This window comes from Coregonus clupeaformis, unplaced genomic scaffold (genome assembly GCF_020615455.1).
Source record: "Coregonus clupeaformis isolate EN_2021a unplaced genomic scaffold, ASM2061545v1 scaf0018, whole genome shotgun sequence".
Lineage (NCBI taxonomy): Eukaryota > Metazoa > Chordata > Actinopteri > Salmoniformes > Salmonidae > Coregonus > Coregonus clupeaformis.
The window spans coordinates 914668-1058846 of NW_025533473.1; the positions used below are offsets into that span (position 1 = coordinate 914668).

The 144179-nt window shown below is 42.2% G+C and overlaps 3 protein-coding genes and 1 pseudogene across 4 annotated transcripts; 1 reads left to right on the forward strand and 3 right to left on the reverse strand.

Moving 5' to 3' along the window:
- Nucleotides 1-24619: 24619 nt before the first annotated feature.
- On the reverse strand, nt 24620-25762 carry LOC123483067 (microtubule-associated proteins 1A/1B light chain 3C-like). The gene is made up of 4 exons (XM_045212508.1): nt 25599-25762; nt 25456-25511; nt 25264-25370; nt 24620-24993 (listed from the first exon to the last, which is right to left on the reverse strand). Exons 1-4 carry the CDS (start codon nt 25657-25659, stop codon nt 24786-24788), a joined length of 432 nt encoding a protein of 143 aa, XP_045068443.1. The 5' UTR covers nt 25660-25762; the 3' UTR covers nt 24620-24785.
- A 267-nt stretch (nt 25763-26029) lies between these two features.
- LOC123483068 (striatin-like) lies at nt 26030-98671 on the forward strand. 2 transcript variants are annotated; one of them, XM_045212509.1, is made up of 18 exons: nt 26030-26889; nt 61633-61736; nt 73649-73725; nt 76185-76266; nt 81134-81304; nt 81714-81849; nt 82790-82949; nt 85357-85467; nt 87032-87175; nt 87446-87582; nt 91014-91189; nt 91645-91692; nt 91957-92078; nt 92446-92613; nt 93818-93958; nt 94396-94497; nt 94664-94750; nt 95048-98671. In XM_045212509.1, the coding sequence occupies exons 1-18, from the start codon at nt 26671-26673 to the stop codon at nt 95215-95217; spliced, it is 2355 nt and encodes a 784-aa protein (XP_045068444.1). In that variant the 5' UTR covers nt 26030-26670; the 3' UTR covers nt 95218-98671. The 2 variants fall into 2 exon arrangements, with proteins under 2 accessions (XP_045068444.1, XP_045068445.1); XM_045212510.1 differs by lacking the exon at nt 85357-85467.
- Nucleotides 98672-99373: 702 nt separating this feature from the next.
- Nucleotides 99374-103731, reverse strand: LOC123483061 (annotated as a pseudogene).
- A 12732-nt stretch (nt 103732-116463) lies between these two features.
- LOC123480989 (opsin-5-like) lies at nt 116464-130462 on the reverse strand. Its single transcript, XM_045212532.1, has 6 exons — nt 130236-130462; nt 128567-128772; nt 118295-118394; nt 118024-118128; nt 117417-117640; nt 116464-117127 (listed from the first exon to the last, which is right to left on the reverse strand). The coding sequence occupies exons 1-6, from the start codon at nt 130363-130365 to the stop codon at nt 116624-116626; spliced, it is 1269 nt and encodes a 422-aa protein (XP_045068467.1). The 5' UTR covers nt 130366-130462; the 3' UTR covers nt 116464-116623.
- Nucleotides 130463-144179: the final 13717 nt, after the last annotated feature.

The following is a 144179-nucleotide window of genomic DNA, read 5'->3' on the forward strand; positions in this document are numbered from 1 at the left end:
TCATGTGACCCTTAGATTGCACACAGGGGGACTTTATTTAACTAATTATGTGACTTCTGAAGGTAATTGGTTACACCATATCTTATTTAGGGGCTTCATAGCAAAGGGGGGGGTGAATACATATGCACGCACCACTTTCACGTTATTTTTTATTTTTTTTATTTTTTGAAAGAAGTTATTTTTTTCATTTCACTTCACCAATTTGGACTATTTTGTGTATGTCCATTACATTAATGAAATGGATAATGGCGCCGGCGAAGATGGCTGCCGTTTTACAGCCCTCTAACCAATTGTACTATTATGTGTGTTTTCTCGCATTATTTGTAATTTATTCTGTACATAATGTTTCTGCCACCGTCTCTTATGACCAAAAAGAGCTTCTGGATATCAGGACAGCGATTACTCACCAATTATTGGACAAAGATTTTTTCTTCAACGAGTCGGACGCGAAGGATATCCTACAGACACCCGACAAGGAGTACACCACATCAGTCACTGGCTACATCAATAAGTGCATCGATGATGTCGTCCCCGTAGTCACCGTACGTACATACCCCAACCAGAAGCCATGGATTACAGGCAACATCCGCACTGAGCTAAAGGGTAGAGCTGCCGCTTTCAAGGAGTGGGACTCTAACCCGGATGCTTATAAGAAATCCCGCTATGCCATCCGACGAACCATCAAACAGGAAAAGAGTCAATACAGGACTAAGATTGAATCGTACTACACCGGCTCTGACGCTCGTCGGATGTGGCAGGGCTTGAAAACTATTACAGACTACAAAGGGAAGCACAGCCGCGAGCTGCCCAGTGACACAAGCCTACCAGGCGAGCTAAATCACTTCTACACTTGCTTCGAGGCAAGCAACACTGAAGCATGCATGAGAGCATCAGCTCTTCCGGATTACTATGTGATCACACTCTCCGTAGCCGATGTGAGTAAGACTTTTAAGGCCGAAGGGCCAGATGGATTACCAGGACGTGTACTCCGAGCATGCGCTGACCAACTGGCAAGTGTCTTCACTGACATTTTCAACATGTCCCTGACTGAGTCTGTAATACCAACATGTTTCAAGCAGACCACCATAATCCCTGTGCCCAAGAACACTAAGATAACCTGCCTAAATTACTACCGACCCATAGCACTCACGTCTGTAGCCATGAAGTGCTTTGAAAGGCTGGTCATGGCTCACATCAACACCATTATCCCAGAAACCCTAGACCCACTCCAATTTGCATACCACCCCTACAGATCCACAGATGATGCAATCTCTATTGCATTCCACACTGCCCTTTCCCACCTGGACAAGAGGAACACCTACGTGAGAATGCTATTCATTGACTACAGCTCAGCGTTCAAAACCATAGGGCCCTCAAAGCTCATCACTAAGCTAAGGACCCTGGGACTAAACACCTCCCTCTGCAACTGGATCCTGGACTTCCTGACGGGCCACCCCCAGGTGGTAAGGGTAGGTAACAACACATCTGCCACGCTGATCCTCAACACGGGGGCCCCTCAGGGGTGCGTGCTTAGTCCCCTCCTGTACTCCCTGTTCACCCATGACTGCATCGCCAGGCACGACTCCAACACTATCATTAAGTTTGCCGATGACACAACAGTGGTAGGCTTGATCACCAACAACGATGAGACAGCTTATAGGGAGGAGGTCAGAGACCTCGCCGTGTGGTACCAGGATAACCACCTCTCCCTCAACATCATCAAGACAAAGGAGATGATTGTGGACTACAGGAAAGAAAAGAGGACTGAGCATGCCCCCATTCTCATCGACGGGGTTGTAGTGGAACAGGTTGAGAGCTTCAAGTTCCTTGGTGTCCACATCACCAATAAACTATCATGGTCCAAACACACCAAGACAGTCGTGAAGAGGGCACGACAAAGTCTATTCCCCCTCAGGAGACTGAAAAGATTTGGTATGGGTCCTCAGATCCTCAAAATGTTATACTGCTGCACCATCAAGAGCTTCCTGACTGGTTGCATCACCACCTGGTATGGCAACTGCTCCGCCTCCGACCGCTTAGGCACTACAGAGGGTAGTGCGTACGGCCCAGTACATCACTGGGGCCAGGCCAAGCTTCCTGCCATCCAGGACCTCTATACCAGGTGGTGTCAGAGGAAGACACTAAAAATGATCAAGACTCCAGCCACCCTAGTCATAGACTGTTCTCTTTGCTACCGCACAGCAAGCGGTACCAGAGCGCCAAGTCTAGGTCCAAAAGGCTTCTTAACAGCTTCTACCCCCAAGCCATAAGACTCCTGAACAGCTAATCATGGCTACCATGACTATTTGCATTGCCCCCCCCCCACCCCCACCCCACCCCACCCCCCTCTTTTACGCTGCTGCTACTCTGTTAATGATTTATGCATAGTCACTTTAACTCTACCCACTTGTTCATATTACCTCAATTACCTCGACTAACCTGTGCCCCCCCACTTTGACTCTGTACCGGTACTCCCTGTATATAGCCTCCTTACTGTTATTTTATTTTACTGCTGCTCTTTAATTATTTTCTTTTTCTTTTTTTTTTACTTAACACTTCTTTTTCTCTTAAAAACTGCATTGTTGATTAAGGGCTTGTAAGTAAACATTTCACTGTAATGTCTACAGCTGTTGTATTCGGCGCATGTGGCAAATATAATTTGATTTGATTTGAAATCCAAATAAACATCCATTTAAATTACAGGTTGAAAAGCAACAAAATAGGAAAAACGCCAATGGGGATGAATACTTTTGCAAGGCATTGTACACACAATTGTCTACTTGGCACAGAGACTGTGGTCCTATATCAATACAAACACATGGTAGAATTGTAAAAGTCGTAGGCTACTCCGTCAAAAGTCAATGTCATAATTTTTCTAGACAGACATGTAACATTCCGTGTACAGTTACAGAAAACCATGTATTCACGAGTGGAAGCTCCTCAGAGAAGGAAGCGGAGGACCATCCTCCTCAATGAATTTCAGTGAAACATTAAAAAAGTTATCCTTTTTAGGTAAAACTTTACTAAATATATTCACGTCACCAAATAATTGATTAAAACACACTGTTTTGCGATGAAGATCTACAGTAGCCTCAACAGCACCATGGTGTATCCGGAGGACAACTAGTTTCCATCCTCCTCTGGGTACATTGACTTCAATACAAAACCTACGAGGCTTATGGTTCTCACCCCCTTCCATAGACTTACACAGTAATTATGACAATTTCTGGATGACGTCCTCCAACCTATCAGAGCTCTTGCAGCATTAACTGACATGTTGTCCACCCAATCAAAGTATCAGAGAATGAATCTAGTACTGAATGCATAAACTACAGCTAGCTAGCACTGCAGTGCATAGAAATGTGGTGAGTAGTTGACTCAAAGATAGAGAAATACAATAGTTCAACATGAATGAGAATGAAGGAGAAGCAAGAGAGAGAGAGAGAAAGAGAGAGAGAGAGAGCAAGAGAGAGAGAGAGAGGTATTATGATACGAAGGTTATGATATGAAGGTTTAGCTTGGAAAGTTTTTTTGCCTGGTCACAGACAACTGATGTGTTGTGCACTGAAGTCCACAAGCGAAGGGAAAAGGTGTGAGGAGGAGAGCGAGTAAAGGAAGGAATTATACAATGAGCATAATGTTCATGCTGTTTGTGTGTGGCTGCTATGAAAGTGAACTGTGTTTGCACGTGATCAGGGGTGTATTCATTCAACTGATTCTGTTGAAAAACTTTTCTTAATTGGAAGCAAACAGAACGAAGCGGGGATAAACATACCTGAATTTGTCCAATAGAAACCCTTGTTTGCAACTGTTGGACTAATGATTACATCCTAGATAAGCTAGATGCAGGCAAGAGTGTGCAAGACGGTATTGAATGTGTCACTGTCTGTTACCTTGATTACTTTAATTTCTCTCTCGACCTGTGCACCTACGTTGTAAACTTTCATTCATAGGCTAGTTTTAGCAACCTCATGATGAGTATAGGGAAAATTAGAGTTTCATGTATTAGCATAAACCTATCGATGTTACATTGAGCTGGGTGAATGGAATATGAATGACAGTCATCCAATATGCTGTAATAGAAATAAGGCCATGCTCATAAAAACAATTATTGTCCTTCCTCATCTTAAACGTCACCGACCGCCGCTGGTATTCAAATATGGCCTATTACAAAATGTTGTCTCAGAAAGAAAAACTCAATGTTCAAATAGATTTGCCTACCTGAAATTATTTGACCTACAGGAGTGTCTGTGTTGGTTAATACGGTAACATAGCCAAATGTAATATTTGACAGCGCTAACATTTTGCTCATTGGCTTCAGGGCATGTTAGAGCATGTTAGCCGTTTTAAGCTTTTGGGTATAGTTTCACAAGCAGTTCATTCCTCATTTTATCAAAGCAAGGCATCTACTCAAAATAGTAGCCTTTTCGAAAAACACAAAAAGGTTGTTAGCCACTTTTGCTACGGTTGGTCACCAAGCAAGCTCCTGCGTTAGCTTAGCTTTCTCAAACTCAGCTAGCTCAAGCTAGGTCACCTAGATGTAGCTCATTAGTACATGGGAAGCACATTTCCTTAGCGTGTTCTCGTCCACTCACTAAGCATGGAGACACAAGTGTCTGTTCACACCAGTAAATGTAGGCTAGGCTACACAGGAAAGAAGACATTGACATAAAAGGGGTTTGTTTTCAATCCAGGCCTGATCAGTGCCTATTGTCTGGTAACTCTGGGGGCGATTTCACTCACTCCAACCCACCCTCCTTTGCCTGTCCTTTTGGTGTACTAGCCTGTGAATCCTCCTACGCCCTACTCCCCACCCAACGACCTTCATGCACCCACGCACATAACCCAGCCGTTACCTGGCAACCCAGCTCCAGCATGGAACACCTCGTTGCCATGTCAACAGAACGCAATACACGTGGAAGTGGGGTGTTTTGTGCTCGCAGTCAATGTCAAGGGGCGGGAAACAAACCTCCAACCTCCAACTGCGTTTTTGATCTCTAGACGTTCTTTAGAGGCTGATGAGGGTCGCATGGGGATGTTGGTGACGCCGCCACATCAGAAAATCCCCCAGGTGGCTCATATTTCCTAGGTCTCAGCGGAAAACAATCAGTGTTGACAACTAACAATTTGTCTAGGTACATTTCTGACATTCATTGTCTTTTTTGTGTATGTTAGGACATTTTGGATTCTTGTTGTCTTACTTAAATTACACATTTTGAGGAATAAAAATCACCCCGGCTTCCCTGTAGACATTAACTTTTGTATTGTCTCATCTAGTTCCCCTTTCACTTCTATCTATATGAAAGGCACTTGTTTCTCAATCCCTGCTGGGAAGAATTTCACTACACTAAAATATGCGCACAGAGCCTCTCGCTCAAAGGTCGTCAAAGGGTTGGCGGCTCTCTAACGGTTGTCCTGGCAACCTCCCTCCATTTACTCTGTATTGGCATTACTTCCAGGGCACGTCTTAGAACTCTTTCCTACATAAATTACCCTGTCTTCTTCAGAATGCAGGTCCACTTGAAGGATTGACCACAAAAACACCACGAACAGAAAACTAAACAGGACTAACTCTAGAAGGGTGAGGGTGAGGAAAACCCACAAACTCAGCTGTTGTGGACCCGAATCTTTGTGGTTTCAAAATAGTGAGTTGGGCTGCATGAGAATGAACAGTGCTGCCGTATCAGAGGGTAACCTAGCACTCTCACGGTCAAATTATCAATGTTTATCCCTTCGCTAACTTCCAACGACAGTGTGATGGATGAACAGGTAAACAAAGTATGCTATGAAACAGCCACGATGAAGACCGAACGGTCGAAAAGGGTTGATTATAAACACACCCGGTAACTACGGTGCCCTCATTTTTTCTTATTTTGGCTCTATACTCCAAAAGTTTGGATTTGAAATCAAACAATGACTATGGGGGTAGAGTGCAGACTATCAGCCTTCATATGAGGGTATTTTCATCCATATCGGGTGAACCGTTTAGAAGTTACAGCCCTTTTTGTATGTAGTATTGGGACAAATTCACTTATACGTGTATTAAAGTAGTTAAAAGTTAAGTATTTGGTCCCATATTCATAGCACACAATGACTACATCAAGCTTGTGACTCTACACATTTGTTGGATGCATTTGCTCTATGTTTATGTTGTGTTTCAGATTATTTTATGCCCAATAGTAATGAATGGTAAGTAATGTACTATGTCATTTTTGGAGTCACTTTTATTGTAAATAAGAATAGAGTATGTTTCTAACACTTCTACATGAATGTGGATGCTACCATGATTACGGATAATCCTGAATGAATCGTGAATAATGATGAGTGAGAAAGTTACAGACGCACAAATATCATACCCCTAAAAATGCTAACCACTGTTATTGTAATAGTGAGAGCATGTCTTGGGGGTATCATATTTGTGCGTCTGTAACTTCCTCACTCATCATTAGTCACGATTAATTCAGGAATTGGTTGTGATGTTCTACGAAATTGACATTAACCAAAGGTGAGTCGGTCTTTAATGCCCAAGTGGCAACCAGTGTGTGAGAGCCTACCAATTCTCCACAGCCAAATGGAGTCACAGAGTTTAACTGGGGATTGACCTTATAACTCTGAGGGATAACGCCATGGGGAAAAAACCCTAACCCTGGGTTTTTTTCAGTGTTTACAAAATTCCGTACCGAACAGGGAGATAATCACTGACAACTGATATATGACAGCTAGGTTATATAAACTTGGCACGAAACCAAAGAAAACTGGCCAAAAGGGGGAGGTACTATCTGAAGTTGTCCAATAATGTTTTTGTTTTCTGTTACACAACATTTTGAAACGTTTTGCTGCCCTAATGAAAATGAGCCTGATACAATAATCACTCCATATTTGTACTGCATGTATTGGACAGCAGTTGTATAACAGCCCACACAAACACAACTATCTGTCTGGTTATGCAGCTCATAAATCAATGGGGTAAGCTATATAACAAGGCTGTGGCCACCCATGGCAACATCAGCTTGGGACGACCTCACCATGCGACAGACAAACAAGAGAGAGAGAGAGAGAGAGAGAGAGAGAGAGAGAGAGAGAGAGAGAGAGAGAGAGAGAGAGAGAGAGAGAGAGAGAGAGAGAGAGAGAGAAGGAGGACAGAGAGGGTAGCTCAAATAAGTCATTACCGACACCAAAGTGCTGTTAAATTATTGATGTCGTTCCGACGACTTCTTGCCACTAGTCATCTCTCTGGGGTGTTACATCAGCCGCTACGGGGGGATCAAACATCGACGCCACGCCCGGGATCGAAAAAACAACAACGCATTAATTGATTTGTTAATCAGCTTTGTGTCAATTTCATTCAGGAGGGCTGCGAATTAGCGCAGACGGATTGGGATGATATGCACGAAGGAAAAGAGGGAAAGAGCATGTCTTGCTTTTAATATTCGGCCCACTCGCGATTCGCTTCTGATCCTCACTTTCCTCGTCCCTCACCCTCCTTCCAATCTCCCCCGCCTCTCCCCCAACCATCACATTGGCAAAACAAACACGGTTACAGTCGGAAGCTTCAAAGCCCTCGCGCTTCAGATAAAGACATCAAAAGAGAGTTATTTTCTTTTCAGATGTAAATTGGTTTTCGGCGGCAGGCGGAGGCGGCGCTTGTGTGCAAAAATAAACATGTTTCCACAGTGTCACAATTATTCATTGGCACACACACTCTCTCTACACCAGCTGAAGAAGAGAGGATGTGAGGGGCTTTTTGTTTCCTTATTTGGGGATGGGGTAAGGGGGGGTAGGTTGACGGACGGGGGTGGATTAGTCAAGCTTTCACAATGGGCTGATAGGATTATGGGGGGGAAACAACACTTGTTTGCTGAAGTGGCCTTCTCTAGTTCGGCTCATTTGTAATGGGAGTTAGGGGTGTGTATGTGTGTGTGTGTGTGTGTGTGTGTGTGTGTGCAAATGTAAATGAAGATTCTGTAGCCTGTAAACTAAAAGACATCCATAACCATCTATAAGGCCCTATTTTAGGAACCATCTGTGCTAGCATAGCATAACTGCTTTAAGTCCAGGGTAACCTAGCTTACGCTATTCATTTGTGTGCAAAAAACCTCCATAGAATGCTAATGCTCAATGATACAACACAATGTAGCACAGACTACTCACATAGAATAGTCGGAATAGTCACACTGAATTGTAATATAGGGTAGTTGCATAGAATAGTAAGCCAGAATAGTGATGTATAGTCACATAGTCATGCAGGCTCACAACATATGATAGTCAGTATAGTCACACAGAATAGTAATATAGGATAATCATATAGAATAGTCATATAGGCTTATCGTATAGAATAGTCAAAGTAGTCACAAATGTTAGTCACACATAATAGTCTATAATATTTAGACTGACTCAGGCCATACCATCTGTCACTGCTCTCCTGTAACATGCCCTCTCCGATGACAACGTGGCGAGCGTTTGGCAGGGCATGCTCCGGTACGTGTAACCCTGCCCATGTGGAAAGGGATATCAACTAATTTGCCCTTTCCTCTTCAGGGGTGAGGGAGTTGTCCCCCCGGTCCCCCCTGTCCCTCTTCCAGTACATTCGCCCTCCTTGGCAACAGAAACCCTGAAGAGGGCGGACTATTTGACTATTTTTACATGGGGCTTTTTTTGGTGGTCTACCTCTAGGTTGATTACACCATCTGTGTTTGTGACACAACGGACCAGGCCTCAAATTAGCCTAATCTCACCATGGAGATCAGGATATGGGTTAGTCTCAAGCTAACACTAATTGTGGTTCGCTACGCAGCTGCGTATACCCCATTCCGGGAGAATAGCCAAGACTGACTGGGACTCTAAGCACAGAAAACAATGAAAGAATGTCACATTTAGCTGAATATGAACGTTTGACTTTTGACTAAAGCAAATAAGGCTGAATACCATGGCTCAAATTGTGGAGTCAGCGTTCTCAAAGAAGTGTGTGGAAATGCAGCAACAGGGATATAGCTAAGTTGTTTTGAAAATGGAAAATAATGTTGCCACAAATGTTCACTCAGGAGAAGAAAGTTAAAATGCAACAGTTGTACTGACTCACCCTTGGTCTTTTAGAGCAAGAAACTGCCTAGCAACAATCAATTTGAGTTGTATTTTTCAAAATCATTGCTCTGAATCTAGATAAATTGGTCAAAGTCAAATAGCCTAACTGGTTGAAAGAAGGCAAGAAGAATGAATGTTGTAAGAATGTTGACCAAATGTTCAAAGAATGTTGACCTTTGACCTCTTCTCACTACCTTACTTCTTTGTCCTGTTACATTGTATTCAATTCAATGTATTTGAACAGAAATGCAACCTATAACATTGACACCAAATCCACCACTACACCACGCAATTAAAATCCCCATCAGGTATTGTTGTAACACACAAGTGGACCTTCTTGCGCAATCTTACATCCATTTTGGGAGAGAGGTTTTTGTGTGTGCGCGTGCATGTGTGTGTTTGAAGGGGGTGCAGTAGAGACGAACTCCATAGAGATAAACTCCCGCAGATGTTTGAGCTCATTCAAGTCAGAGAGAGAGTGGGTGGTGCCGAGACCTCAGAGTCAGCCGAGTCACACAACAAAGACAGAAGGACAAAAAAAGAGGAAGAAGAAAAACATTATTTTTTCCCCCCTTCTCTTGCTCTCTCTCTATTGGTGCTGTCGAGATCAGACTAGGGAAGGAGGGGGGGGGAGGGAGAAGAGGGCAGGGAGTGCAGATTGGATCATAAGAGGGCTCGTCTCTTTCATTCGGAGGTGCCGGCCCCCAGCCATGTAAACAGGAAACAAGAAAAGGGCTGATGATAAATGTGAGAGGGATGGAGGGAGAGAAGAGAGAGAGAAAAAAAGGCGAGTGCCTTTCATAATCTCAGAACATGGGAGGGAGGGATAGAGGGAAGGGAGGAAGAGACGAAGTAGGTGCGGTTCAGAATGTTTCCAATACCTCCCGTTCCCGAACATGCCCAGAAAACACCGCCTTGGGGCCCCCTTACGAAATATCCCTGTCCTCCGTAACATGCAACAAATACTTCAAAGCCTCTGAACACGACTTTACGCGCTCTCTTTTTTTTTTTTACACGATACTTCTGCATTTTATTGCCAAATACTGCATACATAATGTATCGGAAAGGAGTTTCACCCACCGCACACCACCCAAGTCCTGTGTTTTTTCTGCAACACCTCAAGGCTATGAAATATGAGATATGAGATACTAATGAATGCGTTTTGATTTAAATTTGGTTACATGAGGAAGTAAAGTGCAGTTAACATAGCAATAAGCCCTTAGCTTTGCCCCCCCCCCAAGGCTGTCTGTAGCGCTAGTTAGCAGATACACATGCAAACTCTAATGGAGGATGAAAAGCCAGATGGGTTACATGGCAAGACAGCACAAACAGATTTCCGACCAGGCTAGGTTATATATGGACGTCGACACCAGCAAGGCTGACCAATGCACTTGGTGGCGCTGTAGAAACTACAAGGGTTGCTTAAATAACATCAACATTTGTAGAAACAATTTTAAAAAACTGATCCCCGACCATCATTTAGGGGCAACTTGTTTTTCCACCTCAGCTTCAGTTGTTAGAGTCTAGTGAAATCGGAAATTGGGGGGTTAACTGTTGTTAAGGAGGAAGTGAAATGCTGGAGGAAAGGTCTGATTTCCAGAGTGCACTTTTCAGCCTGGAGCAACAGTGCCCCCTGGGGCTGATGTACGGTACTACCGTCTGACCTACAAGGGCCTCAAATGAGGTTTATAAGCAGAATAATCAATGAAACGATGTTGCACCTAAAGATGTGTATACTTTCTGAACAATGACATGTTTATATAAATGTTTGCATGTGTATCTGTGTGTGAGCATGTATGCGCAATAGGTGGATTTGTGTGTGTGTGTGTGTCCATATGTGTGTGCCAGCCTGTGTCTCAGCAGAGAGCAGATTGAGGACTGGGATGGAGGGGTGCTTCCTCTCTTCTTCTTCCCTCTTCCCTTTGTTCTTTCAATCTGTCACACCTCTCAGAAGACTATCCCTTACAAGATCATATTCATTAGGACACACGGAAAATGAAAATTAGCATTTCTTACTGGACAAATCCAGAAACTCCCTCCCTGTTTCAGTCAGTTTTCTTCCGTCTGGCCCAGGTTTGCTATCAAATATTCTCCTCAAATGACAAGATTGAAATCCTATGAAGGGCACAGCTGTGCAGTTTAGCACCCATAGGCATTCTCCGCCCATATTATGAATGTATGGTGTTCATATTAAGACAGCCTCAGACTGACACAAGTCCTGCTGAGACTGATATGGACACTGTATTCATGCAAAGAAAATATGAGTGAACGATGTTGGTTAATGGGATTTTATGTAATTATTAACCCATAATTCCTTGTACTCCTGCATTTAACTCTTGTATTGTCCATGTTTTGTTTTAATTGTGTTACTGTGTTTTTGCCTTTTAGCTGTAAATTAGCACAGGTTCTCGGTTGACTGGCCTGTTTAAGGAATGAAAATGCATAGATTAACCCTCTAAAGTCCAATGTGACATATACGTAACATTTCATAACTTTTGATTAGGAGGTAAGAAATATCTGCTTAATTTTCTTGGTTTCTAGAGGTTAAAGTATAAATATTTTACCATGTAAGACGCTAATGATGTAATATATTGACCAGCCTTGGACTAACCCTTCACTGCCACCGACACACACACTGTCGAAGTACAGGTCGTCACGTATTTATTTATTTTTTTTCACCTTTATTTAACCAGGTAAGCCAGTTGAGAACAAGTTCTCATTTACAACTGCGACCTGGCCAAGATAATGCAAAGCAGTGCGATAAAAACAACAACAACACAGAGTTACATATGGAATAAACAAAACGTACAGTCAATAACACAATAGAAAATCTATATACAGTGTGTGCAAATGTAGTAAGTAATGGAGTTAAGGCAATAAAATAGGCCATAGTGCAAAATAATTACAATTTATTATTAACACTGGAGTGATAGATGTGCAGAAGATGATGTGCAAATAGAGATAATGGGGTGCAAATGAGCATAATAAATAACAATATAAATACAATATGGGGATGAGGTAGTTGGGTGGGCTAATTACAGATGGGCTACGGTTACCATGATTCCAGGAATACCTTGCATAAGATCCGGCTAATTGCACTATTTGCATTTGAGGCATGACATTATCAGTCGAAGACCTCCTTAAAGGAACATGGGGACCACATGAGGACCAGGGCCAGGGCCCAGATTCACAAAACACTTATTACGCAAAAACTTAAGAAGCTTTATAAGAAAAAAAATAAGAAGTTCATAAGATAGTTCGTAAGTGCAATTCCTCAACAATATCTTAAGATTTAATGACTTTCTTACGAACTTCTCAAATATCTTCTTACAAATCTTCTTAAGATGTTTGTTGCTAGCAAACGTTTTAGCTAGCAATGGCAATCATGTTAGCATATTTCTTACTGAGATTATTGTTCTACAGCCTGAATTCAAAATTGATTAAATAGTTTACCCTATAATGACAAAGTGAAAACATGTTTTTAGACGTTTTTGCAAATTGATTGAGAATGAAATACAGAAATATCTCATTTACATAAGTATTCACACCCCTAAGAGCTTTGCACACCTGGATTGTGCAACATTTGCCCATTATTCTTTTCAAAATTCTTCAAGCTCTGTCAAATTAGCTGTTGATCATTGCTAGACAACCATTTTCAAGTCTTGCCATAGGTTTTCAAGCAGATTTAAGTCAAAACTTTTCCTCTAGGATCTTGCCTGTGCTTAGCACCATTACGTTTCTTTTTATCCTGAAAAACTCCCCTGTCTTTAACGATTACAAGCTTACCCATAACATGACGCAGCCACCATAATGCTTGAAAATATGGAGAGTGGTACTCAGTAATGTGTTGTATTGGATTTGCCCCAAACATAACACTTTGTACTCAGGACAAAAAGTTAATTGCTTTGCCACATTTTTTGCAGTATTACTTTAGTGTTTTGTTGCAAACAGGATGCATGTTTTGGAATATTTTCTATTCTGTACAGGCTTCCTTCTTTCACTCTGTCAATTAGGTTAGTATTATGGAGTAAATAAAATGTTGATCCATCCTCAGTTTTCTCCTATCACAGCTTTTAAACTCTGTAAGTGTTTTAAAGTCAGCATTGGCCTGATGGCGAAATCCCTGAGCAGTTTCCTTCCTCTCCGGCTACTGAGTTAGGAAGGATGCCTGTGTCTTTGTAGTGACTGGGTGTATTGATACACCATCCAAAGTGTAATTAATAACTTCACCATGCTCAAAGGATATTCAATGTCTGCTTTTTTTATTTACCTACCAATAGGTGCCCTTCTTTGCGAGGCATTGGAAAGCCTGGACTTTCTGGTTGAATCTGTGTTTGAAATTCACTGCTCGAATGAGGGACCTTACAGATAGTTATATGTGTGTGCTACAGAGATGATTCAAAAATCATGTTAAACACTATTATTGCACATAGAGTGAGTTAATGCAACTTATTATGTATTTAGGCTTGCCATAAAAAAAGGGGTTGAATACTTATCGACTCAAGACATTTCAGCTTTTAATTTTTTATTAATCAGTAAGAATTTATAAAAACATAAATCCATTTTGACATTATGGGGTATTTTATGTAGGCCAGTGACATTTTTTTCTTCTCAATTTAATCACTTTAAATTCAGGCTGTAGCACATCAAAATGTGGAAAAATTCAAGGGGTGTGAATACTTACTGAAGGCACTGTATTTCTCTCTCCTCTCCTTCGACACAAACATTGATATACTGTGTGTAAATGTGCAGGCACACACACACACACACACACACACACACACACACACACACACACACACACACACACACACACACACACACACACACACACACACACACACACACACACACACACATGCCACTTTAACATAGTGTTTACAACCCAGGGGAACACACACCTGTCACTTGTTTGGTACAAATCTCTTCTTTACTTATCTTTCCTATATAGATCTTTTGGGGACCCACAAATACAGGAAACAACTGCACAAAACCTCAAGGGATAATCTGCTTACAGTGAATGGCAGTGTAATGTGTGTGCGTGTGTGTAGAGATGGGCAGTATTTCTGTTACGTGTATTTGAAATATGTATTTTAATTATTTATTTCACCCTGCATTGGAATCAGAAGTCTGATGGCAATATGGTGTGATAAGAGTGTCTGCTAAATGAACTAAATATGAATGTACACTGACTCTACAAAACAGCTTTGCCCTCAGAACAGCATCAATTTGTCGGAGCATGGACTCTGTAAGGTGTCGAAAGCGTTCCACAGGGATGCTGGCCCATGTTGACTACAATGCTTCCCACAGTTGTGTCAAGTTGGCTGGATGTCCTTTGGGTGGTGGACCATTATTGATACACATGGGAAACTGTTGAGCGTAAAAAACCCAGCAGCGTTGCAGTTCTTGACCCACACTGGTGCGCCTGGCATCAACTACCATACCCCGTTCAAAGGCACTTACATCTTTTGTCTTGCCAATTCACCATCTGAATGGCACACATACACAATCCATGTCTCAATTGTCTCACGGCTTAAAAACCCTTCTTTAACCCGTCTCCTCCCCTTCATCTACACTGATTTAAGTGGATTTAACAAGTGACATCAGTAAGGGATCATAACTTTCACCTGGATTCCCCTGGTCAGTCTATATCATGGAAAGAGCAGGTGTTCATAATGTTTTGTACACTCTGCTCTGCCCCGAAACAAGGCCAATAATAATACCCAGTGTGCATTGCAGTTCATTTTGGTATGTTTATTTTGATACATTGATCTGGTATTTTGTCATTTTTGCCCATCCCTGTGTGTGTGTATGTATGTGTGTGTGTGTGTGTGTGTGTGTGTGTGTTTGTGCATATGATGCCTTGCTCTACCTTATTGTTATTCACCAAACATTTAGCCATCCGTCTATGAACCTGAGCTCTCATTACATTTTCACGTGTTCCTTTTACGGACCTCTGGGATTATATGGGCTGTGTCCCAAAATGGCACCCACACAAAAGTAGTAGTGCACTACATAGGGAATAGTGCTATTTGTGGCGCAGACACAGTTCTGAAATATTTATCATGCTCTGAGAAAGATTCACATAAAAAAAAGAAAAAAAGAATGTAGAGCTCCCTCTCTCACTGCCCTTGTCTCTTTCCCTTGCTTCATTGCTCTCGCTCCTTTTTCTCTCACTCATTCACTCTATCTACTTTCCTTTCTCCCTTGCTCTCTCCTCCCATCTCCCTTTCTCTATCTCTTTCCTCTCTCTCATTCTCTCCCTTCTTCCTGAAGCCACAGCCACCACTTCCTCTGATGGGGGCCAATAGCATTCTAGGAGAAGTGATGTCACAGCTATCTGTCTTTAGAAGAGAGAGAGCGAGGGAGAGAGAGAGGTTGAAAAATGTATCACCCCGGAGCTCACCTCCACGGAAGCTTCAGGGCCTTCAGGGTCCTCATCCGTTTTTTAAAAGATGGCCGCCCACACACTGGGGCTCATTAGTGGTCAAGGGTCAGGGGGTCAGGGTGAGATCACAAGACAGTGTCTGTGGTTGATATGAAAGTCACATATGGATAGGTGGAGTTTTCTGAAGAGAGTTTAGTAAAGAATAGCCAAACTGATGCATTTGTATGCAGTGTCTGATGTTTTGGATACAAGAGAGAGGTATTGTTTTGAGTAGCTGAATATCTCCAATGAGTTTGGAGAAGAATACACAAGACAAACTGACACATTACTGTGGTACAGTATGTTGTGTTTGTTTATCTCAGATAATAAGACATGTTACAAGTATGGAAGCAAAAATTCAATATTTTGGATTTTCAACTCTACAGTATGTAGCTATATAGGACAGACAATGCATATAGCATTATAGTGCACTATTATTGACCAGAGATGGTCAACAGTAATGCACTATATAGGAGATAGGGTGCCATTTGGGACACAGCCATAGCCAAACTGACCTGACATGTATGATGTCATGGTGCAGTAGTAATTCATCGTTTCCTGGCCAGAGGGCAGATTTGCTTGATTATGTTGTCATCCTTCTGATCGATCATGCTTAGGACTGAAAATCAGAGCCAGCAAGAAGTCTAGATTCTAGACAGACATCACATGAAGTAATAATGTATGGCTTAAAGCTATGCAGCAGAGTCTAGGACTGCATCTCAAATGGCACCCTTTCCCCAATATAGTGCACTACTTTTGGCTACGGCTCTGGCCAAAAGTAGTGCACTATATAGGGAATAGGGTACCATTTGGGATGCTGACTTGCAGTCTACTCAGTAGACAGTCTGTGGGAATGTCTGGACTAAAATGGATCTATCTAGATAGCTTGCCTTTGGCAGAAGCTACATCATAACATTAAAGAGAGACACTTAGGATGAATGCACTCACTTTAGGACACACGCACGCACATTTATGCATAGACCCTCACACTCGCATGTACACACAATGTATAAATGTCAATAACTACAGGTTTGGAATTCCACTGTGTACCGCTGAGAATGCCAACCTGCACTTGTTGACATTCAAGTAGAGCAAATCTTCTGACACATATCATTAAAAAAAATATGCGTTTTCCAGAAAACATTCTCAAACAAAAAGAAACGATTCCAATGTGTTCGGTTCAAACGTTCACCGTTTGAAAAGGCAGAACATTAATAGTCCTAATAAGTTAATTTTGTGTCATTGAGTAAAGTAATATAATTGTAATTAATCTCAACAAACAAATGTATTAACTAATACATCTTATTCTGGGGTTTGGACAGGTAATTTACACTTTTAGAAGTAAACAATTGGTTAGAAATACTAACCTCACATTGATTTTGGAACATCTTTGTGGTGTTTTAGTAGTATTGCTCATACTTCATCATTGCCATATGGCCCTTTAGTCATGGAGTCAGTCTACATTGGGCCCCTTTCCCCTCTTTGTAGCCCTAAGACTAAAACAACCACGAGAAACGCAATTACGATGATGAATGGTCTACTTGCTCTTGATTACATTCAGGAAGTGAAGTCAAGGCATTTCATGTTCCTGACAAAAAGTGGTCCCTTAAGATCGTAGCTTGATGACATGTCAGGTTTTCCTGAGGCCAGATTATGATTGTGACAGTGTAGTAATTATTGAAGCACTTTGAGACCTTGTGAAAGACTTTTTCATACAGGTCAATACGGCTAATTAAACTAGTATATTAATTAGCTTCGATTATATTGTGTTTGTGGTTCATTAAAAAGTGCTGGGTGCACTGTACATGAGTGATGCAATTTTTCTTTAAATTATAGAATGACATTGGGCAAATACAAAGAAATGTTCCTGGAGTCCTCTCCCCAATGACCACAAATAACTGAAAGAACTGGATAGTATACAGTATTTGGATCTGGGTATAACCATATTTCTTACACCTACTGTATCAAGGCTATTTAGGTCAGCGGTCAGACAGAAAAGGAGACAAGGAAAATATTGACTGTTGTGCTACGCCCTATAATCTACATATGTAGGATCTTAATTTGAGCTAAAAAAAATTTTAGGGGTTGATACATTTTTTGGTTACGCAAATCAAGTCTGACATTTGTAAGTGGAAATTACAAACTTAAGAAGCCTTTTTAAACCTTGAATACACTACAAGTTTGCATTTCCTGCTGTGTTGAAAATTCTAAGCAACAAAATAGTGATCCAATTAAGATCCTACATCTGTAAGTAATATGACACATCACAGATAGAGTTTGCACAACAAGAGCCTAAAGAGATAAAGGCAAAGCCCTGATCACAAAGTTTGCACAATGTTTGCATGACTTTTCCGACCTTGAGAAGCAACCCTTTTCTCTCCTCCAGATGCTGCTTTGCCTACTTTCTCCCCACACAGCAGGCTTCCTTCACTATTACTGCTATGGCAGCTTGTTAATTACAGCTTAGTGTGTATGTGTGTGTGTGTGTGTGTGTGTGTGTGTGTGTGTGTGTGTGTGTGTGTGTGTGTGTGTGTGTGTGTGTGTGTGTGTGTGTGTGTGTGTGTGTGTGTGCCAGGAGCACCTGGGCTACTTAAGACAATTAAACACACACACACCAGCAGGATGCCTGTCACCTGTCACAGTTCTCTCTATGACCTGTCTGCTGTGCTAGGTCATAACCAAACAGCTGTATAAAGGGGCTGAAGGACATGGGATAACTGATCCCAATATCCTGAAATCCTACCATGTTTCTAGATGGTAAGACTAGTATTTTGTGCTGACATATAGCCCTCTAACAGCTCAATGATGAGGACAGACAGACTGCCACATACACAGGCAGGTGTGCCCATATGCACGTACATACACCCAGTCTGTCTGCCTGTCTATGTATGTAATGATCCTTTGAATTTGCTCTTAGTGAGGCACACTGCTTTTTATATGATGACTAATATAACCGGAACACTTACGTTAAAACATTTGCCAAAACAAAGGGCCTGGCAACTCCGACGAATTAGACTTTGTAAAGTTAGTTTGGAACATTAAAGCTCTTCAGTTGAACAATAAGCTCCATTAACTTTCAGTATTGGCGCTCCAAAAGGTCTGTGGCTACTTGCTTGCTGATTGCGATGGCACATTAAGCCGGGATCTTTATGCCATTAAACAAATAGGTCTGAATGTCTCCCTTGCCCCCTCCTTCAAAGTGGAAAAGGATATACCCACTTCCCCAGTCACCGATAAAAAGGCAGGCATTGGAAAAGGGGGTTTGTGACGAACAGTGTGTGTGTATGCGTGCGTGTGTGTGTGTGTGTATGTATGTATGTGTGTGTGTGTTCATTGTCCCCCAATGAACCAATGTAATTTGGTAATGTAAACAAAAGCACCACTGGAATCCACAATGAGAATGATAATATAGTGCACTTTTGATTGGATGGTCCTGATTGCAGAGAATCAAGTGGTCCTCTTTCGCTTTCTCTCTCTGGTCCCCCTCCCTCTCTCCCTCTCTACATCCATCCACCAGGGTTTTCTCTCAAATGTCTTACCCTGATTCCTCCTTTCCTCTCTCCTGGCCTCTCTCTCAACACACGTTGGAGGAAAAGGTCAGAGGGAAGGAACCTTGGATCCTCTCCTCCAATGCGTTTTGAGAGGGAGGCCAGGAGAGAAGACACGAGGAAAGACAATTGAGAAAGACAATTGTACTGTCTGTCTCTCCAACTACTGTATTTGTTGAATGCTCCTCTTTGAGTTCTTTCAGATTATATTCCACAGAGCATTGTCTCTATTTTTTAATCACCGTCCTCTCAACACTTGGTAGCATCCGTGGGGAAACGTCACAACGAGATGTTTTTAATGTTGCAAAGAAAATACATTCAATACAGTCATGGGCATGACTAAGCAAAATGAAAACAACCTGCTGTTTCCCAGCCAGAACGAGATGGTCGATATTGTTGGGACGTAATACATTTGGTTAATCCCATTACGGTTAATGGCCCATAAAACTTTATGCTGCCGATCCAATGTACTGGACTTCGACAATGCAGCACTGGGAGGAGAGTGTTCTCTACAAAGTCTTCAAAGGTGAAAGCAATAATGTAATGTAGTCTGATTCAAGTGTGAAAGCCAACAGGGCTGTACATTTGGAAAAATAAGGAAAATTGTTCTTTACACATTTTGGGACTGAATATCAGGTGCCTGCAGTGCTGACTGATATTGAACTTATTTAACCATCACAACAGCTCAACATATTCTATGGATCTTGGGCTCCCCCTTGCGGTCAGTGATATAGTCACTTAATAAAAGTTTCCGTGCAGAAGCATATCCGTTTCTATCTTGTAGGGCATCTCCCGAAGTGACTCTTCATATAAACTTTATGCAATAATTTCCTCTGTGTTGTCTTAGGAATTCAGCATTCCTATGTCTCCAACCCCCATTTTCCAGAGGTTACATCATGTACTGTAGGTCTGATATCTGATTGGAGGTTAACTCTACAGTAATACTATTGGTCAACAACTCAGATTTTGAATCCAAACAACTCAGATGCTTATAAAAGGGTATTAGATTCATTGTTCTTTCTCTTTTTTTGTTCCTGAACTGCTGTGGTGAGATACTCTCTCTCTTTCTTTCTTTCTCTCTACACCCCATGGACTTTTGGGACATGGCCTTTCAGGCTATGATTTCTCTCTCTCTCTCTCTCTCTCTCTCTCTCTCTCTCTCTCTCTCTCTCTCTCTCTCTCTCTCTGTTCTCTCTCTCTCTCTCTCTGACCATGCTTAGGATAATGCCTTGTAATGCTTGTTAATGCTTTGTAACTTAAGCCATATGCCTTGTATGTGAATCCAGTCATTGTACAATGTTAATTAAATATCTGCCTTTGATATAGACAATTCTCAGACATTTCTTAATCACCTATTACAGTAACTCAACTATGGTGTTCTTGCATATTGCTAAATAACCTTTATGGAGTCAGATAAACATTTCACTACAGTATCTACAGAACACATTTTAATTACAACTCACAAGCTTGAAATCAATTTTCACTAATATCCAGAAAGTAATACAAATGTACCTAAAATAAGCATCTTTAAAACATAGCTTTCTTCTACAAAGAAAATGTACTTGTTCATGTCACTATGATCCTTTGAGGACCATTTTGGAAATAAGTGTTACAAGTGATAGGCCTATACTCTGGGATCAAATGGATGTATTATTTTACCCAAAATAAAATATAATTAAATCCTCTTAGAGCTACAGGAGGGATTTAGGAATAGGGGCTAGGGGTTGATTTGGAATTCAGAAAGTGATTCACATTGTTCTGGGTTCACCAATCTCCCTGCCCTGTCAAGGAAAGTGTCCAGTCCCTTGCAGACCTGTGACCACCCCATACAGTGAGGGAAAAAAGTATTTGATCTGATTTTGTACGTTTGCCCACTGACAAAGAAAAGATCAGTCTATAATTTTAATGGTAGGTTTATTTGAACAGTGAGAGACAGAATAACAACAACAAAATCTAGAAAAACACATGTCAAAAATGTTATACATTGATTTGCATTTTAATGAGGGAAATAAGTATTTGACCCCCTCTCAATCAGAAAGATTTCTGGCTCCTAGGTGTCTTTTATACAGGTAACAAGCTGAGATTAGGAGCACACTGTTAAAGGGAGTGCTCCTAATCTCAGTTTGTTACCTGTATAAAAGACACCTGTCCACAGAAGCAATCAATCAATCAGATTCCAAACTCTCCACCATGGCCAAGACCAAAGAGCTCTCCAAGGATGTCAGGGACAAGATTGTAGACAAGGCTGGAATGGGCTACAAGACCATCGCCAAGCAGCTTGGTGAGAAGATGACAACAGTTGGTGTGATTATTCGCAAATGGAAGAAACACAAAAGCACTGTCAATCTCCCTCGGCCTGGGGCTCCATGCAAGATCTCACCTCATGTAGTTGCAATGATCATGAGAACGGTGAGGAATCAGCCCAGAACTACACGGGAGGATCTTGTCAATGATCTCAAGGCAGCTGGGACCATAGTCACCAAGAAAACAATTGGTAACACACTACGCCGTGAAGAACTGAAATCCTGCAGCGACCGCAAGGTCCCCCTGCTCAAGAAAGCACATATACAGGCCCGTCTGAAGTTTGCCAATGAACATCTGAATGATTCAGAGGAGAACTGGGTGAAAGTGTTGTGGTCAGATGAGACTAAAATCAAGCTCTTTGGCATCAACTCAACTCGCTGTGTTTGGAGGAGGAGGAATGCTGCCTATGACCCCAAGAACACCATCCCCACCGTCAAATATGGAGGTGGAAACATTATGCTTTGGGGGGGGGTTTCTGCTAAGGGGACAGGACAACTTCACCGGATCAAAGGGACGATGGACAGGGCCATGTACCGTCAAATCTTGGGTGAGAACCTCCTTCCCTCAGCCAGGGCATTGAAAATGGGTCGTGGATGGGTATTCCATCATGACACTGACCCAAAACACATGGCCAAGGCAACAAAGGAGTGGCTCAAGAAGAAGCACATTAAGGTCATGGAGTGGCCTAGCCAGTCTCCAGACCTTAATCCCATAGAAAATCTGTGGAGGGAGCTGAAGTTTCGAGTTGCCAAACGTAAGCCTCGAAACCTTAATGACTTGGAGAAGATCTGCAAAGAGGAGTGGAACAAAATCCCTCCTGAGATGTGTGCAAACCTGGTGGCCAACTACAAGAAACGTCTGACCTCTGTTATTGCCAACAAGGGTTTTGCCACCAAGTACTAAGTAATGTTTTGCAGAGGGGTCAAATACTTATTTCCCTCATTAAAATGCTAATCAATTTATAACATTTTTGACATGCGTTTTTCTTTATTTTGTTGTTGTTATTCTGTCTCTCACTGTTCAAATAAACCTACCATTAAAATTATAGACTGATCATGTCTTTGTCAGTGGGCAAACGTACATAATCAGCAGGGGATCAAATAGTTTTTTCCCTCACTGTATCTATGGGCCACAAGTTGCAACATTTAGGCTGTTCACACAGGCAGCCCAATTCTGATATTTTTCCACAAATTGGTCTTTTGACCAATCATTTCAGCTCTTTTGCCAATAGGACAAAATATCAGAATTGGGATGCCTGTGTAAATGCAGCCTTAAGCACTCCATACAGACATGTTGTGCATAATCTGGAGTTCCTCATTTTATTCCACATGATAGAAAGTGGATTGACAATTCTAAATATTCTATGCATTCTTCACATCTCAATAGGACCTGTGACTCATAAAAATGTACCTCACATTGATTTTGGAACTTCTTTGTGGTGTTTTAGTAGTATTGCTCATACTTCTTCATTGCCATATGGCCCTGTAGTCATGGAGTCAGTCTACATTGGGCCCCTTTCCCCTCTTTGTAGCCCTAATACTAAAACAACCACGAGAAACGCAATTACGATGATGCATGGTCTACTTGCTCTTTGGCTCGACTACATTCAGGAAGTGAAGTCAAGGCATTTCATGTTCCTGACAAAAAGTGGTCCCTTAAGATCAATAGGACCTCAGTGAGTCAGTGACAGTGCTACAGGGTCCATGCCACAACGAAATTTCAACACCAAGTCTTCCTGTTTGAAATACATCAGTCCAGTCAAATATGCTAGGTTAGGCTACACTACCAAAATTGTTTTCTAGAAGTTGGAATGGTTCTCTTACTAGTATACATTTTGCAGCCTCTACACTCAAAATCCTTCAAGAACTTCAGCCTTACAAGATCCAAAATCTAAAAATACAAACCATACTGTGCAGTCATGTAGAACAGACTTAAGATGTGGAACAACACTGCCCCCTTCAGGAGTATTGTTCCTATTCGGGAAGTCCCCCTTTGAATGCAGTTCTCTGAAGCTTCAATCTCCATCATCTTGATTCAAATACTTTGTGTTATCTAGCCTGCCTGGAGTGCCAGATAGGAGAGGGTTGTGGTTTTGGGGCTATTCTATTGGTTTAGTTTAATCAAGTACAGATTTGAAAGGTATTTAAACAGAGGTCTGATCCCCATTATGGCAAAAAAGGGACCCATAGTGGATTGAATAGGAATAGTTCTGATCTTTCATAATCTGGTCTTTTGACCAATCAGATACATACAAGTACCTAGATGTAGTATACTGCCCTACCAAGCAAAAGAGCAGTAACTGTGCATTTGGTCAAAAATGAGTTGAAAATGTTTATACATTAAATACATGCTTTATCATGTTTGCAGTAAATGCAAGTTTGTGAAACCAAGAAGGCAGTAACTGCCATCACACACACATTACAGTGTCTACAGTTGACCTTGGAATTATTTGTTATTTGCTGATACAAGTATCAAACTATGACACTGACAGCCACATACAAATATATTAACACAAGTTTGTGTAAAACTATTTTTTTCAATCATGGAAACGTATTCCAGTGAGTGTACCAAGCAAGAATGCAGTAACTGTCAGCTAGGGCCAAAGGTCATGTCAGTCAATATGAATAAAAATAACCTCATAGTAAGACAGAACCACACCTCCAATGACCTGCCTACAATTGAGTTGGCTGGACAATAAAACAAGTCATTCTGTTTTACTCTGAGCAGTTACTGCTCTTTTGCTAGGTAGGGAATTGGGCAAGGTGTCAACAGGTCCTTCCTTTATAATTGATGCCTCAGATTTCCTATTAAAAGGCAATGTACAAGTCTACACATTTCTGGGAAATTAAATGTATGGAAAAAGCACGTTTGAGTGACAATATTTATATTTTGTTTAAGGTGCAATATGCAGACGTCGCTCCGCCATGTCGTGGTTGCTAAAGTGCTAAATTCGCGGAATTTCAGATTGTGACCAAAAAGAGAATCATTGTACCATCTACACCACTGTGAAATCACTTTTCTATAAAGAAACATTTTATTTTCAGCTGTTTGAAGCTGGCATACAAACCAAAAAAATAATACAAAAACTACTAATAGAAATAGAGTACAGAACAGATCTACCGCTTCTTAGACTTACTTTGAACGAGAATGACAAACCTACAACTTCGATTTCCATGCGAATTTGATTGGTCGCCCAAAAAGTTATATCGCCGCTTTAAGCAATATGGCCAAAGTCAAGTAATTCAGAGCATGATCCTCAAAAGTTTGAAACATTTATTACCTTAAAAACAATACAAAAATATTTCCAAAGTAATAATAAATATCCTTATATATAAATCGCACTTTATAGCTATACACGAAGTTCAGTTATTGGGCCTGCCAAAAGCTGAGGCCTCACATTAACCAATCCTGCAATTTAGGTCTTCTCAGACATTTCCAGCAATTGGCAATGACTTCTCGCGGATCTCAACACAATTACCAAACATTTCTTGAGAAGCATATGTCATGTAGAGAAAGCCATCGTCATCTTTGTGGTCCTTGTAGACTTGTGCCATGGTAAGAGACATGCTGGCCAGGCCACTATTATTGATGAGCAGGTAGAACGCTTGACTCTGCATCAGAGACATACGATTTCTGAAACGAGAAAGTGCAGCAAGTATTGACAAGACGTAATCAAATGTTGAAATTGTCCTGCAAACTTAAGTCATTATGAGTAATTTATGACAAGTGACAGTCGCGCCCGGCACTCGTGGCTGATTCATATCACGTGATTACCAAGTTTGAAATTACTCACCAGTTCTCGCAACCAAAAACATGATTTAGGTCAATTTCAGTCATGTTAATCTAAGTTTACCAAGTTAAATAAACACATTCACAGCCAAACGTTTCTCTAAAGAGACTCACCTTATAATGGTGACAAACTGAGTCATGGAAAGTTCTTGGGGGACCAGGAACTTCGTTTTATCAAGAGGCGGCAAGTACTTCTCCCGTTGATACCTTTCAATTATAACCTGGGGGGGAGGGGGTTACTTTTAGAAGGTGCAAATTAAATGGAACTTCAGGGTTGAATAAGGTTTTAGAAATAAGCGAACTTACCGGAATTTTAGTTGGAAACTTTGTTCGGATCCCCGCGACCTCCTGTTTTCTCGTGGCTGAGTGGGATGGAAAACGTGGGTGAGATTATAAAGCAACACATGTCATAGCCTACTACATGCAAATCATTAAAGAAAATTAATCACCAAAGCTTTTTCTCTGCTTGAAGGACTTGGGGTGTTGTGGTTTCTCAAATGGCGGCATCATGTGGGCAAGTGACTCCTCTCTTCAATTCCTGTTCTCTGATCTAGGCTATAAGATTTGACCATGCCGATCAGCCAACAGAAATTAAATAGTGTGGTTGCAGTGACGTATCACCTGATTACCATGGGGTTGTGTCAGCACGCTTCAAAAGGCTAATTAATTGACCGTGCATAATGACTCAGCTGTGTCTAAAACCAATTCAAATTGTTAAGATCTAATAAATGACCTGAATGTAATGTTTCATGTAATATATGTTTGAAAACAAGAAAACATTTAGAATTACTAAACATTAAATAGAGGTAATTTAGTCATTAAAATATCTTACAAATCATACATATAGGCCTTATAATATTCTCACACTAAAGTAGCCCCTACATCATGTGTTGGCAACATTTTATTTCATGTTTTTTCTTGGATTTCAAAGGGCCTGAAATTCAGTCAGGGGGTCATGGGTGATAGGCTTGTGTGTGTGTGCTAAGTAAACAACTGGATGAATGCATCTATGGAATGCATAGATAAATGAATGGAATGTGCTATAATATATTAAATATGGCTACCACAGATACACTTATGTAGCATACATTATGACATTTCCAATTTCAGATACAAAAAAATCTACTTCGTAGGACAATTAAAGAAAAAGACAGTAAAGAAAAAGGGCGCATTTTAGGGTGAAAAATGCAGCTCTATCTTCTTTGAACTTCAAATTCCATCATGCGTAGGATAAACAATTGTCAACACAACGCGCATTTATATCCGATTGGCTTATTCCAGTGTGAATCGTGGAAATCGACCAATGGGTAAGGAAAACTCTGGATGTGGGTGGGAGCTCAGTGTGAACGTCACCAATAGACAGCTGGCTGCTCAGACATGCGTGTGCCTGCCCAGTAGAGAGAGCTGTAGGTAGCGATTTCCTTTCCATTTCATATCACAGGGGCGGCTAAAGGAAAACCCATCTGTCTGAGCACAGTCGTGCCAGCTTGCGCGAACCGAACCCACACACCTGGCCTGGGCATGGACGAACAGGCAGGGCCCGGCGTGTTCTTTAACAACAACAACAACTCGGGTTTGCCTGGCGCTGGCAAAGGACCGCAGCAGCCAGGCGACGTCGGTGGCGGAGAGGCGGCCAGGGCTCATTACAACATTCCGGGCATATTGCACTTTCTGCAACACGAATGGGCCCGCTTCGAGGTGGATAGAGCGCAATGGGAGGTGGAGCGAGCCGAATTGCAGGTAAACCACGTCAAAATACCCCGCTTATTTTTGGTGGGGGTTTAGTGTGTTGAGTCCTCTCTAGGAAGATTGACATTTGTGCCAGGAAGCCTACTCGCGCGCTACGGTCTTTGTGGCGTCAACTGCTCGAGCTACGTAGCTACTAGGGTAGGATTGGTCGGATGACGTTAGTCACTATAGCACAGGATTTCCCAAACTCGGTCCTGGGCCTACCTGGGTGCACGTTTTGGTTTTTGCCAGAACACTACACCGCTGATTCAAATAACCAAGTCATCAAGCTTTGATTATTTGAATCAGCTGTGTAGTGTTAGGGCAAAAACCAAAACGGGGGGACCTTGTTATAGCAGAGCACTACCAGTATTGTACTGTACACAACTTTTAATTTCCAAGTGTAGCCTATCATGTGCAAATTATTCACCGCCATTGTTTTTAAATGATAGAAAGTTATCCAAAGTGTTCAGGTAGACCCAAGGACCTGTCACCTGAATACCTACATCTTGGAATGCAGAGAAACATTGCATGATGCATTCCAAAGATCTACATCCCATTCTCAATCATAATGGTTGTATCGAAATATCAAACACAAGTGTATTGAACAAGTAACTCAGTAGGCCTACATACCGTTCATGTTATTGAAAGCTGAGTTCACCTGTGAAGTACATTAGTAATGGCATGTCCAATTGAAGTCTGTTGAATAATTGACAATTATTCTTATGAACAGTGCAGTTGATGCACTCAATAGTCAGTGACATGAGTCTTTAGTGTGCCTTATGACTCCTCTTAAATGCCATGTCTTAAATCTATCAGCGGTAAGGCTATTAGCGTATTGTGATGTGTAGGCCTTGAGTGAGTTGTAGCTCTCAATATATACTGAACAAAAATATAAAAGCAACAATTTCAAAGAATTTACTGAGTTACAGTTCATATAAGGAAATCAGTCAATTGAAATAAATTCATTAGGCCCTAATCTATGGATTTCACATGACTGGGAATACAGATATGCATCTGTTGGTCACAGATACCAAAAAAAAAAAAGTAGGGGCATGGATCAGAAAACCAGTCACTGTGGTTTGTCCACCATTTGCCTCATGCAGTGCGACACATCTTCTTCGCATAGAGTTGATCAGGCTGTTGATTGTGGAATGTTGTCCCACTCCTCTTCAATGGCTGTGCGAAGTTGCGGGATATTGGCGGGAATTGGAACACACTGTCGTACACGTTGATCCAGAGCATCCCAAACATGCTTAAAATGGGTGACATGTCTGGTGAGTAAGCAGGCCATGGAAGAACTGGGACATTTTCAGCTTAGAGGAATTGTGGATAGATCCTTGCGACATGGGGCCATGCATTATCATGCTTAAACAGGAGGTGATGGCGGGGGATGAATGGCACAATAATGGGCCTCAGGATCTTGTCAGGGTATCTCTGTGCATTCAAATTGCCAAAGATAAAATGCAATTGTGTTCGTTGTCTGTAGCTTATGCCTGCCCATACCATATCCCCACCGCCACCATGGGGCACTCTGTTGTGGTCTGCAGTTGTGAGGCCTGTCGGACATACTGCCAAATTGTCTTAAACAACATTGGAGGCGGCTTATGGTAGAGAAATTAACATTCAATTCTCTGGCAACAGCTCTGGTGGACATTCCTGCAGTCAGCATGCCAATTGCATGCTCCCTCAACTTGAGACATCTGTGGCATTGTGTTGTGACAAAACCACACATTTTAGAGTGGCCTTTTATTGTCCCCAGCACAAGGTGCACCTGTTTAATGATCATGCTGTTTAATCAGCTTCTTGATATGCCACACCTGTCAGGTGGATGGATTATCTTGGCAAAGGAGAAATGCTCACTAACATGGATGTAAAAAAAAAATGGTGCACAAGATTTTAGAGAAATAAGCTTTTAGTGCGTTTGGAACATTTCTGGGATATTTTATTTCAGGTCATGAAACATGGGACCAACACTTTACTTGTTGCGTTTATATTTTTGTTCAGTGTACATTAGTGCCTCCGAACATTGCTAACCAAGGCCAGTGCCAAGCTAAGTGCTAGCCTAGGCAGCCGATAGTGCATGGGTGCTAGATCTGCACAATCGTCTAGACTTGATGTGCATTCCCGGTAATACACTCGTGTCCCCAGTAGACCGGCTCGTACATAAAGCATCCTCTATTCAGGCTGCAAAGGCATAATTTTCCTAGTTAACTAGCTTTAATGGCGAGAAGGTGGGGGATAAAAACAGGGAAAATATGTGTACTTTCTTTATGAAACACAATTTTCCACCAACCTTTTCAGACAATTTAGGATGTTGTACAGTGTTCAGCCAAGGGTGTGTAACACCCAAAATTGTCTGAAAATGGTGGTGGAAAGTTGTTTCAGAAAGGAAGTACGCTTATTTTCCTATTTTCTTCTGCCTTCTCGCCATTAAAGCTAGACGATTGTGCAGATCTAAAGCCCTATCGGCTGCCTAGGCTAGCGAAGTGCGCTCTCCAGAAATGACTTGAGCTTTATCTGCTGCTCTTACGTATTACATCATTTACAGCTTTTATGACGGTGCATTCATTAATTTCAATAGGCATTTTTTCAATTTTAAAGGGCAACGCTTTGTCAGATTCTAAATGAATTATGTGTAACTAACGTACGTGGCATTTGTGCATCATTTACTTTGAAAATGTCCTGCCTCAATCGAAGCCGGCTTTCGTTTCTTTCTGATTATGCCTGGACAAAGGAGAGCGAATAGGCCTAGATGTCGAAGTTGTATTGCAGATACCCTCCTGATTCCGGAGTAGGTTTTGTTTTTAAAATGTTCCTCCCCATTTACTTCTAGTGCTTATCAGTAGTAGAGGGAGCTCATTGGCAAGCGACAAATGAGTGTCAGAACCGCTCCACTGGCAATGAGCAGAAACCAATTTCATATCTTAATGCATTTGTTCTGCTACTGTGCTATTATATAGTATAGTAGCGACCCTGCATTCCATTAAAGTCTTAGCTAATGTGAAAATCTTATAGACCGGATATACAGTGCCTTCAGAAAGTATTCACACCCCTTGAATTTCCCACATTTGTTGTGTTACAGCCTGAATTTAAAATTGATTAAATTGAGATTGTGTCACTGATATTCACACATTACCCCACAATGTCAGTGGAATTTTGTTTTCAGACATTTCTACAACATTTTAATTAATAAAAAATGAAAATCTGAAATATCGTGAGTCAATAACTATTCAACCCCTTTGTTATGGCAAGCCTAAATACGTTCAGGAGTAAAATAAATAAATCGTAACAAGTACCATAATAGGTTGCATGGCCTCACTCTGAGTGCAATAATATACTGAACAAAAATGTAAACACGACATGCAACAATTTAAAAGATTTTGCTGAGTTAGTTTATATAAGGAAATACATTAATTAGGCCCTAATCTATGGATTTCACATGACTGGGCAGGGGCGCAGCCATGGACTGGGCCTGGGAGGGCATAGGCCATCCCACTTGGGAGCCAGGCCTAGCCAATCAGAATGAGTTTTTCCCCACAAAAGGGCTTTATTACAGACAGAAATACCAAATGCTCACTAACAGGGATGTAAACAAATTTGTGCATAACATTTGAGAGAAATAACCTTTTTGTTCGTATGGAACATTTCTGGGATCTTTTATTTCAGCTCATGAAACATGGGACCAGCACTTTACATGTTTTTGTTCAGTGTAGTTCTTAACAATTTTTGAATGATTACCCCATCTCTGGTTTTACCCCACACATACAATTATCTGTAATGTCCTTCAGTTGAGTAGTGAATTTCAAGCACAGATTTCACCATAAAGACCAGGGAGGTTTTCCAATGTCTCGCAATGAAGGGCACCTATTGGTGCAGACACTGAATATCCCTTTGAACACGGTGAAGATATTAATTACACTTTGGATGGTGTATCAATAAAAAATATTCCAAAACATGCGTCCTGTTTGCAATAAAGCACTAAAATAATACTGCAAAAAATGTGGCAAAGAAATGAACTTTTTGTCCTGAATACGAACAATTATGTTTGGGGCAAACGCAACACATCACTGAATACCACTCTTCATATTTTCAAGCATGGTGTTGGCTGCATCATGTTATGGATATGCTCATCATCTGAAGGGTGTTTTTTTTTTAGGATAAAAAGAAACGGAATAGAGCTATGCACAAACTCCTAGAGGAAAACCTGGTTCAGTCTGCTTTCCAACAGACACTGGGAGACACATTCACCTTTCAGCAGGACAATAACCTAAAACACAAGGCCAAATATACACTGGAGTTGTTAACCAAGATGACATTGAATGTTCCTGAGTGGCATAGTTACAGTTTTGACTTAAATCAGCTTGAAAATCTATGGCAAGACTTGATCAACAACCAATGATCAGCAACCAACTTGACAGAGCAAGAGTTTAAAAAAGTATATAATGGGCAAATATTGTAAAATCCAGGTGTGCAAAACTCTTAGATCCAAAAATACTCACAGCTGTAATCGCTGCCAAAAGTGATTCTAACATGTATTGATTCGGGGTTGAATACTTATCTAATCAAGATATATTAGTGTTTTATTTTTCATTCATCTTTAAAAAATGATATAATTTTTATTTCACATTGACATTAGAGTATTTGCAACATAACTAAATGTGGCAAAAGTCAAGAGGTGTGACTGTAGGGTTTCACTCGGCAAAGAAAATCGAATTCCAAAATTATGGGCATTAATATGGAGTTGGTCCCCTCTTCGCTGCTATAACAGCCTCTAGCAGGGCAGAAATGTTACGAACTGACATGTTGGAATGGTTGCATCCTATGACGGTGCCACGTTAAAAGTCACTGAGCTCATCAGTAAGGCCATTTTACTGCCAATGTTTGTCTATGGAGATTGCATCGCTGTGTGCTCGATTTTATACACCTGTCAGCAAAGGGTGTGGCTGAAATAGCCAAAGCCACTAATTTGAAGGGGTGTCCACACACTTTTGTATGTGTGTGTGTGTGTGTGTGTGTATATATATGTATATGTATGTGTGTATATATATATATATATATATATATATATATATATATATATATATATATATATATATATATATATATATATATATACAGTGAGGGGGAAAAAGTATTTGATCCCTGCTGATTTTGTACATTTGCCCACTGACAAAGAAATTATCAGTCTATAATTTTAATGGTAGGTTTATTTGAACAGTGAGAGACAGAATAACAACAACAAAAATGCATGTGAAAAATGTTATAAATTGATTTGCATTTTAATGAGGGAAATAAGTATTTGACCCCTCTGCAAAACATGACTTAGTACTTGGTGACAAAACCCTTGTTGGCAATCACAGAGGTTAGACGTTTCTTGTAGTTGGCCACCAGGTTTGCACACATCTCAGGAGGGATTTTGTCCCACTCCTCTTTGCAGATCTTCTCCAAGTCATTAAGATTTCGAGGCTGACGTTTGGCAACTCGAACCTTCAGCTCCCTCCACAGATTTTCTATGGGATTAAGGTCTGGAGACTGGCTAGGCCACTCGAGGACCTTAATGTGCCTCTTCTTGAGCCACTCCTTTGTTGCCTTGGTCGTGTGTTTTGGGTCATTGTCATGCTGGAATACCCATCCATGACCAATTTTCAACCCTTGGTCGTGTGTTTTGGGTCATTGTCATGCTGGAATACCCATCCATGACCAATTTTCAAAGCCCTTGCTGAGGGAAGGAGGTTCTCACCCAAGATTTGACGTTACATGGCCCCGTCCATCGTCCCTTTGATGCGGTGAAGTTGTCCTGTCCCCTTAGCAGAAAAACACCCCCGAAGCATAATGTTTCCACCTCCATGTTTGACGGTGGGGATGGTGTTCTTAGGGTCATAGGCAGCATTCCTCCTCCTCCAAACACGACGAGTTGAGTTGATGCCAAAGAGCTCGATTTTGGTCTCATCTGACCACAACACTTTCACCCAGTTCTCCTCTGAATCATTCAGATGTTCATTGGCAAGATTGACAGGTCTTTTGTGTTTCTTCCATTTGCGAATAATCGCACCAACTGTTGTCACCTTCTCACCAAGCTGCTTGGCGATGGTCTTGTAGCCCATTCCAGCCTAGGTAGGTCTACAATCTTGTCCCTGACATCCTTGGAGAGCTCTTTGGTCTTGGCCATGGTGGAGAGTTTGGAATCTGATTGATTGATTGATTGCTTCTGTGGACAGATGTCTTTTATGCAGGTAACAAACTGAGATTAGGAGCACTCCCTTTAAGAGTGTGCTCCTAATCTCAGCTCGTTACCTGTATAAAAGACACCTGGGAGCCAGAAATCTTTCTGATTGAGAGGGGGTCAAATACTTATTTCCCTCATTAAAATGCAAATCAATTTATAAAATTTTTGACATGCGTTTTTCTGGATTTTTTGGTTGTTATTCTGTCTCTCACTGTTCAAATAGACCTACCATTAAAATTATAGACTGATCATTTCTTTGTCAGTGGGCAAACGTACAAAATCAGCAGAGGATCAAATACTTTTTTCCCTCACTGTAGTCTGTCTCTGGGATGGGTCCTATTCGAAATGGCTGCTTTTGTGACCATTGCTGTCGGAGTTGGACAATAACATCCGACTATCACCGACAGGCACTGCTAGCGTTTTGACCCCGAAGTACTGCTGTTGCACAACACTAGGCATCCATGACATCACACTGAGTGTGTGTGTGTGTGTGTGTGTCAGTTAAAGAATCACTATGAGCCTCTCTCTGCCTCAGCTCCTCCTTTGCCCCAGAGGATGTCTGGCATCACCACCACTTTTCCTTTCCTCCTTCCCCGCACTATAAATATATTGCAAAGAAGGCGAAGATGGGAGTGGGTGCAGAAAGAAACATCCAATGGGAGAAAGAACCGACCAATGCTCTCCAGCTCCTGTTGGGAGATATCACTGTTTTTTCCCCTCTTTTTTTTCTTCTTCTACATAACCCACACTTAATGTAAGAGCTGGGTCTCTGAGGAAGACAATACATGGGCCTGTTCAGCCTATTTCTTTGCTTTTGCTTGCACAAGGCAGCCATTTCCCCCCTCATCTGAGCTGCGTTTGGTATTCAACTCCCTCAGACGTTTGAATAATAGTCCTTTTCCTCGTTCAGAGGCGGCCCGCGACGTTGGGATCTTTCGGCGCTCACGGCTTGTCGGCTTCTGTGTGTTCTTCACAGGAGCAAGCTCCCGACTTCCCAGGCTGAATCTCAGGCAGCTACTACCCAGTGCTGGTGAGGTGTGGGAGGGTGCCATGCAGTCAGGCATTTCAAACACACAAGTTCTTGAAATGCTTCCTACCCCAGCATTTTTTTGTGTACATACTCCGCCACACTGACTAGTATACTAGTCGACATGTTACGCATACTCAAGATACTATTAGTTCCTGGCCTTTTCTGGTCATCACATTTTGTAATTTCCCCACAAGTGTTTATTCCAATGACTCCCTTCGACCACCCTGGTATGTCCATTGAGAATGTGGAAGTGGAAAGTCCTCTCTGAAGGAGAGAGTGTGCGTCTCCAATGGCACTCCATTCCTTAGTGCACTACTTTTGACCAGATACCTATGGGCCTTTTTAAAGGGAATAGGGTGCCATTTGGGACGTAGCCAGAGTTTTTCTCTCAGGCAGTTGGGTTTACAGTAGCCCGGCACCTCCAGTCTATGAGTAACCATGTCTGGTATTCTAACGAGAGGCCAACCTGCTAGCCCTATGAACACCATCAGTGTGTTTTACAGGTGTTTATACCGGAAGGTTCTGTGCGGACAACACTGCAGTATTCATACTTGTTTTGCTGTGTTTTTTGTATTTTATTCCACAATGCATTGGCCTTTAGATGATTTAGAGATTGCACTTCATGAGTTGTTTCACAACATAACTTTTACTTCCGAATCACTTCATTTTTGTCTTTGGACATTTAGTTCTATATACTGTACATATAATACAGTGCCAAAGCAAATGCTGGACCTCCCTCAGTGCGTGGATACTCAATAAGATAGCCATTTATTCAAAATGATAAGAGGTCACGGGTCAATAGTTAGAAAAGGGGACATCAATCAACTCTGCGATCTCAATTATAACTCTGCATAATGTATGTTTTTAAAACGAAATAATATACTTTATGATTTACATACCACCATGCTTTCAGTGTGTTTGCCATCATATCATGACACTTAAATATGCAAAGTTATGGTGATTGCTATGGGGGGGGGAATAAGGCCTGCAGGCCACTATTCAAGTAATACGGCTTTGGCATGTAATTCCAATGCCCTTATCTTTTTAAGTATTTTTTTCAGACTATTTTCCTCTCACTAATTAAATGATATCGTCAAGAGACCAGTGTGCAAATCCAATCAAATCCAAAAAATGATCACACGCGCCAAATACAACAGGTGTAGAACTTAGTGAAATGCTTACTTACAAGCCCTTAACCAACAATGCAATTTTAAGAAAAATAATGGTTCAGTAAAAAATGGATAAGTAAAAATAATAATTTTGTTTATTTATTAAAGAGCAGCAGTAAAATAATAGTAACAACGCTAAATACAGGGGGTACCGGTATAGAGTCAATGTGCGGGGGCACAGGTTAGTCGAGGTAATTGAGGTAATATGTACATGTAGGTAGAGGTAAAGTGACTAAGCATAGATAATAAACAGAGTAGCAGCAGTGTAAAAAGAGGGGGTGGAGGGGACAATGCAATAGCCATGATTAGCTGTTCAGGAGTCTTATGGCTTGGAGGTAGAAGCTCTTAAGAAGCCTTTTGGACCAAGACTTGGCGCTCCGGTACCGCTTGCCGTGCGGTAGCAGAGAGAACAGTCTATGACTAAGGTGGCTGGAGTCTTTTGGCAATTCCTCTGACACTGCCTGGTATAGAGGTCCTGGATGGCAGGAAGCTTGGCCCCAGTGATCTACTGGGCCTTACACACTACCCTCTGTAGTGCCTTGCGGTCGGAGGCCGAGCAGTTGCCATAAAAGGCGGTGATGCAACCAGTCAGGATGCTCTTGATGGTCAAGCTGTAGAACATTTTGATGATCTGAGGACGCATGCCAAATCTTTTCAGTCTCCTGAGGGGGAATAGGCTTTGTCATGCCCTCTTCACGACTGTCTTGGTGTGTTTGGACCATGATAGTTTGTTGGACACCAAGGAACTTGAAGTTCTCAACCTGCTCCACTACAGCCCCATCGATGAGAATGGGGGCGTGCTCGGTCCTCCTTTTCCTGTAGTCGACAATCATCTCCTTTGTCTTGATCACGTTGAGGGAGAGGTTGTTATCCTGGCACCACACGGCCAGGTCTCTGACCTTTTGCTGTGTGTAGACATAGTATGCGTAGGATTATGCATACCTGACTGCATGTCAAGGCAAAGTCTGGACCTTGCTGTCATAGCAGCGCATACTTCAAATTCCAGATCGCTGTTTTTATGGCTTTCCATCCGTTATCCCATGTAATGAGGTAGTTTCTCATAAGACAAGACTATTATTGTTCTGCTGTCTGAGATATGTTTATTTGCTCACACTTTGCACATTTACCACCATGTTATTATGGCATGACACAAATCGGTGTACTCTCCATATATTCAGGAGATCAAGGGACACCCGGGCAGCAATTTGCCCACTCTGGGGAGAAGGCGTGGAGTCCATCAGACTGGGGATAGTGCATCTATAAGCAGTCTCTCCGACCTCTGGATCGATGGCGGAGGGGGAGAATTGAGACGGAGCGCCCCAGAGGCTGACAGCCTACTCCAGTGGAACTAATCTAGCAGCTCCAGAAACACTTTTGGCCCTGCCACAACATTTGTATGGTATCAGGTGTAAATATCTCATTAACCAATTTAGAATTTGGAAATATATTTTCCTGTAATTTGTATAGTAAAAAGGTGACAGTACGAAGGTACCTCACCTCAAAGCATGACATAATATAAATAATTGAAATTAGTTTCCATCCAATTGGCGACAGAATTTCATGCGAATATTCTAAGATCCACATCAAATAAATAAATATGCGCATTTTCCCATCAGAGCTGTTCAATCAAACGGACTTGTTGCGGATAAAAGGCTGTGAGTTATGTAGTGCATAAACTTTTTTTCACTTAAGTTTTCATGTACCAAAATATGTATATATTTTTTACTCTGCCGATGGTTTTGTTACAAAAACTGATTTGATAAATAGCAAACTTGCCTAATCTGGTTTTGGTGCCTGCTCACTAGACCAGTGGTTACCAACCTGAACTGCAGGTGGTCCGCATTCTTCTGCAATGATGCATCATGCGAGCACTCCCACACTTCTGCGACGGCAACACAGGCCAAAGCAAAGCCCAGGTTTATACCTCTTCCCTTCGACCTCGTTCAGAGGCTCCCTTGTAAGGAATGGTATGCACACCTACTTGTTTTGCCATGTAATGCAAACAGCAGAGCCAAATGCACCACACCCCAGGTCACGCCTAAGCACTCGACTATTGTTGTCAACAACAGGAGGTGCCTGGCAGACATGACACTCTGAAGAGTGGCACTGAGGCGTCCATCTTACAATGTGTTCCGGGCCAGTGCAAAATTGATTGTGCCTCCAAAATGTTCACCTTTTTGTGCTGTGAAATGAAAACTCAGGGAACCGTGAGTGTGTAAGAGTGACTTTGGGTTTGTGCACCTGCAGATGCGATTCCTGGCATCCCTGTGCAATGTAAACCTGATGTAGGCCTAATGAATGTATACAGATGTGGTATTTTACCTTTCTGTAAACACTATACTCCTTTTTATATGAATTACAGGTCACCAGTCCAACTGATTTACCATGTAAGTAAAGGAACGTTTCTGTCCCACAGTTTTTGACCACTATCAGTTGATTCTTATAACCTGGATCATGTGATGATGACAGCAACGATGACACATTAGTGATGGATGCGATTGGACTGGTGACCTGATTTCAAGTTTCAGTTAGATATCCCTCCCAGAACTAACTGGTTGCTCCACTTAGCCAAGTGCTCCAGCTCAGTAGCCGTGTTGATGGGGGGGCTTGCTGTTGCTTTAAGAAAGGGCCTTGGGAAGAGTGGGGGAGATCTACAAAATAACAACTCTTAGAGGAAAACCCCACCACCCCTGCAGTCCATAGCAAGGACAACTGACATGGTAGAAGAAAAGGATATGGATGCAAGAGAAAGAGACTAAAAGAGACTGCACTTCACATGGGGTCGTCAGTTCTTACTAGTCAGCACTGTTAACTTCTTTCTGGCCCTTGTGATATTATCCATGGGGACCAGATGACAACAGGCTGAGAGCGAGGCATAGAGAGAGAGTACTTGGGTGGAGGGTGAGAAGTCGTCAGGCTCGCACCACAGAGTGAGATGGAAGAGAGCGAGGGCCCTGTGGCGTTCTCCAGAGAGAAAGTACTTCCTTCCTACTCCCTTCGTGCCCCTCAGGGGAAACCGAAAACCAAAAGGGGTTTATGAATCCTGTAATTCACATTTTGATGTAAGCAATACACCCGCGGCTTTCGTAGTCTCCCAGAAAATCTCCTCAGTTTGTCAAAGCCCCTGGTTGGTCCTTCTCCTTTTGGAATTGTTTTGATCAATTGTGTTTCTTGTCTTTTATAGTGTCTACTGGTTTTATAAAGAAAATCATTGGAGTTGTAAATATTTCACAGGGGGAAAAAAGTATATAATTTCATAATTTCTAGAGATGGTCATGAAATATAGAATGGATGTGGGTGTATTGAATTAACCATACCATTAAACACAAATGTTTCCTTTTGAAGTAATCACACAGGCGTATGCATGCTCTATCCTCCAGATGCCCTTCCATGTCGGTTGCCAGATTAAAAGGCATCTGAGCAGACAACGTGTGTGTGTCTGCCTCAGGGAGACCACCTACTCTTGTGGTCCGCAGTCTCCACACACAGTGTTGGTGTTTACACTCTGTGTGTGTGTGTGTGTGTGTGCGCGCGCTGCCATCAGTTCAGACAGAGCGTGCCAGGGGGCTGCTCTAGCCGTTTCGGTACTGGAGAGAGACCGTGCCGACGTTAATCTCTGCAGTATGTTTTTACTAAAGTGTTAAACGCCAGTATCCAGGATAGCGCTTTGGCAAAACCTGTTGGCCTGCTGTTAGCTGTCATGTTGTTTCTTGTTTTGTGTTGGGAAAGTCTCAGTGCTCTCTCAAGACCTTTCTAGCAGGCTACCTATAAAGGATTTTCACACTACTGAGCCAAACTGCACTGAGCTGACCTGGTTACGTGTCCAGCGTAGTTGCTGTAACCGTGCTTAAAAGGACAATGTGAAAATAAAATATCAGAGCCAGCACAGTTTGCTTCGGATCGTCACAATAGTGTGAAAAGGGTATAGCAGGCATCAAGAGACAGGGGATAAACTAGCAAAGCTGCATTGTTGATGAGCTCTTCATCTTGGCACTCCTTTGTAAATAAAACGACTGCATTGTCATTCGAAGACTGAATATTCAAATCAAATGTACCAGTAATCACTTTGGAGATGTTTTGTCGGTAACGGCAAGACCTTGAGCTACATACAGTAGGAGTTTGATGTTGAGTCTTTGTGCATGTTTGAAATGACACACGACTACATTGCAGTCGGCTACTGCAGACCGACCGATCTACAGATCATACGGAGTAGTCATTTAGGATGCCAGGTGATTTGTAGATCAGTCAGTCTGCAGTTACCAAATACACTTTAACTACCCTCCGTAATGATCCTTGGCCGTTACTCCTCTCCCAGTTGGCCTTGTCGGCTCCAATTGCTGCCCCGTGGCACAGAAATGGCCCGCGGGATGCTCTTATCCAGGTTATTAAACAAAATCAATTGAAACACTTTGCGCCGTGGCTGGTCCATGAGCGTCCGCGTGAACATGGTTTTACTGTTACTGTATTTCACCTCCCTGGCAAAATGCAATCCTGAATGCTCCTCTCTGGTCCTTCATCACAGCTTAGTGACGCGGACGCTCATGGACCAGCCACGGGCGCAAAGTATTCTGAGGTGCTTGATACATACGGCCCCTGGTTTCTTAAAGCAGTCGGGTTATGTTTGTTATTCATCTAAATGCAACCACTCTGTGTGACCGCTTTGTGTTTGCCTTACAGCACCTCTTATCTGTCAAAGCTGTAGCTCTGTGTGTGTGTGTACCACACTCTGTCTTCTGATCCCTAACCCCATTGCTCCCCACTACTGTATTGTGACATGGAGGGCAATACTGATATTGCACAGTGTAGCCATGGCGACGTTGGCCGTGCCCTCTATGTATATTCTTAAGGTCACATAGGCCCACGTCCTGTCAGTCAAAGACCTTTCGTCGTTGAAATACCGTTGAAATGGAGCATTGTTTTGAATTGAGCTATAGCTTGACAACTCCATAGTCATTATGTAGTATTATATTACTTCCTGATGATTTTAGCCTCTTATTAAGCCGTGAAACCAAGTGTTACGTTATATTAATGGTATATCAGTCAACATAATGGTGGAGTCATTGCTTGAACTAAGCAGCTCAAACTTTTTAAGGATGAAATACATTTTGTGGCTTGTGTACTGGAATCGTGAACGGTGTATGGACTGTGTACATAAATAATGTGGCACAACAAGTTAAACGCAACAGTTTCCTTGGCCTCTGCTGATTTAACTGACAGTAAATAAGCTTTTTGGACTTTGCAATACCTCACCATTGATTGGCTGATATTTTTGGCGGCATAATCAGACTGCTTCCACAAACACCACGACTTTATTTTATTTCAACACACCCTGTGCAAGACTTCACTGTAGAGCTAACCCCGGCTGGCTGTCTATGATCAGCTAACCACTCTAACCACAACTTTCATCTTCTCGTTCTTACTCACTTAACCACCTCGTAACGGTCGCCGGGTAGCTCAATGCCCACACTGTTGCCCCGTAATCCTTGGGAGTTGACTCTTGTCAGCCGCCGCAAATCTAAGGTACAGCGGGTGCTTTGTGACTATGTGACCCGCTATGAAATGCTGGTTAAGCTCGCACGCATACCATCCACAGCCACTTCGTGTGTTAGCATAGCGAGCTAGCATAGCAATGTTGCGTTCAATCTGTGAGTCCTGGCTGCTCTCAGGCAGAAAGACCACAGTGAGTTTTTGGTGCCTCACTCCATCAAGGTCAGCCATGTGTAATCTCAATTTCGGCCAGGTATAGCCTAGTGTATGAATGTATTATGGAGTCTGTTAGAACCAGAATTTACTAATTGTGTTGATTCTTCTGCCATGAGGTGCAGAGGTTACTGAACATAGAGGAAAAAGAAGGGGAAATTAAGTCTCACTCAATACAAGGCAGTCCTTGAACACTTCATTTTGGGTGTTGTCGTTCTGTGTTAAGGTAACGGATGAATAATTGTCTGACAGTGTGTTCATTTCCTCCTTCCTTCTATTGCACAATATGTTGTAACACCTTACGCTCTTTGTAGGAGTCTGATTCATAGTCTTCTCCTTCTTTCCTCATAAACTCTGTCCGCTCTTAAGTATTGTAGTTAATAATAATATTATAATATGCCATTTAGCAGACGCTTTTATCCAAAGCGACTTACAGTCATGTGTGCATACATCTTTACGTATGGGTGGTCCCGTACTTAACATTGACTTATTTTGAAAATGCCAAAGACACCAATTCGAAGGCATAGCTCTTAAAAGCCCTTCAGGATACGCTATATCAGCTACAGTGAGGGGGAAAAAGTATTTGATCCCCTGCTGATTTTTGTACGTTTGCCCACTGACAAAGAAATTATCAGTCTATAATTTGAATGGTAGGTTTATTTGAACAGTGAGAGACAGAATAACAACAAAAAATCCAGAAAAACGCATGTCAAAAATGTTATAAATTGATTTGCATTTTAATGAGGGAAATAAGTATTTGACCCCCTCTCAATCAGAAAGATTTCTGGCTCCCAGGTGTCTTTTATACAGGTAACGAGCTGAGATTAGGAGCACACTCTTAAAAGGAGTGCTCCTAATCCCAGCTTGTTACCTGTATAAAAGACACCTGTCCACAGAAGCAATCAATCAATCAGATTCCAAACTCTCCACCATGGCCAAGACCAAAGAGCTATCCAAGGATGTCAGGGACAAGATTGTAGACCTACACAAGGCTGGAATGGGTTACAAGACCATCGCCAAGCTGCTTGGTGAGAAGGTGACAACAGTTGGTGCGATTATTCGCAAATGGAAGAAACACAAAAGACCTGTCAATCTCTCTCGGCCTGGGGCTCCATGCAAGATCTCACCTCATGGAGTTGCAATGATCATGAGAACGGTGAGGAATCAGCCCAGAACTACACAGGAGGATCTTGTCAATGATCTCAATGCAGCTGGGGACCATAGTCACCAAGAAAACAATTGGTAACACACTACGCCGTGAAGGACTGAAGTCCTGCAGCGCCCGCAAGGTCCACCTGCTCAAGAAAGCACATATACAGGCCCGTCTGAAGTTTGCCAATGAACATCTGAATGATTCAGAGGAGAACTGGGTGAAAGTGTTGTGGTCAGATGAGACCAAAATCGATCTCTTTGGCATCAACTCAACTCGTCGTGTTTGGAGGAGGAGGAATGCTGCCTATGACCCCAAGAACACCATCCCCACCGTCAAACATGGAGGTGGAAACGTTATGCTTTGGGGGTGTTTTTCTGCTAAGGGGACAGGACAACTTCACTGCATCAAAGGGACGATGAACGGCGTCATGTACCGTCAAATCTTGGGTGAGAACCTCCTTTCCTCAGCCAGGGCATTGAAAATGGGTCGTGGATGGGTATTCCAGCATGACAATGACCCAAAACACATGGCCAAGGCAACAAAGGAGTGGCTCAAGAAGAAGCACATTAAGGTCCTGGAGTGGCCTAGCCAGTCTCCAGACCTTAATGCCATAGAAAATATGTGGAGGCAGCTGAAGGTTTGAGTTGCCAAACGTCAGGCTCGAAACCTTAATGACTTGGAGAAGATCTGCAAAGAGGAGTGGGACAAAATCCCTCCTGAAATGTGTGCAAACCGGGTGGCCAACTACAAGAAACGTCTGACCTCTGTGATTGCCAACAAGGGTTTTGCCACCAAGTACTAAGTCATGTTTTGCAGAGGGGTCAAATACTTATTTCCCTCATTAAAATGCAAATCAATTTATAACATTTTTGACATGCGTTTTTCTGGATTATTTTGTTGTAATTCTGTCTCTCACTGTTCAAATAAACCTACCATTAAAATTATAGACTGATCATGTCTTTGTCAGTGGGCAAACATACAAAATCAGCAGGGGATCAAATACTTTTTTCCCTCACTGTACCTATAATAGTAGTGTGTGTGTGTGTGTGTTTATATTCATTTTCGTGCATTTCAGGCATACACTCCACTGATCTTCGAGCATGAAGGAGAAAAACAGAACGTACTGTTTTAACAAGCATTCAGTATAGCTTCAGTATTACGTCAGCATAGCAGCTCCTTTCCAAGGACCTTATTGTTTTCGCCCATCGAAAAGGGGTATTTGAGTACACATATTTACATATGCGGCCGTGCCCAATTTAATGCTAATATGGCGGTGCCTGTTAAGCTGGGCGAACTGGCCAGGGAGCGGGGGATTTAGTCCGCAAACATCATGGTCCCACTGAGCCAGACCTTACGTCATGTCTCCAAGTTTCAAGCAATTATATATACCCCCCCCCTTTCATTCCTCCCCACCTTAACCCTTTCTGATCTGACATCCCCCCCCCCGCAGCTTAGTGGAAGAGCGAGAATTGGCAATGAAAGACCCTGACTTATATGTACAGTTGAAGTCGGAAGTTTACATACACTTAGGTTGGAGTCATTAAAACTTGTTTTTCAACCACTCCACAAATGTCTTGTTAACAAACTATAGTTTTGGCAAGTCGGTTAGGACATCTACTTTGTGCATGACACAAGTACACAGTTGTTTACAGACAGATTATTTCACTTATAACTCACTGTATCACAATTCCAGTGGATCAGACGTTTACATACACTAAGTTGACTGCGCCTTTAAACAGCTTGGAAAATACCAGAAAATGATGTCATGGCTTTAGAAGCTTCTGATAGGCTAATTGACATCATTTGAGTCAATTGGAGGTGTACCTGTGAATGTATTTCAAGGCCTACCTTCAAACTCAGTGCCTCTTTGCTTGACATCATGGGAAAATCAAAAGAAATCAGCCAAGACCTCAGAAAAACAATGGTAGACCTCCACAAGTCTGGTTCATCCTTGGGAGCAATTTCCAAACGCCTTAAGGTACCACGTTCATCTGTACAAACAATAGTACGCAAGTATAAACACCATGGGACCACGCAGCCGTCATACCGCTCAGGAAGGAGACGCGTTCTGTCTCTTAGAGATGAACGTACTTTGGTGCGAAAAGTGCAAATCAATCCCAGAACAACAGCAAAGGACCTTGTGAAGATTCTGGAGGAAACCGGTACAAAAGTATCTATATCCACAGTAAAACAAGTCCTATATCAACATAACCTGAAAGGCCGCTCAGCAAGGAAGAAGCCACTGCTCCAACACTGCCATAAAAAAAGTCAAAGGGACAAAGAACGTACTTTTTTGAGAAATGTCCTCTGGTCTGATGAAACAAAAATAGAACTGTTTGGCCATAATGACCATCATGAGGAAGGACAATTATGTGGAAATATTGAAGCAACATCTCAAGACATCAGTCAGGAAGTTAAAGTGGTCCTCTGTAGCTCAGCTGGTAGAGCATGGCGCTTGTAACGCCAAGGTAGTGGGTTCGATCCCCGGGACCACCCACACACAAAAATGTATGCACACACGACTGTAAGTCGCTTTGGATAAAAGCGTCTGCTAAATGGCATATTATTATTATTATTATTATTATTATAAAGCTTGGTCGCAAATGGGTCTTCCAAATGGACAATGACCCCAAGCATACTTCCAAAGTTGTGGCAAAATGGCTTAAGGACAACAAAGTCAAGGTATTGGAGTGGCCATCACAAAGCCCTGACCTCAATCCTATAGAACATTTGTGGGCAGATCTGAAAAGGTGTCTGCAAGCAAGGAGGCCTACAAACCTGACTCAGTTAAACCAGCTCTGTCAGGAGGAATGGGCCAAAATTCACCCAACTTCTTGTGGGATGCTTGTGGAAGGCTACCCGACACATTTGACCCAAGTTAAACTATTTAAAGGCAATGCTACTAAATACTAATTGAGTGTATGTAAACTTCTGATCCACTGGGAATGTGATGAAATAAATAAAAACTGAAATAAATCATTCTCTCTACTATTTATCTGACATTTCACATTCTTAAAATAAAGTGGTGATCCTAACTGACCTAAAACAGGGAATTTTTACTAGGATTAAATGTCAGGAATTGTGAAAAACTGAATTTAAATGTATTTGGCTAAGGTGTATGTAAACTTCCGACTTCAACTGTAATTGGGGCTACACACGAACCCCACCACACCCACTCTACCCCAGCCCACCTCGACCCCCTCTGACATTGCCTCCATGCTCCATCCACTGCTTAGTGGTGAGCGAGCGTTTACAATTACAGTCCTTCCCTGCTGTCCATATTCTCTAGTAACGGTATACTCGTGCACTCCTCCCCATGCATTTAAAAGCATTGGATTGGCATAAGCATGGGCTAGAGGGAGGTTCCTCCTTTTAAATCCATGAAGGGAAGTAAGCAAGTGCACACTTGGGCAGAAGCGTAGAGGATTGGGACGCAAACGACTTACATGTAATGGGGTTACACACCTTCTACAGTGTCATGATGATTGGTTCCCACTCGTCAGATGGTCCTTCTTTTCTGTGCAATACAGTACTGCAGATCACAGTACTAACTTGCAGGGTTTTTCTCAAGCATCTCTTGTGTGTAAGGCAGAGGGAACAAGCGATGTGTGAGCTTTAAAGGTCAGGCCATCAGTGGGCGCAGACTGTCTGGCATCATAGTTCAGTGTAGTCAGTTCCTTCCCTCTTTCATTTAACGACTTGCCTCCAGCTCAGATGGTCCACTCAATAAAACTCTACAGCCAAAGAATGTCAGCAAACGAAAAGCTACCTGGATTTACTTAGTTTGTTCAGTGAGCGGCTTGTAAGTTGTGCATATTTACATGTAGGACTAGTCTTTCCTCTATATACTCTTCTCGAGCTCAAACACACACAATCTGCAAGGGCTCTTCCTTCTCCTCCTCCTATTTCCCCCCTCCTCTTCTCCCTGCCCCTGTCTCCGAGGGTTTCGCTGTTCTAAATAAAGAGCTGTTGCCCTTAGAAGTGTACGCATGTCAGCGCTCTCCCCCCGTGGGGTGGGCCAGGGCTGCTGCGTCACTCCGTTGTTCCTGCCATTTCAGAAGCCTCGCTCTTACTCTCTCTCCGAGCTAAACGCAAAAGGCCTCGTCGAGTTTACGCTCCACTCCTCCCTCCCTCCTCCTATCTATTAGTAGCGGTTACTGTGGAGCTGTGGAATTTGGGTTCATCACAATGCCAGTGCTGTGGGTATCCAACTGAAGGTAGTCGCCTCGGGCACTGCAGTGTGTATGTATGAGGAAGAGAGTGAAATATTGTTGAGAATAGTTAACTCATTATTTGCCAAGAGCCAGGAGATGTTTTTTTCCCCCGGAAGGTTTCTCTCGGTGTCCTCTGACGCTCGAACATTAGCATAGAGATTATTTGCATCACTCTGGTGTAACCACGGCTGGTTTACGGGAATGCAGACCACACTGAATAGAGCAGAGATCAGGATGTAGGACAATGGATCTAGTCAGGCAGATCTGTGATTACAAAACAAACCTGTAGAGGAAATACTGCAGACATGCATGCCCTCCCTAGTATGAAATAATTAAATAATCGCTGTGTTCTTTATACATTTGCGTTACCAGAGCTGATGACGTTTGGTGTCTGTGTGTTCAGGTTTCCACGGTTACTTAGGTTTTGCATCTATCAAAGGACACATAAGCACAAACGTGAAGTTCATAAGAGTATATCAAATTGGGTGTCAAATGAAAGCTAAGAGTCTATATTTTTGGGAAATGAAGGCATAGATACATTTATCTTAAAAATCAGGCATACATAAAGGATTTGATTTCTGGATAAACAGGTGGAAAAGGGGTCTACCAGAAAAAGTCTTAAAGTATCAGAAATACATCAAAACACAATGTTGGCGTAAAGACCCCTGCAAACTAATAACAACACTTATATTTAGTTTTGGATAAATTGTTTACCTTCTGTAAGTTTTAAGAAATACTGTCTTGTGCCTTGTAATTCCGTTACCAAAAACCCACATAGCTTTAAGATATTTTAAAATGTCTCTCCCTCATGAGGAGGGAGGATAATGAAAGTTCACAGAAGTAACAAGTAATGGTAGACCTACCAATTAGTTATAGTGATTTTACTGATATCAATTTTGTTCATTAATTATTAGGTGATTAAACCTTGTAGTTCCATTACCAAATTGGTGACAGAATTATCAAAAAATCTGAAACGGAATTACTGCAACTGAGTTGTCTACAATGGGAAATCTAATCTTTTTTTACCGTTATGTTCGGCTCATAACTGTTTTCTTTGTCTTTCTGTTGTCTAGTGGTGAAACCAAGAGTGTTAAAACAGTCTGAGTCTGGACAATCCCCCACTTTCTCTCTCTGATTCTCTTTCTCACCCTCCAGTTCATGTCACCACTCCCGGCTCTTACTGACACCTACCTAAGAGCCCACTCTCTTTCCATTTAACTGTAACAAGCATCCTCACCCACTGAGCACCGACCGACACCGGACATCCATGGACGTTGAAAAGTAGTTGAGATTTGGTCAGTCCTCCCTGGCCTTGATGTTAACGTCCGCAGACGGACTGGACTGGACCAAATCTGAACCTATCATAGACGTGTGTTTCACAAGTTTGGATAGTACAGTGAGTAGAGTACAGTGCTGAGTACTAGTGATGGAGGGGGGGAATCAATACATTTACAGATCGGGATATTATTTGTGACGATATATTGTTTTGACTATCGCAATATTATTTTTGTGCTAGTTTGCTGTACCTGCACCAAAACTCCAGTATAGACTATTTGTTTTCTCATTGCTCTCTCTTTTCCCTCTGCAGCAGGTTTATGGTGAGCAATATGTTTGGAACGCAATAAAATCACAGCATCAAATCGCAATACATATAGAATCGTGATAATCTCAATACATATTGGCATCGAAGTATTGTATTGTGAGGTCCCTGGCAAGTCCCAGCCCTACTGAGAACAGTACAGAACAGTGAGTAGAGTACAGTTCAATGCAGTACAGTATATTGTACTGTAGGGCTGGGACTTGACAGGGACCTCATGATACGATACTATCACGATACTTCGGTGCAATATGTATTGTGATTATCACGATTCTATATGTATTGCGATTTGATACTGTGATTTGTGTTCCAAACATATTGCTCACCTTTGTCTGCTTCAGAGGGACGAGGGAGCCATGAGAAAACGAGTTTTAATTAGTCATGGAAATAAAAGTGCTGAAAACAAATTGGCTCCCTATTTAAAATGATGGAGAACAAGCTATAAACGTTTTGGTGCAGGTACATCCAAGTAGCAAATACATATACATAATGCATTTCTGTGTAGTACAGTTCAGGGACCCATGATATAATTATGTTACCGTAATTCAGTTACTGGGTGTAAATCCACTTCACTTATATGTAGTTCAGTAACCAAAATAAAAAAAATTCAAACTCAAGGTGCCATGTCATTCTTTCTGCAGATATTTAAGAGTTTTTGGAAAACGTGGTCGCATACAAAACTGAGGGAGATTTTACCGTAATTCCATTACCAACGTTTGCATCTGCACAGTTCTTCCACTAAATTTGTTTTTGTAAATTCTTCAGTTTAAATTGTTAAAAGTACTCATTTTGCATAGAGTTTTGATTTGTTAACCTTTGAAATCAATGGTTTTTGTTTGGCATACATTTTAAAGTGAAAAAACTGAGTCAAAGCGTATTTCCCTTACTGTGGAATTGCCCTAAGGTTACTGGTCCTCAGCTCACTACCAAATGGTTTAACTTAAATTCTAGTTTGGACTGATCACATTTTGGCCTATAGATATGACTTTGTGTACGGACTGTACGAATTCAGCCATGGTCCTCTTGGGATAAGCTTTTTGTACCTGCTGCAATACTTAAAACTGGTTAAAGCTAGAGCTGGTGCTCTGAGTAAGCTACTGTTTGTCATGCACGGTTCCCTCTCTCGCTCAGCACATCCTTTCGTTCCCCTCTAGTTCTCTCTTTTCTTCCCTCCTTCTCTCGATGAATCATCCCTGCGCTGCTCCAGATTCTGACGAGGGGACATTCCCCCCCAAGGAATCTGTTGCCGCTCACTTTATATCCCGGAAATCCCTGACTTTCTGGGATAGAAATGTGACCGTGGTAGAGGGGGTTACTCATTGCCACCAGTTTGAAGTTTGGTTACAGAATAATTGAGGTTTGGATGACTTATGTGGCGTTAAGAAAAACTGCATTATAGTGCTGCCTTGTACCGCCTCTGCACCTGATTCAACCTGAAGGGGCTTGTCTTGCACTCCACACACAGGAGGTGGGGTTGACATGCTGGTTATGACAGGTTACAACAGGTGCTCAGCTGGAAATGACCCCAGGGATATTTCGTAACCCATATGGCAGCAGAAATGTCATGATTCTTCTGGGATTCACTCTGCATGTCTGGTGACGATCATAAGAGGGTCACCAGTCTGTGCCAATTTACTCAATATGTGTCCTCCGTCATCAACTATGCATCCAGCCCCAATCCAAGATCTACTATGCTTCCTATGCTTTGGGCTATTTTACAATGCATGTAGGTCAGCTTTTAGACACCATACACATGTTCACAAATCTCATTAAGATGAATAACGCATAAAGAAACACGTGATGTAAAAACTGGAACACTGCTCTGCAGAGTTGGGACAGTCTATCAGTCTTTTCATTTAAATGAAATGTTGTCAGAAGGCACAAAGACTCTGTTGGAAGGATATGAATCAGAGACTAAGTCTAATTTTTTTCTACTTCTGTCCCTTCATGTAGAGCAGCAACTCGTAAAGACAAGACAAAGGGAATTTTTTACAAGTGGGTTTTCCTGCATGTAGACGAAGGTACCTCCACCTGAAGGCCCTACTGCCAGCATACTCCTTTTTAGGACCAGACAGAGCCTGTACAAGTCCTCTAGGGCCAAGAGATTTTTCAGGAATCAATTGTCCTACTTTAAGAGCATAGCTATATGCTTTTACTCATGGGTGTGGGGAGGTGTGCCCCTTTCTGTCCAATGAGGTAATTTCTGGACAACATCTCTGTCCATTTAGGGGACCCTCTTTTGGTAGAGCACCCCCAGAGGCAAAAGTTTCATATAACACATTTAGGAGCAGTAAACTATGGTTCTTAACTTAAGTGTTATGTAGGCCTAATTAATAAAGAAGAAGAGGACCTTAGGATGGCTTTTTCTCTAGTCACTTCAAAATAACTAGAATACTAAGGACTCAACAAATGGCCTTCCTGAATCCATACAAAGTAGGAGCATGTGCCCAAGGATTTTATTTTCTGGGTTATTGTTTTCGAATAAAGTCGTCTAACTAGATCAGTGACTCAACTATGACATAATGAGATATTTTTGAATCTGTTGCTGTATCGAGTTGTTCCTAGAGCAAGGGTGATAGAGAGATGGTGGCTAATCATTGGAAGACCTGCTCTCTGCCCGTCTGCCTTCTGCCTTACAAAAAACCCTTGTCAGTTGCCTTGGTAACCTTGCACTTTAGACTGCCAGAGAGGTAGGCTTAGCATCCTCATGTGGGTGAAGTTGAAAGTTGGGACACTTTTCTATTAGTGGATGAAGCATCATACACTGAGAACATTAGGAACACCTGCTCTTTCCATGACAGACTGACCAGGTGAATCCAGGTGAAAGCTATGATCCCTTATTGATGTCACTTGTTAAATCCACTTCAATCAGTATAGATGAAGGGGAGGAGACCGGTTAAATTATTTTTAAGCCTTGAGGCATGGATTGTGTATGTGTGCCATTCAGAGGGTAAATGGGCAAGATAAAATATGTAAGTGCCTTTGAACATGGTATGGTAGTATGTGCCAGGCGCACCGGTTTGAGTGTGTCAAGAACTGAAATGCTGCTGGGTTTTTCACTCTCAAGTTTCCCCGTGTGTATCAAGAATGGTCTACCACCCAAAGGACATCCAGCTGACTTGACACAACTGTGGAAAGCATTGGAATCAACATGGGCCAGCATCCCTGTGGAACGCTTTTGACACCTTGTAGAGTCCATGCCCTGACGCATTGAGGCTGTTCTGAGGGCAAAAGGGGGTGCAACTCAATATTAGGAAGGTGTTCCTAATGTTTTGTACACTGTGTAAATAAACATTGTATATGAACATTTCTATATACTGGGGCATGATCAGAAACATTAGCTGTGCTGTATTTCCGAGCAGCCATGGTAACTGGCAAGAAGCGGTAACATCACAAGACTCACAAACTGCATAATGACTCTAGGATATTGTTTTATTTCTCACAATAGTTAGTTAATACAATGTTGAAACAGCTCTGTTTGCCTGAAAGGAATGTGCCAATCATTACTGTCTTTTTGACATCATTTGGAATTCTCTGTCTAGATAGTGTTTGAGTGACTAGTTATACAGTTTGCCCCCCCAAAAAATCATGCACTTTGCATTTTTCAGTCGAAGCACGTAATCGCCTGGAAATGCACATTGACAACTGATCACTGTGTTCAAAGGCACAGCAGATTCCCTCTAGTTAAATCACTGCTGGATAATCAGGGCACAGGCTTAGAATTAAGAAAAGTCTGAGCAAACTTTCACATTTGCACTAGCACACACAAACATGTATGCATGCACACACACACACACGCACACACAGGCTCGCTTTCTCACTCACATACTCAAAACATGTCAGCTGGCCTAGTCATTTTCCCGTACACAAACAAATGCAAGAAGCCAAGTATAAGGAAAAGGGGAAAAATTATGAGAAATTAGCTTCAAGACAAGGCCTACTGTGACGTCACTCCAGAGGCCTCGGCTGGGGTCAGCCTCCTACCTAACTATGCTAACCGCTGTGGCCCATGCAGGCTTTCACTGAGCTGTTGGCCCTCGCTGTATAGCTTCAAACCATGCTGGGGTAAACGAAACGAGAAAGCTCCTGTCTTGAGCAATGATGGTTTGGGTAGAATGATGAAAACAAGGAGATGCACTATCGTAAGAGGGGATGAAAGTAACTCCTACTGACTTCAACTGGGTTGCTAACTACATAATAATTCATTATAATTGATTGGATTTATATAGTGTTTCTCCAGAGTTGAGAGCACTTTACATAGTAAGGGGGGAAACTCCCATCATCCACCACACAGATAATAAAGGAGTTTAGTTGAAACAGTGACTTGAAATGAGAGCAGGTAATGCAGCTAAGTTAGCGGTTAGCATGGAGGGGCTAGCTCTGTGTCTTGAGGAGGAGTTTAAGAGGGGAAATCGACAGTGACTGCTTGGAGAGAGGAAAAGCAGGCCATTGTTGCATTCTGGGCCGTGTCCCCGGGGCTACAGAGGGTGGGTGGTGGTTCGGGGTGGCGTTCCCCGCTGCGATTGTGTTTGGATGCGAGTGAGCTGGCCTCATCATAACGCTCCATTTGGAAACTGTGGGTGTCTCGCAAACAAAAACTGGCAGCAAGAGAGAGAAGCTTAAGGAAATGGAAGATGAGTGTACTCTTAATAGAGAAGAGACTGGAGAAGAGAAGCGTAGGAGCAGATATTGGGGAAAATGTTGTTTCCACAAAAGCTGAATCACACTGCCTACCGCAGGTACAGTACCTTTACCCACCCAGACACCTCAGTATGTCATGTTGACACAGCATTGTCACTTGTAATGTGTTATTGGCCAATATGCACCAACCAATCCAGCCTCTCCTTACTATCTGGTCCTGTGTGGCTCAGTTGGTAGAGCATGGCGCTTGCAATGCCAGGATTATGGGTTTAATTCCTGGGGCCACCAATACGTCAAATGTATGCACACATGACTGTTAGTCGCTTTGGATGAAAGCGTCTGCTAAATGGCATATATTACTAGAATGTGTTCACTGGCGCAGAATTGCATCACTTGAGTGTCGGCGCTTAAGAATTCCCTTTTAGCTGCTATATTAAGATCATTCATGTTTTTTTCTTTCTTCCCACAGCTAAGCTAGTACCGCATGTCACATATCACCGTCAGTGAACCCCATTTTGAGATGTCACTTTTGACATTAAATCGGATCAACAGACGGAGTAGTTTAAGACGTCTCTCATTAATGAGTCACGAGTACGCGGTCAGCGCACGTCCTCGACGAGGGGAGCCAGCCCGGGTTTTAGATGCATGGAATCCCCCCCCTCCTTTTCCCAGGTGGCTTGTGCGATCTGCCTAGAATCAGGCCAGAAGGCTTAAAGCGAGTGAGAGATGGCGAGGCTTAGAGACTGCGAAAGATCAAGGGAAAGAGAGATCGAGGGAGAGAGTTGGGGAAAGAGACAAACCGAGAGGGAGAGAGATGCGGAGAGAGGGAGAGAATGAGTGAGAGAGGCAGTTAGAGAAAGATAGAAACTGAAAGAGTGAGAGACGGAGGGAAAGGGAGTAGGATCCAGAGACACACTCGGAAGTCCGAGAGCAAGAGATGGGGACAGAGAGTGACGGAGGGAAAGGGACAGAGGGGTAGAGAGAAAGAAAGAGGGAGGCCCAGTCTGGCTTGACACTGACCAGGGCAGACATTTATCACCTAATTAACAAGAGTCTTGTCTGCATTCTCACCACCATGCCAGCAAAGCCAGGGGTATGGGCGGTGGCTCAGCAGCCCAGACTAAATATACACTAGCCTCAATGCTTCAGAGGCATGACCCTAAGAGCCTGGCGCAAATATAGCCTGGTCCCAACTCAGTTTGTGCCATCTTGCCAAGTTGGCAAGACGGCACAAACAAATATCTGGGATCAGGCTAGTGTGAACAGGGCTTTTCTCAGGATATGATTCACAGCATGTTACAGCATAACATTGAGTTCAAGGTCAAATCAAGTTAGATTAGGTCTTGATTACTAAACATAGTTTCTTTTGTGTACACACCCACACACAGGCTATATTTGCGCTGTTAACTGAAGGTGTACCCAGCCACCCGAGCCACGGCCATCTAGAAGGTGGAGACAGTACAGGTGCATCAAAGCTGGGACCGAGAGACTGAGAAACAGCTTATATCTCCAGGCCATCAGACTGTTAAACAGTCACCACTAGCCAGCCTCTGCCCAGTACCCTGCCCTGAACCTTAGTCACTGTTTCTAGCCGGCTACTGCCCGGTTACTCTACCCTGCACCTTAGAGACTGCTGCCCTATGTACATAGTCATTGAACACTTTAATAATGTTAACATGTAGTTTTACCCACTTTATATGTATATACAGTGGGGGAAAAAGTATTTAGTCAGCCACCAATTGTGCAAGTTCTCCCACTTAAAAAGATGAGAGAGGCCTGTAATTTTCATCATAGGTACACGACAACTATGACAGACAAATTGAGGGAAAAAATGCAGAAAATCACATTGTAGGATTTTTAATGAATTTATTAGCAAATTATGGTGGAAAATAAGTATTTGGTCACCTACAAACAAGCAAGATTTCTGGCTCTCACAGACCTGTAACTTCTTCTTTAAGAGGCTCCTCTGTCCTCCACTCGTTACCTGTATTAATGGCACCTGTTTGAACTTGTTATCAGTATAAAAGACACCTGTCCACAACCTCAAACAGTCACACTCCAAACTCCACTATGGCCAAGACCAAAGAGCTGTCAAAGGACACCAGAAACAAAATTGTAGACCTGCACCAGGCTGGGAAGACTGAATCTGCAATAGGTAAGCAGCTTGGTTTGAAGAAATCAACTGTGGGAGCAATTATTAGGAAATGGAAGACATACAAGACCACTGATAATCTCCCTCGATCTGGGGCTCCACGCAAGATCTCACCCCGTGGGGTCAAAATGATCACAAGAACGGTGAGCAAAAATCCCAGAACCACACGGGGGGACCTAGTGAATGACCTGCAGAGTGCTGGGACCAAAGTAACAAAGCCTACCATCAGTAACACACTACGCCGCCAGGGACTCAAATCCTGCAGTGCAAGACGTGTCCCCCTGCTTAAGCCAGTACATGTCCAGGCCCGTCTGACGTTTGCTAGAGTGCATTTGGATGATCCAGAAGAGGATTGGGAGAATGTCATATGGTCAGATGAACAAAATATAACTTTTTGCTAAAAACTCAACTCGTCGTGTTTGGAGGACTAAGAATGCTGAGTTGCATCCAAAGAACACCATACCTACTGTGAAGCATGGGGGTGGAAACATCATGCTTTGGGGCTGTTTTTTTGCAAAGGGACCAGGACGACTGATCCGTGTAAAGGAAAGAATGAATGGGGCCATGTATCGTGAGATTCTGAGTAAAAACCTCCTTCCATCAGCAAGGGCATTGAAGATGAAACGTGGCTGGGTCTTTCAGCATGACAATGATCCCAAACACACCGCCCGGGCAACGAAGGAGTGGCATTGTAAGAAGCATTTCAAGGTCCTGGAGTGGCCTAGCCAGTCTCCAGATCTCAACCCCATAGAAAATCTTTGGAGGGAGTTGAAAGTCTGTGTTGCCCAGCGACAGTTCCAAAACATCACTGCTCTAGAGGAGATCTGCATGGAGGAATGGGCCAAAATACCAGCAACAGTGTGTGAAAACCTTGTGAAGACTTACAGAAAACGTTTGACCTGTGTCATTGCCAACAAAGGGTATATAACAAAGTATTGAGAAACTTTTGTTATTGACCAAATACTTATTTTCCACCATAATTTGCAAATAAATTCATAAAAAACCCTACAATGTGATTTTCTGGAAAAAAAAATCTCATTTTGTCTGTCATAGTTGACGTGTACCTATGATGAAAATTACAGGCCTCTCTCATCTTTTTAAGTGGGAGAACTTGCACAATTGGTGGCTGACTAAATACTTTTTTTCCCCACTGTACTGTATTCTAGTCATGGCTCATCCTATATAAATAACTGCTGCTGTACACACCTTTTCTATTAATGTCTTTACACACCATTATATGTACAGTATATACAGTGGGGAAAAAAAGTATTTAGTCAGCCACCAATTGTGCAAGTTCTCCCACTTAAAAAGATGAGAGAGGCCTGTAATTTTCAACATAGGTACACGTCAACTATGACAGACAAATTGAGAAAAAAAAATCCAGAAAATCACATTGTAGGATTTTTAATGAATTTATTTGCAAATTATGGTGGAAAATAAGTATTTGGTCACCTACAAACAAGCAAGATTTCTGGCTCTCACAGACCTGTAACTTCTTCTTTAAGAGGCTCCTCTGTCCTCCACTGTTACCTGTATTAATGGCACCTTTTTGAACTTGTTATCAGTATAAAAGACACCTGTCCACAACCTCAAACAGTCACACTCCAAACTCCACTATGGCCAAGACCAAAGAGCTGTCAAAGGACACCAGAAACAAAATTGTAGACCTGCACCAGGCTGGGAAGACTGAATCTGCAATAGGTAAGCAGCTTGGTTTGAAGAAATCAACTGTGGGAAAAATTATTAGGAAATGGAAGACATACAAGACCACTGATAATCTCCCTCGATCTGGGGCTCCACGCAAGATCTCACTCCGTGGGGTCAAAATGATCACAAGAACGGTGAGCAAAAATCCCAGAACCACACGGGGGGACCTAGTGAATGACCTGCAGAGAGCTGGGACCAAAGTAACAAAGCCTACCATCAGTAACACACTACGCCGCCAGGGACTCAAATCCTGCAGTGCAAGACGTGTCCCCCTGCTTAAGCCAGTACATGTCCAGGCCCGTCTGACGTTTGCTAGAGTGCATTTGGATGATCCAGAAGAGGATTGGGAGAATGTCATATGGTCAGATGAACAAAATATAACTTTTTGCTAAAAACTCAACTCGTCGTGTTTGGAGGACTAAGAATGCTGAGTTGCATCCAAAGAACACCATACCTACTGTGAAGCATGGGGGTGGAAACATCATGCTTTGGGGCTGTTTTTTTGCAAAGGGACCAGGACGACTGATCCGTGTAAAGGAAAGAATGAATGGGGCCATGTATCGTGAGATTCTGAGTAAAAACCTCCTTCCATCAGCAAGGGCATTGAAGATGAAACGTGGCTGGGTCTTTCAGCATGACAATGATCCCAAACACACCGCCCGGGCAACGAAGGAGTGGCATTGTAAGAAGCATTTCAAGGTCCTGGAGTGGCCTAGCCAGTCTCCAGATCTCAACCCCATAGAAAATCTTTGGAGGGAGTTGAAAGTCTGTGTTGCCCAGCGACAGTTCCAAAACATCACTGCTCTAGAGGAGATCTGCATGGAGGAATGGGCCAAAATACCAGCAACAGTGTGTGAAAACCTTGTGAAGACTTACAGAAAACGTTTGACCTGTGTCATTGCCAACAAAGGGTATATAACAAAGTATTGAGAAACTTTTGTTATTGACCAAATACTTATTTTCCACCATAATTTGCAAATAAATTCATAAAAAATCCTACAATGTGATTTTCTGGAAAAAAAATTCTCATTTTGTCTGTCATAGTTGACGTGTACCTATGATGAAAATTACAGGCCTCTCTCATCTTTTTAAGTGGGAGAACTTGCACAATTGGTGGCTGACTAAATACTTTTTTCCCCCACTGTATATATTTATATACAGTACCAGTCAAAAGTTTGGACACCTACTCATTCAAGGGTTTTTCTTTATTTTTTACTATTTTCTACATTGTAGAATAATAGTGAAGAACTCAACTATGAAATAACACATGAAATCATGTAGTAACCAAAAAAGTGTTAAACAAATCAAAATATAGTATTTGAGATTCTTCAAATAGCCACCCTTTGCCTTGATGACAGCTTTGCACACTATTGGCTTTCTCTTAACCAGCTTCACCTGGAATGCTTTTCCAACAGTCTTGAAGGAGTTCCTGCATATGCTGAGCACTCGTTGGCTGCTTTTCCTTCACTCTGCTGTCCGACTCATCCCAAACCATCTCAATTTGGTTGAGGTCAGGGGATTGTGGAGGCCAGGTCATCTGATGCAGCGCTCCGTTACTCTCCTTCTTGGTAAAAATAGCCCTTACACAGCCTGGAGGTGTGTTGGGTCATTGTCCTGTTGAAAAACAAATGATAGTCCCACTAAGCCCAAACCAGATGGTATGGCGGATTGCTGCAGAATGCTGTGGTAGCCATGCTGGTTAAGTGTGCCTTGAATTCTAAATAAATCACAGACAGTGTCACCAGCAAAGCACCCCCACACCATAACACCTCCTCCATGCTTTACGGTGGGAACTACACATGTGGAGATTATCCGTTCACCCACACCGCATCTCACAAAGACACAGAGGTTGGAACCAAAAATATCAAATTTGGACTCCAGAACAAAGGACAAATTTCCACCGGTCTAATGTCCGTTGCTCGTGTTTCTTGGCCCAAGCAGGTCTCTTCTTCTTTTTGGTGTCCTTTAGTAGTGGTTTCTTTGCAGCAATTCGACTATGAATGCCTGATTCGCACAGTCCCCTCTGAACAGTTGATGTTGAGATGTGTCTGTGACTTGAACTCTGTGAAGCATTTATATGGGCTGCAATTTCTGAGGCTGGTAACTCTAATGAACTTATCCTCTGCAGCAGAGGTAACTCTGGGTCTTCCATTCCTGTGGCAGTCCTCATGAGAGCCAGTTTCATCATAGCGCTTGATGGTTTTTGCGACTGCACTTGAAGAAACTTAGAAAGTTCTTGAATATTTCCATATTGACTGACCTTCATGTCTTAAAGTAATGATGGACTGTCGTTTCTCTTTGCGTATTTGAGCTGTTCTTGCCATAATATGGACTTGGTCTTTTACCAACTAGGGCTATCTTCTGTGTACCCCCCTACCTTGTCACAACACAACTGATTGGCTCAAACGCATTAAGAAGGAAAGAAATTCCACAAATTAACTTTTAGCAAGGCACACCTGTTAATTGAAATTCATTCCAGGTGACTACCTCATGAAGCTGGTTGCCAGAATTCCAATAGTGTGCAAAGCTGTCATCAAGGCAAATGGTGACTATTTGTAGAATCTCAAATATAAAATATGTTTTGATTTGTTTAACACTTTTTTGGTTACTACATGATTCCATGTGTTATTTCATAGTGTTGATGTCTTCACTATTATTCTACAATGTAAAAATAAAGAAAAACCCTTGAATGAGTAGGTGTCCAAACTTTTGACTGGTAGTGTACATAAAAATATATGCACAATCATAAATATTTAAGAAATATATTAATTTTTTAATATTCCGGTCTCTGACATTGCTCGTTCTGATATATTTCTTCATTTTTATTTTGTATTTTTCTGGATGTGCGTATTTTTTATTTATTAATTTTTATTCTCGGTATTATTGCACTGTTGACGCAAGAAGTACTGTACAAGCATTTTGATGCACCTGCGATAACATCTGCAAATCTGTGTTTTTGACCAGTAAATGTTGATTTGAATGTACAGCGTAACATTTGAGTTAGGCCAACTCATATTAGTTAAGCAGGTTAGGTCATCAGGTTAGGTAATTGATCTGAGCGTATGTTTTAGTACACAAGTTCGCTATATTTGCGCTCTTAACTGATTCATGGTACTGATTTGTATCATGTTAACTCATGTTAAGTACGTTTATTTTATTTTTTATTTTACCTTTATTTAACTAGGCAAGTCAGTTAAGAACAAATTCTTATTTACAATGACTGCCTACACCGGCCAAACCCGGACGACGCTGGGCCAATTGTGCGCCGCCCTATGGGACTCACATAAACGGCCGGTTGTGATACAGCCTGGAATCGAACCAGGGGGTCTATAGCACTGAGATGCAGTGCCTTAGACCGCTGCGCCACTCGGGAGCCTTAAGTAAGTTTAAATCAGATCAGGTCATCGATGTGAGTGTCTGTTTACTAGGTACACAAGCTTACATTTAGTCTTGGCTAGTTAACGTTTTTAGCTAATGTTCAGAGAATTGACTCTAGTAGTCCAGCCTGAGAACGAAGTTGCGAAACTCAAGACTATTCAGCCCCACAAGGCCTAATTTTAAGTTTAGTTGAAATGTTTTTGCTGTTACTCAAAGTACATAAATTATGAGCTCTGCAAAGTCTAAATGGCTTAGAATAGAAGGACCCATAGTTTTAAACTGGGTTGAGTTTTCAGACCAAATGGGGCTTGTTTTGGCCGAGGTGCTTGGTATGTCAGTGCATTCCGGTGTCCATGGGCTACGTGGGGGTTGAAAGCCCTGCGGCTCTCTACAAACCAACAGGAATGTGTGGAGAGCCAAATAGATGGCCATTTTGGAGATGAATAGCACAGATACCATGGTCAACCCTTGCCATCAGCAACTGGGTAACTGGAATTCACTGTAGATGTTGGAGTGGAAAGGTCATTCTGATTTTGGTTTGGAGTGAGGGTTTTACGAGACAGGGTTTGTGCGGTGTGCGTGTAGTATACTGTGTGTATGTTTTTGTAGCCTATTATATACAGTCTCACAACCTGAAGTGTTAAATAGGTCTATTATTCTAAGTAGACTACATTTTCTGCTAATTCAAAGTTATTACTAATTAATAACATTGATTAAGTATTTAAAGCAGTATTAATTTTGTTGCGCGATTCTACCATGTACAGAGAAAAAAAGAGGCCGGTGAATGTGGGTGGAGGTTATTATCTATGTTGCTGCTTTAGCGAAATAGCTCATTATCCCGACGCTAGTCCTAGAAAACTGTGTTTGTGTGTCTGTATGTGACTCACTGTGTGTGTGTGTGTGTGTGTGCGTGTGTTATTGGGGAGGAAAATGATTCCTTTTTGTGTTTATCCTTAATCGGATTAGTTGCGATTAGAGTGCTGTGTAGCCTGGCACAATTAGCCCGTTCACCCCAGCGACAGATCCGGGATCAGTTCTGCCTATCCCAATCCTAACCTTAATTATTACGAGGTGATAAACAAGACTGGCCCGGATCTGTCCTTTTTAAAGGCAACTTTCACAAACACCCACTCAGTGAGTCCATCAGTCAACCATAGCATTATGTCACAAATCGGCTAACCAGCTAAAATTCCTGGAAGGAGTTAAAATAATCCAGATCAAAACAAACAACAGGAAATGTATAGCAATTGAGTAGCCAAACACTTGAAAGAAAACAAGTTCCGGTACTGGTCTATTGTTAAAAGCGTGTGTGCGTCCCAAATGGCACCCTATTCCCTATATAGTGCACTACGAGCCCTATGGGGCTTGGTCAAAAGTAGTACACTATAGGGAATAGGGTGCCATTTGTGTCAGACTGAGATTGTGGCTTTAAAGCTGACAATGTGTACAATGAGCACCTAGCTAAATAATGTGCAGGTATTTCTCTTATTTTGCTGGCCTTTGTTTCACCCTGCTCCTGTGGAAGTTTTTAGCTGTGCGTCCACTATGTACTGATGGCTTACATACCTTATTTTGTCTCTCCTGGTCTAATGTTCACCTTGAATTAAACACATACAGTCACTACTACTACTAGTACTACTACTACTACTACTACTACTACTACTACTACTACCATTGCAATCACTACTACCACTACAACTTACACTGCCATAAAAATATAGCTCAGCTGAAGCAAACACACATTTTTCTTCAGGAAATTGACCTCTGCGCTCTTCTCTCCTCCAGGCCCAGATAGCCTTCCTGCAGGGCGAGAGGAAGGGCCAGGAGAACCTGAAGAAGGACCTGGTCAGGAGGATCAAGATGCTGGAGTATGCCCTCAAACAGGAGAGGTGAGGACCACATTACACTCAACTACACCTCACCTTCAGTCTTTACGCTAGGGACGGGCAACTCCGGGGGCTTTGGTTCTAAGCTGAGTGAGTGTCTGCAGGTAGATTTTTCTCTTTTGCCCACACTACTACCCTTTTTACACTATCATGACGAACCGTACTGTGCTGGCTTGAGTATTTTCCTTTCACATTGTCCTGTGCAGTACTGTTCCAGAACTACGGGGGATGCGTAACCAGGCCAGCGCAGTACAGGTCAACTTGGCTCGATTCAGCTCTGTAGTGTGAAAGGAGTGCCAGTTTTCCAGGTCTAAATCAGACAAAAAACAGCAGATACTTAGGCCTCCATGACTGGAGTCACCCGTCTCTGCTAAATACTGTCTGGAATATGTCAATATAGCTATACATCACATACTGCATGCAAACATAACTGTAGGCGCCTTGTAATTTTTTAAGCATGTAGCAGCGGAATGCTAGCTATGATCCAATACATTTTCATAGCCCCAAAAGCCCAAGATGGACTCATCTCTCACTCAATATGTTTCCACACAACAACAGGCAGCTATACTGTAAATTGATGTCTTACTGGAGGGAAATCCAACAGTGTTTTCTCAGGACCAGAATTGAGAAACACTGCCCTAGTAGTATCACATGACACACACACACACACACACACACACACAGTGGAAATATTAGCGTTGAGACATCACTATTTTATCCCATCACATACAGTGCCTTCAGAAAGTATTCATACCCCTTGACTTATTATTCCACATTTTGTTGTTACAGCCTGAATTCAAAATAGATTACATTTACATTTTTTCGCACACATCTACGCACAATACCCCATATTGACAAAGTGAAAGCATGTTTTTAGAAATGTTAGCAAATGTATTGAAAGTTAAATAGAGAAATATATATTTTAAATAAGTATTCACATCCAAGAGATGTCACTACAACTTGATTGGAGTCCACCTGTTGCCAATTCAATTGTTTGGACATGATTTAGAAAGAAACACACCTGTCTATATAAGATCCCACAGTTTACTGTGAATGTCAGAGCAGAAAGTATACCATGAAGTCCAAGGAACTGTCCGTAGATCTCCGAGATATAATTGTGATTATATATATATATATATATGGGGAAGGGCCAGAAATGACAAACATTTTCTAGAGTGTTGAAAGTTTCCAAGAGCACAGTGGTCTTCACCATTTGGAAATTGAAAAAGTATTGAACTATGCAGACTCTGCCTAGAGCTGGCCTTCAGACCAAACTGGGCAACCGGTCAAGAAGGACCTTGGTCAGGGAGGTGACCAAGAACCCAATGACCTCTCTAACAGAACTACAGAGTTCTTTGGCTGAGATAGGAGAACCTACCAGAAGGATAACAGTCTCTACAGCACTTCACCAATCTGGGCTTTATGGAAGAGTGGCCAGACAGAAGCCACTCCTGAGAAAAAGGCACATGACAGCACGCCTGGAGTTTGCAAAAAGGCACGTGAAAGACTCTGAGATCATAAGGCAAAAGATTCTGTGGTCTGATGAGACAACTTAACTCTGGCCTGAATGCAAAGTGCTATTTCTGGAGAAAACCAGGCACAGCTCATCACCAGTCTAACACCATCCCTATCGTGAAGCATGGTGGTGGCAGCATCATGCTATGGGCATGCTTTTCAGCAGCAGGGACTGGGAGACTGGTAAGGATAGAGGGAACAATGAATGGAGTCAGATACAGGCAAATCCTTGATGCAAACCTGCTTCAAAGTGTAAATGACCTTAGACTGGGGTGAAGATTTACTTTCCAACAGGACAATGACCCCAAGCATACAGCCAAAGCAACGGTGGAATGGCTTCAGAACAAGAATGTGAAAGTCCTTGAGTGGCCCAGCCAAAGCCCAGACTTTAATCCCATTTGGAAAAACTGTGGAAAGACTTGCTGTTCACCGCCACTCCCCATCTAATTTAACAGAGCTTGAGAAAATCTGCAAGGAAGATTGGGAGAAAATCCCCAAATCCAGATGTGCAAAACTGATACAGACATACCCAAGACGATTCAAAGCTGTAATTGCCGCCAAAGGTGCTTCTGCAATGTATTTACTCAAAGGTGTGAATACTTATCATTAGGTATTGTGTGTAGATAGGTGAGGGGGGGAATCGATTTAATCCATTTTGAATTCAGGCTGTAACACAAGAAAATGTTTGAATAAATCAAGGGGTATGAACACTTTCTGAAAGCATTGTACCATACAGGATAACCAGGGTTGTGGGTTTGATTCCCACGGGGGGCCAGTATAAAAAAAATATATAAAAAAATATGTATTCACTAACTGTAAGTCGCTCTGGATAAGAGCGTCTGCTAAATGACTAAAATGTAAATGTGAATAACCTGCTGCTCATGCACACACACACACACACACACACACTTGCGCCCTGTTGTGCCATATTGTAACCTCTTGTCCCTTACACAGGATTACAGTGGGGAAAAAAAGTATTTAGTCAGCCACCAATTGTGCAAGTTCTCCCACTTAAAAAGATGAGAGAGGCCTGTAATTTTCATCATGGGTACACGTCAACTATGACAGACAAATTGAGGAAAAAAAATCCAGAAAATCCCATTGTAGGATTTTTAATGAATTTATTTGCAAATTATGGTGGAAAATAAGTATTTGGTCACCTACAAACAAGCAAGATTTCTGGCTCTCACAGACCTGTAACTTCTTCTTTCAGAGGCTCCTCTGTCCTCCACTCGTTACCTGTATTAATGGCACCTGTTTGAACTTGTTATCAGTATAAAATACACCTGTCCACAACCTCAAACAGTCACACTCCAAACTTCACAATGGCCAAGACCAAAGAGCTGTCAAAGGACACCAAAAACAAAATTGTAGACCTGCACCAGGCTGGGAAGACTGAATCTGCAATAGGTAAGCAGCTTGGTTTGAAGAAATCAACTGTGGGAGCAATTATTAGGAAATGGAAGACATACAAGACCACTGATAATCTCCCTCGATCTGGGGCTCCACGCAAGATCTCACCCCGTGGGGTCAAAATGATCACAAGAACGGTGAGCAAAAATCCCAGAGCCACACGGGGGGACCTAGTGAATGACCTGCAGAGAGCTGGGACCAAAGTAACAAAGCCAACCATCAGTAACACACTACGCCGCCAGGGACTCAAATCCTGCAGTGCGAGACGTGTCCCCCTGCTTAAGCCAGTACATGTCCAGGCCCGTCTGAAGTGCATTTGGATGATCCAGAAGAGGATTGGGAGAATGTCATATGGTCAGATGAAACCAAAATATAACTTTTTTGTAAAAACTCAACTCGTCATGTTTGGAGGACAAAGAATGCTGAGTTGCATCCAAAGAACACCATACCTACTGTGAAGCATGGGGTTGGAAACATCATGCTTTGGGGCTGTTTTTCTGCAAAGGGACCAGGACGACTGATCCGTGTAAAGGAAAGAATGAATGGGGCCATGTATCGTGAGATTTTGAGTGAAACCCTCCTTCCATCAGCAAGGGCATTGAAGATGAAACGTGGCTGGGTCTTTCAGCATGACAATGATCCCAAACACACCGCCCGGGCAACGAAGGAGTGGCTTCGTAAGAAGCATTTCAAGGTCCTGGAGTGGCCTAGCCAGTCTCCAGATCTCAACCCCATAGAAAATCTTTGGAGGGAGTTGAAAGTCTGTGTTGCCCAGCGACAGCCCCAAAACATCACTGCTCTAGAGGAGATCTGCATGGAGGAATGGGCCAAAATACCAGCAACAGTGTGTGAAAACCTTGTGAAGACTTACAGAAAACGTTTGACCTGTGTCATTGCCAACAAAGGGTATATAACAAAGTATTGAGAAACTTTTGTTATTGATCAAATACTTATTTTCCACCATCATATGCCAATAAATTCATTAAAAATCCTACAATGTGATTTTCTGGAATTTTTTTTCTCATTTTGTCTGTCATAGTTGACGTGTACCTATGATGAAAATTACAGGCCTCTCTCATCTTCTTAAGTGGGAGAACTTGCACAATTGGTGGCTGACTAAATACTTTTTTTCCCCACTGTATGTCACGTTAAACACATACACACACACATCGTGGGAAAACGCAGCACCAAGGCGGCGCCGTGTCCCCTATAACCACATTCCCACGGTCATGTGCTGCTCATACACCTTATCATGGGTAACGCAGCACGGCGTCACACCCCTCTTCCACCTGTCTGCCACCATAATTACATATAGGACATATAGAGTCATTTAATAGGATCTTTGTCTGCCACACACTACCAGGCGACCTGCGGATTAGACTAGACTGACTACATGGGAGACTCGGACTGGTCATGTGGTTTGGATGGCTAAAACTTGGCCTGGAATCCAGACTTTCGAATGCTCCGTTTCATTTTTAATTCCAGGCTAGGAATCACTGGTGAAACGGAGTATGCCAGTTTGGAGTCCAGGCTATGCTTTAGCCATCCCAACCACATGTCCAGTCTCCCATTATCAGTTTGGATTACAGGCTAGCTAGAGCCTCACTCTGAGTCTTAAACCTACGGAGTCTGGTAGGTTGGATGAAGGAATGAAGAGAACCTGAACGACATGGTCTTTTTGAGAAGCTACTCCACGTCACTCAGCCACCCTTTTCTTGCTCTCTCGATCTCAGTATTATTCTCTCTTGCTCTCCTTTGCCCTCTTCTCATTCTGTTTCTCTTTCTCTCTGTCATCACTCTTTCTGTCCTTATCACACTCTCTCTCCTTGTCCATCCTTCCCCCTCTTTGACCCTGCACGTCTCCCATCTCTGTTTCACTTTCTCTGCCCTCTTCTCCTCGCCTTTCTGTTCTCCATCTCTTCCCTTTTGCACACTTTCCTTTTCTCTCCCTCGCTCCCACACTCTCTTTCTCTCCCTCGCTCCCACTCAATTGAGCATGAGTCATTCTGCATCATTCTGAGTTCCGACTGGTATTATACGTTTCTCTCATTGCCTTTCCATGTAGGAGAAACCTTGAGCATCCAACCTACAGTTTATTTAAAATCAAACAGTCTGTCCGTTCATATTGGAAAGCTAACATTGCATTGTGCATCTGTATCAGTTTGCACCTGCTGTGCGTAGTGTTGGCATTGTATTGATTTATGCCGAAGTACTTCAGTTATGTGTAATTCCCTTCATCTGCATTCTGCACTTAAAATGAAAGAACTAGAGAGTAAAAAAAGTATAAATAGTTTGAGAGAAGCATCCACAATATTACGTTCACCTGTCCCCTGTGTACAAACCAATGCAGATGAAGGAGAGGAGATGAATCGAGGAAACTACATTAGACTACTATGATCCACCCCTGTAGCCTGGTCCAAGATCTGTTTGTGCTGTCTTGCAAACTCCTATGGTCACTGTCAAATCATGGAAGTTGGCAAGACAGCACAAACGGATCTGGAACCGGGCTATAGCTCATGGACTGTGGCAAAGTCAAGGGCTGCGTTCCAAATGGCACCCTATACAGTGGGGGGAAAAAAGTATTTAGTCAGCCACCAATTGTGCAAGTTCTCCCACTTAAAAAGATGAGAAAGGCCTGTAATTTTCATCATAGGTACACGTCAACTATGACAGACAAATTGAGGAAAAAAAATCCAGAAAATCACATTGTGTAGGATTTTTAATGAATTTATTTGCAAATTATGGTGGAAAATAAGTATTTGGTCACTTACAAACAAGCAAGATTTCTGGCTCTCACAGACCTGTAACTTCTTCTTTAAGAGGCTCCTCTGTCCTCCACTCGTTAGCTGTATTAATGGCACCTGTTTGAACTTGTTATCAGTATAAAAGACACCTGTCCACAACCTCAAACAGTCACACTCCAAACTCCACTATGGCCAAGACCAAAGAGCTGTCAAAGGACACCAGAAACAAAATTGTCGACCTGCACCAGGCTGGGAAGACTGAATCTGCAATAGGTAAGCAGCTTGGTTTGAAGAAATCAACTGTGGGAGCAATTATTAGGAAATGGAAGACATACAAGACCACTGATAATCTCCCTCGATCTGGGGCTCCACGCAAGATCTCACCCCATGGGGTCAAAATGATCACAAGAACGGTGAGCAAAAATCCCAGAACCACATGGGGGGACCTAGTGAATGACCTGCAGAGAGCTGGGACCAAAGTAACAAAGCCTACCATCAGTAACACACTACGCCACCAGGGACTCAAATCCTGCAGTGCCAGACGTGTCCCCCTGCTTAAGCCAGTACATGTCCAGGCCCGTCTGAAGTTTGCTAGAGTGCATTTGGGTGATCCAGAAGAGGATTGGGAGAATGTCATATGGTCAGATGAACAAAATATAACTTTTTGGTAAAAACTCAACTCGTCGTGTTTGGAGGACAAAGAATGCTGAGTTGCATCCAAAGAACACCATACCTACTGTGTAGCATGGGGGTGGAAACATCATGCTTTGGGGCTGTTTTTTTGCAAAGGGACCAGGACGACTGATCCGTGTAAAGGAAAGAATGAATGGGGCCATGTATCGTGAGATTTTGAGTGAAAACCTCCTTCCATCAACAAGGGCATTGAAGATGAAACGTGGCTGGGTCTTTCAGCATGACAATGATCCCAAACACACCGCCCGGGCAACGAAGGAGTGGCTTCATAAGAAGCATTTCAAGGTCCTGGAGGGGCCTAGCCAGTCTCCAGATCTCAACCCCATAGAAAATATTTGGAGGGAGTTGAAAGTCCGTGTTGCCCAGCGACAGCCCCAAAACATCACTGCTCTAGAGGAGATCTGCATGGAGGAATGGGCCAAAATACCAGCAACAGTGTGTGAAAACCTTGTGAAGACTTACAGAAAACGTTTGACCTGTGTCATTGCCAACAAAGGGTTTATAACAAAGTATTGAGAAACTTTTGTTATTGACCAAATACTTATTTTCCACCATAATTTGCAAATAAATTCATAAAAAATCCTACAATGTGATTTTCTGGATTTTTTTCTCTCATTTTGTCTGTCATAGTTGACGTGTACCTATGATGAAAATTACAGGCCTCTCTCATCTTTTTAAGTGGGAGAACTTGCACAATTGGTGGCTGACTCAATACTTTTTCCCCCCACTGTATATTGTGCATTACTTTTGACCAGAATCCTAAGGGCCCTGGTCAAAAGTAGTACACTAGGGAATAGGGTGCTATTTGGGATGAGGACAAGGTCACCCCCATGGTTAGCAAGAAGGGTTTATTTTTAGTTGTCCCCCGCAATGAAATCGGGGAGTGGACTGTGGATGTGTGTCCGTCCGGTAGTCACATGCGATATCTCAGACAGCACTAACCCGATTTTGACGAAACGGGGGTAATGATCCGCCTTGCCATAGAGATCCAGCATTTACAAAATTACACTGATTGGCGAGATGGTGGCGCTATAACAAGAGATTGAAAATGCTAACTTTGAAAGGTCACGCCCCTCACCCTGTTTGACCTAAAGTCATGAAATTCAGTACATAGGTCCCTCTCCTTACAAGGAGAGGGACCTATGAGGTCTGCCCTGTAAGGTCCGCCCTGACGGATGTTCCGCCATTTTGAATTTAGTGAAAAACACTTAAAACGCTACTCTTCTGGCACCGAAGGACCGATCTGCATGAATCTTGATATGTGGCATCTATGGACAAAGGCTTCTCAATGCATTGAATATACATTTTGTAGTGCTTAGGTTGTTATGAGTGTACTGATAAGTAGACAACTTTGAGAAAAAATATGTTATATCGGAGTTGTGCCTGTTGTGCACACGCGTATCTGCCCTCTCATTGGCTAGAATGGTCCCACCTGATCTTGCCTCTTCCCGACTGCCTTCTAGTCTGAGTACCAGTCTCTTTAGCTAACATTCCATTTCTTGACACTCCTTTTCATTGCCAAAGAGACTGCCCTTTCGGCAATCTCAATGTTCAATATGCGCTGGATTTACGGCGGAGTTGCTCATTGGTTGTTGTTCACTCCACATGTTGTCATTTTCCATGACAACATGTGGAGCCTCAAATAGAATTTGACTTTATAACAAAGTCAATAACAAACATTTAGCTGTTAGCTGGGCAAGTTGTTGTATAAGACGTTTTGTGGTTGGAATTGCAGTCTTTGGCACATGATATGGAGTACAGGGAGTGTATTAGCTAAGGAGACCGTTGCCCAGGCTAACTGCCTTCCATTTTTTTTTTTGAATATATTTATTTTCATTGTTGGAGTGGCCACTTAAGTATCTGGTCAATATAATGGATAATCTGTGGTCACACACGATAACTGAAAAAAACAGAGACGCAACATCGCGAGACCTCAGGGAATGCTTGCGAAGCAGACTAGGTAGACCAGGCTGGGGTTTGGGGTTTTAGAAGTCAATGAGAGAAGTGAAAGATTATTCCTTTAGTTGTTAATTTTATCGAAATCTAAAGGCACAACCTAGATTTGAGCCAATGTCTTAAGTATTTGAACATGTTATTACTCCAACTTCGTGAAAGTGACAAACTGACAAGTTTTTTTGTTGTTGTCAAAAACGACTTCATATCGAAGGAGTGCATTTGATTTGACGGCCTGCACATGCGCAGTTTGTCGCGAGATGACCGTTAGACCCGATGACGTGTTTCTGCACTTGAGCTTAGCAAGCCAACATCGCCATGACATCACCTACAAGTATGATCGGGGATTTCTATTGGAGAAACAGTTTTAGCCTATCTTTATACTGTACTGTCTTTGACTACTTTTTGGGGAGTACTCTTGTTTTGGATGACCTCTGGTGCTCTCCGGGGTGAAGTTTCTCCTAGGTAAAGATCTAGGATAAGCTTCCCTTCCCCCAATCCTTACCTTAACCATTAGTGGGGGAAATGCAAAAGTGACCCAAGATCAGCATCTTGTTTAGATTGACCTCTCCTGGTAATACTGTTACTGACAAAAAGAGACCTTTTAGTTTTTGGGGCTGACGATAAGTGATGATGACGATGATATTGATGATGGTAATGAGGATAATGATGATGATAAGAATCACTGGAAATTAGCATAAGCTATGGTGTGATGGTGCAATGCAGTTGACTGTTTTACATTCAATGTGTCAATGTTTTAATTATAAATCCCTATGTAAACAATTTTAAAAACAAATAAGTTAAATTACGATGATGATGATACCTTTTAAAGTGATCCATCATCCCCTCAGTGTCTTATTCTCTTATAGAATTACCAGCACTCCACTCGCCTAATCCTCTCTCCTCATGGCCTTTGTTTGTAGTGATTCGATGTTTGAGTGACACCAAGTCAAGTCTCAGTCTAGTCGCAGTCTAGCTAAGCAAGTTGAAGTTCTCATTAAAGTGCATCTTCCTTCACAAGAGGGCACCCATCCAGGGCCTGTATTAAAAAAGCCTGATCTGGGAGCAGTTTTGTATTTTAGATTATAAGGAATGGAGGGAGGGGGGGGGGGTGTGGGGCCTGATCCTAGATCAGCACTCGTACTCTGAGACGCTTTATGAGTACAGGCCAAGATATTACACACTCCTCTGGCCGACCTATAAAATATGTAGAATGTAGTTTGTGTGCTATTTAGCCTATCTTCCCAGTCCCGTGTACCTCAGTTGGTAGAGCATGGCGCTTGCAACGCCAGGGTTGTGGGTTCGATTCCCACGGGGGACCAGTATGAAAATGTATGCACTCATTAACTGTAAGTCGCTCTGGATAAGAGCGTCTGCTAAATGACTAAAATGTAAAAATGTAAAATCTTCATACTGTACCGTCTTTGACTACTTTTTGGGGAGTACTCTTGTTTTGGATGACCTCTGGAGCTCTCCGGGGTGAATCAATCTTGGGCAAAAAAACCTCATGGCTTAATATCCACTATTAAGTTTAGATGAATATCAACCCAGTGAATGAACAAATGCATTTCCTACCCCAGCCCCTGCGTAGCATCCCACCCACATGTTCTTAATATAATAATACACTGCTCAAAAAAATAAAGGGAACACTTAAACAACACATCCTAGATCTGAATGAATGAAATAATCTTATTAAATACTTTTTTCTTTACATAGCTGAATGTGCTGACAACAAAATCACACAAAAATTATCAATGGAAATCAAATGTATCAACCCATGGAGGTCTGGATTTGGAGTCACCCTCAAAATTAAAGTGGAAAACCACACTACAGGCTGATCCAACTTTGATGTAATGTCCTTAAAACAAGTCAAAATGAGGCTCAGTAGTGTGTGTGTGGCCTCCACGTGCATGTATGACCTCCCTACAATGCCTGGGCATGCTCCTGATGAGGTGGCGGATGGTCTCCTGAGGGATCTCCTCCCAGACCTGGACTAAAGCATCCGCCAACTCCTGGACAGTCTGTGGTGCAACGTGGCGTTGGTGGATGGAGCGAGACATGATGTCCCAGATGTGCTCAATTGGATTCAGGTCTGGGGAACGGGCGGGCCAGTCCATAGCATCAATGCCTTCCGCTTGCAGGAACTGCTGACACACACCAGCCACATGAGGTCTAGTATTGTCTTGCATTAGGAGGAACCCAGGGCCAACCGCACTAGCATATGGTCTCACAAGGGGTCTGAGGATCTCATCTCGGTACCTAATGGCAGTCAGGCTACCTCTGGCGAGCACATGGAGGGCTGTGCGGCCCCCCCAAAGAAATGCCACCCCACACCATGACTGACCCACCGCCAAACCGGTCATGCTGGAGGATGTTGCAGGCAGCAGAACGTTCTCCACCGCGTCTCCAGACTCTGTCACGTCTGTCACGTGCTCAGTGTGAACCTGCTTTCATCAGTGAAGAGCACAGGGCGCCAGTGGCGAATTTGCCAATCTTGGTGTTGTATGGCAAATGCCAAACATCCTGCACGGTGTTGGGCTGTAAGCACAACCCCCACCTGTGGACGTCGGGCCCTCATACCACCCTCATGGAGTCTGTTTCTGACCGTTTGAGCAGACACATGCACATTTGTGGCCTGCTGGAGGTCATTTTGCAGGGCTCTGGCAGTGCTCCTCCTTGCACAAAGGCGGAGGTAGCGGTCCTGCTGCTGGGTTGTTACCCTCCTACGGCCTCCTCCACGTCTCCTGATGTACTGGCCTGTCTCTTGGTAGCGCCTCCATGCTCTGGACACTACGCTGACAGACACAGCAAACCTTCTTGCCACAGCTCGCATTGATGTGGTCCTCTGTAGCTCAGCTGGTAGAGCACGGCGCTTGTAACGCCAAGGTAGTGGGTTCGATCCCCGGGACCACCCATACACAAAAATGTATGCACGCATGACTGTAAGTCGCTTTGGATAAAAGCGTCTGCTAAATGGCTTATTATTATTATTATTATCCTGGATGAGCTGCACTACCAGAGCCACTTGTGTGGGTTGTAGACTCCGTCTCATGCTACCACTAGAGTGAAAGCACCGTCAGCATTCAAAAGTGACCAAAACATCAGCCAGGAAGCATAGGAACTGAGAGGTGGTCTGTGGTCACCACCTGCAGAACCACTTCTTTATTGGGGGTGTCTTGCTAATTGCCTATAATTTCCAACCGGTTGTCTATTCCATTTGCACAACAGCATGTGACATTTATTGTCAATCAGTGTTGCTTCCTAAGTGGACAGTTTGATTTCACAGAAGTGTGATTGACTTGGAGTTACATTGTGTTGTTTAAGTGTTCCCTTTATTTTTTTGAGCAGTGTATATGTCATTTACAAGACACTTCTTCAAATGTATGTATGAAGCCAGTTAATTTACAGATACAATCAACAGTGAGATGCGTATCTTCTGTTAGATCATTAATGAGCTGTTAACTCACTGTGGCTGCCTTATCATTTAAAGCTTTTTATTTATCCCTCTTTCTTCTCTCTCTCTATCGTTCTCTATCATTCTTTCTTTCTCTCTTTTTCTCTCTCTTCTTTCTTTCTTTCTTTTCCTTTCACCCTCAGGTCAAAATACCACAAGCTCAAATATGGAACAGAGTTGAACCAAGGAGACATGAAACCTCCCAGCTACGATGATTCCGGTAAGTTCCACCTCTTATCTTAGGACCAACCGGTGGCGTTGACACCACTTTGAGTCCTACATCGTAAAGCTATCTTTTAATGCCACAATTAAAATGACTAATAACATATTTGTATGGCTCCTTTCTCAGACCCCAAGTGCTTTACATATTCAAGATAACACAATGCGTTCACACACACTGTAGACATAGATGGAATAAATTAAAAACAAAAATGCCCAAAAAAAAGCGCAACCAAATAGCACCTAGGTTAGTGGTTGTAAATGAAAGCATGACTTTGCAGATCTCATCAGCAGTCATCACTCATGATGGATGACATTTGCGACCAACCGTCTCGATTCGGTCTTATGTAGCAAATTTTGAAATTATGTTTTTTACATTGGATAAAAGTAGAGACTCCGAGATAGAATATGGTATATGATACACTGCAGTTGAGGAACAATGGGAAAGTAATTCTGCTTTGAAAGTTGATCAACTTGTAACCCCACTTTTGAGAAAATGGCCCTTGAACGTTTTGGTACACCTACTGGAGAGCTCTTCTGTCGTCTACAACCATTCAGCATCGTTCACACCCTCTTAAGCCTTAGCCCCACCCATCTCTTTAAGGATTCACATGTGAGGCCATGTTCTAAACAGAGTGAGTAGTTTAGTAAACAACCAAAGATTTCAAGACTAAAAGTAGTAGCCTACAATAAGGAAAAACTACAGGTAAAAATACACTTTATCTAGTCCTTGGCCTATATCCTAATCTGACTTTGGTGCAGGTCATGTTGTTCTTCACATTACCGTAAGTTTATTTGTCACATGCACAGGATGCAGAAGATTTAAACGGTACAGTAAAATGGTTACTTGCATAGTAGCAATATCAAAAAGTGTCCAGATATAAATATTTTATAATTATTAGATTACGTTTACCCGACACACTTGTCTAAATTTATGGATTGTGTGAAGGAAATGCTATAACCACCCCCCAGCCACATCTAGCTAAGTGGATGGGTCACTGTTGTCTAGACGTGTACACATCTTCATGAAATACAATAGATGGCCGTAAACACCCCCAGACACACCTGGCTAACTTGATGGGTCATGTAATCATCTGGCGAAGTGGAGTCTTTTGTTTAGACATGTAGGTAGCATAATCCCAATTTATACTACCACCAATACAAACATTGTCATAGCTGTAGTATGAATCTGCATGTAGCTAAAGATCTAACCAACTAGGTTCAATGTTAGCTAGCTAACATTAGGCTATAACTAGCAATGCAAATGGGTTTCTGATTCGAATAATATTACAACACAGATCATACGCGTAACGTTAGCTAGCGAGCCAGCAAGCTAAAGTTTGCTAGCTAGCTAACAATACGCTTTAACTTACAATGAAAACAACTTTCTGACAAAATTAGAAACGTATAATATCAGAAAATGTAGTTAGACTCTTACCCGTATACATGGATGAACGCTTCACGGAAGACTGGAACCATTTAACTCAGTTTTGTTTGTAGCTATATCTTGTTTGGCCAGCGTTTTGTCAAGTCACTCTGGTTCACACTGACCGTGGCGTGTGCAGAAAGAAGCCCATCACTTTTTCCAACTGATCTGTCGATAGAGCCTGCCAAATTCAGGGCATCAATGTTGTTTAGAAAAGTAGCAAAACTTTTGTAGTTCTCGATGGCTAACGTTATCTTTCAAAAACGGCGCAATAGAAATGACTATCAACACATACTGAGCAGTTCACTTTATAGACAGAAGCATGCTACATGGCAGACAATCCAAACTCATCTCCTGGCATGTCCATCCCATCCATTATCTCAGCCAATCATGGCTAGCGGGAAAGTTCCTATCATTTTCCGTGGCTAAAACAACTAGGCTCGCAATTTAACAATTGTATTCGTATTTACGGATGGAATACAAGTTTGTTATTAAAGCACATGAAAGTTCACATGTTCCAAAAGGCATTTCTGCCCAAAAACCCATTCTGATTAAAAAATAAATGTTTTCGTTCAAATGCCTCTCTGTGAAGTAGTGACGTGTCCTGAAACTAGTCACATTTGTGCATGTCAAATGTCACAATACTGACATGTTTCGTTCAGATGTACTATATGCATTCTGACATTCTAACCTGGATTGCACCATGTGTCCTGATTTGTGTTTCAATTGGAATTTTGGAGTGAAATTGAATGCAGCACATGTACTGTAAGTATGTCAGTCCATGCTTCAACACTCTGGGTGGAGCCTTAATAACACAGTGCATCTCTCTCTCTCTCTCTCTCTCTCTCTCTCTCTCTCTCTCTCTCTCTCTCTCTCTCTCTCTCTCTCTCTCTCTCTCTCTCTCTCTCTCTCTCTCTGTCTCTGTCTCTGTCTCTGTCTCTGTCTCTGTCTCTCTCTCTGTCTGTCTGTCTCTCTCTCTCTGTCTCTCTCTCTGTCTGTCTGTCTGTCTGTGTCTCATTCTTGTCTCCCCTCAGATGAAGGGAATGAAAACGAGGTCCCGAGCCCCCCCAACAGTAGTCAGCTGGGTTGGAAACAGGGACGGCAGCTACTCAGACAGTGAGTGCAACTCACACACCTTTTTGTCTTGTCTTTGCATTTGTTGTCTTAATGGTGCCCTATGGCTGTACACTTAAGTGCTTTGAGACCTGGTGACCTTCTGATCAGCAGGTTTGCATGGGCGGGCTTTTCGGCTTTCCACAGTGACATCACCATGTGGAATATTGGTTAATAGACCAATAACAAAGAGAGTTACAAAACTCTCTGCCAATAACAGCTAGTTTTCAGTGTTCCCCTCCCAACTCAGACCACTCCCAGACAGTCAAAATTCTTGCTGGATAAATAGTTTTTTTGCTAAAAAGCAATTTTTGCCAATTTTAATGGAAATGTATGACAGTAAGGTACTTTACACTGAACAAAAATATAAAGGCAACATGTAAAGTTCTGTTCCATGTTTCATGAGCTGAAATAAAAGATACCAGAAATGTTCCATACACAGAAAAAGCTTATTTCTCTAAAATGTTGGGCACAAATTTGTTTACATCCCTGTTAGTGAGCATTTCTCCTTTGCCAAGATAATCCATCCACCTGACAGGTGTGGCATATCAAGAAGCTGATTAAACAGCATGATCATTACACAGGTGCACCTTGTGCTGGAGACAATAAAAGGCCACTCTAAAATGTGTGGTTTTGTCACACAACACAATGCCACAGATGCCTCAAGTTTTGAGGGAGCGTGCAATTGGCATGCTGACTGCAGGAATGTCCACCAGCGCTGTTGCCAGAGAATTGAATGTTAATTTCTCTACCATAAGCCGCCTCCAATGTTGTTTTAGAGAATTTGTCAGTACGTCCAACCGGCCTCACAACCGCATACCACATGTATGGCGTTGTGTGGGCGTGTGGTTTGTTGATGTCAACGTTGAAATCAGAGTGCCCCTTGGTGGCGGTGGGGATATGGTATGGGCAGGCATAAACTACGGACAATGAACACAATTGCATTTTATCAATGGCAATTTGAATTCACAGAGACACCGTGACAAGATCCTGAGGCCCATTGTCGTGCCGTTCATCCGCCGCCATCACCTCATGTTTCAGCATGATAATGCATTGCCCCATGTCACAAGGATCTGTACACAATTCCTGGAAGCTGAAAATGTCCCAGTTCTTCCATGGCCTGCATACTCACCAGACATGTCACCCATTGAGCATCTTTGGGATACACTCGATCCACGTGTACGACAGCGTGTTCCAGTTCCCGCCAATATCCAGCAACTTCGCACAGCCATTGGAGAGGAGTGGGACAACATTCCACAGGCCACAATCAACAGCCTGCTCAATTCTATGCGAAGGAGATGTCGCACTGCATGAGGCAAATGGTGGTCACCAGATACTGACTGGTTTTCTGATTCACGACCCTACTTTTTTTCCCATATGTATTCCCAGTCAGGTGAAATCCCTACATTAGGGCCTAATTTATTTATTTAAATTGACTGATTTCCTTATATGAACTGTAACTCAGTAAAACCTTTTAAATTGTTGCATGTTGTTTATATTTCTGTTCAGTATAATTGTTACCCAGAAACGATTTGATATTGCTATAAAAACGGCTGCATTGGGCCTTTAAATGCAATCCATTATAATCTATTGTTTTTAGCAGTGTGTTTTTATCCCTGTGCAGCTGTGTGAATTTCTCATTTCTGGCTGGGAGCTGTGTGGCAACATGGACAATTGATATTATCCTGCATCTGGGCCGTCACAACGACCACTGACTCAATAGGGAAGGCCTCTGGGAGTGGGTGACTGTACGCCACTAGACTGTCTGTGTGTGTGTGTGTGTGTTTGCGTTTGTGTGTGCTCTTGTTTCTTTTGACCATCTGTGTGTGTGTGTGGCTGAAGCCACAGGGCACCACCATCAGCTGCAAGTGTCTGTTTTAAGACAAAAAGCCTTCAAAGGGAGGAAAATCTTCTTAATAGAAATTAAGAGCCTTGGTATGAATAGAGTAATGGAGTAATCCCCCAGAGACTGGTGGGACGTGTGGAGCGTCAGACACACACACACACACACACACACACACACACACACACACACACACACACACACACACACACACACACACACACACACACTGAGACACACAGAGACAGACACACTTAGGCACATGCTCACACACATACACACACACAGTCTGAGACACATACAATACACTAAGACAGACTGAGACACACCGACTGACACACACACACACACACACACACAGAGAGAGAGCGATATACACATGTTGAGACACCACTGTGTGTTACTCCTAGCATGTGAGTGCAAAGGGGTGTGAAAGCTGTTAAAAGGCTTGTACTTGGGTGCCCTCTGGGTGTCAAAAGTAGTCAGGACATAGAATGAGCGGAAGGGGGATACAGAGAGTGTGTGTGCCTGCTTGTGTGTCTGTGCATGCTTGTGCGTGTGCGTGCGTGGGTAGGAGTGAGACATATAGAGAAAAAGGAATAGACAGAGAGAATACTGTGATGGAGCAATGAGAGAAGTGTGTGTGTCTTTGCTCATCCATTGCTGAGTCATCCACTTGTATTATTATCCCAGCCACCAACACACCGTACAATCTATGGAAGTACAGACTAGGGTTAGCACTGCAACTCCCAACACAGAGTGAATACACAGACACAATCTCTCTCTCGCTCTCTCTGCTATACATTCTCATGATCCACACAACTCCTAGAGCACCCAGACCGCAGCAGCACACATAGCATGGCTACTGTTCCAGAGAGCGGTCATTGATTTCACGTCAGAGCACAGTTACACACACAGACCCACAGACAGCACAGCAGATAGTCCACACAGCCCCAACCCTAATCTCATCTCGCCAGCCCACACTACGGAACGGTTCTTCATGTCGATATTACACCGTTTTCACTGACACGGGCTGCAGAACGTATATATCTCAGTGCTTGTCAGCTCCCCCGTGTGTTTGTGTGTGTGTGTGTGTGTCAGCGTGTATAAAATAAAATACGTGTGAGTGTGTGTGTGTATGTTGTGTTTCAAAATGACACCCAAGCCCTCAAATGGGATAAGAGCGAGGGTCTGTGTTTGTGTGTGTATATATATCTATCTTTGTGTATTCTTTGTGTGTATGTCGTATCTGTCTGCTTGTGTGTGTTGCAAACAGTGATGGGAGCGGCAGCTACAGGCAGGCACTGAACCACTCAAGGGACAGGGTCCCTCCCCCCATCCCACCCATGAACTCACTGAACCAGACCTGACAGAGCGAGAGAAAATAGAAAGAAAAGGGGGGAAATAGAGAAGAGATAGGAAGAGGGCAGAGAAGAGAATCATGGAATGCAGCTAGTCTAAAGACAGTTTGAAAAAGAAAAAGAAAAGTTAAACAGACACTTGATCAGAGTCCAACATTCATTGTTACACCTATTATTGACTTCTAGTTCTAAAATACTTGACCTTTTCTCAACAATTTGAACTTAAACTTGTTTTATATACAAATACTAGGTTTGGGCTAATTTGCGTTCCTCTGCATGTTATGAGCAGTTTTTGCCATTTGAGAAGTTGAGAACTCAACGGAACATTTTATTGTTGCCCGTAGCTCCAATACCCACAGCGTACAAGGCCTTATGTTATGTGGAATATGTGCTTATTGCCAAAATACATCAAGCAATGAATCTGGGCACTAAATTGTATTATCCTTGGATGACGTCCTTGGATGAAGGAATGTGAATGCAGCGTCTCATTGAGAGGAAACGTGTGTGTTCATCGATGTTGTGTGTGCGTGCTTGTGTGTGTCCATCTGTGTGTGTGTGTGTGTGTGTGTGTTCGTCTCTGGTGTGTATGTGTGTATTGTCTCTGGTGTGTCTGTGTAACGAAGCGCAGTGTCCGAGACAGAGATGGCGTTAGCCCATGAATGGAGGATTGTGTCTGGGCATTCAGGGCTCCTGCGACTGGAGAGGCTGGTACAGCAAGAGACGGAGGGGAACTTTTTTCTCCTCTTTTTTTTTTCTCCTCCGTCTGTTGTTCTGTTAAAGCTTGCACAAGATGCTGTTTTATCAAAACCTCCGACCATGGAGCATCAGCATCAGAACTTAAGCGTGTCTTGAAGGAATAAGGATAGAAGGGTGTCATCTTGATTTTGGTTTTACCTTTCCTTGCGAGGTATGTTGTGGTTTTGGAGAGCTTTACTGCAATTTTGCATTTGATCTTATTAAGTAGTTTGTATTCATGTGCGGTTTTAATTGGTTCAATTATGCAAAACTGTATACATACAGTTTCTTGTGTTTCATTCCCTTGTTGTGCAGTGACTGAAAACAGATGTTTTCCGCTCGGAGAGAAATCGTTTTTTAACACAATTGCTTTCTTTGGACCCTATGGTATATAAAGGAACGTGTTTGTTTTCTTCAGAAACTGTATCCTATAAAGTAGCCCATATTGAATATTTATAGCTTGTTTGCCTTTGTAACAAAACAGGAACTCCACTTAAATACAGTTAACTCCAAAGAACTTAAATATAAATGGAAATGGCTATAGAAACACTTTTTCAAGTTTAATTTTATCCCTTTAACCTTGTGACTCCAATCGTCTCTTTTGAAACCTAATTTACACAGTGATTAGCGTGACACACCAAATATCATAAGCAGTTGTAAAAAATATGACTAATATAGTCATGTCGCTTCTGTAATGTTATGATGTGAAAACTGGAGTAGATGTAAGTTGCACCTAGAATCTGATCTAAGGTCAATTTAGCATTCCCCCCCCCCTCCCCCAATGGTGAGGGTTGGGGGATTAGGTTAGGATTTAGAGCTGATTCTAGATCAGTACTTAAAGACGCTTCTCACTCTACGCACAAAATCTCAAAATGATTAGCCGATCTCTCCCGTAATATTCAATCGGGCCTTACTTTCTCCACTCATCCAGGTACCTTCAGGAGGTGGGCTACACGGACACCATCTTGGATGTGAAGTCCCAGAGGGTCAGGGCGCTGCTGGGCCTGGCTAGAGATTCTGGAGAGAGGCCGTCGGACAGGAAACCGGAACCCATGGTCAACGGCACCGAGCCATCTTTGCTGAAGGACAGCGGCATGATCAGGTGAGCTACCGCTAACTGCTAATGACTATTGCTGCTGTAATGGTTATTGTTAAATGCTGTTGTTGTAGTTGGTGCTAAAGCTATTGCTATGGTTAAGACTAAATCCTATTGTTATTGCTATTGCTATCACTAATGCTATTGTTATTGCTATTGCTAATGCTGTTGTTGTAGCTATTGCTAATGCTATTGTTGTAGCTAATACTATTTCTCGAGCTATTGCTAATGCTATTGTTATTGCCATCGCTAATGCTATTGTCGTAGCCATTGCTAATGCTATCACTAATGGCTAACTAGCATTCGTCAAGGAAGTCCAGTGAGAAACAGTGTAGGGTTGCAAGTGTAGGAGCCCTGCATTGTTTTTGTATTCTCACAAACATCTGTCTCGTTTTCTCCCTGTTCTCTCCGTCAGTAAACCTGACATGTCTGACTCGGCCACTGTCCTTGAGGCCTTCAAGTTCATAGAAAGCGCCGCCGCCGAGTTTAGCGACGAGGAGGACGACGAAGACAGCGAAGGGAGGGACAAGACCATTATGAACTTGGCCACTGTAAGCAAGAACACACACACATATACAATCTGACTTGGGCTTCTTCATGGGGCAATTCTATTTAGCCATTAGCAATATCATTAGCAATGGCTACAACAATAGAGTAACAGCAGTAACGATTGCATTAGCGACAGGCAGCAATAACAGTCAAGGAGAACCAGTAGCAGTCACAAGCCATGTTAGCTCATTCCTCATACTTCATTCTAGGGTGGTGATAAAATTAAGTGATACTATTTCACTTACTTATGTTACAAAATACATTTTACCAAGACAAATATGATTATTCATGTTCTGAATCATTCAGTGGGGTCTTTCTCTAACATATCATTAACATTATATCAAAAAAGTCGGATTTTGTAGCCGAATACATCCGATAATAAGCACCAATCGGTGTTGACATAGTGGTGCAGGTTTCTCTTAACTTTTGAGGATTTTACGTTTTGTGGTCGTCGTCTCCAAAGTTGTTTCCGTGGGTCACAAAAAGCTAAATTAGCATGACACAAGCTGAATTAAATGTAAAAGGCTTTTTAAATAAAAAGCTTGGTATACGCTCAGTGCTCCGTTGACATTTCAGAGATAAGCTTGTTTTTGTGAGAAATCTTTGAAAAAGAACAGTAATTTCGAATTAATATGAAAAGCGTATACTACAATATGAAAATACTACATGTCATGTCTCAAAATCGATATCCATCTTACCTATATATTGTTTTATGTCCTGCGGATTCAAGAAGAAAGATGACTAGTTCAACGGGAAAGTGAGCCTGTCAGGTAGCCAGTAGCCTTAATTCTTGCACAGAATCCAGCCTAGTTTACGCAATGCAATTTTCCCTATTTTTGACCACCTTTTTGATTGGACACCCTACTCATTCAGACCTACACTTTAACACTCAACACATTCAGTCACTCAGACCCCCTCTTCAACCCTCTCTGTCTTCCACAGATGGTGAGGAAGAAGACATCTTCGTCCCCCTCCTCATCCTCGGACATGAGTGACGACCTGGACACAGAGGAGGCCCTGAAGGGCTTTGACTTCCTGGCCAGCCCAGATGAGATGGACGGCTCACCCGATACCCGGAGCGCCGAAGACAGCGGAGACTGGGGTGAGGGGGTGGGGTTGGTTGTTTGACTGATTGGTTGGTTGATGAACACTCAAACTAGAATAGTAAAAGTGTAACACAAATTCAAGTTTACATGTGACTAGTAGGCCTAGTAACAGTGAAGGGGAAATGTTGACTGCGGATCATAATTGGGACAGTGGACTATAGTGGCCATTGTAGGACTATAGTGGACAAGTAAGTGGGGACAGTCATGTATTCTCAGGACAGGAGGGCATTGAAAGAGGACAGTAGACCAAAGGGAGGACCAGTGGGCCATAGCTGGGACAGTTGAGTCAAGAGAACATTGAGTGTAACTCTGTTTCCAGCTCTAGCGCCACAGAACAGTCCCCACTGAGGGGACTCACTCAGTCGCCCACTCACACAGAACCCTGTATTGTCTAACCTAGTCTTCACACAAAGACACAGCTGGCCACCTGGCTACTGTAGCTCCCTTAGCCCCTTCAGCTAACAGAGAACCCCCTTCACTCCCGTCACCTAGCAACGCCTTGTGTTTATCTCGATTCAACAACAAAGGGCATTCCCACGCAATGAGTGAGTCAAAGAAGAAGGGATGATTTGGCGTCGCTGGTTGTGTAACAGAGGAAGCCAGAGGGATCCAGTTGAAGACTTAGGCTATCTTCCAATATCCATACCATATTCATAGTAAATACTAAGTAGTATGCTAGTGTAGACATTAGAACACAGCCACAACAAATGACCAATTGTCTATGATGCATTGACCCACTGACTAGATGTTGACAATCCAGTTATTTTTAAAAATACTATTATTCAATAGTAGTTCATATAAATAATGGTGACTATTAAAAAAATACTATTCCTGTATTATTGGGATAATTAGGTCAACTTGCATGCGAAACCGAGTTGTTCGCATTTCTCTATGTTAACCATAATTGAAGAAGCCATGAGCTGAACACACAGCAAATGACGGATAGATGGATGGTATTAAAGGTCCAGCGGCAGCGAGGCGCTCAGCTGATCAGTTATGAAACCGTTGTCATCAGCAGCGCTGTGCTCTCAAGTGTTCATCTCCTCCGCTTGATCCCACACACTGCCGCTATAGACCAAGGATGTGCCCCAAATGGCACCCTATTTCCTATATAGTGCACTATTTTTGGCCTGAGCCCAATGGACCCCTGATCAAAAGTAGTGCACTATATAGGGAATAGGGTGCCATTTGGGACACAACCAGAAACATCTGTAGCTGAGGGCTGCAATGGGAAATTAGAATAGCCATTCTGTTTACCCCATATTATATGATCATGCGTGTATCTGAAATTATAAATATGAATATGCTTATAGGTATAGATACAGATAACTCCACCACATTATTTGACTTTTTTTGTTTAAATCCATAATTGTTTGTATTTTTAGTTCTTTAGCCAGCTAACACTATAAAACCTACATGGTTGCTGCTTTTGATATATATATATATATATATATAACTTTTCAAAACATGACAGAGTTATTGAATGGCATTGCATTTTGGGGGGGTATTTGCATTATCTTAACATTAGCATGTTTTGGTTATGTTGTTTGCTGCTACTGGTGTTGCGGCACAAAGGACAGAGCCTTGCGGAGACTGAGTGAGGCATGGCATGATGGCTGTTCCACCATATGCTTTGTTGTCACCTAATTTGGCAGAACACAGCTTTCTTTGACATGAATATTTTTGAATACATTAACACAAAAAATGTTCAGGATTGCTGCCAGCCATCAAATTCAACATTTGATGTCAGCTGTATTTTTTTGTTGTTGTCGGAAGCCAATCTGGCTTTTAACAACTTTTTCCCCTCCCAAACCCTTTGTTTTAATGGCAGTTTTGTGTTTTTATGTTTCCATGTCGAGTGGTGCAGAAACGGTAACCCTCAGGCATAACTCTATTCTCCCCTTCCATCCCTGTCTGTTGTCGTATGAGAAGAGAATTTGACAAATTCTCTTCATGACTGACCCCAATGTGTTGACATCACCACCCCCCTATAGTTGCTTCGAGAGAGGCCCGAAGGCCTGTAGAAAACATACACTTGGGTCTCTCTGTGGGGGAAAAGTATTCCAGATAGAATTTCCATCACACACTTTTTTACATACTGCAGCAAATGGCGATAATGCAACATACTGTACATTGCGGGTCTTGAACCCAGGTCTCCCAGCCTGTAGGCAAACTCGCTAACCACTGCTCCAATAAGCAACGGTCTCTACAATACATTTTGACGTTTTAGAGGCTATATATATATTAGGATTAAAGAGGCCATCTTCACTTGAACCACCTTTAATTACATAACCCTTTGGATTTGAGTTTCGTTTGGTCTGGTTCAGAAGAAAGTTCTGGACACTGACCGGCTTCTCGGTTTCTGTCCCCCCCCTCCCCCCCAACCCCTTCCTTCGGGTGTAGAGAAGGAAGAGCAGTGCCCCATGCCCGAGGCCTGGGACGTGGACCAGGGCCTCATAGCCCAACTCAAGGAGCAGTACAGGAAGGAGCGCAAGGGCAAAAAGGGGGTGAAGAGTAAGTCTATCAGGCCTCCCCTTCGCTTTCTTTCTCTCCATTGCTTTCTATCTCTTTCTTTCTCCTTGTCCTGGCGATGAGCTTCTCTCTCACTCTCTGGTTGAGGTTAACTATATTGCAAAAATATTATTCAACAGACACGTTAAGCACGTTAGAGACACTTCCTCTTCTATCGCTTCGTTCTGGCGCTCCTTTTCGGCCATCTAGCACCCCTTCTCCATGTTTGTGTCTGTGCTTCTGTGTGTGGCTCTGTGCATAAATTGTTGTGTGTTTATTAACATTTCAATGGGATTGCAATACACTGCCTCTCCTCACAGTGCTCAGACCCGTGCAGGACAATTTGATCACTATTGTAAGTGGTCGATCACTATAACCACATTCACTACAAGCAAAGTGCACTGTACTGCATTCCTAACCCTCTCACTGTGTTGACAATACTCATTGCTGTTTTACGTTGCACCCATAGAAATATAATTACTAAAAAGGGCATAGCCCATCAGACCACAGCAATTTGACTGTACCCTAGCGGGTACACTCTGTATGGCTGACATGGCCCACCCATTATGGCCTCATTGTGTTGAATGGGCGTGCCCCTTCTAGTAATTCTATGTGTATGGTTGCACCATCCTACCCGAGACATTCCATCCCCCCTTCGTCATGTTTGTACCTGTCTTTATTCTGCCGTAGGTTATCAGCTGCAACTGTGTCTTTATATGTGTGCTGGTTCTCTGTATTTTCCAACCATTCCAACTTCTTATTTTCTCTGAAAGTATCATGTCAGTGACTTAACACTCTCCTTTCCTCCCAACTTCAGTTGCCTTCATTTTTCTATGAGTTATTTCTATGTTCTAGCTACGAAGTTCTCCTTTGCCAAGCATCAGCCATGGACCTGCTCTTCAATCTGCTTATTTCAGGGACCATAATCATAAAGTGTCTCAGAGTAGGAGTGCTGAGCTAGGATCGGGTTCCCCCTGTCCATAAAATCATATCCATTATTATCTAAAAGGCTGAACTGATCCTCGATCCGCACTGCTAATTTGTGATGCTTAATGAATACGGGCACAATTATCTTGTCCATTCTCTGCATCACTTTTCTCCTGTTGATTTTTGATTGTGTTCAATCAACCCTCCAGCAGGGGTCTCCAACTCCCAGCTACTAGGAGTGCAGGCTTTTGTTCCAAACCAGCACTAATGCACCTGATTCAACTAATAATGGTTCAGACTGAAACCTGTGATTATTTGAAACTGATAGGTTAGTTGTGCTGGGCTGGTACAAAACCCTGCACGCCCAGTAACTCCAAAGAGCTGGTGAACCCTGCCCTACAGTATTTAAGATGAGGATTGGGTGCCCTTCTACTCTAAGATGATGACCTTCCATTCTCCTCTCCTCCTCTTCCTCTTCCTTATCCCTCTCCTTTCTTTCTTTGACTCTTCTCCTTCCTGATCCTCTCTGTATACTACTTCTTCTCCTCTTCCTCCTCTTCTTCCTCCCTCTCCTTTCCTTATTTGTCTCTACTCCTTCTCCTCCATGATCCTCTTCTCATCTTCCTCCTCGTCCTCCCAGGGCCTAACCGGTCCAAACTGCAGGATATGCTGGCCAACCTGCGAGACGCAGAAGACCTCCCGTCCATGCAGCCCCCCGTGACACCGCCCTCCCGGCCCAGCGTCCCCAGGCTCAACGAGCACGAAGTGGGCCGCCCCGAAGAAGGTAAGACGAGAGCTCAATTGTCCTCAAAGGGTTTGAATTTACAGAATGCACAATTTCCAAATATACATAATTGACTTACAAATTGACAATTTTACACAACAATATCTAATGGGCCCAAATACCAATGATGATTATATTTCAGTAGCAGTCATTTAGTGACGTCTCCGTTTGTCCTTCTGTTAATTTTTCCCTACTTGTCTGTCTGCCTGTCTAATGTGTCTGTCTGTCTGGTCTGTCCATCTGTCCGTCTATCTCATCCATCCATCACAGTGGAGGCCATGACGTTTCCGCCTACGTCAGGGAAGTCGTTCATCATGGGGCCGGACGATGCGGCAGAGAGCGAGCTGGGCCTGGGCGAGCTGGCGGGCCTCACTGTGGCCAACGAGGCAGACAGCCTGGCCTACGACGTGAGTACCTACCTCTGAGGGGAAGGGAGGATAAGGAAGGAAGGGAGGGTGAGGGGAGTAAGGGGGGCGAGCTGGTAACATAACCATGGCCAACAAAGCTGACAGCCTGGCCTACAACGGGAGTGGCATCAGTCCTTCCTTACAAGGGGCACCAACCACTGCAAGATGGTGGTCCTCTGTAGCTCAGCTGGTAGAGCACGGCGCTTGTAACGCCAAGGTAGTGGGTTCGATCCCCGGGACCACCCATACACAAAAATGTATGCACGCATGACTGTAAGTCGCTTTGGATAAAAGCGTCTGCTAAATGCATATTAAATTAAAAAAATTAAATTAAATTAAGATGTAGAAGCAGGGGCAAGGCAGCTAGCAATGAATGAATGAATGAATGAATGAATATATTAATGAAAACATTTATTATGACAAAAAGGACACACTTTATTGCCCCGAAGGGAATTTTATTTGCATATCATGACCACTGCATTCAGATTTTTTTTTTTTGTAAAACAGTAGACACGGACATAGCAATTAATGACAGACTGTACAACATTCAGCTAATCAGAGCAAAGTGCACCACCACCAAACAGCGGGCAGCAGCATTCACATATTTTATTTTCTGCTGTATATACATTGCATTCGGAAAGTATTCAGACCCATTCCCTTTTTCCACATTTTGTTACGTTACAGCCTTATTCTAGAATGGATTAAATATATTTTTTTCTCCTTAATCTACACACAATACCCTATATTGACAAAGCGAAAACTGTTTTTTAGACATTTTTGCAAATGTATTACAAATGTAAAACAGATACCTTATTTACATAAGTATTCAGACCCTTTGCTATGAGACTCGAAATTGAGCTCAGGTGCATCCTGTTTCCATTGATCATCCTTGAGATGTTTCAACAACTTGATTGGAGTCCACCTGTGGTAAATGAAATTGATTGGTCATGATTTGGAAAGGCACACACCTGTCTATATAAGGTCCCACAGTTGACCAAAACCAAGCCATGAGGTCTGAGGAATTTTCCGTAGAGATCCGAGACAGGATTGTGACCAAGGCACAGTTCTGGGGAAGGGTACCAAAAAATGTCTGCAGCATTGAAGGTCTCCAAGAACACAGTAGCCTCCATCATTCTTAAACGGAAGAAGTTTGGAACCACCAAGACTCTTCCTAGAGCTGGCCGCCCGGCCAAACTGAGCAATTGGGGGAGAAGGCCTTGGTCAGGGAGGTGACTAAGAATCTGATGGTCACTTTGACAGAGCTCCAGAGTTCCTCTGTGGAGATGGGAGAACCTTCCAGAAGGAAACCCATCTCTGCAGCACTCCACAAATCAGGCCTTTATGGCCAGACGGAAGCCACTCCTCAGTAAAAGGCACTTGACAGCCCGCTTCGAGTTTGCCAAAAGGCACTTAAAGGACTCTAAGACCATGAGAAACAAGATTCTCTGGTCTGATGAAATCAAAATGGAACTCTTTGGCCTGAATGCCAAGCGTCTGGCAACCTGGCACCATCCCTACGGTGAACCATGGTGGTGGCAGCATCATGCTTTGGGGATGTTTTTCAGCAGCAGGGACTGGGAGACTCGAGGCTGTAATGTTGCGAAGGTCCAACAAAGTACTGAGTAAAGTATCTGAATACTTATGTAAATGTGATAATTCCATTTTTAATTTTTAATGAATTTGCTCAAATTTGTAAAACTGTTTTTGCTTTGTCATTATGGGGTATTGTGTGTAGATTGAGGGGGGGAAAACAATTTAATCAATTTTAGAATAAGGCTGTAACGTAACAAAATGTGAAAAATCTGAATACTTTCGGAATGCACTGCATGGTGTGTTTGCACCCAGGTAAATTAGCTTTGTATCTACATGACCTTAAACCTGTGGAGCCCCATGGACAACTCTTTTAGCACTTAGGTCCCTCGGGGCAGCAAATATCTACTGCTTTACATTGCCGTGTAGCAGAAGATCAATTCATTTAATTGATTAGCTAGATTTAGAGCTTCCAAACTGGAACACTAAGTAGAAAGGCATATATTTATCTAAAGGTCCTACCTATTTTTCAAAACCTTAGCCAGTTATCATTGACAGATAAGACTTGTACGTAATGGAGTTACTTTATTGTATGTACCCCAGGTGAGCCAGTAGGAGTAGAGGGAAGTTTTTGCTGAGCTTGGTTCAGTTTAGCATTTTCCCTGGTATTGATTAAGGTTAGGATTTGGGGAGGAGAAACTGATCCTAGAAACTGATCCTTCACCCCGGCACCCCAGAGCACGGCAATATGCCTAAGACTTGGGATCAAGTTGACTGGTAGTGTAGGTTTATTAGCAGAGTAAATTCTCCTACATTATTACCTCTGAGCTTATATGCATAGGCTTTGAGTTAGTGAGTGGAACTGTAAACAGAAGCCTTGAAATCAATAGTAATCCACAGAACTGAGCCAAGCTTATGTAAGAGGCTGGTCTCCAGCTTTCAAAATGTCAATATTTAAACAGGCTGGTTTGATTTAGCATGGACTTTGACTTTCGCTTTTGTTGACACACACACACACACACACACACAAACACACGCCTAGGCGCATACACACTAACACAAGCGTGCACACACGCACACAGAGACACAGGCACATGCGTGCACATACACACACTAGCATGCAGAATGAGGTTGTGATTGAAGAGACTGAGTGTCATATTGCTCAGTTCGACCCAGTGTGGGAGGTGTTCTATGATGGACACACTCATCTCAAAATAGGCATGGATTTGTGTGCATTAGATAACAAAGTTTCTATGGGAACTTTCATACTAAGATATTGCAGCTCTAACAAGCAGGAAATTAAAAGGATATGAAGACCTAAGCAGTGACTATCTACTGGGGTCAAGCACAAGGGGCACATTGCAGACGTGTTTAGCAGACTCAATGAAGAGCATAGCACCACTGAACAGCAATTGCAAACAGGAACAAACCTTTTTTAAGTCAGTGTGACTACGTAAGTTACTTTTTGTAAATTGAAATAAATAAGGCTAAACTAGTGACTCCTAGCTTGCTATACCTTCTGATACATTATTGTACAGCACTTAAGCTTGAATCCTAATAATAATAATATTTTTCTCAACTTCTATAAGCAAAACAAAAACAATCAAATAAACAGTTATATGACAGAGTAGGTCTGGACTGCGATTTTCAGCTAGAGTTGAAGGTTTTGAGTGTTTCAAGCCTCCAACAGATGAAGCGACAATCAAGAGGAAACCACATGGCTTGAGCAGAGGGAGGAGGTGGTCAAAAGGGGGACATCTGTGTGCATAACTTGCATTTTGTTGCAATGTATGGACGCATGACTGTAAGTCGCTTTGGATAAAAGTGTCTGCTAAATGGCTTATTTTTTTAAAATAAATACATCTCCAATTGACATCAATACTCTTTGCCATTTTACTTAGGTGACCAACAGCCAGGATGCGCTGCGGAAGACGTGGAACCCCAAGTTCACACTGCGTAGCCACTTTGACTCCATCCGGGGCCTGGCCTTCCACCCCGTGGAGCCCGTCCTGGTCACTGCCTCCGAGGACCACACCCTCAAACTGTGGAACCTCCAGAAGACTGCCCCCGCCAAGAAGTAAGAGCTCGCATAGGCCTACCCTGCTGTCAGTCAAACACCTGGGTCGTATTTACTAGACCCCAAACAATGTAAATGTTTGCCTTAATTTAACCAGGGAAGTAATTGAGATCACATTCTCTTTTACAATAACAACCTGACAAAGTTAAGAGCGATACATAGTATTAAAGAAACTCTCGGTTTGCACTAATGAATACGACCCTGCTGTCAATCAAAGACAATTATACTTTTAAGAAGGTACCTAAGTAGTGAAAGTGGCTAACTTGGTCACGTTCAATGGGGTAAGAGTCATGTGGAATTGTTAAGAGCGCTATTGTGAAAAGACAATCGATAGTTAAAGCGTGCCTCTTTCTTATACGTTTCTGATGGCTATAATGGGCCATTTTGTTGTAGTTGGTGTATGCTTGTTGAATATGTACATCGAAGGTAGTTACGTTCCCTGTCTGTCTTCCTAGATGTGCTGCCCTAGATGTGGAACCCATCTATACATTCAGGGCCCATCGGTGAGTAACCTTCCTTATCCACTATAACCCAACCTTTTTATATATGGACAACTGGACTGATACTCTTGTATACATGAATAATTTGTTCTATCAAATGTATTTCATACAAACCATCAAATGTACATATTCACATACTTTGTATCTTTGCATAAGTAAAACACTGCTAAAGTGCAATGGAAAAAATTAAATAACGTGTTCTTGTGTTTTGTCTTCCCAAAACAAGTTGAAGTTAATCATGAGATTGCATGTTTCTGTCTTCTGTAGTGGTGCGGTGTTGTGTGTGACCATGAGCTCTACAGGGGAGCAGTGCTTCAGTGGGGGGATGGATGGAACCATTCAGAGCTGGAACACCCCCAACCCTAATATCGACCCCTATGACTCATATGGTACGCCCCCAGATGCCTTAGCTACACCACTGATTATTAGTACATCGCTCTTCTTTCTCTTTTTTCATATCCTCTTCATCTCTTTACTCTTTCTTTCCCTCTCTACCTCTATTTTCCCTTTCACTACATCTCTCTTCCAACTTTCCATCTGACACTCCTTTCATCCTCCTCTTTCACTCTATTCTCCTCTCTTTATCCAACTCTTTTTTTCCCCTGTCTCCACATTATCTTTCATTCTTTATCATTCCCTCTCTCCTTTTCCCCTCCCTCCTTTTAACTCTCCCCACCTCTTAATTCTCCACCTCTCCTTCCTCATAACTCTCCTTCCCTCTCCCTTCTAACTCTCCCTCTCTCTTTCCTGCCGTAGAGCCCTCGGTGCTGCGGGGGGCGATGCTGGGTCACACTGACTCAGTGTGGGGTGTGGTCTACAGCTCGGCCCACCAGCGCCTGCTCTCTTGCTCCGGGGACGGCACTGTGCGCCTGTGGAACGCTGCCAACACCTCCCCCGCACTCGCCATCTTCAACGAGAAAGGAGGTGAGATGCTGAACGCAGATCAGATCAATGAAATGATCCCCCAATAGACTTACATTGGCTGTCCCACACAAACACTGCACTAGCATCAGTTCATAAAACAGATGCCTCGCACATTTTCACTTAATGTTCCACAACACCTAATTGACCCGCTTACACTGACTGTCCCACATAACCACTGCTCTAGGATCAGCTCATAAAATATATTTGTAATTTACGCTATACAATGACCTAGAATCCGCTCCATAAAGAGTTACTCCTGGGTTTCCCAAACTAGGGGTCGCGACCCCATGTAGGGTCACCTGATTTAAAAATGGGGTCTCGAGAGAAAATTTACACTTGGTTCATAGAACCGGGGTTACGTTAGTAACCACCGGTAGCAGCTAGATGCGGTTGTAAGAAACAGAGGGGTTTCTGTTTTCTTCCTACAAATGTGTCTATCTTTTGAATGGTTTATGCTACAAAATATTATGACCCCATCACTGAAAGATAAGACTTTCAGGAACACGTACGTACTAAATCAGACTGGGGGGAAAAGAACATCAATGATGATGTTAAGAGCGTCTGCTAAATGACTAAAATGTAAATGTAAATTTTATTTTCTACACAGAAGATCATACAACATTATTGCCTGATGGTCTTCTGAACTTCCCAATACCTTTCTGATGCATTTCAGTCACTTCAACCATACGGTCTTCAGATTGAAATACTGTCAAAAATACTATCAGACTGATTTGTAATAGACTGTCATAGTCCCAATTTTTTTAAAGTAAACATTTGCTGTTGATTACATAACTTTTTTTTACATGGTGGGGTTGCAAAACATTTTTGATATCAAAATGGGGTTGCGTACCAAAAAAGTTTGGGAACCCCCTGAGTTACTCAATTCAGAACACTACCTGCCCCAAAAAGAGGTCTGACCTAGGACCAGCCAGGTCCCCACAGCCAAACCCTAACCTCTCCACCTCTACCTCTGTCTGATTCAGAGCTAAAACTGATCTAGAATTAGCTCCATAAAGTGTTACTCAATTCAGGACACTATCAGCCCCACAAAAAAGGTCTGACCTAGGACCAGGTCACCACCATAGAAATAGATCTATAGAATGGCATTCTAATTCTATCGTCACCACACGCAAATCCTGCCCCCTTCAACAGAACCACTGCTCTAGGATTTGTTCATAACCTTTCCAACTCTTGTCGGTTTCAGAGCTGGGCGTCCCCACGTCAGTGGACCTGGTGTGCAGTGAGCCGGCCCACATGGTGACGTCGTTCAGCACGGGGGAGATCGGACTCTTCAACATGGAGACGCGGCAGCTGATTCTCAAGCTGGACCAGACCGGAGAGCCCGGTAAGCTCCGCTGCCATTTCTACACAGTGACTGTATAGATTTGTAACTCAAAAGAGAGAAATTGAGTGCACTATGCGCTCACTGCCTATTTTCTTGCTCTCTCCCTGTCAACTCCCTTTACTCCTCTTGTCACAACACAAATGTTTATGTTTGTGCATTAAAAGTCATACTCTTATTTTGTTGGTGTACTCGCTTCAGAAAGTTTCCCTGGCATATTTCTTAGTTATATTAGCAACAGGGTATAACCCTAGTACCCACCAATTATATTATAGCTCTGTGGCTCTCCCTTCCAACTCCCTACTTTTGAATAATTTTGGCTCGAGTTATAACTCACATGTATCCTGTTGTTCTGACAAATGACTAAATGTAAATGAGAAAGGCTAGTAGCAATGTTCAATTGAGTTTCATGTCTTTTCACGTCCACCCCGCACACACAGAAGCCCCGTGTAAGATCAACAAGGTGCTGAGTCACCCCACTCTGCCCATAACCATCACGGCCCAGGAGGACCGACACATCCAGTTCTTCGACAACAACACGGGTGAGATTGACAGCGTCCAGTTTGAACTGACATTCCAGCTGGAATTAAAATAAAATGTATACATAGTAAGACAAACACATTTTGTCACAGTAAAAAGTGTACTTATAACAGTTGGCTATAACATTGAGAACAGTGATTTTGTACTCATCCTGCGTTCCTATTACAGGGAAATGTATTCACTCCATGGTGGCCCACCTGGACGCAGTCACCTGTTTAGCTGTGGATCCCAACGGCTTGTACCTGATGTCTGGCAGTAAGTATTTATCTGGTAACAGAGAAGTACTAGTGTTTATGGTGGTTAGCGTTTCATGTAGTTACAGAAATATTGTTCCTTGCAAAACTGGAGATACAAACTGGCAGTGTGGCAAATATGATATCTGAGCACAGAAACGGAAGCCCCCTTGGATCTTTCTTGTGGTAACTTTCACTAAACAGGCAGTTTTAGAATTGTAACATCTCCCTCTATTTCTCTCTTTCTCTCGGTCTCCCTCTCTCACTCTACCTCCCTATTTCTTTATATTTTTGTTCTTACCCTCCTTTGCCCTATTAGGCCACGACTGCTCCATCCGCCTGTGGAACATGGAGAGCAAGACGTGCATCCAGGAGTTCACAGCGCACCGCAAGAAGTCGGACGAGGCCATCCACGACGTGGCGTTCCATCCCACCAAGTGCTACATCGGCAGCGCCGGGGCCGACGCGCTTGCCAAGGTCTTCGTATGACCGCAAATTCCAATAGCTAACAGCTGCGTCCGGCTCGAAGGACCATGAAAAAGGGGATGAGGTGTGGTGTAACTGAAGGGAGGGATGGGAGTTAGAGCCCAACTCAAAGGCAGGAAATGTAGTGAGGTGGATGGGTAACTAGCCACTGGTGTCTGGGTCTCGACCAGTGGCAGTCGAGAGGGATGGTTAGACACCTGATGGTTTGAAGGCTGAAAGGGGTGAACGTGAGAGTTGGCGAGAAAGAGGGCTACTGTCTTTCCACTGTATACTTCCTGTCCTACAGACACACTCCCCAGCTAACCCGGGCAGGCCTGGGTGCTACATCCAAACCAGGAGACCAGTGGTTAAACATCACAAAGACCAGGCGCATATCCAGGAAATTCTCAAGACCTGTACTCTCATTTAGAAACATTGAATTTGTGTCCTAACAGAAACACAAGACTCGTATTCTGCACCCCAACCCCTGGCCACCCCTAAGACTGCCTGTGTCTTCAATGTTGTCGTTTTTCAAAGATTTCATGGAAATGTGCCTTTTTCGTCAATCGTCTTGCAAACAACGTTATTTTACAGTTTGTGTGCAACGTAGGAGTGGGCAGGTCGTTCAACAACAAGTAATCATTTATTGTCCAACATAGTACTGGACATTGTCTATTCCATTTGATCCATAAAACTAAGTTTAAAAATAATTATATTTTCATTCTATGTACACAGCATATGTATGGCTAGTGGTCAATAGTCACAGTACTGTTTCAGTTATTGAACGTGGGAGTTGGGAGCCACAATGCCCTCAAATCCACTGAAATATACAGTAGCGTGCAGAACTGGAGTCCCCCTGAATAAGAAAAATGGTAAAGTAACCTGAAAGTCAGTTTGAAGTTGAAGTAAAGGCCATGAGGCTGCATTTCCTTGATGTGTGATTTATTATAGCCTTTTTTTATATGTCTGTGGTTTTGTATTTAATCACAACAAATTCGAAATGACTCCATTAGTTCATCTCTAAAACAAGTAAAATTGTAGCTTTTTAAGTAGTGCCTATTGTCCACACACTTGTTTTGCACCCTCTTGAAAAGCTAAACCCATGAAAATAATTTAATTGTGTAATGAAACTTTGCTAACAAAATTCCTACATATTAGCCCATATGAATCTGTCACCTATGTGAGTAAGCCATCCTTGTATTCCAGCTTGCTTTGCTTCACTGTTGAATCAGTGTTCAAATACAAATTGTCTGTACACAGCCAAAACACTGACTTACCCAGGCCACATCCATTCTTAAACTTAATTTAGTTTCCAATTAAATTGTAAATGCTTTTATGCTTCAGCTTCAGTTCTCCTAGGTACAAGGAGTGCCTCTTTGGTGTTTGGATGTTCCATTCTTTACATAAATAGGGCCGCAACTCCTACTACATTGTAATATACAGTACCAACATAAGTAGAAGCGTTAACTCTTAACAAGATCTGTCCTGTGACACTTTGCTAGCAGTAGATCAATTACTCAAACTTTGTTTCACAATTTAACGCAATTGATTGATCAATGTTGTGGTTTGACCTAATTTGAGTACATGCTGCTTTATCGTGTATTTATAGTTGAACAACCAGACAAACTGCACTGAAAATGGTTTGCAGTGAAAACATTTATTCATTTAATTGTTTTTTTATTTGAGCTGTGTATTTATTTATGACTCCGTGTCATTTAAGCCAAAAGGATCAACCAAGTATTGTCTTACAACGACAAGATGCTTCACAGAGAGCCTGCGGATGTAAAGTTTCCTGCGACCGCTAAGTTGGTCTTTCAGCTTATAATGCTAAGTTAGCTCTTTTGCTAATGCTAAGTTAATGCTAAGTTAGCTATGACTGCTAAGGTAGTTTCTTCATAGCTATCCTGCTTGCCCCTGTACTGAGTTAGCCCCTTGGCTCCCATTTTTGACTGCAGAACTGAGGTCTCTCAGTACTCAACTGCACATAAGCTACGCTCCTGTGTTTAGGCGATATGACCAGCTCTGGTCAGAAAGCAAGGTAAATGCTTTATGTAATAACTGTTAGAGAATAGAATTGTCTCATTATTTTGAGCAATTACTCGTTTTTTATTTACTATACATGGTTGTTGAAAAAGGTAAAGAAATCCTTGTTAAATACAGGTAGATATTTTTTAAAAGAATATTTTCTGTTTTACTTGAACATTTAGGAGTTATTCCTTGGGGGATTTGTGTACTTTTTTTATTTTGTAGTGGAATGGTTGGAGATTTGCCGGTCTTATCAAAAGTTGTATGCCTTTGGTTGTGAGCACTACAAAACAAGACAGATTTTGTCATTATTCTCCAAGTTGTTTCATCTGCAGTTGAACAGAGAGAGATTAGGATTTCGCTATCTACCAAATGCTTTGGTCTCTAAAATGAGGACTGTTGAATGACAAGGATGGATCAAAAATCTGTGGGGAATTCGGTGTGCTTGCGTTGTACAAATATCTTTTTTTCTTTTTTCTTTACTTTGGTGTCAGGTAATTTTAGACAATGTAAGGGCGAGAACAAAAATGTGTACAGTTTTAAAGTATAAAAAAAAAAGATATTTATTAACACAGTATATTGAGTGATGTGAAATGGAGTCAGTATGTATGGTGCGCTTGTCGTGGTAAACGTACAGTAGTTTCATCACAACACTGAGTAGTTGAACAAAATAGGAGTTATTATAGGGCCCCCTGCTGCTCACAATGTGGAAGAAGCATATTTCAGCAGGTTGGCTCTCATTTCATGTCTTTTAATGGGCTGTATGTCCATTTGAATGACAGAATAATGAGGCTGACCATAGGCTAGTGTGCTTTTTGTGTGTGTGTTTTTGGTCGTAGAGAACCACTTTAAATACTTGTTTTCTCCAAACCAGTTTGAGCTGTCATTTTTGAAACTGGGTCTAATACCATAGTTAGCTGTATGTCCATCAAGACTGCATACGGTCGTCAATTGGAATATTAATAACCAAGCAAATACAGTGGTCCTCCAGAACCAGGAGTCGGACTATTTGAACAAATAATTATCATACTGTGAAAGGCAGTGTAAAAGCAGAATGCTATAGTCTAAATAGTGACTCATATATGCGTCTAAAATTCACTTGTCTATTCTGAGCAGCAGGGGGTGTTGCTTACAAGCACTACAAAGTGTATGAAAAGATCACACAAAACAAAGAACCTATTAATAACCAATGGGAAAACAAAAACAAAGTCCTGGGCGAAGCCAAGTTTGCCTGTTGTAAATCAAAAGTCATTGCCCTTTTAACCTCCAGGTGTATAGAGAATTCTTTTAAGATGATGTGAATTTGATAAATATGCTAATTAGACTGTACATACAGTACATATAATTATTGTCATTATAGTTTATTCTTTTTTCATGATGTATTGTATTTTTTCTCAGATGGAAGAGTGACAGATTTATCAATAACAACAATAAAGGAATATGTTGTATATCATACTGGTAATGTAGTATTTGTTTCCCACCTTTAGAATAATGCCTTTCATTGCTTCAACATTAATCCACATTTTCCATTCAAGTGTATACCTACCTATAGGAAAATAAAAAAAAGTACCCCCATAATACATATTAATTGTAATCCAATAGCAACGTTTATACCAATACTTTTAAAAACATTTAATTAATACATCTAAGATGTATATTATTTAAATACATATAAAATTGGTATGTACGTATCATTTGTTGACAATGTAGTACTTCTCCCAGTGTGTAAAAGCCCACACACACCAGAACGATGGTCAGCCGAGCGCAGTAGGGGGCCGTTCCATCAATGACTTTCACCATGGGGTATGTTATAGGGAGCAGTGCCTGTTTTCTTCGCCAATTTAACATGTAGAATCGTTGGAAAATGACCATAAAATGCTACCTGATATTCGGGTCTGAGGCACTCTCAGCTGACTGTCGTTTTGATGTGTTCTACTCCCGAGTGGCGCAGTGGTCTAAGGCACTGCATCTCAGTGCTTGAGGCGTCACTACAGACCCCCTGGTTCGATTCCAGGCTGTATCACAACCGGCCGTGATTGGGAGTCCCATAGGGCGGCGCACAATTGGCCCAGCGTCGTCCGGGTTTGGCCGGTGTAGGCCGTCATTGTAAATAAGAATTTGTTCTTAACTGACTTGCCTAGTTAAATAAAGGTAAAATAAATAAAAGGGTTCAGTTTTGGGGCTGTGAGTTGAACTCTTGACAGATGTTGTGTACGATAGTGGGCACCAGCTTATGGAGGTCATCAAAGTCCTCCACCAAGAACGAGTGCTCCTTGACTGGCTCGCTGGCTATGTCTTCTAGCTGCTCCTGGGATGCCCAAGCAATACCAATGGAGTAGGCAATTACACCTGTTCACACGCAATACACACACCACATATCAGTTTCTTGCTCCATGCAAATGAATCCTTTCTCCGTCAAGGTAGTCCCTGACCTGATTCAATAAATGAAAGCAATGATGTGGAAAGTGAAACCTTGCTTTCATTCACTCAAGTCACACAAATGGGACCTCAAAAATGAAGGAGAGGTGTATTTTCAAAGGCTTCAAATAGGGCGCCTCTGCCCTACTACAATTATTATTTTTTTCAACCCCCCCATAGTTCCCTCTTAGCCAATCACCTCTTGACCTTCCCTCCCTCCCTACCTTACTTACCTATCTTGAGTGGCCAGAGCAGGATCCCTGACGTCATCATAGGAACGCCCGTCAGTGATAACTACCATGACCTTCTGCTTACTCCCGTTCGATTGGCCGAAAACTTCCAGGATGGTGAACGCAATGGCCGCCCCTGTGCTGGTCCCCCCGCTCCAGTAGCTTATCCCCAAAATGGCGTCCAACAGCTCCTTCTTTCCACCATATTCCCCAAGGCCTATCTCCAACCTCTGCTCATATGAGTACTGCACTAGCGCCACGTGTGTCCATGTTGGAGATGTCGAACGTTGACGTGACATTGGCGATAAACTTGAGTAAGTGGGCGGTGCCCACACTGCTGGAGCCATCCAATAGGAAGATGAGGTCGTGGGCATTGAGGCAGGTGCGGCTGCATACCAGGCGGGTCATGGAACACATGCGTTTCACCAGGGGCCGCGCGGTGGAGAGTAGGGAGAACCAACTGACAACGGGCAGGGAGAAGAAGCTGCCGGGCCGACACACCACCTGAGGAAGGGAGAAGAGGAAAGAGGTTGTCAGTTAAAATGTGTTTAACTGATGTTTTAATTAATGAACTGAAAGATTCCTCATCAAAAAGAATGGAAAATTGTATAATACTTCTGGGCAAGCCTTGAAGCCTCCTCCACGTGGTCCGAGGGCCAACCATCCACCAGGACCACGGCATCGTTAGGCGCCTGTCCACGGTTAACGTTGCCGTAAGTAAAGTAGTACTCGTTGATGTGGGCCAAGGGCTTGCCTGGGAGAACAGGGACTTGTTCATTAGGGTACGCAAAGCAAAACCTTTTTTTTTTATCTACGGAAAAGTATGTGTTTCTTATTGAACAAGTCCAGGTAGTCCAGGTAGTCCCTCCCTGTTTTCTTCCGTTTGGTGCCTACTGAACATGACCCAGGAACAGTCAATGAGAGAGTATTCCAAATAATTAGAAGGTAATCAGGCTTTATCATGAATTATTTTGTAGAATATTATTTTGTAGAATTTTAGTGGGCACTTTTATGTAACTTCCCTGGAAGACCACAAGGAGGCAGCACAGTGTTATTTCATTTGTACTATATACAGTGAGGGAAAAACGTATTTGATCCCCTGCTGATTTTGTAAGTTTGCCCACTGACAAAGAAATGATCAGTCTATAATTTTAATGGTAGGTTTATTTGAACAGTGAGAGACAGAATAACAATAAAAAAATCCAGAAAAACGCATGTCATAAATGTTATAAATTGATTTGCATTTTAATGAGGGAAATAAGTATTTGACCCCCTCTCAATCAGAATGATTTCTGGCTCCCAGGTGTCTTTTATACAAGTAACGAGCTGAGATTAGGAGCACACTCTTAAAGGGAGTGCTCCTAATCTCAGTTTGTTACCTGTATAAAAGACACCTGTCCACAGAAGCAATCAATCAATCAGATTCCAAACTCTCCATCATGGCCAAGACCAAAGAGCTCTCCAAGGATGTCAGGGACAAGATTGTAGACCTACACAAGGCTGGAATGGGCTACAAGACCATCGCCAAGCAGCTTGGTGAGAAGGTGACAACAGTTGGTGCGATTATTCGCAAATGGAAGAAACACAAAAGCACTGTCAATCTCCCTCGGCCTGGGGCTCCATGCAAGATCTCACCTCGTGGAGTTGCAATGATCATGAGAACGGTGAGGAATCAGCCCAGAACTACACGGGAGGATCTTGTCAATGATCTCAAGGCAGCTGGGACCATAGTCACCAAGAAAACAATTGGTAACACACTATGCCGTGAAGGACTGAAATCCTGCAGCGCCCGCAAGGTCCCCCTGCTCAAGAAAGCACATATACAGGCCCATCTGAAGTTTGCCAATGAACATCTGAATGATTCAGAGGAGAACTGGGTGAAAGTGTTGTGGTCAGATGAGACCAAAATTGAGCTCTTTGGCATCAACTCAACTCGCCGTGTTTGGAGGAGGAGGAATGCTGCCTATGACCCCAAGAACACCATCCCCACCGTCAAACATGGAGGTGGAAACATTATGCTTTGGGGGTGTTTTTCTGCTAAGGGGACAGGACAACTTCACCGAATCAAAGGGACGATGGACGGGGCCATGTACTGTCAAATCTTGGGTGAGAAACTCCTTCCCTCAGCCAGGGCATTGAAATTGGGTCGTGGATGGGTATTCCAGCATGACAATGACCCAAAATACACGGCCAAGGCAACAAAGGAGTGGCTCAAGAAGAAGCACATTAAGGTCCTGGAGTGGCCTAGCCAGTCTCCAGACCCTAATCCCATAGAAAATCTGTGAAGGGAGCTGAAGGTTCGAGTTGCCAAACGTCAGGCTCGAAACCTTAATGACTTGGAGAAGATCTGCAAAGAGGAGTGGGACAAAATCTCTCCTGAGATGTGTGCAAACCTGGTGGCCAACTACAAGAAACGTCTGACCTCTGATTGCCAACAAGGGTTTTGCCACCAAGTACTAAGTCATGTTTTGCAGAGGGGTCAAATACTTATTTCCCTCATTAAAATGCAAATCAATTTATAACATTTTTGACATGCGTTTCTCTGTTTTTTTTGTTTTGTTTTTCTGTCTCTCACTGTTCAAATAAACCTACCATTAAAATTATAGACTGATCATGTCTTTGTCAGTGGGCAAACATACAAAATCAGCAGGGGATCAAATACTTTTTTCCCTCACTGTACCGGCTTTGAATGAAAACAGAATACATATCCACTTGCACAATTGGGGACAAGACAAAGTAAACTAAAGTATCAGAGTTGGTTTGTCAGGATCAATAAAATGTCACGCCCTGACTCTGGGGACTCGTATATGTTGAGTCAGGGTGTGTATGTTCTATGTTGTGTATTTCTATGTTGTTGTTCTATTATGTCTAGATCTATGTTGGCCGGTGTGGTTCCCAATCAGAGGCAGCTGTCGCTCGTTGTCTCTGATTGGGGACCATACTTAGGCAGCCTATTGGCACTGTGTAGTTGTGGGATCTTGTTCCGTGTTAGGTATGTTGTGTGTGTACCTTGGACTTCACGTTTCGTTTTTGTTGTTGTGTTTAATAGTCAAATAAACATGTATGCATATCACGCTGCGCCTTGGTCTGACCCGTCGATGAACGATCGTGACATAAAAAGACAAATGGACATTAGCATACACGTATCGTACTTTTATGTAGATCTACAATTTTATGTACATTCCGTTTTCAATGTCTTGTTTTTAAATGTGTTTTTAAGCGATTTCGATGGAGATTCTCATGTGTTTTTCAGATAAGTGCAGATGAAAGAGAAGGAGGCCTCTTTGTTTAGATTAAGGCTGCTATTTAATCAAAATTGGTATCCAGGTTTCTCTGGTAAATCAACCATCTCTGTTTAACAAAGCAAACAAAGTTTGGAGGATTACACATCTTAAAAGGCATTCTTGCAAGAGACATATTGTGTCTAATCACTGGAAACCCATCCCACCCAAACCATACTATTTATATAGTTTTTTTTTTTTAATTGCATTGAGTGTCAACCTTGCCTGCCTGTCTGCCTGCCTGCCATCCTGTTGCCCACAATGGAAATAAGCCTTTAGGCTTTATCAAGGTTATCCTCAATCATTTGTATGTATGTATTGTTGTCTCTGGCTGGAGCAGCTTATTATAATTGTCAAATAAATTATTTAAAATCCTGTGTGTGGCAACTCACCCACATTGGAGTGACCCCCTTTTTAGATGATACGCTCTATAGCTCCTTTAAGATCCCTGGGGTTGCGATGGGCCTTCAGTCCAAACTCTGTCACTGGGAAAACACACTCATGAACCTGTACTGTATTTGAACAGAGTTAATAATGCCTACATTCAAATATTATGTCTTACATTGCAAGATGGCTGAGACCATGGTGCTAGCAACACCAGGGTGTTATTAAATAAATGGGTCACTGTTGACAGTTACATTTTAGCAGACGCCCTTATCCAGAGCGACTTACAGTAGTGAGTGCATTTTTCATATTGGTCCCCCGTGGGAATCGAACCCACAACCCTGGCGTTGCAAGCGCCATGCTCTACCAATAGAGCTACGCGGGACTACAGTTCTGTAAGTTACTTTGTTTGGATGAACGCACGTCCTAGTGACCATATCAAATATCTTGTTCTTACATTTCTCTTGTTCTCTCTAGTTGAGGGGAAAAGGGAGGCAGAGCAGTAAGTCTGGTGGTGACAACATAATACATTATCGCTCTCTCCCCCCCTCTCTCTCCATCATTATCCATCACTCCATCTGTCAAAAATGTCTCTCTCTCTCAGGATGTTCATTAAGCATGATGGCGAAGGAGGAGGTCCGGGGTGTGTCTCAAATGGCACCCTATTCTCTGTAGTGCTCTACTTTTGACCAGGGCACATAGGGGTCTGTTTGAAAGCCCTAAGGGGAGTAGTGCTGAAGAGATGACGAGTGGTTTGTAGACTACATGGGAGTACCTTACCTTAGTCCATTTTCAGTTAGCTTTGACATGTTGACACCCAATCAAAGCCTAGGAGATGGATGGGTGGCCTAGTGTGTTTCCCAAAAGGCACCCTATTCACTACATAGTGCACTACTTTTGACCAGGGCACATAGGGCTCTAGTCAAAAGCAGTGCACTAACGTTATGTAAGGAATAGGACACCATTTGGGATGCAATAGTAGTGCCTGTCTGTCAGCTGCCAACTAGCACTGCCTCTTTCATCCTCTCTTTTTCCTCCTCTTATTCTGTTATTTTCCTCTCCTCTTTTCTCTAACCACTACAGCAATCCCCCCTCCTGCCCTCCATCCCAGTATTTTGTCCTAGTCCTTTTTCTTCCCTCTTTTTCATTTCCTTTCTGCCTATCAGGCTCCACTTCTCTCTCTTATACCTCATAAAGGTAATACGTTTATACAGTGGCTAGTTAGATATATCCATTTTGAGGTCAAAATACTGTTCGTAATCAGCACAGAGATACTTAACATTTCCTCTATAGATGCCACTGTGACTTATACCTGCAGCCTAATACTGTAGTAATTATAGTGATTGCAGCCCTGTAATCCAGTTCAGTTGTGCGAAGCTGGGTATTTTTCAGTTACCCGTACTGAACGATGCCCATTATAACAAGTAACACCTCAACCAGGAAGTCCTTCTGGATCTGAAAGCGCCGCCCGCCCATGTTCCAGCTGCCGTCAATCAGAAAGGCAATGTCCACCATGCAGCCTGGAGACAACCCAAGGTCAAGTCATTTTACCCATAAAGAAATGACGACATTACATTTAATATACAGTACATTTATTTTAAAGGTTTTAAGGTTTAACACCATTCGACAACAGTCTGCTCACGTCATTTAATATCTAACAACAATAGTCTGCTTACGTCAATGACATCAGTCAGGGTCACGTTTAATAAGCTCTAAACTGGAGCAAACATACCCAAAAAACATGTTATTACGTCAATTTCTTCAACAAAAATGCTATTTAAAAACATTTGTGACTAATGAGCTTGACTTCAGTAAAAACGTCCCGCTTTTTCCCCTAATAGAAAGACATTACAAGACATGTGTACCTACTTGGGTCTCCTTTAGGAATAACCTCAGGAATAACCTCAGGAATAGCCTCAGGACCTTTGATCTTGTAAGAGAACACCTGAGAGAATTCAAATTTAGATTTACTGTTGTAATACATACAGTACATCCCGTTCAGCAAGTTCATCCTACAGTGATCATCAGGTGTTTGGAGTACTTACCAGTCTCATGGTTGGACTCAGGGAAGGACCTCCAGACTTCTTGTTTCCTTGAGGCAGCCACAGCGGCTGAAATGAAACCGGAACTACTGTCAATGAGTCTTTCCCAAATCTAGAGCCTTGAGATTCACGGGTTCGAATCCCAATACTGTGTGTGTGTGTGTGTGTGTGTGTGTGTGTGTGTGTGTGTGTGTGTGTGTGCGCGCGCGCATTTGTGTGTAGGTTATATTGATAGTAAAAAGATGCATTTCGGTTGAAATATAACCAATTCTATTGTATGGTCGAAACTGTTCTCTTCTTGACCAGCGTCAGTACCATTAATCAAAATCTATGAGAAAGGGAATGCCAAAAATTAAATAGACACAGTTGTTACTATATAGTCAGTGATGGAAAAAGTACGCAATTGTCATACTTGATTAAAAGTAAAGTTACCTTAATAGAAAATGACTCAAGTAAAAGTGAAAGTCATCCAGTAAAATACTACTTTTACTAAAAGTATTTGATTTTCAATATACTTAAGTATCAAAAGTAAAAGTACAAATAATTTCAAATTCCTTTTATTAAGCAAATCAGATGGCGCCATTTTCTTGTTTTTTTAAATTTACGGATAGCCAGGGGCACAGTCCAACACTCAGACATAATTTACCAACAAAGCATTTGTGTTTAGTGAGTCCGCCAGATCAGAGGCAGTAAGGATGACCAGGGATGTTCTCTTGATAATTGTGTGAATTGAACCCTTTTCCTGTCCTGCTAATCATTCAAAATGTAATGAGTACTTTTGGGTGTCAGGGAAAATGTATGGAACAAAAAGTACATTATTTTCTTTAGGAATGTAGTGAAGTAAAAGTAAAAATTTTAAAAAATATAAATAGTACAGATACCCCAAAAAACGACTTAAGTAGTACTTTAAAATATTTGTACTTAAGTACTTTACACCACTTTATATAGTTAGTATACCCATGAGAGCCATACATATTCTGAAATTATACATTCATGTGTGATTGTACCGAGTCGTCCGAGGTAAAAAGGCCAGTACTGATACTCAGAGAAGAGAGGTCTTCGGTTTCGCTCTAGAGGATATTTTTTGTTGTTGCCTTTTGAAGGTAAAACGAGCACTCATTCTTCAAACACCTGTTTCTTTGTATTTATTGTATGTATAGATTGGGATTTGTTTAAACGCCACAGCAAACAAATGCAGTGAATAAGCTGCTCATCTCCTCTCCTTCATAGCAACTGATAGATAAAACTACTGGATAAGTTTCCACCTTGTCACTTTCACCTTTTGCATCTTACAAATCAGTAAGACATACACTACCAGTCAAAAGTTTGGACACATCTACTCATTCAAGGGTTTTTCTTTATTTTTACTATTTTTTTTACATTACAATAATAGTGAAGACATCAAAACTATGAAATAACACACATGGAATCATGTAGTAACCAAAAAAGTGTTAAACCCTTTGCCTTGATGACAGCTTTGCACACTCCTGCCATTCTCTCAACCAGCTTCATGAGGTAGTTACCTGGAATGCATTTCAATTAGCAGGTGTGCCTTCTTAAAAGTTAATTTGTGGAAATTATTTCCTTCTGAATGCGTTTGAGACATCAGTTCTGTTGTGACAAGGTAGAGGGGGTATACAGAAGATAGCCCTATTTGGTAAAAGACCAAGTCCATATTATGGCAAGAACAGCTCAAATAAGCAAAGAGAAATGACAGTCCATCATTACTTTAAGACATGAAGGTCAGTCAATACAGAACATTTCAAGAACTTTGAAAGTTTCTTCAAGTGCAGTCGCAAAAAACATCAAGCGCTACGATGAAACTGGCTCTCATGAGGACCACCACAGGAATGGAAGACCCAGAGTTACCTCTGTTGCAGATGAAAAGTTCATTAGAGTTACCAGCCTCAGAAATTGCAGCCCAAATAAATACTTCACAGAGTTCAAGTCACAGACACATCTCAACATCAACTGTTCAGAGGGGACTGTGTGAGTCAGGCCTTCATGGTCAAATTGCTGCAAAGAAACCACTACTAAAGGGGGGGTGCTTTGCTGGTAACACTGTCCCATCTGGTTTGGGCTTAGTGGGACTATCTTTTGTTTTTCAACAGGACAATGACCCAACACACCTCCAGGCGATGTAAGGGCTATTTTACCAAGAAGGAGAGTGATGGAGTGCTGCATCAGATGACCTGGCCTCCACAATCCCCCAACCTCAACCAAATTGAGATGGTTTGGGATGAGTCGGACAGCAGAGTGAAAGGAAAGCAGCAAACAAGTGCTCAGCATGTGTGGGAACTCCTTCAAGACTGTTGGAAAAGCATTCCAGGTGAAGCTGGTTGAGAGAATGCCAAGAGTGTGCAAAGATGTCATCAAGGCAAAGTGTGGCTAGTTGAAGAATCTCAAATATAAAATATATTTTGATTTGTTTAACACTTTTTTGGTTACTACAGTTGAAGTCGGAAGTTTACATACACCTTAGACAAATACATTTCAACTCAGAATAATTGTAGAGAGAATTATTTATTTAAGCTTTTATTTCTTTAATCACATTCCCAGTGGGTCAGAAGTTTACATACACTCAATTAGTATTTGGTAGCATTGCCTTTAAATTGTTTAACTTGGGTCAAACATTTCAGATAGCCTTCCACAAGCTTCCCACAAAAAGTTGGGTGAATTTTGGCCCATTCCTCCTGACAGAGCTGGTGTAACTGAGTCAGGTTTGTAGGCCTCCTTGCTCGCATACGCTTTTCAGTTCTGCCCACAAATGTTCTATAGGCTTGATGTCAGGGCTTTGTGATGGCCACTCCAATACCTTGACTTTGTTGTCCTTAAGCCATTTTGCCACAACTTTGGAAGTATGCTTGGGGTCATTGTCCATTTGGAAGAACAATTTGCGACCAAGCTTTAACTTCCTGACTGATGTCTTGAGATGTTGCTTCAATATATCCACATAATTTTCCTTCCTCATGATGCCATCTATTTTGTGAAGTGCACCAGTCCCTCCTGCAGCAAAGCACCCCCACAGCATGATGCTGCCACCCCTGTGCTTCACGGTTGGGATGGTGTTCTTCGGCTTGCAAGCAACCCCCTTTTTCCTCCAAACATAACGATGGTCATTATGGCCAAACAGTTCTATTTTTGTTTCATCAGACCAGAGGACATTTCTCCAAAAAGTATGATCTTTGTCCCCATGTGCAGTTGCAAACAGTGGTCTGGCTTTTTTATGGCGGTTTTGGAGCAGTGGCTTCCTTGCTGAGCGACCTTTCAGGTTATGTTGATATAGGACTTGTTTTACTGTGGATATAGATAATTTTGTACCTGTTTCCTCCAGCATCTTCACAAGGTCCTTTGCTGTTGTTCTGGGATTGATTTGCACTTTTCGCCCCAAAGTACGTTCATCTCTAGGAGACAGAACGCGTCTCCTTCCTGAGCGGTATGACGGCTGTGTGGTCCCATGGTGTTTATACTTGCGTACTATTGTTTGTACAGATGAACGTGGTACCTTCAGGCGTTTGGAAATTGCTCTCAAGGATGAACCAGACTTGTGGAGGTCTACCATTTATTTTCTGAGGTCTTGGCTGATTTCTTTTGATTTTCCCATGATGTCAAGCAAAGAAGCACTGAGTTTGAAGGTAGGCCTTGAAATACACCCACAGGTACACTTCCAATTGACTCAAATGATGTCAATTAGCCTATCAGAAGCTTCTAAAGCCATGACATCATTTTCTGGAATTTTTCAAGCTGTTTAAAGGCACAGTCAACTTAGTGTATGTTAACTTCTGACCCACTGGAATTGTGATACAGTGAAAAATAAGTGAAATTATCTGTCTGTAAACAATTGTTGGAAAAATTACTTGTGTCATGCACAAAGTAGATGTCCTAACCGACTTGCCAAAACTATAGTTTGTTAACAAAAATTTGTGGAGTGGTTGAAAAACGAGTTTTAATGACTCCAACCTAAGTGTATGTAAACTTCCGACTTCAACTGTACATATCCCGAAAGAAAGAAATTCTCACTACAATACATTTTAATAGAAAGTTAGCAAAAATAGATAGATAGATCTTGCTACCATGGAAAGGAAAATACCTGTCTATTTGTGGAAAAATCTCCCTGATTAACTCTTTAGTCATATCCCAGTTTACCTATTTGCTTATGGTCTTGCTTACACCTAGTGACCTGTTTTTTAAATTATATGAGCAAAAAATATTTCATTTTATTTGGAACAGCAAGCCAGACAAAATTAAATGAGCCAATTTCACCCTAGTCATAGACTGTTCTCTCTGCTACCGTACGGCAAGCGGTACCAGAGCGCCAAGTCTAGGTCCAAGAGGCTTCTAAACAGCTTCTACCCCAAGCCATAAGACTCCTGAACATCTAATCAAATGGCTACCCAGACTATTTGCATTGCCCCTCCAGGACCTTGAAATGCTTCTTATGAAGCCACTCCTTCGTTGCCCGGGCGGTGTGTTTGGGATTATTGTCATGCTGAAAGACCCAGCCACGTTTCATCTTCAATGCCCTTGCTGATGGAAGGAGGTTTTCACTCAAAATCTCACGATACATGGCCCCATTCATTCTTTCCTTTACACAGATCAGTCGTCCTGGTCCCTTTGCAGAAAAACAGCCCCAAAGCATGATGTTTCCACCCCCATGCTTCACAGTAGGTATGGTGTTCTTTGGATGCAACTCAGCATTCTTTGTCCTCCAAACACGACGAGTTGAGTTTTTACCAAAAAGTTATATTATGGTTTCATCTGACCATATGACATTCTCCCCAATCCTCTTCTGGATCATCCAAATGCACTCTAGCAAACTTCAGACGGGCCTGGACATGTACTGGCTTAAGCAGGGGGGACACGTCTGGCACTGCAGGATTTGAGTCCCTGGCGGCGTAGTGTGTTACTGATGGTAGGCTTTGTTACTTTGGTCCCTGCTCTCTGCAGGTCATTCACTAGGTCCCCCCGTGTGGTTCTGGGATTTTTGCTCACCGTTCTTGTGATCATTTTGACCCCACGGGTGAGATCTTGCGTGGAGCCCCAGATCGAGGGAGATTATCAGTGGTCTTGTATGTCTTCCATTTCCTAATAATTGCTCCCACAGTTGATTTCTTCAAACCAAGCTGCTTACCTATTGCAGATTCAGTCTTCCCAGCCTGGTGCAGGTCTACAATTTTGTTCTGGTGTCCTTTGACAGCTCTTTGGTCTTGGCCATAGTGGAGTTTGGAGTGTGACTGTTTGAGGTTGTGGACAGGTGTCTTTTATACTGATAGCAAGTTCAAACAGGTGCCATTAATACAGGTAATGAGTGGAGGACAGAGGAGCCTCTTAAAGAAGAAGTTACAGGTCTGTGAGAGCCAGAAATCTTGCTTGTTTGTAGGTGACCAAATACTTATTTTCCACCATAATTTGCAAATAAATTCATTAAAAATCCTACAATGTGATTTTCTGGAATCTTTTCTCTCAATTTGTCTGTCATAGTTGATGTGTACCTATGATGAAAATTACAGGCCTCTCATCTTTTTAAGTGGGAGAACTTGCACAATTGGTGGCTGACTAAATACTTTTTTTCCCCACTGTAGCCTCGCTATTGTTATTTTTACTGCTGCTCTTTAATTATTTGTTACTTTTATTTCGTATTATTTTATATTGTATTTTTTTGTGATTTTTATTCTTGGTAGTCTTTCTTAAATCTGCATTGTTGGTTAAGGACTTGTAAGTAAGCATTTCACTGTAAGGTATACACCTGTTGTATTCGGCGCATGTGACAAATAACATTTGATTGATTTGATTTATATAATGAATATGAATTCGGAGGGCCGAAATTATTAAATATTAAAGAATTATACCTCTCACTAAAGGCGTCAGTCATACAAAAGTTATACTTAAATCCGAACTGGTTGTCTAGCAGATTAGTAAGAATGTCTCACCCTATGTTTAAGAATGGCCTTTTTCCCTTTATTCAGATTACAACCTGACACTTTCGGTTATTTGAAAATGAAATAATCTCCAAAATATTAAAATTTTAAAACAAGCCATAGAAAGTTGGTTGCAATTTCAGTTTAATCCACCAATGTCAATGGAATATTTGTGAGGAAACTTGTGTTAAGCACGTGGAGGTTTTAGGGCCATAATGAGTATGTACAATGAGTATTTACATGTGTTGGAAATAAATCAAATGTGTGCATTACTGCTGTTGTCACTGAGTTTTAAGGCGAATTCCACTATAATCATATGCTGTGTGTGAATAATGTTGATTTATGTCCAAGGTGGCAGCGGTGCTTCACCTAAAATGCTAAGTAACAGCTGGTTACTGTACAACCCTTCAATATAAGCCCTATTTTCCTTCTCTCTAATAGAAGTTAAACAGGTTGATCCCTTGCCTCAACTCCCACTGAACCCCCAACAGATCAGGCTAAATTCAATACAACCAGCCGCATTCGGTTCAAAGCTTTCTGTGTGTGGTCCTGTAATCTGTAATGAATGGTGATGGTGGAGATTAAAAGGGTAATGTGATTTCCGAAAGGACACCTACAGACACAAACAGAGCTGAGGACTCTTCCTGTACATCACCACTGCAGAGTTGAAACAGGTCCAAGGCGGTTTGGAACCTCTTCAGTTAAACCTACAGGTGGGCACAGTTGGAGAAAGAACATGTCACGACGACTCACGATGCCAGTGATGTAATATCCCCACAGAAACAATCTTCATTTAACCATGGTCTAGACTAGTAAGACACAACAGCAAGCTCCAATATCAGGCTAAAGAATCCCTGAAGAGGACTGAAGTCTGTTTTCATTCTATTGAATTATGGCGTAAAGCTTATGCAGGTTTACGTACATTGTGTGTGTACACAATTGGAAAGTTTTGAAGAATTGTAGTAATGACCACTCTTCTTTACCCATTTGAGGAATCACAGAAAGCATGAACAGTCTAGTGGGTCTACAGGGTGGACAGTTTTGAGGGTTCAAATTACAGAGGTGGCCAGGTGTGTGGCCACACCCATAAGCATTGATATGAATATGGGCACCCCATGATTGTTAGAAAAATGTAATATTGGTGAAGGACCTCCAGCCCACTGTTTTTTAAGCACTCAAAAAACAGTATTTTTAAACCCTGGTTTGGGAGAGTTAAAATGTAAGCACAGCCAGCCAGACTATCCACTTTAGCATCCATCCTATGGAAGTATATTCATGTCCAATGGAGGATAAGGACAGATTGTTGATAACACTGACTGTTATTCTAGGTGGCAGGTACTATTTGTCACTGCTGTGACTTACGTGACTTGGAAGCAGGGAGACATGATGCTAAAGATGTATGTATGTTTATGTACGGTTCTACTGCTGTAGAATGCCAGGGAGACAGTATATTCATGCAGAGGCAAGGTGAAAAGTCCATGTGACATCAGGCACAGCCACACAGCCAGGTACTGTATCTGCTGCCCTGGTACCTGTCAAAAAGCCAGTCGGTCTTTGCAAGTGTCCTACAGACCAATAGGATCCTAGATTACCCTACAGTATATAGCTCTACTTCACAAGCTTCTGATTTACATAACTTCATTGTTGAATCATAAAAACACCAGTTACCAAACCCGTTCACAGGGTTGGTTAACTCTTGAGGTTCCTCGCGTCTCCACCGAATTAGGTAAATCCACTTTTAGTTTTAATGCGCCTCACTGCTGGAACAATTTGCATAACTCATTACAATTAGATGTTCTGGTGCCGATCGGGCAGTTTAGGGTGTTAATTAAGGACCTAGGACTGTAATAGTTTTTCATAAATGTTTTGTTTTGATTGTTGTTTTGTTTTACATTGTATTGGTTGTTGTAATCAAGGCACCGTTGGGAATGAGACCATGGTCTCCTACAAATAAATAAATAATAATAAATGAAAAAAATTGTATAACATATTATTCCTTTGTCAAAGTAAAGACTCAACGCCACATGTTTTGATACAGTGACGTATGAGTTAATGTTTTTCTGTCTGTCAAGTCATGTAGGCCTATATCATTTTATAAGAAGAGCTATTAAAGCAGATAATGCTGGAAATCAGCATGTTGAGTTCACCAGATTCCAAAGCACACTGGCATGTTTACTTTATCCAATGAGTTAAAACGGGCCTAACGGCAACCTTATAATATGTGGGTGTGCCTTTAAAAAGGGGAAACAGGAAAAGCACTTTGGTCTAATAGTAGGCTATGCTTTCATAGGGCTGCTCAAGTCCGCACTTGTCTTACTAGCCCTTGATCATGACTCTCATTTCCATTATATTACACATAAGAGTCATTGGACGAAGGCGTCTTCTGTATGGGGGAGTTTTGTTAACACGCATCGCTTGCGATAAGGTTTTGGAAGAATAAGGACCTTATCTTTCATTTCTTCAACAAAAAAAAATCCAATAAAAAAAGGATACATTGATACACACCTTGTTAGGGTTAGTGTTCCCAGACGCCGATACTGTATATCCATGTTCCATTGCGTGTTTACGGAACACAGACGGAAGACAGAAGTACCACTTGTGCTAATTAGCTATCTAGCATGCGCCGAACACCTATGTGTAACGGAAGGAGACCGCCAGAAACGTGTTGTCACTGAAAAATACTATCGGCTGCAACTGTGATAAAGCCGGTTAAAACAGTATACAGCAACTGTATATTTTGCATTTAGATGTGATATGAAAGTAAAGGGCTTTATGTTTCTAGAACCGTATCGCAATTTAAAATCGATTCACGTTTAGATGGAGTATTTGGCTGCCAGAGTCTACCTCTGAAGATATCATACACTGAACAAAAATATAAATGCAACATGTGAAGTGTTGGTCCCATGTTCCATGAGCTGAAAATAAAAGATCCCAGAAATGTTCCATATGCACAAAAAGCTTATTTCTCACAAATTTGTTTACATCCCTGTTAGTGAGCATTTCTCCTTTGTCAAGATAAGCCATCCACCTGACAGGTGTGGCATATAAAGAAGCTGATTAAACAGCATGATCATTACACAGGTGCACCTTGTGCTGGGGCAATAAAAGGCCACTAAAATGTGCAGTTTTGTCACACAACACAATGCCACAGATGTCTCACGTTTTGAGGGAGCGTGCAATTGGCATGCTGACTGCAGGAATGTCCACCAGAGCTGTTGCCAGATAAGTAAATGTTCATTTCTCTACCATAAGCCGCCTCCAACTTCTTTTTTTTTTAACCTGAAAATGCCCCAGTTCCTCCATGGCCTGCATACTCACCAGATATGTCACCCATTGAGCATGTTTGGGAAGCTCTGAATTGACGTGTATGACAGCGTGTTCCACTTCCGGCCAATATCCAGCAACTTCGCACAGCCATTGAAGAGAGGTGGGACAACATTCCACGAGTCACAATCAACAGCCTGATCAACTCTATGCGAAGGAGATGTGTCGCATGAGGAAAATGGTGGTCACACCAGATACTGACTGGTTTTCTGATCCATGCCCCTACCTTTTTTTTAAGGTAGCTGTGACCAACAGATGCATATCTGTATTCCCAGTCATGTGAAATCCATAGATTAAGGCCTAATTTATTTATTTCAATTGACTGATTTCCTTATATGAACTGTAACTCAGTAAAATATTTGAAATTATTGCATGTTGCGTTTATATTTTTGTTCAGTATACAAGGTCCTTGGACCTTAAGGAGTAATGGTAGGCTCATTAAAGGAAAATACAGAAATCGCCTTGTATGATGCAATTTGCTTCATATGATGCAAAAAGCATCATATGGGGATGATTTCTGTATTTTGAAAGTTACATGTCTTGAAAACTTGATTGCTGACAAGCAAAACATTTTGGGACTATGTCAACAATGGACTAATGAAACAAAATATAGTTTTTGGGTGGAGTTTTCCTTTAAGAGTGTGTCTTGGGCTATTGTCTTACTTGTCCACTGCAGACCAATAGCCTATGTCAAGACAAACATTAGAAGTACATTTTAGTCATTTAGCAGACGCTCTTATCCAGAGCGATTTACAGGAGCAATTAGGGTTAAGGTCCTTGCTCAAGGGCACATCAACATATTTTTCACCTAGTCGGCTCGGGGATTAGAACCAGCGACCTTTTGGTTACCGGCACAACGCTCATAACCATTAAGCTACCTGCCGTGAGTGAGAATTCTTGCAACACTTTGCAAAATGTTAAATTGCTTACTTTAATGTTAAAAGCTATAGGCTATTTGCACAATGTGCAATCAAACTATTGAATAGACACCATGACATAAGTTGAAGAAAGCATGAAGATAAAGAAAACAAAAATAACATCTGCTAACCTGTTGTCCTGTGGGGCTTCGAAGAACCTGATAATTATTTTTTACTTTCTCCCTCTTTCCAATGTCCGACTTAATAAACGTGTCCCACGCGCGAGCATATTGCAGGCGTATCCGCTTTTTGTTTTGTATTAGTACAGCTCTCTTGGGTATTGTAGCTTATTCTTGTAGCCTATCATAAAGTTTAACACACTTCAATTCACTTCAACTGTTTCTTATGGTACCTATCCTACCTGAGGTAAAGTTGGTTTGTGTGGAGTTCCTTGGAAGAAGGGGGAACAGATGGATAATTTTTTCACTGGACGAAAACAAGTCAGCCCATGAAGACGTGCCTGCCTCACTCAAGTAAAGTTATCATTAGAACTGGTATGTCGGCTATGCGTGAGCTGAGCATCTCAGAGCCAGTAGGATATATTGAGCATTTTCATAAGAGATACACTTACATTTCTGTAATGTCTTCTCCTATATTTTGCTCATGGTGGTTGAATTATTATGTTGGACAGAAATATATATTTTAAAAGAGTGACAGAATGAGTATTGATATTGTAAACATCTTTCAACTCGTTCCCTTTAAATATAAACAGTTTTATTCACAAGTATAAACACAATTCAAACTGTATCAACAGGTATACATACTTACACGAATCAAAAACAAAAATATTTATCCTTAACATGATCCCCTAAAATTCAAGTAGCCCCCTTTCAAGTAAATTCCCATGTGTTTTCAAATAAAAAAGTAACACAAAAAACAAATGTATTGTTCTTAGAGTCTGTCGCATTCCCACTCTGGCCCATCAGACAGATGGGGCACGTCGATAAAGAACACCTCCTTGTTGGCGGGAGGAGGAGGAGTACAGGGGGGGCTCCCCACTCCCGAATCTGGGCTTGGGGCCGCCTTAAGCGCCTTGAGCGGATAAGGATTTCCAGGGGCATACTTCATCTCCTTCATCTTCTGGTTATGAGGAGGTGCTTTGAGTCCATTGCCTCTTCCGGAGCCCTGGTGTGCCTCACCTTTCGGTTTAAAACGCTTCAGCTTGACCGTGTCCTTGCCATCGCCGGTGCAGGGCAGCAAGATGGCAACGTCCTTGCGGAACTTGGAGCTGAGGCCGAAGTAGATGAGTGGGTTGTAGAAGCTGGCCGACTTGGCAAAGAGGCGGGTGAAGATGCTGGTGAGGCTGGGTACGTGGAAGCCACAGGCCGACCACATGGAGACCACAGCGTACGGCGACCACGCCAGGATGAAGGCTGTGCAGATGACAATGGATACCTGGGAGAAAACGAAAGTTAGGATGACCGTTAAATCATAACCCATTGTTTAACGCTTGGTCTATATGTAGTATTGTTTGTACAGCTGTTATTTTCTGGATTCTGACACATGCTCACTCTAATATATCTACTCTGGATTGTTTATTGGACTCACTCTGTCATGTCTTGAGTTCTTGTTTAGATTTTTGTATTGTATTTGCGAGACATTCTACTGCACTCTTGGAGCTAGTAACCCCTGCAAATCTGTGTACGTGACCAATAAACGTTGATTTGATTTTAATCCTACTCACAATGGTGACGTCCCTTTCAATCTTCCTCTGCCTGTCGGTCAGGTCTCCCTCAGCGGCCATGGCGTTGCCTCGCTTCACTGTGTTGATGATGGACACGTAGGTGAACAGCATGACCAGCACGGGGACGAAGAAGCAGAAGATGAGGATGGAGATGATGTAGGACTTGTAGACGGTGGAGTAGTTGGCTTTGGCCCAGTCGATTTCACACGTTCCGTATCCACGATCTAAAAGGAGGCGGAGATTGAGATACAAACACATGAAGGTAAAAAAAAAAATGTGCGTATGTTTGATTTAGTTTTTGTATTTGTTCAGGTGAAGATTGTTTAAAATGTAAGAAGAATTTCCTCTATTTTGGCCCTTAAAGAAGTCAGGGTAAGTGTGAAAAAAGGTCCGCATATGTCAAAATATGGTCAGTTCTCGTTTAAAGATTGTCTTCTGCAAATGTTTTAGATAACAACTTGCTTTAGCTCTATTATTTTTTTGCCGTCATTGTGCACATACAAATCTTGAAAATGTTGCCCAACCAGAATGTTACAAGAGCCTAACAGAAGTAAGTGCCCCTGTATAAAATAGTATGTCACATGATTACTAGCCATGTTTATCTCACCTGTGTAACTCCCCCAGCCCAGAAGGGGCGCACCTGACCAGAACACAGCCCCCAACCAGATGAATATTAGGCACATTCCTACGGTTGTGTTGGTTATGCAGTGAGCTAGGTAAAGGAAAAGAGTTGAAAGTTAAAAGAAAGGCTCCCACAAGAACATTGTGTCTCTGACCAGAACATCTAGCCTACAGGGGCATTTTTCTTCCAACTTTATTGGAATCATTGAGATGAAAATGAAAGGTTAAAGGTTAAAGGTTGCGTCACAGTGCCTTACCTTTACTCGGATGGCATCCCTTGATGTATCTTGTGACACTGATGACAGTCAAAGTATTGATGCTGCTGAGGCCAAAGACCAAGGTGAAGAAGCCGTCCACCTGGGAAAGACCAACAATACCGTTAGTGATGCTTAGAGGGGGAAGGTGCAGGGAAGAGAATCTCAAAACAAATACAGTAGAAAAAACAGACATCCACTGTTCTTGCAGAAGTTGAAGGACCCCAATCACTCAGAAAATCAAGTTGAAAACAATTATCCTGCTGTTGAATACTTGTTTAGATTCTCATGTACTTAACAAATCCGTCATTAACCAATTACTGATTTTGTGTGAATAGGGCTCCTCTCTACTTTTGCCAACTCCTTCTACTGGTTATTCAGTTTTCAGTTCACCAGGATGGACACTTATGTAGCCAGAACACAGAAGAGCTGATCTAGCTACAGTTGAAGTCTGTTCTAGCTACAGTTGACTGTGCCTTTAAACAGATTGGAAAATTCCAGAAAACGATGTCATGGCTTTAGAAGCTTCTGATAGGCTAATTGACATAATTTAAGTCAATTGGAGGTGTACCTGTGGATGTATTTCAAGGCATACCTTCAAACTCAGTGCCTCTTTGCTTTACATCATGGGAAAATCAAAAGAAATCAGCCAAGACCTCAGAAAAAAAATGTTAGACCTCCACAAGTCTGGTTCATCCTTGGGAGAAATGTCCAAACGCATGAAGGTACCACGTTCATCTGTACAAACAATAGTACGCAAGTATAAACACCATGGGACCACGCAGCCGTCATACTGCTCAGGAAGGAGACGCGTTCTGTCTCCTAGAGATGAACGTACTTTGGTGCGAAAAGCGCAAATCAATCCCAGAACAACAGCAAAGGACCTTGTGAAGATGCTGGAGGAAACAGGTACAAAAGTATCTATATCCACAGTAAAACGAGTCCTATATCGACATAATCTGAAAGGCCGCTCAGCAAGGAAGAAGCCACTGCTCCAAAACCGCCATAAAAAAGCCAGACTATGGTTTGCAACTGCACATGGGGACAGAGATCGTATTTTTTTTAGAAATGTCCTCTGGTCTGATGAAACAAAAATAGAACTGTTTGGCCATAATGACCATCGTTATGTTTGGAGGAAAAAGGGGGTTGCTTGCAAGCCGAAGAACACCATCCCAACCGTGAAGCAAGGGGGTGGCAGCATCATGTTGTGGGGGTGCTTTCCTGCAGGAGGGACTGGTGCACTTCACAAAATAGATGGCATCATGAGGAAGGAAAATTATGTGGATATATTGAAGCAACATCTCAAGACATCAGTCAGGAAGTTAAAGCTTGGTCGCAAATGGGTCTTCCAAATGGACAATGACCCCAAGCATACTTCCAAAGTTGTGGCAAAATGGCTTAAGGACAACAAAGTCAAGGTATTGGAGTGGCCATCACAAAGCCCTGACCTCAAACCTATATAACATTTGTGGGCAGAACTGAAAAAGCGTGTGCGAGCAAGGAGACCTACAAACCTGACTCAGTTACACCAGCTCTGTCAGGAGGAATGGGCCAAAATTCACTCAATTTATTGTGGGAAGCTTGTGGAAGGCTACCCGAAACATTTGACCCAAGTTAAACAATTTAAAGGCAATGCTACCAAATACTAATTGAGTGTATGTAAACTTCTGACCCACTGGGAATGTGATGAAATAAATAAAAGCTGAAATAAATCATTCTCTCTACTATTATTCTGACATTTCACATTCTTAAATTAAAGTGGTGATCCTAACTGACCTAAGACAGGGACTTTTTACTATGATTAAATGTCAGGAATTGTGAAAAACTGAGTTTAAATGTATTTGGCTAAGGTGTATGTAAACTTCCGACTTCAACTGTACATTGAATGGAGTTAAAGATCAGTCCATTACAGCCATGGTCAGCAGTGGTGAGTATGTCTGATCAAGATTGACAGCTTCTACCGAATTAACTTCTCTTCCTAGTGGAGACAGGACCCAATGTACTTTGACTGATTGGATTACTTAATCTAATCTAATATATTTACATCCAAGCCCCATTCACTTTTGCCTCTATCGTATCTGAAGATTATGTCTTTGTTAAATGTTTTTCATGAAGAAATGGAATGTTGGTTATGTTAGTATCAAAAGGGAATGTTTAGTGTAACGTCACATAGAACAGACAGGAAGTGTGTTGTAAACAGGGGAGACTGGTGATTGGCCAGAAGAGGGAGCATCATTGTTTATAAATAGGGGTTAAACGATGAGAAGGCAGAACGGCCATGGCAATCTGAGGAGCCGTTCTCCGGACACCGCGGGTCTGTACTTATGCTGTAACCTCGTGATTTTAATAAAAGCCTCTAACACGATGCAGCATGAACGGACTCTTTGTTGACAGCAATAATGGCCACCATTCACCCGAAACGACACCTCACGGTCAGATACACTTTGGCAGTGGTGTAAAGTACTTAAGTAAAAATACTTTTAAGTAACTACTTAGGTTGTTTTTTGGGGTATCTGTACTTTATTTACTATTCATATTTTTGACAACTTTTACATTTACTCCACTACATTCCTAAAGAAAATAATGTACTTTTTACTCCATACATTTTCCCTGACACCTAAAAGTACTTGTTACATTTAGAATGCTCAAGCACGACAGAATTATGGCACCTATCAATATAACGCTTTGTCATCACTACTGCCTCTGATCTGGCGGACTCACGAAACACAAGTACTGTGTTTGTAAATTATGTCTGAGTGTTGGAGTGTGGCCCTGTCTGTCCGTAATTTAAAATAATACAACATTTGTGCCGTCTGGTTTGCTTAATATAAGGAATTTGATGTATAGCATTTACTTTGTACTTTTACTCAAGTAGTATTTTACTGGGTAACTTTCACTTTTACTTGAGTCATTTTCTGTTAAGGTATCTTTACTTTTACTCAACTATGACAATTGAGTACTTTTTCCACCACTGCAAATTGAAGGACAATGCAAAAGTCTATTGGAGGAAAAACCTTGGACCATAATTTGAAAAACACCTGGTGGGATGCTTCGAGCAACATAGCATTTTCTGCAAATGGGGTTTCTCCGTAATCGGAAACAGACCTGGGTTCAAATGCTTTTTCAAATATCTCAATTCCTTTACATACATTCGAAGTAAGTATTCAGATATATTTTATTTGAAAGGTAGTTTAAGTAGTTTAATATTTTAATGTATTTGGAAATACACTTGGAAAGTATTTGAAAATACTCTCAAATACAATGTGGTTAATAAAAGTACTTGTTTTGGGCTGTGTATTTTTTTTTAAACTCAAAAAAAGTATTTTAAATACCAGATACTCAAATACACATGTATTTGAACCCAGGTCTGGTTGGAAAGTAGTTACATGTCAGAGTTCATGTCCCATCATGCATTTTACTTGCTGCTTGTTAGGGTAAGCGTACCTATTAAGCCCACGTTCCCATGAAGCCCACTTCCATCTTTGGATAAAAAAATATAAAAAAATATTTCCTGCTGTTTAATGTTTCAACCAATTCATCTGATTGTCTTAGAATAAAAACTGTTATGGAAATAACAATCAGATGTTGTATTATTAAGTTATTGACAGTTACAGTGGGGAAAAAAAGTATTTAGTCAGCCACCAATTGTGCAAGTTCTCCCACTTAAAAAGATGAGAGAGGCCTGTAATTTTCATCATAGGTACACGTCAACTATGACAGACAAATTGAGGAAAAAAATTCCAGAAAATCACATTGTAGGATTTTTCATGAATTTATTTGCAAATTATGGTGGAAAATTAGTATTTGGTCACCTACAAACAAGCAAGATTTCTGGCTCTCACAGACCTGTAACTTCTTCTTTAAGAGGCTCCTCTGTCCTCCACTCGTTACCTGTATTAATGGCACCTGTTTGAACTTGTTATCAGTATAAAAGACACCTGTCCACAACCTCAAACAGTCACACTCCAAGCTCCACTATGGCCAAGACCAAAGAGCTTTCAAAGGACACCAGAAACAAAATTGTAGACCTGCACCAGGCTGGGAAGACTGAATCTGCAATAGGTAAGCAGCTTGGTTTGAAGAAATCAACTGTGGGAGCAATTATTAGGAAATGGAAGACATACAAGACCACTGATAATCTCCCTCGATCTGGGGCTCCATGCAAGATCTCACCCCGTGGGGTCAAAATGATCACAAGAACGGTGAGCAAAAATCCCAGAACCACACGGGGGGACCTAGTGAATGACCTGCAGAGAGCTGGGACCAAAGTAACAAAGCCTACCATCAGTAACACACTACGCCGCCAGGGTCTCAAATCCTGCAGTGCCAGACGTGTCCCCCTGCTTAAGCCAGTACATGTCCAGGCCCGTCTGAAGTTTGCTAGAGTGCATTTGGATGATCCAGAAGAGGATTGGGAGAATGTCGTATGGTCAGATGAAACCAAAATAGAACTTTTTGGTAAAAACTCAACTCGTCGTGTTTGGAGGACAAAGAATGCTGAATTGCATCCAAAGAACACCATACCTACTGTGAAGCATGGGGGGTGGAAACATCATGCTTTGGGGCTGTTTTTCTGCAAAGGGACCAGGACGACTGATCCGTGTAAAGGAAAGAATGAATGGGGCCATGTATCGTGAGATTTTGAGTGAAAACCTCCTTCCATCAGCAAGGGCATTGAAGATGAAATGTGGCTGGGTCTTTCAGCATGACAATGATCCCAAACACACCGCCCGGGCAACGAAGGAGTGGCTTCGTAAGAAGCATTTCAAGGTCCTGGAGTGGCCTAGCCAGTCTCCAGATCTCAACCCCATAGAAAATCTTTGGAGGGAGTTGAAAGTCTGTGTTGCCCAGCGACAGCCCCAAAACATCACTGCTCTAGAGGAGATCTGCATGGAGGAATGGGCCAAAATACCAGCAACAGTGTGTGAAAACCTTGTGAAGACTTATAGAAAACGTTTGACCTGTCTCATTGCCAACAAAGGGTATATAACAAAGTATTGAGACACTTTTGTTATTGACCAAAGACTTATTTTCCACCATAATTTGCAAATAAATTCATAAAAAATCCTACAATGTGATTTTCAGGAATTTATTTTCTCATTTTGTCTGTCATAGTTGACGTGTACCTATGATGAAAATTACAGGCCTCTCTCATCTTTGTGGGAGAACTTGCATAATTGGTGGCTGACTAAATACTTTTTTTCCCCGTTGTTTCCCCCATGTGTAAGTTCCTACTAGCGGTCCATTTCAAAGCTGCAAAAAAACTTTGGTGTGGAGGTGACTCTCAGATAATCAAATTTTTTAGATATTTTCTGTACCTTCTCAGATAAGTGATCACACTTAATGTAAAATTAAGAGATTAATGTGTTGATATATGCACATGATAGCATACTACATACAGTGGGGAGAACAAGTATTTGATACACTGCCGATTTTGCAGGTTTTCCTACTTACAAAGCATGTAGAGGTCATAGGTACACTTCAACTGTGGGAGACGGAATCTAAAACAAAAATCCAGAAAATCACATTGTATGATTTTTAAGTAATTAATTTTCATTTTATTGCATGACATAAGTATTTGATACATCGGAAAAGTAGAACTTAATATTTGGTACAGAAACCTTTGTTTGCAATTACAGAGATCATACATTTCCTGTAGGTCTTGACCAGGTTTGCACACACTGCAGCAGGGATTTTGGCCCACTTCTCCATACAGACCTTCTCCAGATCCTTCAGATTTCGGGGCTGTCGCTGGGCAATACGGACTTTCAGCTCCCTCCAAATATTTTCCATTGGGTTCAGGTCTGGAGACTGGCTAGGCCACTCCAGGACCTTGAGATGCTTCTTACGGAGCCACTCCTTAGTTGCCCTGGCTGTGTGTTTCGGGTCGTTGTCATGCTGGAAGACCCAGCCACGACCTATCTTCAATGCTCTTACTGAGGGAAGGAGGTTGTTGGCCAAGATCTCGCGATACATGGCCCCATCCATCCTCCCCCTCAATACGGTGCAGTCGTCTTGTCCCCTTTGCAGAAAAGCATCCCCAAAGAATGATGTTTCCCACCTCCATGCTTCCACGGTTGGGATGGTGTTCTTGGGGTTGTACTCATGCTTCTTCTTCCTCCAAACACGGCGAGTAGTTTAGACCAAAAAGCTCTATTTTTGTCTCATCAGACCACATGACCTTCTCCCATTCCTCCTCTGGATCATCCAGATGGTCATTGGCAAACTTCAGACGGGCCTGGACATGCGCTGGCTTGAACAGGGGGACCTTGCGTGCACTGCAGGATTTTAATCCATGACGGCGTAGTGTGTTACTAATGGTTTTCTTTGAGACAGTGGTCCCAGCTCTCTTCAGGTCATTGACCAGGTCCTGCCGTGTAGTTCTGGGCTGATCCCTCACCTTCCTCATGATCATTGATGCCCCACGAGGTGAGATCTTGCATGGAGCCCCAGACCGAGGGTGACTGACCGTCATCTTGAACGTCTTCCATTTTCTAATAATTGCGCCAACAGTTGTTGCCTTCTCACCAAGCTGCTTGCCTATTGTCCTGTAGCCCATCCCAGCCTTGTGCAGATCTACAATTTTATCCCTGATGTCCTTACACAGCTCTCTGGTCTTGGCCATTGTGGAGAGGTTGGAGTCTGTTTGATTGAGTGTGTGGACAGGTGTCTTTTATACAGGTAACGAGTTCAAACAGGTGCAGTTAATACAGGTAATGAGTGGAGAACATGAGGGCTTCTTAAAGAAAAACTAACAGGTCTGTGAGAGCCGGAATTCTTACTGGTTGGTAGGTGATCAAATACTTATGTCATGCAATAAAATGCAAATTAATTACTTAAAAATCATACAATGTGATTTTCTGGATTTTTGTTTTAGATTCCATCTCTCACAGTTGAAGTGCACCTATGATAAAAATTACAGACCTCTACATGCTTTGTAAGTAGGAAAACCTGCAAAATCGGCAGTGTATCAAATACTTGTTCTCCCCACTGTAGGTATTAATTACTATTTCTTGCCATTTGAAAAGATGGGTTTTTCATGCTAGCAGTCGTACCAAATGCCAGTCAATACAGTAGCAACATAACTTGGTGAACCACAACAATATAACAGATCTTAAGCACTCACAGCTCACATTTTTTAAATTAATTTTGTCTTATTTTACTGTTAAATTAACCTTGCATTTTTATACATGGATGCCTTTTTTGTAAATTTGACATTTATCTCAGGTGGGTTTAAAGGGTACAGTAACACAAAAAGCACTCGCGCTATACAGAATGTAAATGAAAATTAAATAATATTGTTCAATATGATCAAAACTAACGTCACATAATATTGTAGTCTATAGTGTTAATTTATACCCGAAAACCATTGGTTTCCAAATAGTTTATGACTGAACTTTGCTATTCTTTTTTACCATAAATCACTGTTGTTCCAATTAAGCCCAGTAGCCCGGTTTGCATTGAAACACATGGAGATTGTGTGTTGATATCCCTAATATTCAATGAACCTGAGCATAAATTATTTTTCTTCTGATTTATTTTAATTAAAATGCTCAAACTACATTTATGCATATTATGCATCTATCAATGATGCGTTTACCAAGATTAAAAACTATTAAGAACAATTAAAAGCCTCTGTACTCTCTCCAAGACGTTTGGAGTGAACAGGTAGTCATTGATGCAGAGAGAGTAGAATAAGATCAGGGTTGAAGGAGATCAGGGATGGAAGACCTAAAAGTAGTGGACAAAAATGGAAACAAATGAGGGACAAGACGATGATTATTGGATGACTACTTATGCAGTTAGAGCCAGGGGCATTGTCATATTGTTGTCCCTCGTTCATCCAGGTGTTTGTTGTTTCGTTCAGCACATGTACCTTAACAGTAGAGAGGGAGATTTTAAACTGTCTTCAGACAGGCTTTGGGAAGACAAGTTGAACTAATGAACAAGAATAAGAGTACAGCAAATGTGAACCAGCTTTTAGATAATTCATTAAAAGTTGTTTGTGTTATGGTCTTTGTGCATGGCGTCTTATCCACAGAGGGCCGGTGAGGGTGCATGTTTTTGTTCTAACCAAACAGTAACACTGATTCAATTTATCAAGTCTTGGTTGAAGTCTATGATTAGTTGATTAGTCGAATCAGGTGTGTACTGGTTGGCATGAACAAAAGCCTGGGCCCACATTGTTCTCTGCGGATACGATTGGACACCCCCTTTTATGAGTGATACTTCCATGATGAATAGTAATGATCAGTTGATTTTAATAACTTTAGGGGAGATTATTATAATTTAAGTTAACATAACATATGTCAGTTTGTACGTTTTCAGCATTAGGAAATAATTCAAATGGATTATTTAAGAGGTGGGCTTATTTGGAATACCCATGGGCTTAAAGGGTACATTCAGTACCCATTAAACCCAGTCCGGACTTTTCACATATTTTATCAAATATTTTTGTCTTACAAAAAAATATGGTTTAAGTCAAGTCATACAATTTCACGAGAGATTAATCTTTCATATTATCTTCACTTTTCTTACAAAAATTAGGGCAGTATATGTTAGAAATGTCTAAAAACTTTTATCCTATGGTCCGGAATCTCATCCCCACCCCCCATAAAAAATAATAATAATAAAAAAAAAAAAAGTGGTTGTCCCACTGGCACCAATTTGTAAGTCGCTCTGAATAAGAGCGTCTGCTAAATGACGTAAATGTAAATGACCACTCTCTCACCTCACTCTGACCCAGACATTCTATAATCCAGCTTTCAATGTCTGCTAACCTCAGGGATAATGTTGACCTGTGAACCACTTTTCTTTCACCACTTTTCTTTCTCAGAAGAAACTCTCCTTTCTCTCTTCCTCATTTTTATGTTTTCCTCATCTGCCCTGTTACTTAATGTATTTTTTTTATCTCAGTCTTTTAAAAATAATTTCTGTCTCTACTTTTAGTTTGTTTTCATACAGTACTTTTAATTTAGTTGTTTTCCTGTTGTTTTTAGCATTGGCCAATAGTTAATGAAAATATTTTTGTTCAGCGTTAGTTGGACATTATTTAACTACGATTTTTACCAAACAAGCAGCAACACCTGCTTGGGGAAATAACTGTAATTAACATTAAAACACACATACTGTTGTTGTGTTAACAAGTTTGATACAAATAAAACAGGGATAACGTTGTAATTTCACAGACATTGCATTCAGTTTTTTTTTAAGGTGCCATTTTCTCACACTGTGCACCAAAACAAAAACCCATCTGGTAAATTGATTGATAGGCTTGAACTAAAATGTATATTTTCAAGAATAGACCCCAATAAAACAAGGTAATGGATATTGCCCGTTAATCACGCGTACACAAGGAACCAGACATTACAGGACACCTTAATGATATTGACCCTTGTGCAAATCACGCTTCCTCTTTATCAAATGCAATAAGCATGTACCAGACCTTAACCATCCATCTATGTTTGGCTGTTGATGTGGCTAAAGCATTCTTATTCCCCCCTAAGATAGTGTTAAAATTATATTACTTCAGGTGAAGCCTATAGACCTTTTCTCCTGTGCTGTAGTTAGTAATCTAATGCCTTTGTGACACCTTGTAAAACCACCATCTCGCTTCTTCCAGGTGACTCATCGTCATCACTCAATGTGATGAATGTGCCAACACGCTACTTTTTATTGAATTAATTATCAACTGTCCGGTGCACCCATTGTTAATATTCTATTCGTCACCAAGCTAATAATAGAAAGGATCATCCCCCCAAAGAAGCATTGTAGTGTAGTGAATATAATGATCTGTTGCAACACATTTCTATGCTTTGCCCATTGTGTTATATTTACTTAGTCTTCCATTCTGAGTGGACCATTGATATTCTTAACTAGGCAATTAGCTGGAAATGATAAAGAACTCCAATAGGAACAAAGCCATAGAGCAATGTTTTTGCAAATCTGCAATCATAAAGGTAAGTTGTCCTGGTTGTGTGTTTGACATTTGTGTAGAGGATGGCAAAGTTAGCATCTCACAGTGACGTCACCTTCCAGGAGACCTGAACTACTAAAGTCCTGTCCAATAATGCCATGTTTTATGGGATAGCGGTAATGTCTGTGTCTTGTGAGTATTGCTGTAAGTGAGTATAGTATCGGATCTTGCAGTAGGATGGCACATGCTACACATGCAACACAGTACCATTCACATACAATATAAATTTGAAGCATACAAATTTGAAGCATCTCACAAAACAACTTTTCCCCCTCCAACCAGATCCCCTCATTGCCTACCTGGCATGTCCAGATGGAGGTAACCAGGTATCCGTTGTCCCGGAACACATTGAAGATCTCCAGGATCCCTCGGGAGTAGCCAAAGACGGAAATACTGGCGTCGGAGATGGCCAGGTTAAAGGTCAGATAGTCCGTGGGCTGCAGTGACGCACGCTGCTTGTACAGGACAAAGATCACGATACTGTTGCCGAACCACGACAGCCAACCTGACGAGGAAAAAACCAATTGACATACTAACTGATTGGCTTTATATAGCTCTTTTCCAGACACTAAAAGCACTACATAGAGGGAAACTCACCCCATCTATTACCAGTGTGTCCCACACTACCTATGATCAAAGGCCTCTTCAGTTTTGTGAAAAGTAATGGAATTGTAGTCACACCATACAAAATGCAGCTCATAAAGCAGCATGAAGCATTGAGGTGACAAAGTGCCTCATCTGTGATTTTAACCTACTGACCTTCTCTTCAAATATTCAAATGCTGAAATGTGTCAGGTCGTGTTGTAGGTGTGGTGTAGGAATCAAACGCAGGAAGCAGACTGAATTCCAAAAAGCTGTATTCCTGCCTAAACACAGGCAACAGGACGAAATAAGCCTGACAGCAAAATACGCACGAAGGCGAAAAGACAATGCGCACAAACAGGTGCGTCAGGATGAAATAAGTGCACAACACAAGTGCAACGAACGCTCCAGCAAACAGTGGAGAAAATAACGCTCAACCGAGCAATACACAGACTGACGGTAACAATCACACACAACACAAGACAAACACAACGAGAAACTTATAGGACACTAATTACTACAAAACAGAAACAGGTGTAGAAACAAACAGACAAAAGCAAACGAACATGAAACATCAATCGGTGGCAGCTAGAATTCCGGAGACGACGAACGCCGAAGCCTGCCCGAACAAGGGAGAGAGGCAGCCTCGGCCGAAACCGTGACAAAATGAGCATAAATCTTCCTTCATGAAACTTCCTTTAGAGCTAATAGTAGGTGCACTGAGTAGCCTACCTATCCTCTAACTAAAATTACAGTAACCCTATTGATTTCAAAAGTCAGGATCAATTTAAATATATTTGCACCAAATAACAGGGAATTACATGTCTTTCTGCCCTCTCTTAAAGAAAGTCTGGCTGACTGCCATCCTTTCTTGATTGACGATTTCCATGTCTTAGACAGGATCTGAATGGCTGCAGGATTCACCTCTCTCCCTGGAGAAGATTTGTCCTAAGCTACTTATAGCACCAAATCCACTAACTGTTGCCCATACACTACACTGACAGTAGTATAACAACTGCAATAACAAAGGTTTCTGGCATTGGTAATTTGTATTCTGCAGTGCAATCGAACTCTTCACCCAATTGTTGTGTACTGCGATATCAACACATGGTAGAGTAAAAAAATAACAAGATAAATGTAGGCAACTCTGAATCACATATTTTGTAAATTAGTAAAAAAGTACTGTCATTCATCTTACCTTAACGTTTCAGGAAATAATAGAGAAATTATGTAGTGGTAAACAAGCCATTAATGACATATTTCCAGATTTTTTGCCATGAAAGCGAAACTAAATCATGTCTTTGCATCATAAAAGCAAAGATGCATTTTAAAAACGAAATTACATTCCAAAAACTATATAAGCAAGTTCTCTAAATGTATACCCACCTAGCACCAACAGGTATACTCCTATAATGGTCTCCCCTTGATCCGAGAAAGGTGGGTCTTTATTTGACATGGTAAAATTGTTATTCCTCCATGGAATGTTAGCCATTTGAAAAGAATTATTGACTGACATTTTGTTGTCCGAAGGTTCCAGCTACCGAGACAAACAAGGAGCTGCGCGCTCTCTGCTTGCTAAGACACAAAGGTGCTTCCTCCGAGAAAACACTTGACCGGCTCCTCTTTCTCTAAATCCTGTCTAAAAATATGCTTCGGCGCACGGTGTGTTGTCTGAGAGGGATGACACGTACTTCGCTAATCCCAATTATACCCCGAGGTTCATACCCTGCGGAGGAAAAACACTTGTCGTTTCTGACTTGAGTTATGTTGTTTTATCCTCGAGGACAACTTGGCAAGCGTCAGTGTGTTGTATTTGGGTGAAGTTGTAGGCTAAGCACAAGTTGTTGTGGGTTTTATTTACTACATGATCAACTCAATTTAATATAACCCAGTGTATAATTAAACATATTAGTAGAGTAGCCAGCCTCCACGTTTTACAGGGACACGCTGCTGTCAAATTTAGGGCAAGTCAGGCAGGGACAGCAAACAAGTATTTCCATGTAGCCTAAAACCGCTGTCCAAGGTGCTGATGATGAGAGCGCTTGCAATTAGGCTTTTAAGTGTCGAAATAGGTTGTTGCAGTGACTGAGTCAAATCGATGATATCACATCAATTAGACTTACATTTCGTCATATTAACCTACTTTTTGTCACTTTTATTTTTAATTAACTGTACTTATAGCATTGGGCGAAGATTATTAGAATTCCTTGACAAAAATCATTTTAGGCATCTTAAAATCATGACTGCTGTGTATTAAAGCATTCTAATGTCTAATTTAGCTTTTTGCCTTTAGAAAATGTATTTTAAAGTAAATACTTCAATATGTAAAAATTGATTAAGTCTGCCAATAATCTTTTTGCGATTAAGTAGGCTGCCTATAGCAGATGATGATAGGCTATTATACTGTCTTATAATGCACAGATAGTGCTACACAAATTCGTTGCTCGATGTTGTGTTAACTGTGTTAGTTCAGTGCTCTTAAAGGTTCAATTTTCAACTTTTTGTTTTTTCTTTCCAGTTTTCCATACTGCATGTATTATAGTGTGTTGCATTTGTGTATTTATTTGTATGCTGACTTTACAAAATTAATTTCCATGTAAATGGACAATAAATTATACTGAACAAAAATATAAAGGCAACATGCAACAGTTTCAAAGATTTTACTGAGTTACAGTTCATATAAGGAAATCAGTCAATTGAAATAAATTCATTAGGCCCTAATCTATGGATTTCACATGACTGGGCAGGGGTGCAGCCATGGGTGGGCCTTGGAGGACATAGGCCCATCCACTTGGCAGCCAGGCCCATCCAATCAGAATGAGTTTTTTCCCACAAAATGGCTCAATGGCACAAAACGATCCCGCAGGTGAAGAAGCCAGATGTGGAGGTCCTGGGCTGGCGTGGTTACAGGTGGTCTGCGGTTGTGAGGCCGGTTGGACGTATTGCCAAATTCTCTAAAATGACGTTGGAGACAGCTTATGGTAGAGAAATGAACATTCAATTCTCTGGCAAAATCTCTGGTGGACATTCCTGCAGTCAGTATGCCAATTGCACGCTCCCTCAAAACTTGAGACATCTATAGCATTGTGTTGTGTGACAAACTGCACATTTTAAAGTGGCCTTTTATTGTTCCCAGCACAAGGTGCATCTGTGTAATGATCATGCGGTTTAAACAGCTTCTTGATATGCTACAACTGTCAGTCAGGTGGATGGATTATCTTGGCAAAGGAGAAATGCTCATTAACAGGGATGTAAACAAATTTGTGCACAAAATATGAGAGAAATTAGCTTTTTTTTGCGTATGGAAAATGTCTGGGATGTTGCATTTATATTTTTGTTCAGTATATATTGTATCCTCAAAAGCTAAATGGAACATGGTAGACATAAAGCAAGGCTATTCAACTGGCGGCCCGCTGGCCAGATTCGGCTCCTTTTTTAATTTAGACGGGCCCTTTGATCAATTTTGAACATTAATAAAAGATCTGCAACAAAATAAAACAGCCAAAATCTGAAGTTCTGTTCCATAATGACAAGCATGTTCTCAGGAACATGTACATGCTTTCTGTTTTCCTCTCTGATGCTCAGAAGGACTTGTTAAAAGGGAGTGTGAGAGAAATGACTGAGGGAAATTAATTCAAAGCATACTTCCTTCAGACTGAAATTTGGCATTACCTGATTTGAGATAATTTGCTTTCAGATAATTTTTAAATGACCTAATTACTTTTAATTAAGAAGCTTTTAAAAATCGTGAGCGAGCATTGTGCCTTTTCCTTTTCAATGATTATCAAATATTTTGGTTGCACCTCGACTCTCGTTGGTTGAGCACTCTCCACTTCTTTCCTAATAACTTTTAGCAACATTTAATTTGTAGAAAAGTGCTTTATTGGTGTGTGTGTTGCTTTTTTATACAGTTCTTCCAAATAATAATCGCATGTGGAAAATGTCCAGCCCCCCTGCAATTAACCTTTTTTTACATCTGGCCCCTGTAAGAATATAGTTGAATAGCCCTGACATAAAGGGTCAAATAAATAGCATTTCCCTCATTTCTTTTTTAAATAATCTGAAACAATTTACATACTTTTTGTTTAGTTTGACCTTCCTTTGGTAACCTCAGTGCAATAACAAAACCATCAAGAATAGCCTATGTTGTGTTGATTGTGAATTGTGTGAATATAAGATGCCAACTGTATTTAAGGCCCAGTTTGTGGATTGATACATGCAGTAGCTGGTAGACATTTGTTATGCCTTGAACTGCAAAGGGAGACGTCAAACTGTGTACATAGGTCATCCCTTCACTGTCATGGCCTCTCTACTAGGGTCAGGCCCATTAGGAGCTTACTGAGCTAATGTGACCTCAGAGAGACATGCTGCTTAAACTGATCCGTGATCAGTTTTGCTGTAGTGTAATGTTTAATGTTAAACTTTGGCACAGTGAACAGATCACACAGATCACAGATCTGTGCCTTGGGGCTACATACGTTCGACCTGGAGTAGAGAGGTGTGCAATCTCAGAACAAGTGTACACTAGTCAGATTTAAGGTGTGACGTGGAAATGGACCTCATGAGCTGAACACACACACCAGCTGTGTCTTGATATCCGTTGTTACACACACCAGCCAGCTCTTGATAGCCATTGTCACTGCATGTTAACATCTGTTGCTTTCAGAGTCATAGCAGCTGGGTTCATTCATAAAATGAATTATATATAAAATGTATGCACTCACTAACTGTAAGTCACTCTGGATAAGAGCGTCTGCTAAATGACTAAAATGTAAAGTAATTCTATCAGATGTCCTCCATAACCAGGAAGACCAGTCCTCCCTTTCACCTCAGCCAGTCTAAGTGTACTCCTAGACCACCTAATTGCACGTAACACCTAGCTGAGCCCACCAAGCTTACGCATGGGAGTCAAATTATGATGTCGGCTTCAAACGCCTTCATTGCGCTAATGATCCAGACAGAGGGCCCTTCATTTAGTGAGTCATGGTTAATGAGTAATGTTCTGACGGAAGGACACCGCTATTCCTGTGTAGCTGTTTTCAATGAGGGCTCTTACATGCGTCAGCACCCAACCCATGTCTTCATCGTTGATTCTCTTTCTCTCTCTTTCTGTCTCTCTATCTCTCTCTTTCTGTCTCTATTTCTCTCTTTTTCTGTCTCTCTTCCTCTCTCTTTCTGTCTCTCTCTCTCTTTCTGTCTCTCTTTCTCTCTCTTTCTGTCTCTCTTTCTCTCTCTTTCTGTCTCTCTTTCTCTCTTTTTGTCTCTCTTTCTCTCTCTTTCTGTCTCTCTATCTCTCTCTTTTTGTCTCTCTATCTCTCTCTCCTTCTGTCTCTCTATCTCTCTCTTTCTGTCTCTCTAACTCTTTTCTGTCTCTCTTTCTCTCTCTAACTCTTTTCTGTCTCTCTTTCTCTCTCTTTCTGTCTCTCTATCTCTCTCTCTCTGTCTCTCTATCTCTCTCTTTCTGTCTCTCTATTTCTTTCTCTCTATCTCTCTCTTTCTGTCTCTCTATCTCTCTCTTTCTGTCTCTCTTTCTCTCTCTTTCTGTCTCTCTTTCTCTCTCTTTCTGTCTTTCTTTCTATCTCTCTCTGTCTCTTGCTCTCTCTCGGAGCCATATGTTTCTATTTAACAATCAGTGTATCACATGTTTGAAGTCCTTGAAATGAAATGTCATGCCGAAAAGAAATTCACAAAAGAATGCACTGTAGGCCATAAATACATAAAGAGTTTTCAGTTTTCTTGTAGAGCATTTCCTACTGCAACTTAGGACGCTTCCTCCAAAGCTTTATTTTACCATGGCAACTCAAAGGAAATTGCTTGTGAACCAATTATATTGAAGACATTTTTACATAAGAAAAGTAACACCATTAATTGTCAGAGTAGGTGTTATATCCAACTCCAAGGTCAAAGCACATTGAATGTGCACATCTGTCTCTTTCTCTCTCTTCTCTCTCTCTCTTGCTCTCTTCTCACTCTCTCCTTTCTATTTCTACAGTATCACCTTTACTGTAACACTACAGGATTTCTGTTCTTCTCTCCTCTAACACGGTCGTTTACCAATTCCCGTCGCTCTCCGTCTGACGGAAGCCGTTTAGCCATAGCGAGGGGTGTTAATGAGGAAGCATAGGATTGAGGGGGTCGGGAGGCAGACAGGGATCCATGTAAATTTAACGGCGCAAATAACATTAAGTTTTCAGAGCTTAAAGTGGAACTGACAGCATTTTAGCAACATTAAATCTTAATGAAATCTGTTCATATACACCCCCAGGAACAGTAAGACACTTTTTAAAAACATTTTCTGACAAGTGAGCAGTTAGATATGTTCATTTTCAAGTAAATTCATAGAACGTTTGGGAATGATGTATACTCAGGCATTTGTTAAAATTCTATAGCAATATAGAGTGGGAAAGCGGCCGTGAGCTTGGACAATTAATAGACAATGCAGTAAATTAAACCTAATAATAATACAGTGGGGGAAAAAAGTATTTAGTCAGCCACCAATTGTGCAAGTTCTCCCACTTAAAAATATGAGAGAGGCCTGTAATTTTCATCATAGGTACACGTCAACTATGACAGACAAAATGAGGAAAAAAAATCCAGAAAATCAAATTGTAGGATTTTTTAATGAATTTATTTGCAAATTATGGTGGAAAATAAGTATTTGGTCAATAACAAAAGTTTCTCAATACTTTGTTATATACCCTTTGTTGGCAATGACACAGGTCAAACGTTTTCTGTAAGTCTTCACAAGGTTTTCACACACTGTTGCTGGTATTTTGGCCCATTCCTCCATGCAGATCTCCTCTAAAGCAGTGATGTTTTGGGGCTGTCGCTGGGCAACACGGACTTTCAACTCCCTCCAAAGATTTTCTATGGGGTTGAGATCTGGAGACTGGCTAGGCCACTCCAGGACCTTGAAATGCTTCTTACGAAGCCACTCCTTCGTTGCCCGGGCGGTGTGTTTGGGATCATTGTCATGCTGAAAGACCCAGCCACGTTTCATCTTCAATGCCCTTGCTGATGGAAGGAGGTTTTCACTCAAAATCTCACGATACATGGCCCCATTCATTCTTTCCTTTACACGGATCAGTCGTCCTGGTCCCTTTGCAGAAAAACAGCCCCAAAGCATGATGTTTCCACCCCCATGCTTCACAGTAGGTATGGTGTTCTTTGGATGCAACTCAGCATTCTTTGTCCTCCAAAAACGACGAGTTGAGTTTTTACCAAAAGTTCTATTTTGGTTTCATCTGACCATATGACATTCTCCCAATCCTCTTCTGGATCATCCAAATGCACTCTAGCAAACTTCAGACGGGCCTGGACATGTACTGGCTTAAGCAGGGGGACACATCTGGCACTGCAGGATTTGAGTCCCTGGCGGCGTAGTGTGTTACTGATGGTAGGCTTTGTTACTTTGGTCCCAGCTCTCTGCAGGTCATTCACTAGGTCCCCCCGTGTGGTTCTGGGATTTTTGCTCACCGTTCTTGTGATCATTTTGACCCCACGGGGTGGGATCTTGCGTGGAGCCCCAGATCAAGGGAGATTATCAGTGGTCTTGTATGTCTTCCATTTCCTAATAATTGCTCCCACAGTTGATATCTTCAAACCAAGCTGCTTACCTATTGCAGATTCAGTCTTCCCAGCCTGGTGCAGGTCTACAATTTTGTTTCTGGTGTCCTTTGACAGCTCTTGGCCATAGTGGAGTTTGGAGTGTGACTGTTTGAGGTTGTGGACAGGTGTCTTTTATACTGATAACAAGTTCAAACAGGTGCCATTAATACAGGTAACGAGTGGAGGACAGAGGAGCCTCTTAAAGAAGAAGTTACAGGTCTGTGAGAGCCAGAAATCTTGCTTGTTTGTAGGTGACCAAATACTTATTTTCCACCATAATTTGCAAATAAATTCATTAAAAATCCTACAATGTGATTTTCTGGAGAAAAAAAATCTCAATTTGTCTGTCATAGTTGACGTGTACCTATGATGAAAATTACAGGCCTCTCTCATCTTTTTAAGTGGGAGAACTTGCACAAATGGTGGCTGACTAAATACTTTTTTCCCCCACTGTATGTCTTGTCCAGGACCAGTGTCTATGCAGACCGGTGAGCCATAGCCAATCAGAGCTACAGTAAGCCTATATGCAAATAAGCCATTTGCCACACGGCCTGCTATCATTCACTTTGAAGTGGACTGTGTGTTTACAGGCAGTAGCAACAGCGCAACTTCAGATCATTAGAAACGCATTCGCCAAAAGCCACCTGAATGGATTTCTGCAAATATGTAAATACCATGTGAGTCCTCTTACATTTGGGAACTTCACAGTCCTATTGATCAAACAGCCATGAAAAGGTATTCTCTCTCCCTCAGTTGCCTATGCACATCAACAACAACAAGATCAACAACTAATGCTAGCCAGAGCGAGATGAGCTCAAATCTAACGACGTACTCCTGAGTGGCGTAGTGGTCTAAGGCACTGCATCGCAGTGCTAACTGTGCCACTAGAGATCCTGGTTCGAATCCAGGCTCTGTCGCAGCCGGCCGCGACCGGGAGACTCATGGGCGGCGCACAATTGGCCCAGGGTAGGGGAGGGAATGGCCGGCAGGGATGTAGCTCAGTTGATAGACCATGGCGTTTGCAACGCCAGGGTTGTGGGTTCGATTCCCACGGGGGGCCAGTATAAAAAAAAAAAAAGGTATTCACTAACTGTAAGTCGCTCTGGATAAGAGCGTCTGCTAAATGACTAAAAATGTAAAATGGAACACTAGATAAACCCTCTCAAACTTTTTCAGCTAGTTGGCCGTCAAAATTACACTAATAAATGATGGGGAATAGTAGCCTGCTTGCCTGCCAATGCATGCTTGTCCCAACCCACATTTTGACAATTGAATGGGAACTTGCCTGCCTGCCTGCCAAATACATTTGATTGACAGCTAAGATATATGCTAACTATGGATAACAGTCATTCAAGTTCAGCATAGCTAGCTAGCTAGCCAAGCGATTCACATTTCTTGCTAGCTAACCAAATGACACCTGCATCTCAGGTTTTAGCCACTGAAAAACGATATGAGGGGAAAAAGTCAGTCACTCACCCACTCCTCCAATAACATTACATCCTCCCAGCAGCTAGATAGTTAATGTTAGACTCCGTGTTTTTAGCTTGCTAAATAAATAGCTAGCTACATTAATAGATACGCTAGATCAGGAGTGTCAAACTCAATCAGTGCACAGGCCGTATTGAAGAAACACAACGAATTCACGGGCCAGGCATAGCCTATTTGTTTTTACAAAAAAATGTAGAACTGCGACCCAAACTGGCCATTGTTTTATTTGAAAAAATATGGCCCTTTATAATGTCCACTTATGTACAAAGTATGCTGTGTATAGCATTTTAACATATTAAAACAAAAGTAGAGACAAATAATATTTGTCCAGCCTTTGCTGCTTGCAGATTTGCATGATATGCTGCGAAACATAATCGAAAAGTATTTAATAACTCCAAATAACAAAAACGTAGCTATATGTTGTTGAAACATTTAATCTTAAAACATGTTTTTCCTTTTTTTGCACTGCATGGTTCACCGGTGCGGTTGAATGCAACATTGCTGTATAGTGCACTCAAATCGTCTTGTAGTTGTGTAGCCAGCCTAGGCTACTGCTCAAATGTTCCTGTAAATGCCTACATGTTTCTCCTTTGCATGGTGTTTTGTTGCAGGTTTTTTTTCCGCTGCACACTGTAAAAGGGACAAACGAAAGCAGCACAATTGAAGTTGAATTCACCTATGCAAGCACATCAGGCTGTAATTTCATAAAGTAGATGACTCAACTGTTAACTCGCTTGTGTCCTTTTTGGCCCGCGGGCATTGTGTTTGACACGTACGCTAGCCTATTAGCCACGTTATGACTGATTTGTGATCATTGCCCTTGCTTGTTTGATTGTATTGACATTCCCAGCCTTAGTTATAGATAGTCATCCTTTTTTGTTCAAAATAGTGAGTCATTGAAACTGAAACAGTGCATCGCGAATGGGTGGAGGCAGCAAACAATGTACCAGACCAGCTATGATTTACAACGTGATAGCAATATTTTTTGGACTACCAAGAAATGTATTGGTGAATTATAATAATAATGCATTGAACTGCATTAATCTTTTTTACTAATATTATGAGTCTGTTTGCTTCATATCTGCAAATTAGTTCAAATGCTGTCAGTTCCACTTTAACCACTGCATCAGATGAGCAGAATGCCTGTTAGTGAGTGACGGAAAACACTGGGCCTCTGCAGGGAAACCCTGATACACTGCCCACTGTGAGGTACTGTCAGTCTGAGGGGGAGTTTAATTCTCAAGTGTTGTTTCAGGGTTATTTAATGTTAGTATAAATTTGTCAAGTGATCGCGATATACAGATATCAAAGCAGTTAGCACAAACACACACCGCTTAAAACGATACATACTCTGGGCTCCACTTGACTATGGTCAACAAGGGCCTATTTGTTTAGCCTACCATCTCTATGCTAATGTGAGGAAGTGTTCAGTGAATGGATGACTTGTAGCTCTGTGATTAAACATTACGTTTCGTTTTCCTCTCAAACGAATCCTCAATGAAGCTTAGAGCGAGGAGGAGAAACACATGATTGTCTCTCCCTCTTTATCAACACTCACTGCAGTGGAGAGGATTACTCTCAATGGTACGTTTTGGGGATTTTTCTGTCATTAAGGGTTTTTTGGACAGTGCTTCAACGGAAAACAGCGGTTTTGGGAACATACTCCAACCAGTGAGCAGCCAGATGTATTATGTTTTTTTTAACTTTAATACAGCACCTGTAGCTGCATGCCATTTCTTAAAACCTAGATGACAACTCTGATGAAAGTATTTGGGGTTATACGGTGCCGTTTGTTGATCCTGGCTGTCTCGTATTTAACTCAATGAAATAGCTTCTAATCCCATCCCAGTCTGTACTTGGAACTGTCCCATTATGTAGATTAGGGTTGGGCGAGTCTGGAATGACACACGGTAAACGATGTGTAATGCAGCCTGTGTCATGCACAAAACACCATTTAAAGTTTAATCATTTGACTACAATGTGGAAATCACCTTACCAATATTGTATTTTCTTGTGTGCAAATAAATACATAAATATAAACCAATCATATGGTGATATGCGGTACCGATAACTTTGAATGGTGATTTGGAACCAAACGTTGTAGACCTACAGTGTGATACGAGACCCTTTCAATGGTGATTTCAGACAATTTCAACTGAGATCGAGTGTGCGTCACCATAGAAGGCATCACTGGGCAGTCTTCTTGGGAGAGCTAAGCAAACAGTCACACTCAGTGCGCAACAGCCGGCCAGTGCAGAGCTCTCATCCTACCTACTCTAAGATGTAATCGGAAGTGATGATGACCCACTGGCTTTCCGCTCTTGGCCAACGTCGCCCTCAAACACTACCTCTGCATCTGTGCAAAAAGCGTTCTGTCTGAACGTTTTCAGTAGGCCTCCAGCAGGCAATATTGTTACCCCACTCCGCAGTCTATTAAAGCCAGAAAAGGTGAACATGCTTGTGTTCCTTGCCAGAAACCTTTAGGTAGACCCTGTGCCCAAGAAAGTGAAGGTAACCTGCCTAAATGACTACCGCCCTGTAGCACTCACGTCGGTAGCCATGGAGTGCTTTGAAAGGATGGTCATGGCTCACATCAACACCATCATCCCGGAAACCCTAGACCCACTCCAATTCGCATACCGTCCCAACAGATCCACAGATGACACACTCTCAATCGTACTACACACTGCCCTTTCCCACCTGGACAAGAGGAACACCTATGTGAGAATGCTGTCCTATATCGTGGAGCTCCGCCCCATAGGGGAGCTCTGCTCCTATTGGTTTACCCACTGCCCTAAGGCAGCATCAGCCTGAGACAAAATTATGCACACACCTGCAGCCAATAGGAGAACAGGTGTCCCTATAAGAGGGGATGCCTCCCCTCAATCAGCCTCCCTTTATCTTCAGCGACTGGACTAGACTGAAGAAGCCATGAAGAGACGAAGAGAAGACTCAGGATGAAGAAAACGCTGTCGATTTTCCAGATCATCGACGTCGTCCTACAATGAGCACACCAAGCTTATCCATAGGGTAAGTATTTAATAAAACCTATTTTCAGAGCTCAATGTCGCTGTTCCCCTTGGTGGCTGTCGACCCCCCCCCCGACTTATGTGTCGTGGGTTGAGGGACACAGCACGCCAGGGACGGCCTCATTAATCCCCCACTATGCGCCAGCTGCGTCCTCCTTTTTTGAGGGAGAGGAAGCAGCGTTGGGCATTTTTAGGGAGGATATTCCTCTTGAGGATGTGCTATCAGTGTTAGCCTCAGCTTCTGAGGCATCATCTGAAGGCGCTGACTCAGGAGATGACAGGGCTATTGGGGAAGAAATTAATATTCTATTGGAACAATTCATTACACTGACCCAGATGTTTAACACCCCTTTTCCCTCAGGAAAGTGTGAGGTCATTTACATCCCTGGATGATGACGCCACAGCCTCTCTGTGCTCTGAATTTTCAGGTCTCATTGAGTGGGCTGCTAAACAGCGGGAAATTAAGCTGCCCCCCATTCCCTCCAACCCGGAAGTGGACATGATGGAGGGCGGCCGTTACTCTCGCTACAGCTTGGCGTCAGACGTCGGCCTCCAGCAGCAAGCGAGCGGGCCTCGCCCCCCCCCCCCTGCAGCGCCAGAGGTGCCGACCATTCCGCCGGCGAGAGAGGTCATTAAAGCGTCAACCTGGCATCACCCGAAGGGCGGCCAGAAGAGACGCCGTTTATGACATGGCGAGGGGGAGAGAACGGAAGACGGTGCAGCACCTGGTGTGACTGAGCCCACTGTTCCCCCCCCACCCTACCGTTGAGGGTATGGAGGATAATGTTTTTTGTTGATGTGTGTAATAAAGAGTTGGCTCTACCTGACTTTGTCAAAGAAAGAGCCCCTTTTCCATAATACATCCGAGAGCGTTCGACCTTCCTCACTCTCGCTCTCTCTCTTACCACTCGAGTGCAGCTCAGCCCACCACGGTGCGTTGCTGAGCGCACACATAAGGTAGGTATAAAAAGGATATTCATTTTAAGATGTTACCTTATGAAGACCTCACTTTACAGACTCCTAGGAGTGCTGTAGAGAGCGTCTCACATAGCAGGCTGCAGTCTCAGCCGGATAATGGCATGATGACGCGACCGCTATTCGGGACGGCGCTCTGTCTCAGGCTAAGGTCTCAGTCAGTGCAGTTCAGACCCGTGCTGCGTTCACGGAGGGCCGGAATACTGTGGTTACGAGTTTAATCAACGTATCGGCGCCCCCGTTTCACTCAGAACGCGCTGATGCTCACCACACTGAGTGTAGCTCAGCCCACCAGGGGTGCAGAGCTGAGCACACACAGGAGGTGAATGTTAAAAAAGGGTATCAAGGCGCCGCCTTGTGTTACCTCATAGAGACCTCACATTACAGACTCCTAGGAGTGCTGTAGTGAGTGTCTCACATAGCAGGCTGCAGTCTCGGTCAGACACTGACATGATGACACAGCCGCTATTTGGGGATGGCGCACTATCGCAGACTAAGGTCTCTGTTAGTGCGATTCAGACCCATGCTGCGTTCACGGAGGGCCCGATTACCACGGTCACGAAAGTAACCAACGAATCGGCGCCCCCACCTCTCTTAGAACGCGCCAATGCTCACCACACTGAGTGTAATTCAGCCCACCAAAGGTGCAGAGCTGAGCACACACAGGAGGTGAAAGGGAAAAAGATACCAAGGCACCGTCTTAGGTTATCTCAAAGAGACCTCACATTACAGACTCCAAGGAGTACTGTAGTGAGTGTCTCTCATAGCAGGTTGCAGTCTCAGTCAGGAGACAGGATGACGCAACCGCTATTTGGGGATGGCGCATTATCGCAGACTAAGGTCTCTGTTAATGCGATTCAGACCCATGCTCCGTTCACGGAGGGTCTGATTACTACGGTTACAGGCATAACCAATGTATCGGCGCCCCCGCTTCTCACAGAACGCGCTGATGCACACCATGCTGAGTGTGGCTCAACCCACCAGAGGTGCAGAGTTGAACACACACAGAAGGTGAAGGTTAAGAAGGTATCAAGGCGCCGCCTTGTGTTACCTCATAGAGACCTCATATTACAGACTCCTAGGAGTATTGTAGTGAGGGGCTCTAATAGCGAATTGCAGTCATCTGGGATGATGACGCAATCGCTTGCTGGGGATGGTGCCCTGTCACAGGCTGTGGCCTCGGTCAGTGCAATTCAGACCCGCGCTGCGTTCACAGAGGGCAGGAATACGACGGTTACGGGTTTAACTGACGTCTCTGCCCCTCCTTCTTGTTCAGAACGCACTAATGTTTCCTCTCCCTTTCATGGGAGGCCCGCCTTGGGCTGTTCCACCACCTCAGTGTTGGGGAACAGCGGCGGCAAGGGCCATAGAGGAATACAGGTGTTAGGCCTACTGCTGCTAGGTAGCTCTCTCTCACTGCTCTCCCCCTCCCTTCTGTCTGTTCTTAATTGCAGGAGTGAAGTCTGGTGTGCGGGAGTCAGGGTTCCAGCTGCAGCTCATTCACCATAATCACCTCAGCCTTAAAGACCCGATCAAACTTGCCACTCATCGTCAGATCATAGTCAAGACGACCATGTTAGTCTCGCTGCTGACTCAACCTGCTTGTTTTCGCTCTTTGTGTTTTTGGCCTGTTCTATTTATATTTCTCCTGTGCCACAGATTATTGGAACCTGACTCCTGCCTCCGCTTCACTCCTGCCACCACCATCCTGCTTTCCACTACTGGACCTCACATTTGGACTCACCACGGACACTAGGACGTTACGGTACCACTCCTGCTCAGAACCCTGGATCTGTTACCCTCCCTGTAGACCTGGACTTGCTCTTCCCCTATTTTTGGAAACCTGGACAATTTAACTTTGAAATAAACCTGTTAAACCTTCTCTGGCTCGGTGTAGTTGTCTGCATTTGGGTTCATATTCAGTTTAAATCGTGACAGTATGATCTGACCAAACATGAACCCAGCAGACAGTAGCTCAGATTCCACCCCAGAGTTCACTCAAATTCGGACTGCCATAGCCAATCAGGGCATTTTACTTGGCCAACATGATACTTTGTTTAAGACTATTTCTGAGAACAGTCAGATGCAGCTTAATCAGGTTCAATTACTCACCAATCAAGTGTCTGCCCTTACTACCCAAGTTAATACTGCACCCCTCGTTCATGGCATACAAACTGCTCCTTCTCCCGCTCCGCCTGTTTTTCCTGCTCCTCCAGCCCAGATCAGAGAG

Excerpts from the sequence above, each read along its gene's own strand:
- LOC123483067 (XM_045212508.1), bottom strand. The coding sequence starts at position 25,659 with ATGATGCCGCCATTTGAGAAACCACAACACCCCAAGTCCTTCAAGCAG. Across the intron at positions 25,512-25,598 it reads CAAGCAGAGAAAAAGCTTTG|CCACGAGAAAACAGGAGGTC; the intron begins GTGATTAATTTT and ends CATCCCACTCAG. Across the intron at positions 25,371-25,455 it reads AGTTTCCAACTAAAATTCCG|GTTATAATTGAAAGGTATCA; the intron begins GTAAGTTCGCTT and ends CCTCCCCCCCAG.
- LOC123483068 (XM_045212509.1), top strand. The coding sequence starts at position 26,671 with ATGGACGAACAGGCAGGGCCCGGCGTGTTCTTTAACAACAACAACAAC. Across the intron at positions 26,890-61,632 it reads TGGAGCGAGCCGAATTGCAG|GCCCAGATAGCCTTCCTGCA; the intron begins GTAAACCACGTC and ends TCTCTCCTCCAG. Across the intron at positions 61,737-73,648 it reads TATGCCCTCAAACAGGAGAG|GTCAAAATACCACAAGCTCA; the intron begins GTGAGGACCACA and ends TTTCACCCTCAG.
- LOC123480989 (XM_045212532.1), bottom strand. The coding sequence starts at position 130,365 with ATGTCAGTCAATAATTCTTTTCAAATGGCTAACATTCCATGGAGGAAT. Across the intron at positions 118,395-128,566 it reads CCTCCATCTGGACATGCCAG|GTGGACGGCTTCTTCACCTT; the intron begins GTAGGCAATGAG and ends GGTCTTTCCCAG. Across the intron at positions 118,129-118,294 it reads GGGATGCCATCCGAGTAAAG|CTCACTGCATAACCAACACA; the intron begins GTAAGGCACTGT and ends TCCTTTACCTAG.